Consider the following 144,179-nt stretch of genomic DNA (forward strand, 5'->3'; position numbering starts at 1 on the left):
ATCTAAACCAAGTCAGTGAGATGTTGTGAATTTAGTTGGGTATGGAAGCTGAAGATAAGTTCAGGCTGAATAGAAAGATGCCTTTGCTCAAATCTAGGCAGAAGAGGAGATGGCTAAATTGTTTAAGGACTGCCACCAGTTAAAATTAGTAAGAAAGCTTCCAAAATTTACTGAGATATTCCGATTTTATTAAATTCTTGCTGCAACTCTGAATTATCTTATTAAATATACTAACTTGTAATACTAAGCTAAAGAAAACATGGCAATGGCTTCATCACGAGTGTGCACACACACACAGATTCTCATTATTCATGGTAGTTCTGTCTCATAAAGTTGCCATGAGCACTATATTAATGCTGTACCACTGTTCCTAGGGGAAATATAAGATTAGGTTCCCGTGAGCCTCTGGTCACAACATTTTCATCAATCCATCAATTTATAACCTTGTTTTATATGTGTTTCTGTTTAAAGGTGCTGGTTTAGTCACTAAGTCATGTCCAACTTTGCAACCCCATGAACTATAGCCCACGAGGCCCCTCTGTCCATGGGATTTCCCAGGCAAAAATACTGGAGTGGGTTGCCATTTCCTTCTTCAGGGGATCTTCCCAACCTAGGGGTCGAACTTGGGTCTGGTGCATTGCGGGCAGATTCTTTACCAACTGAGCCGCCAGGGAAGTCCATATTTAATTTATGTTGTTGATTCATCAACACTGAACTCACAGTTAACAACGCTATAACCCATGTCTGAAAGAAGCTTAGTTCATACACCTATATTCCCCATAAGATACGTCATAACCGTCTATGCTTAAGGCACTACACAATATAAGACACTTTGCTTGGGGGCAATTTTAAACAGCCAAATCACCCAAAAGAAGCCCCAAAATACTCAAAAGGTGGCACTAAATAGAGTATAGAAAGGACCCTTGTTTACAATACAAGAGCTTAAGAAAGAAGACTGCACTGTTCAGGTGGGAACATGAGTGCTGGGTGAGTCAAATGTTTTCACTGTTCTACACATGACCACAAATGATTGTGAAAGAACCGCGAATATAAGTTTAGGGGTTACAAGCAAATATTAGCAAGTACGCAAATTTGCAAAAGCAGACTTCACAAATAACGAGCATCAGTGGTGAGTAGTGTACGTATTATACTAGAGTGTGGTCCCCAGGGATGCTGGCCCATTGGGAACCCTGTCCTCTGGTTTCAGGCCCTCCAAGCAGACACAGAATAGCTGCAGCTGTGGTTGGTGGCTTCTCATGGTTCTGAGCAGCACTCACATGCAAAGAACGCTTAGCCAATGCTTTCTCTGTGGACTATTTAAAACAGCCTGCACTACTCTCTGCCCAGGAGTCGTCTCCTAATACATCCTCCCAGTTAGTGGCAACTTTGGTCCAAAGTCTCACCCAGCACCCTCCTTCTTGAGCCCCCACCTGACTCCCACACGGGCAGCTGAACACTCTCATCTCTCCCTGGCCCCTTGGACCTTGTGTGATAACAGGATCCATTGTCCTCTCTGTATCCCCACCTAGGGTTCTAGACCCAGAAAGCAGAAACCACATCTAGTTCTTTTTTTTTTTTTCATTTCCCATACCTGGCACAGTTCCAATGACCAGGAGCTGCTGAATGTTTGAGTCACTGAACAGTGGAAATGACAGGGTCATTCCAGGCCTGAGGATGCTCAAAGTGGGGAGCATGACCAATCAGCAGCCCCACTGGGGAGCCTGTCAGCAATGCAGATTCCCTGGCCTCTCCCCAGACCCTTGGAATCAGAATTTCTGGAGAGGGGTCTAGCAAACTACACTGTAACAAATGTTCCAGAATATTCTTGTGCCCACTAGATTTCAGAAGCTCTGAGTTTGTTTGACTCCCCTCCACCCCATTCCTTTACAGTGGAGGGTTGGTAAAGAGACACGTTTCCCCAAAGGCACACATTTGGTTAAGGGCAGAGGTAGAGAAAGAGCCCACAGTTCTAACTCTTGATCCTGAGCGTTCCACAGTGGGGAGACCAGCTGCCCTTGCTGAAACCAACTTTTCTCAGTGTTTGTCCACAAGACAAGCATGGTTCTCATCTTGGTCCTCATTCATGGATCTCCTCTTCCTCTTCTTCCTCCCCCTCCTTTTTCTTTTTCGTTTCCCCTCCTCTTCTTCCTCTCTCACCCTCTCTTCCCCTATCCTTCAACTTGGGGAAATAGCTTAAGCTCTTGGGCACCTACTTCCTTTGCATGTCAAATGGGAACAACCACCCCGTCCCCTGGCCAATTCAGGTCAACCCAAAGAACACAAGTTACCTCCAAGTGGATGCTCTGGTGCTGACTGGAATGACACAATTTAGGGGAAAGGCCTTGAAAAATTAAAAACGTCCACTCAGAGGGCAAGACTTAGCTTTAAAGCCTTCCTCCACCTGGATTCCCACCGCCAACCCTCCCTGCCCCCACCATCCTCTCCCTCAGCTGTGAGAACAGGATTTGTTTTTTTCTGCAGTGGGCTCTGGGTTATACATACAGGCAACTAGGTGAATGTTCTGGGAGGCCGTTAGGGTTTCTCAGAATGAGTCATTTTTTCAAAAATAACAAAACCTCTCGACATCACTTGATTTCAGCATTCTCGCCAGGCTCTTGTAACCTCTTTTGCAATTGCATTCCAAACACGCCTGACTTTTTTCTCAGGCTTGATGGCAAGTCCCCCCCCTGCCCCCCCCTCCTTCCAGCAGAAGGCCTGAGAGACAAAGAAACCAAGCCCCAGGATCTGCCTATTCTGGTCCAGAATATGTGTAGATTTCAGAGGGAGGGAAATGTTTTGGAGGCTCTGGATGTTGGCAGGGGGTGGGGGTGCATAAGATCAAAGAGGCTGCCCTGGCTTCCAGCCTGCAGTTATGCACTGGACTTTGACAAACCACCCTGCTGCATCTCCTTCTTGACCCTAATGAGGACTGAATAAGGATCCCAAGGAGCTTCCCAGGTGGCACAGTGGTAAAAGAATCCACCTGCCAATGCAGGAGATGCAGGAGACTTGGGTTCCATCACTGGGTTGGGAAGATCCCCTGGAGGAGGAATTAGCAACCCACTCCAGTATTCTTGCCTGGAGAAACCCATGGACAGAAGAGCCTGGCCAGCTACACTCCCCGGGGTGGCACAGAGTCAGACATGACTGAGCGACTGAGCATGCACGCACGCACACACTACAAGGATCCCAAGAGTGATAACCAACCACTGCTTAATGTGTCATGGTTTTACAAAGCACAGTTCACCTCCATCACCTCCTGTGCTGATGAGAACACTAGAAGTTCCTGGAGAAGCTTGGAGAAAGTGAACGTCTTGCCTGAGTTCTGACAGTTGATGATGGTGATAGTCTCCACGCATTGAGTGAGCCAGGCACTTTATCGCTTGCATCCACCCATGCCCAGATAGGTTGTTACTCTTCCCATTTTCTAGATAGAGAAACTGAGGCTCAGAGAGGTTAAGTAACTTTTCCAGTGCCCCACAGCAAGTGGCAGAGCTGGAACTGAAACCCAGATGTGCCTGGCTTCAAAGCCTGTATCTTTTCCAACCTCTCAGAGGCAAATCCTGCTCTCCAAACACTTTGCACACTATTCCACTAACACTTGTGGATTTGAATTTTCACTCTGTATGCCTCCATCCTATGAGCTCCTCAAAGCAAAGACAGTGCTTCATTCATCTCTGTACCCTCAGCACACAGCTTGCTAATTGACACAGAGGTACACACCCACCATTGGATGAAATCCCTGACAGACTCAACCTCTGGTCCTCAAAGGGCAGAACTGGGTGTGTCCCCTACACTCACTGCTACCCCCATTCCAGAGCACTTGGAGCCTATGGTCTCTAGGAAGTGTCACGTCTAAACCTGCTCCTTGGACCTCCTGACCTTGGTAAAGACATCTCACCTCCCCAAGTTCCCAGGTTTCTCATCTGAACAAATATGTTACTGGACAGGAGACCTCAGAGCACCTCCAGGCTCTCGCAAGTGATGCTTCTGAAAGGGCATTGAGATTTCTCAAGAAGACAGGCCCTAGCACATTTGTTGGTTGAATAACAGTTGTTTGCAAAAAGGGCACTGCAAAACTCATTAAGAGAATCCATAACATTGATCCAGTAGTATACTTTGCATTTGCTCTTGTTTCTATAAGATCCTTGCACAAAAGGGAAAGTAAAACCTCAGAAGTCTTAACTCTGTGTAACTAAAATCCTGTGTGAATGAAATGCAGATATCGGTATCACTATTGTGTCTGCCTCGCATAAGGACTCAAGGTGGATGTCACGTTCCCACAGCCCCCACTCTCTCCAGCTGCCCCATCACCAGGTTGAGTGGGCTGACCTTCTGCCACATTTAGGTCAAGGCACACATCACTTTTGCATTGAAATTGCCCGCTTATTTCTCTCTTCTCCAGGAGGCTGTGCACCCGTATTTGTCTATTTCCTACTACACTTCGTGGCCTTTTGTATCTTCAGCATTTAGCCAGAGTGCAAGCAGGAGATACCACTTAAGAAATGTTCGATGATGGCATAACTTCCCCAGTTCCAGACTCCTGCAGAATCCTGTTCTGAGGGCACATCCACAGGATAACCCTGGGAACTAGGCAGCGTATCTCTCCTTGTGCCCATTTTAAAGATAAAGGAACTAAGACTCAGAATGCTGACAGACTCATCCAACACTGCACAGCCCAGAAGGGGTAGCTCCCACACTGGTTACAAGACCGCAGACCGTGCAATCTCGAGTGGGAGGGGGTCCTTGATAGCCATGCAAAACAGAGCTCATCCAACCTGGTTTCAACAAAGGAATCTTATTTCTTTTTTCCCCCAGTGAAATCTTACTCAGAATCACAATACAAATAGTTTGGGGGGAGAATCTACCCTTGATAATAAAAAAGTAGAAAAATTGAACACTCATCATTTCAGCCCCCGAGCTGGCCCTCAGGAGGAGGGAAGGGGTTCAGCAACAACATTGGAAAGCCACTGATCCAAACAGACGTTCTAGAACATTTGCGTTTATGTTCTAATCTTGTGTTCCTTCAACTGCGGCACCTGCTCCCCCAAAGTTGCCTTCCTCATTCAAAATCTCCCTTGAAGCCAGCTCTGTGTGAAGCCCTGTGCTCAAGGCTGCTGAGGAGGCCCCAGGTAGGTTGGACCTGGGGTCCAAGGATCTGCTTTGGTCCCCAGTCCTACTGTTTCCTGGCTGGGAATCTTGGAAAAGGCGATCTCTTCCCTGGAGTCTTGCCTACTTCACCTCCAAACTGACCCCAAGGCTTGGACTGAATCAGAATCCATTGTCCCATGACTGTCAACACACTAAGGACGGATCTTGACATCTGCACGTGTTCCAGAAGTGTCGATAGCATCTGCGGATGCAGGGCTCTCCAAGGTGAATCCCCAGGAAGGACCTGAGATCACGTTCGATAGGATGTCCACGATTTCATTTCAATGGTCACAGCTCATCCTACAAGTGAATGGGGTTTATGTTTACGGCAGCAATGTTTGTGCTTAAGACATGGATTTAAATGAATGAAACGTGGGTTGGCTTCATCTCAAATGCCAAGTTAGCAGAATTACAGGCAGAAAACAGGTGTGGCCAGCATGGAGCAAGAACACCTGAATGGCTGGGGCTCGGGAGCTTGAGCGCACAGGCTAAAGAGGAGGGCGGGGCGGAGAGCCACGCTTCGTGTGCTTGGCTTCTGTTTCCCAACCCCAGCCGGCTGTCTCTCGGAGGTGATGACAGGTGCCTCGCAGCACACGCTATTCCATCAGGTAGCGCTAAGTTGGAAGCCTCCCAGATCCCCTGCAGGTCTCGGAGGGAAGAAGGCAACGAGGGCTCAGGAAAGAAGCCTCCAGGAGCAGCTTTTCCTCTCTGCCTCTCGTATCTCCATCTCGATCTGAAAGCCTGGCTGGCAGCAACCGGCTTCTGTGGAAGCCTCCGGATTCCAACTTCGAAGCTGTTTGTTATTTTTAACAATAATAATAATCCTCTAACACATGTATTATGGACCCAGTCTTTACTTCATTGCATCACTGGCTTTGAAATCCTCGTGTCTCGTGGAACGAGAAAGCTGGACAGGGGCCATAAGCCCTTCTTGGGAGATGAGGAAACAAGTCTCCCGGTTGCTGTAGGTCACGGAGCACGTAGATGGCAGCATGCACTGGATTGGAACCTGGGGTCTTCACTCCAATTCCAGTCCTCTTTCTAAAGGCTGTTCCTTCCAGAAACTTCCAGTAACCCACAAGCAAGGAAGGGAAGGACCAGTGCCCCTGCCTTGCAGCCTGGTCAGCCAAAGGTCTCTGGCAGGCTTGGGGGCCTCCCTGCATGACGACATGACCCAGGGCATCAGAACAGCAACGTTCGGCCAGCAGCATCCTTGTAAATTCCTGGCCCGACGCTCTGAGGCTTCGCCAGCACTTCCAGGTCTCTCTCGTCTTCCTTCTGTGCTCGAGTCAAGGGAAGCAGGTTCCCCTGGGGCATCAACTGACTTGCCCTTCTCCCAGTCCCAGAGCCCTTGGACAGACTAGATTCAGAGTTTTCAAGGCCAGAGAAGAAACGTCCCCACACAAGGGTTTCAGAGTGGTATGTGCGTGCTAAGTTGCTTCAGTCCTCTCTGACTCTTTGTGACCCTGTGGACTGTAGCCCGCCAGGCTCCTCTGTCCATGAGGCTTCTCCAGGCAAGAATACTGGAGTGGGTTGCCATGCCCTCCTCCATGCGATCTTCCCAACTCAATGATCGAACCTGCATCTCTTATGTCTCCTGCCTTGGCAGACAAGTTCTTTACTACTAGTGCCACCTGGGAAGCCCAGAGTGGTAGAGGCTGCAATCCAGCGTGACCTGAGAAGCTTATTCAAAGCACGTGTACCCACCATGCTTCTCTCCAGGTATGTCACAGCTTGTGTTGAGCTGGGCAGGTGTATTTTCAACAAGCTCTCCAGCTAACTCCTACTTGCTTCACCAACAAACCCAGAGCCAAAGAAGGCACCTCATCTTACAAAGAGGGAAACTGAGTGCCAGAGAGGAGAAGTTTCTAGAAATTATCAGAGGAAACTGGGGACTCTGTGACTCAGAACCAGGCATTCTGAGCCTCAGTTGCCTCAGCAGTGAAAAGCCACCTTTAAGTCCCTTCTCACTGACACTCTGCTTCTATGAGAAATAACTCCAGCTCAGTCTCCCAAAGCCGAACAGAGTCTCAAGTGGAGGAGATAGTGCTCCCGGAGGAACAGTTCTTCAGAGTTCTTCTTTAGCACAACAAAGACCAAGCTCTTGCACTTGCATCCCAAAGCTCAACTTAAGATCCTTCATTATTAAAAGAGGCTTAGAGAGGGCAGAAGGCAATGGCACCCCACTCCAGTACTCTTGCCTGGAGAATCCCATGGACAGAGGAGCCTGGCGGGTTACATAGGGTCGCAAAAAACTGGACACAATTGGAGTTAGCACACACACACACATCCTCACAATCACCCCATGAGTTGAAGTTATTTGAATGTCTCTGCAACCCAAAGAGGCTGCCAACACACCAAGCCTTTAGGATCTGAACCCTGTTGGCTTTTGAAGCCCACCTCGTCTATGCGTTTCTCAGGTTCTCCCTGAGCACCAGCCACCTTTGCTGGATTCATCCAGCCCTCTCAGGGCTCTAAGCTTGGTGGTTCTTGCTTTAGCTCAGGAATGCCCTTCCCACTGTTTCATTTGTTAAAAGTCCGTTCATCCTTCAAACCTCAGCTCGAGCGAGGCCAGCCTTTCCTGAGGTTGCCGGTTTCTCAAGGTAGAATTAATCACTTCCTTTTCTTCTCTTCCATGGTACTCAAACTCTGAGATTTTGTTTTTCACTCGTAAGACAGGTATAATAATAATTCATACTTCACTGGCTGGCTGAGAAGGTCAAAGGAAACCATGTGTGGGAAATCTCTTAGAAAAATAAAACAGACTGTCAAAAAAAAAGAAAAATATTAGAGACTATGTCAACATGAATTTGTATTGTGATAGTGCTTCCCTCCAGGAGAGCATATTTCATTCCAGCTAATGTTGTGATTTGCTTTGTACTCTCCTCCCTTCTCTGTTATTAATTAGGGTATTTTTTGGTTGTGTAAAGAAATTCTGTCTACTGCAAGCACCCTCCCTATTTTAAAAAAATGCAAATGAGATTTATAGAGTCCACATTAGTTAAGAGGTATGTTTGGCTATGAGTAACCAAACCTCTAAACCTAGTGGTTTAAAATGATAAGGGTTTCTCTGCAAGAGGTCCAAAGGGGATTTGGGGCCTGATGTCACTAAACAGTCTGTGCAGTGCTCCTAGCCTTTTCCTCAGGCTCATAACTTATCTGCTGCAGCTGCAACCATCATGTCCTTCCTTATCCCAGTAGGAGATAGGAGAAGGAGAAGAAGGAGAAAAGGGAGACACATCCCCAGCAGACAATACACTTGCATGTACTGGCTAAGCCACGTGATCCATCCCAAACTGCAAGGCAGCGTTGAGCTTTCCACCTTCTAGAACAGAGAAAGCGCAGTAGGGATATGTGCTGAGTGAACCAGTCTATATTATCTGCCACAGCAAGCTCTCAGAAAAGGAAAAGCTGAACAGCCAGATGTCAGAAACTAAGATACAGTTATCTTCAGGGTGTTACTAACCAGATCAGTTATAGCCATTTGACATTCTTGAGTCCTGATTTATTTTCCCATAGCCTGGTTTTTCCAGTTGGAGACAAATGTCTACCCCTTGGCTAGAGGAGTGCAGGAGCCTCGATGAGCAAGCCCCCCAGTGTGGCATGCATGCAGTGAGGGAAAGGGAGATCCCAAAAGGAAAATGAGAAAGCGATGCAGATGAGAAACGAGAAAGTCCTTACATTGCCCTTATTAGGATGTGATCTCCCTGGAAACAGAATTCCTGACTTTCTCTTCTGTACACCTGCTGCTCTACCTGGCAAAATGCTGCAGTCAACCAGTCCATGATTTTATTCTTCAGCCAGGAGCCAGAATTTGTTTTCTCCTCTTTGTTTTGATTTGGGTCATTGTCATTTGTATCCTCATGGAATGAGTGGATCTTGAAGTCAGATAGATCAGGAATGGAATTCCAGCTTCACTGCCCCTCTCTCTGTAGCTTTGGTCAAGATACTTTACTCTCTGTCCCTCAGTTTTCCTATCTGCAAAATATGGAGGCTGAAACCAATCCCATGAGGTTGCTAAACAAATGAAATAATACAGGGCATGTAAAGCACTTTGCAAGTGCCTAGCACATAGCAGTCACTCCAAAATCAATGGTCTATTATTATTTGCATGTGGGAATTTTAAGCAACAGGAGCGCAATGAATAACTGTGTGCCTGCTGAGTCGTTTAAGTCATGTCTGCTCTTTGCCACCCTATAGGGTGTAGCCCACCAGGCTCCTCTGTCCGCAGGATTCTCCAAGCAAGAATACTGGAGTGGGTTGCCATGCCCTCCTCCTGGGGATCTTCCTAACCCAGGGATCGAACTCGCATCTCCTGCAGCTCCTGCACTGCAGGCAGATTCTTTACCGCTGAGCCACCGGGGAAGCCCAGTGAACAACTCCTTACATCCAATTCCCTAGTAACTCCTGTTTGGAGACCTACAGATTGTAGCTTTGATATTTGAGGAGAGAGCAAAGTTCTAATCTTTCTAGTTCATCCTAAAAATAGTTAGCTCTTCTCTGTGCATTCTGTCAGCTCAGCAAGTCCCATCTAGGGAACTGGGAGATTGTGTAAGGCAATCTTTCTAAACCGGGGTCAAATGTTCTTCTTTACCCGAGAGTAACTCACAGAAGATGCACAGGATGATAAAGGGTCTGTCCAGTAGTGGGGGATGTGGGAGAGGACATGTATGTAGGGGAGGGGGTCATCCCACCTAGGCTGGAGTCTGATGTCTAGAGCCTCAAGGATGAAAGGCAAGTGAATCCTAGAAAGAAGGAATATTTTTCTCATGTTTATGCATTCAGCTATTCAAGTCGTCTGACAGACATTTACTGAAAGCTACCAGCTCAGAAACTGGCAAACGCAGAAGATGCAGAAGTGATTGTGTCCCCACCCAGAGAGGTCTCATGGTCGAGCTATTTATTGAAATCTTTAAGCATTCGATAAAAGTAACAGTAACAATGATGACAGTAATTAAAATTCATGGAGCACTTAATTAGGTGCTAAATAAAATAGTTCTAAAACTTTACTTGCATCATTCACTCAATTCTTATCTTAACCTCGTGAGATAAGGACTTTCTCCTCATCTGCCAATGAAAACATGAAGGTCCCCAGAGATTCAATAACCTATCTGGGCTCTTCAGAAACTGTCTTATCTGGAAAGCTTTCAATTGTGGCCCTCAATGCAGGGAGCTTTTAATATATAGCAGTCACTGGTTGTCATAGAGACTGCAAAGAACATAGATCTGGTGTACTTTGTGGTTGGTAAACTAATGATGCCCTCTCTGGACTTTCTCAAGTTCTCTGGGCTCAGGCCATTCCCTCCCCCGAGAAGGTCTTCCCCACCACAGTCTCCATTTAGCTACACTCTGCTCACCTTTCAAACCTCAAGTCCACTGCCGCCTCTATCAAGAAAGTGTTCCAGAATGCCCCCACTGTACCACCTAGGTATGATCTCTCACACCCCTGTGTTTGTCCAACTCCATTGGCACTTCCCTTCTGCCAAAACTTACGGTCAACTGAGTATCTGGCTTATTTGTCTATTAAATGAGTTTTCCTCCAAGCAGAGAGCTTATTTAGTCAATTGTCTTATCTCCAGGGTCTGGTGTTCATGCATGGGTTAACGGGCACTAAATCCATATGCCCGGCTCATAGCAAGCCCACCTAGGTGTTGGCAACCATTTACTCTTTGAATGTGGAAATGGACAAAATGAGACAACACAAGGAGACACCCTTGCATCCCAGAGTTAAAGCATGAGGGAGCACATCAGCAGATACTGCAAGCGAGAATAGCCAGCAAGTTGGACAACCAAGATTTTCTAAGATTTAACAGTTCGACTGCCCTCCAATTTAATCAACTCTGCCCTCTCAAGCAAGCTGCTAGATTCCCCAGCTGCCACCAGAGCAGACGAAAAGCAGAAGTCATATTATTATTTTGTGCAACTTTGGGGGAAAACCACAGCTTCTACTCCTTTGACTTCCACGCCCTGAGCTGCATTTCCCTGCTCATCCAACTTTTTCCTTCTGCACAAGAAAATCCAAAGGTGCCTCGCTTTAAGAACCTGTGCCATGAAAATCCAGCTTTACCAAGAGTGGAAATCAGTTAGGAACAAAGATCTGCTCTACAAGAAATTATTTATTAAAAAAGAAAAAAAAAAACAGATTCTTTAAGTGGCAAATTGCCGATGTGCACTGAAAGTAAACTTTAATTTTCAGAAACTCAGTACAGACATTTGTTGTGTTTTTTTTTCCTGGACACATGCTTGATGCACTGACGCATAAATGCGGTAGGTGGTGAAGTGATGGTGGGATGTTTGAGGGAGAACTAGAATGCGGTAAGGCTGGTAAGAATCTGGAACTTGACTCCTCCCTGCAAATCTTCCTATCTGCAATGCCTTTAAAGTTGATTTTCACAAAATATGTGTCTTGAGCTGATCCACCAGAAGTAAAAGTCTCCGTCATCAAATGAGTTTCACAATCATGCCTGCTCTGTCCTGCTTTTAAAGAGCCTGACTGCCACTCGGGATGCAAGACTCTGAGGAATTCAAAAGTAAAGCCACTCATTTCATTTTCTTTAACCTAGTTTTATCAATGTATTTGGCCATGGAAATTTTTATGATAGAATTTCTTGAACTGTTCCATAGAATTCCTTTCCAGAGGAGGCTATCTTGAGAAAGACAGTAAGACGAAGTGGGTGTGAGTCATGTCTGCAGTCGGACAGCCTGGGTTTATACCCCAGGAATGCCTAGCACCCTCTCTGTAATAGAGGTGTGCTACTCCTCCTGTGCCCAGTGCTTCACTTCCTCATCTGCAAAATGAAATAAGATACTCATCAGATAGAGTATGTACGGTTATTGGAATTGATTCCACATAGTCATTGTTGTTGTTCAGTTGCTATGTCTGATTCACTGCGACCTCATGGACTGCAGCACACCAGGCTCCTCTGTCCCCCACTAGCTCCTGGAGTTTGCTCAAACTCGTGTCCATTGAGTCGGTGATGCTATCTAACCACCTCATCTTCTGCCACCCCTTTCTCCATTTGCCTTCAAACTTTCCCAGCATCAGGGTCTTTTCCAGTGAGTCGGCTCTTTGCATCAGGTGGCCAGAGTGTTGGAGCTTCAGGTTTAGCATCAGTCTTTCCAATAAATATTCAGAGTTGATTTCCTTTAGTATAGTCAGTGCTCAATAAATATCACCTATGATTACAACTGTGCTTCCTAGGTGGCTCAGTGGGTAAAGAATCTGCCTACAATGCAGAAGACACCAGAGGCACAGATTCAATCCCTGGGCTGGGGAGATCCCCTTGAGAAGGGTATGGCAACTGACTCCAGTATTCTTGCCTGGATAATCCCGTGGACAGAGAAGCCTGGTGGCCTACAGTTCCTAGGATTGCAAAGAGTTGGACATGACTGAAGTGACAGAGCACGCAAGCATAATTAAAATTATTTAGAATGTGAGACTCATATGTCATCCAACAATGTGAAGACCCAGGTATTAAACATCTCAGAATATTCTTCCAGCCCAGCCCCAAATTTCTGGGAAACAATAGAGTGTAATTAACTTGACAATACTAACAGAATAGAATTCCAGCCTAGATGGGGTGTGAGAAAGATACAACAGGCCCTTGGCGGTGTTTCACACTGACTTTAAAACAATAGAGTAGAGAATGGAAGTGATCCAAGGCTCTGGGTTACTAGTGTGGCCTGTGGTGGGCAGTGGCTGAGGATAAACTCAGTCCCACCATGTGCATGCTGTGTGACCTGAGGCAAGAAACCCAACCTCTCTGTGCCTGAGAACCAGAACAACACAGACATTTTAGAATGCTTGTGAGAATTAAATGAGCAATGAAACAAACAGTGTCTGACTTCTAGCTGGTAAAGGATGTCTTAAGTGGTGGTGTCAATTTTTTATTTAGGTTATTTTTTCGTAAAGATACATAGACTTACAGATGCAGAATTAAGGGGTACCTGAGAGATCATCCGGCACAATATCTTTATTTTTTCTGACATGGAAACAGGGCCCAGAAAGGGAAAGTCGTTTCCCCTAGGTCACATGGCAAGTGAGAGGTAAGGGGAAGAAGCAATCTTCCTTCCATGACACAGAAAAAAACCGGTACGCTTTCCCTGAGTGAGCAGGCTCCAGGGGAGGAAGTGAGTCTTTAGAGACGTGAGGACGGCATGTGTTCTAGGAGAGCAGAGGACAGCTGTTTGGGAAAACGATTCCAAAATCAAACGGTGTTCCGCTGGGCCATTTCATGACGGCTGCACAATGTGCTTGCCTGTGGGCAATGAAAAGAATAACTATGATTCAGTTTTCTTCACTCCTGGGCAGACTTTGAAGAATGTTTACAACCAACAGCTCACTTAATTTTCTCCTCCTATCCAGCTCACGTGGTAAGCATCATTATCCCTGTCTTTAACAGTATTTAGAGAAGTTAATGACAAGCAGGTAAGCAGCTCAGAAAGGATCCAGGCAGTGTTTCCTGACACCGAGCCCCTGACCTAGAGTCAGGTGTCCCACAGGCACGGGATGGTAAGCCTAATACTTGGATTTAACAGACTTTAATTTCTTAGAGCCACAGAATGATTCTCTCGTGATGTCCCTCCAATTCATGTCTTCAGTCCCACCTTCTCTGAGGAAGTTTCTCTGACCAGCCCAACCCACCAATCCTGGCTTCTCCGAACATTTCCAGGGTTTGCCGTCTACACTCTGATGGACACCTGTCCAACACAGGCTGGTTTCAGAGCAGAAAGGCTCAACATCCTATCATCCAAATGATAACAGTGTCCCTATGCTCCCACTAGGTACCAAGCTCCAAGTCTGATGACATCCAGAGTCACAGCGGATGAAGACAAGTTACAGCCTCAGTTACAGGTTTTGGGAAGAACAGTCATGACATCACTTCTGTGAGGATAATATATGCAAGCGATTTAAATCCTCATAGCAACCCTTAAAGGTAGATTTTATTATCTCTATTTTAGGGATGGGGACACTGAATCTCAGATAGAAAAAATAATTCCCACAAGCTTACACAGCAGGCGGGGTAATAACGATGCTGTTGACTGTGAGAACAATAGCAATCAGTACCTCGAAAAGACCTTGGGCAGCTGACAGAAACGAACTGGGCTCCAGTGGATACAGTGGGGGGTGGCCGTAGGGGTGGGGTTTATTGTCTCCGTGATGGTCCCTTTCTGGTTCCCTGCTTCCTCTCTGCCTCCTGTGTTCTCCTCTGAACAGCCAGAAGAGGGGATGGGAGGGGAGAGGCTCAAGAGGGAAGGCATACGGATGCGTACTCAGGGCTGACTCGCGTTGTTGTACAGCAGAAAGTAACATAACATTGTAAAGCAATTATCCTCCAACTTAAAAAAAAAAACACACACACACACAGAGCCAGAGGCATCCTTCACTCTCCATCCCTTCCCTGTTCCTCCCCAGGCTTCCCATTGCCCTCAGCGCAGAATCTGGAGCCACCTGCAGTGGCCTCTGAGGCCTTACAGGATGTGTTGTGCAGCCTCCCAGACCTCACCCCCTGCTCCCCCACCCCTCATTCCCTGCATGCCCCCAGTCACTCTCCCTGAAATACACCCAGCTGCACGTTCCCTCCTCCACACTTTCATCCCTATTGGCCTCTCTGCCTAGGACACTCTTCCCGGTCTGGTCCATCTGCAAGGACCCCCTCCCTCTCCTTCTTGGTAACACCCTCCATGACCACTCTTTGTGAAATAGCTCCCATACCTTATTCCATCATCTTCCTAACCTCCTTATCCCACTTTACATCTAAACACCACCCAACCAATTAGGGCTGCCCATCTCCTTGTTTACTGTCTCTCTCTCCCATTAGAACAGAAGCTCCCTGTGGGCAGGGGCATGGCTTGTCTCATTCATGCTGTGTCCTCATCGCTTTGACCAGGACCAGGGGCACAGCAGGTGCTCTCTGCAGACCTATTGTATAAGAGAATGAACTATAAGGCTCCCTTGGGTGTTGTGGGCAACGGGAGGGAGAAGGCAGAAAGCAGTGGGGTGAGTAATGTGGGGAGGGGAGGGGAGGCAAGGGCGGTTCTGAAGAAGGAACTGTGGGCTGCTGTCAGTCGTCAGTGGGTGCCCCTGGCAGGGCACAGCTGGGTTCACTTTCTGATCTTCCCTCTTCTCCTCCCCAAAGTGGAGAGCACCCTGAAACCACCCAGAGCTGAGCCCCACCCCAGAGTGGGGAAGGAGGACTAAAAGCCAAACCTAGAATCTTCCGAGGTGGAGCAAACCTCGCTAGCCTGCTGATCCGCTGACTCTTTAATGCCCAAGGGATAGAATAATGATGGGGGCTGGGAGTTCATCTTAAGAAAAGGAAACTCCAGCTTAATAGAGCATTGATAATAACAGAAATAAAAACCAGTAGGTGTACCCATCAGGGTCCCAGCAGAAAACGGAATTTACCCCAGATGGGGCAAATGGAGAACATTCGACAGAGGGATATTTTACAGATTGGGGCTGGGGCTGAGGCTCCTGGACCAGCAGCAGCGTGAAGCCACCGAACAAGCCGAGGTGGGGGTGGTGGTCCAGAAGGCTTCAAAGAGCATGATGGGAACCTCCATGGTGGAGAAGCACAGCTGTCACGAAAGACACAAACCTCTCTCTCCTTCTGCCCTCTGGTGTCTTGCCAGGGCCTCTGGAAGACAGGTGGGGAGGGAACTGGAGGGCATTGTTGGCAGAGTTGGCCTCTGGGGCATGGAGCGAGGCAGAGAATGGATATGGTGGCCCACAGGGAAGAACCAGCAAAGGTGACTGCTGAATAACCAGAGTTTTTCCACTGCTTGGTGCAGAGCCCAGCACAGACTAGCCATGAATACATCCTTGCCAGGCATCCTGCAGCCCCAGCTCCCACTGCCCTCCACAATCACACACACACACACAGGCACGCGCACACACATATGCACGCACACCCTCCTATTGAACTCTTACTATGTGCCAAGCCTGTCTTAAGCCTATGGTATCATTTACTCCCTATGGGGTAAGTTTGGGTGTCCCTACATTTTTTTTCAGATATGGAAATGGAGGCTTAAAAAGGTTCCTAATTTTCCCAAGGTGACTCAACTAGTGAGGCGCAGAGCCATGGCCCCACCCTGAATGAGCCTAACTCAATGGCCAGTGCCTTCATCCACCAAGTTCTCCATCCCAGAGCCTAGCACAGGGCCTGCTGGGTGATGGGAGGTTATCATGGCCCAAGGAACATCTCCTACAGCCCAGCTCTGCACAGCAGGCTTTTCCAACTCAGATTACTAGATGCAAAGTGGAACTGTTCTTGGCTGGTCTGAAGTGGTCCTCACAAACCTGGAGGAATGGTGGGGGGAGGAATGGCACACAGGACCTCCAATGTCCCAGGTCACTAAAATAACGAGGGAAGTACTTGCCTCCCTCCTCACTGCCTACACATGAATCATCAGTTACGCTCATCAATGCCAGCCCAAGCTGATCAGCTGGAAGTTCCAACTCCTGTGGCTAGCATTTGGTGGGAATTGGTGATAGGGGAGCAGAATGCTCAATTGATAGAAACCAACCTACTCAAAACTCAAAAAATGACCCCAGAAGAAGGCTGCGTTGATGGTGCAACTCTTGTTTGCCTAGCATTTGACTTCTAGCAGGAAGTATTTTTAAAGGGTATTTTTCTCCCTTGCTGACCAGTTCCTCATTGAGAAATTCTCTTTTGTGACACTTGGACATCTCAGCTCCCAGAGTGATGAAGGGACTTTTTTTTTTAATTGCCACTTCCAGGTTTGGATTCACTTCTTCATTCATCTGGAAGAACAGAAAGGATTTCCAAATGCTTACCAGACATCTCCTCTGAGCGCTGAAGACTGGCCTTGTCCCTAGACCTTGACTGTCACCTCTGGGAACCACACGGCACAGGATGGGATGTCCCCACCTCCTCTTCCTCTCCTCCATCCCCAACTCACACACTCAACACGTTTATCAGTCCCCTCCACGTCCCTCATACGTTATGAAGCAATGTGATAAAATCTCCTCTTAGGTTTAGTAAGAAATAGCGTGTAACCCGATGGTGAAACTGTATTGGGCTTCAAGGCTGAATGGACCCAAGGTGATGCTGGAAACTTCCTTACTCCCTCCCCTTCTTGGGGGCTGAGAATAGGGAAACCATCACCCATTCTGGTGGCTCATGGACAGGGTCTGTGAGATCCCTTAACATGCATACTTACCACATGACCCAGGTCCCTCCATGCCTCATCTTCTCAGTGACTATGAGCTGTAAGTTCCGTTTACTCTGCTCACCTCACCTTATCTCCCGTTACTCAGACTCCATGTCAGGCAACCCTTGCGCCATGCCCTGTTCAGACTGTGCTGTTCCATTGCTCTACTTTTGCTTGTGTTCTTTCTTCTGCCTGGGATGCCTTTCTCCCTCAGTGTCTCCCTAGCAAGCTTCTACTTTTGCTGGAAGACCCAGCTCAGGTCAACACTGAGCATCATTGCCTGAGCCTCAGGCTAAGCTATGCTCCCCTTGGAGCCCCGGGCTTCCCTCTGCCTCGACATTCAGCACCTCATGCTGGAAACATCTGCTCTCTGGTCCACCTCCCTGAGATCACAGACTCAGTTCTGGGCAGACCCTCTCTGGCTCCTCCCTGCTTCCCAGGGCCCAGCACAGGACCTGACATGTGAGATCGCTGAGAGGCACTCTCTCTGGAATTTAGCTCAAAACCCTTTGTTTGCCCTCATCTAAATGGGTGTGTGAATGGGCTCAGCCCCTGCCCAGAGAAACAGAAACTCACATGCATCAGTCGTGTCTGACTCTGCGTGACCCTTGGACTCTGTGTAGCCTGCCAGGCTCCTCTGTCCATGAGATTCTCCAGGCAAGAATACTGGAGTGGGTTGCCATGCCCTCCTCCAGGGGAATCTTTCCAACCCAGGGATCAAACCTGTGTCTTTTATGTCTCCTGCACTGGCAGGCAGGTTCTTTACCACTAGAACCACCTGGGAAGCCCAAACAGGAACCTAAAGGTAAATAAACAGTGACTGGATCTCCTGAGCCCACAGGCTCTTCCATTTGTGGTGGGCTGTGAAACGGAGAGAAGGCAGCCCAGAAGGGGGGCCTCAAGAAGCTGTTGGTGGTAGGAGTCCTCAGGCGGTCCCAAGTGGTATAGGTTCCGTGTGTCCCAAACCATCCACCCCTCCCCCAGAAATTCCAACCCTAGAGCAACTTGCCTTTAGCTGAAATCTCTCACCCTGGTTAAAAGGGAAAGCCTCGTGACAAGGACTTCTAAGCAGCCGTTCTTTCTGCAGCTTTCTTTTCAATCATAAAATGATATACTTGTGCCCACTATCTCATTTAATTTCACAACAGCTCTGCGAGACTAGTATTGTTTTCCCCATTTTATGGAGGAGGAAACTAAGGCACAGAGAAGTCAAGGTGCCTGAGATCACAGATCTCAGAAATGGGCAAGCTAGACCAGTTCTGTCTGGCCCCATGGTGCTTCCTCTTACCCAAAATGTTAAACTGCCTGCTTGAACAAGTCAGGAAAAGTCCCTGAACAGGAACCAGGAGACCTGCCACGTGACTGGCCTGGTCACAATCATTCTGACCTTTGATTTCCTCATCATTTCCCTCTAAGTCCAAGGTTACACTTGACTCAGGACACATGTATCATCACTTCCTTTACACAGCCTCTCCCAACCACTCCAAGTCATAGCCAGTGCAGAACTAATAATTCTTCCTTTGTGTTCCCACCAGCACCTTTGTTTCAGCACAAAGCCTATGTATCAGTTAGTTATCACTGTGTAACAAAGCACTTACGAGCTTTTCAAACAAGTAGTCAGAAAACACTTTTTTAAAGGGACTGATAACAAATATTTTAGGCTTCATAGATCACACAGTCTCTGATTTAGTCTGATTTTGTAGCACACATACACAAACTAAACAATAAATAAATGGGAATGACTATATTCTAATAAAGTTTCTTTACAACAACAGACAGCTGACTGGCCCACAGGTGGTAGTTTGCCGATCCCGGTTTTGAATAGTAGGCATTTGTTATTGCTCATGAATCTCTGAGTTGGCTGAACCAGTCTGTTCATCTGGGTCAGGCTCTGCTGATCTGGATGAGCTCACTCATGCAACTGTGGTCAGCTGGCCAGATGCCTAAACATTAGCTGGTCTGAGATGTATATTTGCATACTTGGTAGTTGACCTTTACCTTAGTAGTGAAGGTGACAAGAGAGAACTGGGTTGCGTGTTTCTCATCATCAAGGAAGCTAACCCAGGTTTCTTCTCCTAGAGTCAGCAAGCTTCCTGGAGACAGTGGAAGCACACAAGGCCAGCTGAGACCTAGGCTCAAAACTGGTACATCATCACCTCCATCGCATCTTATTGACCAAGCACCTCACAAGACCAGCCCAGATCCAAGGGGTAGAGAATTAACCTCAGCCTTTTGCTAGGAGGAGTTAAGAAGTCACATCTCAAAGAGTGTGAAGAGAGCACAGGCCAAAGAACTGTGGCCGTGTCTGCAGTCATTCCACGGGAGCCGGCTGCACTCAAGTGTCTGTATTTGTTACATATACATTTCCCTGTATTTTTAGACTGTAAGACCTTTAAAGACCGGCTTAATATTTGTATCTCCAGTGCCAATCACAGTGCCTGGAGCAGTCTATTTTCACCTCCTCAAAGCAAAGGTCGTCAAACCCATCCATCTCTATAACCACCATCTACACCCTGGTTCAAGGTATTGTCAGCTCTTGCTCTGAAATAGCCTCCTGACTGCTGGGATGGTGGTTGATATTCCCTTGCATTGGGAACCCGTTCACATCCATGGGTGCAGAAGAACAGCCTAGTGGAGAAGAACAAAGTACCTGGGAGGAGAGGTCAGAGGCTTCCTCTAACATAGGAACTGGGCAGAAAGTCCGGGGACAGTGGTGCCCTGGCTGTGATCCTACTCAGTGTTGGTCCTGGTGTGGCTCCTAACAAGACCCCTGGGATCTGTAAAGGCAGGAAAGCTCAAGAACTTTGGTTCAGGGAACCAACAGGGCAAGCCAGGAGCGATGTAGGTTTAGCATCAAAATCAACCCGAGTTCTGCTTCTTTACAAATAACCTCTCTATGCTTCATTTCATAATCTGTAAAATAGAAATAAAAATAGAGAATTCCTTCTTATCATAACACCCAAAACAAAAGAGCTTCTGTTACAGGATATTATAATACACCTAACACTCGTGGTGTCTCGGAGTGGTTCTAAACGTTTCACCTGCTTTGGCTCATTCAGTCCCCTGCACGGCCTCATAAGGCAGGTCCTACTATTGTCCCATCTTAGAGATGAGGAAGCAGAGGCTCAGAGGTGTTTAGTAACTTGTCCGAGGTCACACTCCTAGGAGGCCAGGTATCTGGAATTTGAGTTCTCGCTCTTCTGTTCCAGAGCCTGAGCCTGATATCACTGACACATTCAACGAACTCCAGGTGATGCTATTTCTAAAGCTCCCTGCCCTCCCCAAGGTCAGGCACGCCTGCCTCTTCCTGTCCCCTCTGCACTTCCCTGCCAGGATGGCAAAACAGAGGCCTGTGTTCTGCGCTTGCCTCTGCCAATTCCTTACCACCTGACCTTGAGCAAGCAAGGACTCCTTTCTGAAACTCAGTGTTACCCTTTCTACAACGTGGATCTAATAATTCATGACACTCTGACAAGAATCATGAGACCTACGTTACAGCACAAAATAAGTTACCCCTTGAGATTTATTTCCCTGGTTGTCCAGTGGTTAAGACTTCACCTTCCAATGCAGGAGGTGCAGGTTCAACCCCTGGTTAGGGAGTTAAGATCTCATATGCCTTGTAGCCGAAAAAACAAAACAAGACAGAGGCAATATTGTAACAAATTCAACAAGAACTTTAAAATTGGTCCACATTTTTAAAAAAAATAGTAAGTTACCCAGCAAGGCCCAGAGTGAAAGGGCTAAAGGACAGGGGGTGGCTCTTATGGAGCAGGCCACCCCCACCTGGAAGTCACCTTGTTTATGCAAAGATCAACTGAAGCTGAAACCTAAGAGGCTGCCACCTGCCCTCTGAGCAGCCCAGCCACCTCTTTCTGTTTGTTTCTATGGCTTCAGGTTGGCTTGTTTCTTTACAAAAAAGTTTGGCAAGAGATAATGTCCCCCAAATTTTAAGCGGTTTGGTTTTCTTTCTCTCTCTTCCCCCTGCCCTTTTCTCTTTCTTTGATTGCCTGTAACTTCAAACAATGGTGCCCTTTAGAGACTCCAGGCACAGGTCCCACGCTGAGCTCCGCTTTCTAAATCATTGGCTGCTGCCACTCTGACCCTAAAACCACAGCTCTCCTTTGAGGTCGAGTCACATGGCATCTGAGAGCTCCGCACCCTTCAAGCGGCAGTCTGGACTGGCCAGGATTCTGATTTTTTTTTTTTTTTAATTTGAAGCTCATCACTGTTATTCAATGCCCAGTGGTATGTGTTTCCTCTCTCCTTTCAATGTGTCTACAGGACTCTCAGTGTAAAGCTCTGTGGGTCTAACCCTCCTGTTCTTGACCCCTTATTCTGGGAGACATGACAAATTAGCCTGGCCAAGATCTGCTGCACTTAGACGTGTAGGCCTTGTGAAACATGCACTTCCAGCCCTCCTGGATCCCTGAAATCAGAGCACTTCAAGTTAAGACAGTAATTTTGAACAGGAGACGCATTAAAGCCCAGAAGTCATTTACCCTGGAGTATGAATTGGCCTTTTAGCAGATCTGAAAGCAGTTGCCAGATGGAGAAGGTGAAAAAGATGAGATGTCTGGAAGTTACAAGCAGGACTAGATACAGTGGGTCCAAAAGGGGTTGGTACAGGATTGTCCCATGCTGAAAATGAACTTGACCTCTGCCGTTAATCTGCCTTGTGCTGGACCAAGCCAAAACTTTCCTCTGAGAGGAGGTTATCATCTAACTGACTTCTATATTGTTTATGAGATTTATTCTTTACTTACATTATCACATTTCATATAGTACATCTATCAACTCTGTGTTAGGGGTTGTTCTAAGCTCTTTACAAATATAATCTAACTGAATCTTCATAGTCTCACTAGTTAAGCATTACTAGGATTCCCATCTTACAGATGAGGAAACTGAGGTACAGAAAAATTAAGCAATTTGCCAGATGTCAAACAGCTTCTAAATGGGGAGTGGAAGTTCAAATCCAGGCACGTCTGGCTCTAAAGTCCACACTATTAACTTCTATGGTGCAAAAGTGAAAGAGCACCAAACCATTAGTGTAACTTTATCTTTTTTGGACAAGTCAATGAATAAACTCTGGTGATGAGTAAGTCATTTACACATTCAACTTTAAAAGCATTATCAAGATTCTCAGAACCAGCAATTAAAGATGGGCTTATGAACCTGATGACAACATCCATCCATTCATTCACCTTTTTGACTCATTCAGCAAGTATCACCAAGCACCCTCTGGGCCTCAGACTGGACACTGAGTAGACAACAGTGTGGCCGTCACGGCCCCGCCTGCCTGGAGCACACAGTCTGGCCAGCAGTTGGGTCTCAGCAGGGAGATGCAATACTTCAGCTCACTGTGGGAGTCCTGGGGTGGAGGCAGGGGGAAGGCGGAGAGGAGCGATGTCTGAGCCAAGGCCTCACAAAGAAGTAGGAGTTGGCCAGATGACAAGGCTGGGCCAGAATGAGCCAGGAGACAGCAAAGGCACATGAAGTGTCCCGGGGTGGCAGAGAGCTGGATGGTTAGGAAGACAGAAAATTGTGTAAGGCTGTTCACCGGAGGGTAGGAAGGTGAGCTGTGGGAGCCGCAGGCAGACACAGTGGGGTTGGACACCAGCGGGCCATGTGGACCCTGATGCAACGTTCAGTTCACCCTAAGGTCAAAGGGGGATGAACCAGGGAAAGCGCTGAAGCCAGGGTGGGCCAGGTTGAGATTTGAGGCGGAGCAGACTAGAACAGAGGTAACTTCCAATAACCACAGTTAGCAAAAGACACATCCCCTCTCCCCAGTGGGCCTCTAGGTCTGTGGGTTGATTAAAGGCAACTGAACCTGATCGCCTTCGACTGATACAACAGTTTAGGCCTTAGGGGTCTGGACCCATTTCTCCTTGAAACAATACAGACTTGGCAAAGAACACACACCTATGAAAGAAAGACTCCCCAGGGATGAGAGAAACCAAATTAAAGAATCTTTCAGGTTACAGACCTTGAAAGATATTTGAGGGGCTTCCCTGGAAGTCCAGTGGTTAAGACTCTATGCTTCCACTGCAGGGGGCATGGGTTCAATCCCTGGTTGGGGAACTAAAATCCAGTACATTTGTGAGGTGCATGCATGCCAAGTCACTTCAGTTGTGTCCAACTCTTTGCGACCCTAGGGACTGTAGCCCGCTAGGCTCCTCTGTCCATGGGATTGCTACAGAGTTGCCATGCCTTCCTCCAAGGGATCTTCCCGACCCAGGGATCAAACCCCCATCTCTTATGTCTCCTGCGTTGGTAGGCAGGTTCTTTACCACTAGCGCCACCTCAGAAGCCCCATGTCATGCACTGCAGCTATTTTTTTTTTTTAAAAAGTAAGTAAAATAAAATAGATTCTGTTTAATTTTCATTTCCCCAGTCCCTATCAGTACAGGTCAAAAATGGAGATGGAGACAAAGGGGGACAGACGAATGGAGACTCTGTAACGGGAATGAAATGATGCTAGTGGCTTGCTTCCCCACCCTTCGCCAGGGGTGTGTTGAAACCTGTCCATTCACCTTCTTTTTGCCTCTCACCTGGCTTTCAGGTCACTTCCCTAGTGTTCACCATCATTCAGGAAAGCTGGTCATCCTGCAGGTATTTCTGGAGCGCATGCCTCCTGGCTGCCCACCTGGGCCTGCTGCTGAGCTGCTCTCTCATCTGCCCTGTAAGTCATGTGGTATGGAACCCTCTGATGTGGCCACAAGGCTGAGTCAATGTGCTGTCCTGGAAACCTTTAGGCACGGCTCCTTCATTCTCCAGCAAAGTCATTTTGAGTGTTTGCCAGGCACCAGGCACTTGGAACACAGGGATGAATAAAACACAGTCTGGCCCTTGAAGAGAGTCTGGCCTCATGGAGGAGGGGAGGGCTCTTACGTTGGGTTCTCCCATCTGGAGGTGTCTTAAATTCTGGTGCCCAGGCATTGCTGCTGCTGCTGCTGCTAAGTCGCTTCAGTCGTGTCCGACTCTGTGCGACCCCATAGATGGCAGCCCACCAGGCTCCCCAGTCCCTGGGATTCTCCAGGCAAGAACACTGGAGTGGGTTGCCATTTCCTTCTCCAGTGCGTGAAAGTGAAAAGTGAAAGTGAAATCGCTCGGTCGTGTCCAACTCTTAGCGACCCCATGGACTGCAGCCTATCAGGCTCCTCCATCCATGGGACTTTCCAGGCGAGAGTACTGGAGTGGGGTGCCACTGCCTTCTCCCAGGCATTAGCACAAGTGAAACGTCACCAGGTGGAGAGCATAGGGAAGGCATCCCAGGAAGAAGCAACATGAGGCCTCAGACTGGCCTTCCAGGAGGGCTGACCTCCTCCTTCAGTGCTGGAGAGAGCCCTGGTAACTTGCTCCACCTTGAGCTGAGAGAGAGAAACCGTGACAATAAGAATAGTAGTAGCTTACTATGTTCTAGACCACCTCTGTCCAATAGAACTTTCTGTGATGCTGTAAGTACTCTGTATCTGTGATGTCCAGTAGAGTAGCCACTAGCCACGTGTAGTTATTGTGCACTTGAAAGATGGCTGGTGCAGTAGATGAACTGAATTTTTAATTTTAGTTTATTTAAATCAGGTGGTACTTGGTGGCTTCCCTGGTAGCTCAGATGGTAAAGAATCTGCCTGCGTTGCAGGAGACCTGGGTTCTATTCCTAGATCAGGAAGATCCTCTGGAGAAGGGAATGGCAACCTATTCCTGTATTCTTGTCTGGGAAATCCCACGGACAAAGGAGCCTGGTGGGCTACAGTCCATGGGATCGCAAAAAGTTGAACATGAATGAGCGACTAACATTTTCACTTTTCACTTATTTAAATAGCCCCACGTGACAAGTGGCTCTAGCTTAGGCAACACAGTACAAGGTCTTGTGGTCAGTACTTTATGGGTAATATATCAATTCTAACAGTCAACAATGAGACAAGTGTGATCATCACTTCCACTTTACAGATGCAGAACTGAGGACCAGAGAGGACAGTTTGTCCGACTTGCTCAGTTATAAGTGTCAATCCAAGATTCAATCCCAGCAGACTAAACCCCGAGGGGAGATAGGGCTCCCTCACCATTCATTCACTGATTCATTTATTCATTCCAGACATGCATAGTCATTGAGTGTCTGTTGTGAATCAAGAACCGAACCATGTGATGGAGATATAAACATAAAAGGGTTAGGGGCCCTGGCCAGAGGGAGCAGATGACTATAAAAGGAGACAGACAAGCTAAAGAAAGCCCCATCACTAAGTCACAACTGCCACGTTCAAGCTCAGCTCACAGTGCCAAGGAGCCCTCAGCTGGGGCCATTAACCCAGCACAGCGATACTGGAGAAGCCTGTACAATGAGCCCAATTTCGTTCCATTCTGGGCGAACACCCCAATTCTTCCTCCTTCCTAAGGCCTGGTGGGTGCTCCAACTCTCCCCTCTAGGTGCCCTCCTCCCTGTACTGGGGAACTCCTGAGAGGGAAGGGCAGGGCAGACCCAGGGAGAGGGTCAGCTGCCCCTCTCCCATGATGCCCACAGAACATGCAGCTACTCAGAATCTCCCCTCACGGGCCCTCAACTCTCCAAACTGGCCATTGGTAATCCACTCAGACTGTGGTTTCCAGAACTTTCTGAGATTTGCGTCTTCCAGAGCCTAACCTGGTGCTTAATTCATAACAGGCCTGCACCAAGGCTGTGGAGCTTAAGGTTGACTAGGCCACAAGTTCAAGGTCCTGCTCCACCACACAGTGGCCTGGTGGCCTTAGGCAAACTTGTTTTAACCTTTCTGAGCCTCAGTGTCCTCATCTGGAAAACTGGGATATAATATTTACTTTCCAGGGTTTTTATGAGAATTGTTAGTCTTTCAGTCGTGTCCAACTCTTTGCCACCCCAAGGATTGTAGTCTGCCAGGCTCCTCTGTCCATGGGATTTCCCAGGCAAGAATGCTGGAGTGGGAAGCCATTCCTTTCTCCAGGGGATCTTTCCAACCCAGGGATCTAACCCATGTCTCCTGCATTGCAGGCAGATTCTTTACCGCTGAGCCATCAGGGGAGCCCCATAAGCTTTTACGAAGATTAGCTGTGTGCACAACTTCTAAAACTTCGCAGAATTTTAATGAACAGTGGCTATTGTTATTAAAATTGTTAGCGTATTATTAAAGCTAAGAGTAGACCATGTCCCCTTACTCCTCTCCTGGTCCTTTCCCCTAGAACACTGAGGCGAAGGAAGAAAACCAGAGGTGTGGAATGTGCGGCTGGGGTTAGGAGCGCCGAGGCCCCATCCAAGCTTGATCGTCGTGATAAAATTGCAGGGCACATCCCCACTCTGAATCTCAGGCTCCCCATCCGTAAAATGATGCTATTGGCTTTAGACTTGGTGATCTGATGTCGGAACGCCTACTGTGAGCACAGGCAATGAAAATGGACCAAGGAGACGTAATATGGGGGCATCTACCATTCGATTCTCACTGAGAGCCGTCACACGGGAATGCTGGCCTACTGTTCCCAGACATTCTGACTTTCACCAAAGCTGGACTTGCCATTTACCACCCCATGTCTGAACCTTGCAGGCATTATGCTGAGTGAAACAATTCAGACACAGAAAGACAGATGCCCAAGAATCTCACTTATAGGGTGACTCTAGAACAAAACAGAACAGAAAACCGTGCTTCTGCATACAGAGAAGAGAGCAGGGGTTGCCAGAGGCTGGGAGGAGGGAGAGAGAAACAGTTGAAAGGAGTCAAAATGAAGTTTTTGTGAAAGGATTCTCAAGTTAAAAGAAGCTGGTAATAATTTGCATCTTTTAATCTTTTCAAACACTGTAAAGTGAAACAAGCAGGTCTTCAAGCAGGGCTTCTCAGCCCTGATGGGAGGCAAAGCTGCTCCTTGGAGCCTCCAAAACACTGCCCTCCGCCCCGTTGCTCCCTCTGCCTGTTTCTGAGAAGCATCTTTCAGGTCCCCTTTTCGGTTCCTTCCCCCACACACGTCACAGACCTATGAGGCCACGGAGGGTGTCCTGTTTTGAGGGCCAGGTCTCCTGGAACCCCACAGCAATGCATCTTAGCAAGTTCTCCTTGCCTTTCCAGCAGCCTCTGCACCTCTCAGTTCCCGGTTCCCGTTTGTGATGATTGATTTCCTACGCTGACCTCACTCCCCACTGCACCGAGCGGAAAAGGTTGATGAAATCACCATTTCAGCCACGACGTAGGAGAGCAGGTGTGAAACCCAAGGCTGAGCTGAGAAGCCAGAGGGTATGAAGAGCCGTCCCCATGCCAGACACTGTTCAGAGGATGTTGTAGGTGTTTAATCAACTTCATCCTCGTAGCACTTCTGCAAGGGAGGTATGATGATCACCATCATTTTGCAGGGGAGAATGCTGGGGGTCCCAGGGGTTGAGTAACCACCCTCGGGTCACCCAGCCAGCATGGCTGAGACCCAGGTGGTCTGGCTCCTGGGCCCTGAACTTACAAGTCACACTCCCTCTGATGTGGAAAGGCAGAGTCAACCCCTCCTACCCCTCTCCAGGCTCCCTGGCTGAGTCAGCATGAAACCCAGCCCCCACAGGTTGGCCTGTCTGATCCAGCCCAGGCCAGCATCATATCTGACTGCCCTGGTAGAATCACATGCACCTCTGTGCCTTTGCAAACACGACCCCTCTGCCTGAGATGCTCTTCCCACCACTCTCTGCTTGGTGGGCTCCACAGCAGACCCTGCAAAGCATGTCTTGTGTGAAGTCATCCCGGGCAGCGGATTCTTCTCTCTTCGGGCCTGCATTTGCCTGGTGTGTATGTTTCATCACTGAAGGACTCCCACTGGACAAGTGTACATTTGTCTCCTCATGGGATCAGGAGCTCCTCGAGGGCAGGGCTAGCCTCAGTCATCCAAGCCTGAAAACACAGCAGGTCCAACACACGCTGTCCAAGGTGACCTACACCGAGCCCTTCCCCTCATCGCCTGAACTCCTTTCATGTTTGGTTTTGCCTGACCCCACAGGGACCCAGATACCGTGGTGGGGGACAGAGCTGTTGAGTCAGCCAGTGGAGTCACCCAGTATCAGTTTGCTAAGATTGTCACAGCCAAGGACCACAGACTGAATGGCTTCAGCAACAGAGTTTTATTTTCTCACCATTCTGGAAGCTGGAAGTCCAAGATCAAGGTCTTGTCAGCAGGTAGGTTTCTTTTGAAGCCTCTCCTCTTGGCTTCTAGATGACCATCTTCTTCTGGTGTCTTCACGTGGTCATCTGTCTGTGTGTATGTGTCTGGGTCCCAGAATCCCTTTCTTATGAGGACACTAGCTAGGTTGGGTTAGAGTTTATCCCAATGACCTTAATTACCTCTTTGGATCCTGTCTCCCAGTTCAGTCACATTCTGAGTTCTGGGGGGTTAAGACTTCAACATGAGGATTTGGGGAAGACACAGAACAGCCCACAGCACACCCCTGTTCCCCTCTTTCCTCCTGCTCACCTAGGTGACCTGTAGACCACTGGAATCACTAGAGATCAGGCTGGGAAAGCCTTCCACGTATATCCAGCTCAACACTGGCATTTCAAAGCTAGGCGGACTGAGGCCTATGGAGGAGAAGAGACATGCCACTCAAATCACCCCGCAAACCAAGTCAAAGCTCCGGGCTGCTGCTCCAGGAGTTCCCTGTGACCCCCACATCCATTTGAAAACATCATTTTTTTGCTACTTTAAGCACCTACCCACCTGCCCAGGCAGAACAGCAGGGAGACTGCTGTTGGGGAGCCAGGAGCTGATTCCCCACCAGGAACTCTCCTTTCTCCCCCAAAGCCCAGGACCCAGAACTGCCTCAGCCACCTATGGGGGGTCTCAAGCTGCCTCAGTCACCCGGGCTCAACCTCGGAACTCCCAGAAGGGGAACTTGAATCGAAATACCAAGCACTTGACCTTCTGCTTCCAGTCCAAAACGTCAGTAAAAAAAAAAAAAAAAAAAGAGCTTTTCGCCACCTCACGCCTCTGCTTCAGTTGGTTAAAGGCTTCCCAGGAGTTGAGAGTCACCCCACTGCCCTGGGGGCCTGGGAACCAGCCCCCGCAGCCCCCCTCTCGTAGCTTCTTCCAGGCTGCACAGCTCAGGGCAGGTCCGCTCATGTCTGCTTAGCACCAGCCTCTCCGGGTGCAACCCCCTCAGTCCGTCCATACTGGGGAACTCAAAGCCCCCCCATGGCTCTTTGTGTCTCCCCAAAAAGTTCATCTTCTGCAGTGAGACCATCAGAACCCTTTGCCTTGGCCTGCAATTAGAAGCATGGACCTTGGGGCCAAATTCCTTGGGTTCAAATCCTTTCTCTAGCACTTTCTAGCTGTGTAACCTTAGAAAAACCTCTCTATGCCTCAGTTTTCTAATCTATGGAATGGGGACCATAAAAAAGGCTTCTTTATAAAATTGTTATGTATATTAGATTAATTGATATGTGTACAGCACGTGGAATGGTGCCTAGAATATATTAAATCCTATGTAATATTTGTTACACACATACACACATTCCCCTCATCCCACCTAACGCAATAACAACAAGCTTTCCTAAGAACCCACAGTGTACAAGGCGCAGTTTGGGGCAGTAAAAGGGCTTATGGATGCAGGTGCACCTGAGGTGGCCTTAAAGGGTGAGCAGGGTGATGTGTGCCTGCATGCTAAGTCGCTTCAGTGACCCTTTGTGACCCTATAGACTGTAGCCCATCAGTCTCCTCTGTCCATGGAATTCTCCAGGCAAGAATACTGGAGTGGGTTGCCATGCCTTCCTCGAGGGGATCTTCCCTACTCTGGGACCAAACCCCTATCTCTTACGTCTCTTGCATTGGCAGGTAGGTTCTTTACCACTAGTGCCACTCGGAGAGCCCCAGGGCAAGATGGGGGTAGAATAATTCAGGTGAAGGAAAGAGCATGAGCAGAGTCAGGGTGGCTTAAGAGCACGTGGTGAGGAACTTCCCTGGTGGTCCAGGGGCTGAGACACTGAGCTCCCACTGCAGGGGACCCAGGTTTGATCCCTGGTGAGGGAACTATATCCCACGTGCCATCACTAAGAGTTCAAATGCCACAACTAAGACTTTGCACAGCCAAAATATATATATACATATAAAAGCAAGTGGGTGTTAAGCAAACAGTGAGCGTAGCTCAAGCTCTGAACGGGAGGAGAGGTTGTAGGTGCTGAGGAATAAGGGTCAGGAGCTCAAATCTTGCAGAATAAGGGGTGTGACAGTGATGGGCCTCGGGCTGTGGATCACTTATCCATCCAGGGGTGTACCATGCATGACCCCCACCGTGGGCCTTGCTCATCCTTGGTCTATCCCCACGTGCACTGTCAGTCAGTAAACGCTGAGTTTCAACTTTGTCCCGACCCAGCACTTGGTCCAGGATATAAAACTGCATCAGGGGTATGGAACCTCTGCTCTAGAAAGAAGACAAAGTCAAAGAAGCTTATTTAGCCAATTTGAGTGTGATGATGTAAACAGAGAATGAGACTCCAGATGTGGGGCAGCGCCGGCTGAGCTTGGGGGGTCAGAGACTGCTTTCTAGACTATGCGACTTGTGAACAAAATAGAGAAGGCCACCAGAGCCTTTGCAACGGGGGGAAGGTAAGGGATATTCCAGTCCGTGAGGAGGCATCAGAGTGTGAAACTGCTTTTGGCGTGGCCAGAGCAAAGGGCACACAGGGGCCAAGAGGCCAGGGACAGGGCTTCTGGGGAAGAAGTGACCAGAGCTTAGGGGGCTGCGTGGACCAGGCTGAGGAGTTGTACCATCTCTAGGAGTCACTGATGGGTGGACTTTAGAGACAGGGAGGGCACGATCAGAGCTGCATTTTAGAGAGAAGCTGGTCGCTCCTCCCAGCACCAGAGCTGGAGACAAGGATGCGAGTGGAGGTGGCTCACCTGTGAGGTGACCCCAGGAAATAGCAGGGACAGAGTCAGAAAATTGAGCTAGGGATCTGGGGACAAGACAATGAGGGGTGCGTTGTTGAGTTGGTTATCTCCGTGGGAAGCTAGAACCAGTCCTGCTGGGGACCCTCTGAGACACTGAGTCCCCGCTACTTGAGGGTGCCTCCCCCACCCATCTCACTCTTCCAGATTGTGCCTGGGCCAGGGCTGATGGGCCTTCTGTGGTTTTGAACAAGGCCTGCATATTTGGAATAGGACACCCATGGCACACATGAAACTGACCTCACAGCTGTGCTGAAATCAGGTAGCTCAAGGGAGGTGTGGGGCAGGGAGACACAAACGCATCTGCAATGATTCTATATTCTAAGATCCTTCTTCATTTTAGTCATTCAGTCCTTTCCTTTCTATTATTTCTAATCTGCTCTTAAATTAATGTACCATTTTATGTATATATTTAAACATATAGACCTAGATACACACAATTAAATATATATTATAGAAAGGTTTAAACTTGAGCTTTAAGATATAGTTAAACCTCTCAACATATTATCAGTTTGGCCAAGAAGATAGAAGCAGATTGATCTTACTATTTTAATTTGAAATTTATATACAGTAAATACTTTCATAAGTACGACTCTTTCTTAAGTTTTTCATTGCAAGATATTTGCTCTACAATATTGTGCTGGTTTCTGCCGTACATCAACATGAAGCATCCACAGGTATACACATGTCCCCCTCCGTTTTGAAAAGAAGGACTCAATAAATATTATGGCATTGCAAAAACAAAACAAAACAAAACAAAACAGGCATTTGCAACAATGTACTGGGTACAAGCTGCAGGGTGAGAATGATGTTTTGTTGCAAATAACAGAGAAAACAATAGGGGCATAACCAAGTTAGACATTTCTTCCACTCTTGCACTGAAGAGGTCTAGAAATAGTGGTGTAGGGCTGGTATACCTCTGAAGGACTCTCTTCCAGCTGCGGAAGGCCATTCTCTTCGCGTCCTGAGGCAGCTGTTAGAGCTCCTATGGTCAGATCCATGTACCAGGACTCAGAGCAGAGCCAGGAGAAAGAATGCTTTGGCTCCACTCTGGGCAACGTGGTAGCTCAGGCAGTAAAGAATCCGCCTGCAATGCAGGAGACACAGATGTGGACTCAGTCCCTCAGGCGGGAAGATCTCCTGGAAGAGGAAATGGCAACCCGCTCCAGTATTCTTGCCTGGAGATTCCCACGGACAGAGGAGCCTGGAGGGCTACAGTCTATGGGGCCGCAAACAGTCGGACACAACTGAGCAACTGAGCACCAGTCCCACTTTACAGAAACTTCCCAGCCCTTCCACTCAACACTTCTGCCTCTACCTTCTCGGCCAAACTTCAGCCCCTGATCATTCCTAAATGCAGGAGACACTAGCAGATACTGTCCCCCCCAGCCAGGGACTGAACCCATACCCTCTTCAATGAAAGCACAGAATCCTAATCCCTGGACCACCAGGGAACCCCAAGATATTGTCTTTTAGGTCACTGGCTATGCAGCTAACTAAAACATGGGGTTCTTTAACTAAGAAAGAGAGCGAATAGACCCTAAGAGGCTACTAGTAGCCCCTGCCACAAGGATGTGAGATGAGCATTGGAAGTTAATTAGGAAGCAATTGTCATAATCCAGGGAGAGATGGCAAGGACCTAAGAAAGGGGGAAGGTGGACAGGGCATGGAGAGGGAGTTTCCTGAGTCAAGAGTCTGGGTGTGGATTTGGCAGGACTTGGCGAGGCACGAGGACTGGAGAGGAGGACCAGGAGTCAGGAAGGCCACTCATGCAGACGAGGAATATGAACAGACTGAGAGGAGGCCATGAGCTCCACTGTGGCCATGCTGAGTTTGAGATGCCTGAAGGACAGCCAGAGATGTTCAGTAAGCAGATAGTTGCGTAGTCAGGAGAGAAATCTCAGCCCAAGAAAGCAATCTGGGGGCATCAGCCACTGGGCAGAGGAGAGTTCTCAGGTTGAGAATGTGGAGAAAGGGGTGGGGATCAGAGGCAGCAGCAGGCCAAGATCACGTAAGGAACAGGCAAGGCTCATGGAGCCTGACCTTCGTAAGGTCATTCAAAGGTGGGAGCCGAGTCAGAGGTATTTATGCCCTTGGTTGATTGTGTTCCTCTGTCGAAGCTGCGTACAGTAAGTCATCTCTCACAGCTATACCCTCTGGGTTTTGGAAACCACTTGGCCTTCAAGTCTAAGGCTGGTAATGGCTCTTTGAGATTATTCATCCTATCGTGCTATGGTATCTCTTGTTGGGTTCCCTTAATCCTCCCTTACTTTTGTAAACAATACCTTCATTGAACTCTCCTTAATTCCAGAGACATAGAGAGATAAATAGATGCTGGATAGGTGTGCAGATAGATAGCTAGACAGATAAAGAATAAATAAATGGATGGGAGGATGGATGGATGCGTAATAGATGGTAGCAGGAAAATTGAGAAGGGAGAGCAGGGGAGGCGGGGGAGTGGGGGGAAGTGAAAAGTGGCCGCCGCATTAGTTAGAAGGAAGGTTGTGACGCCTCCATTGGATTTGCCACAAGAAGGTCTCTGATGACCTAGCCAAGAGCAGTTCTATGTGGTGCCAGAGGCCAGATTGCCATGGGTGGAGGTAGAGAAATGAGTGGAAAATGAGGAAGTGGGGACAACTGCTTTGTCCTTCATCTCCACCTAAAAGGCCTGGCTCAAATGTCATCTCCTCCACAAACTTTCTCTGAATCTTCCTCCTTCCCCTGTGCTACCCAAGCATCCAGTCAGCCACAAACCGGTGCCTGAGCTCCCAGAATAGGATTCCATGACTGGATACACTCAATGTGAGGGAAGAGCCCTGGACTTAAAGTCTAGGAACCTGGGCTCAGACCTTGAAAAACGGTTCAGCCCACCCTTACAGGTTCCTGCAAAGAGAGCACATCCTGTCTGACTTGGCTGGGAATGGGCTCCAGGGCCCTGCCACATGCCCACAGCTGCACACCATGGAAGGTGCCTCCTAGCCCATCAGCATCCAGTAAAGGACCACATCCCACCCTGCCCTCGTCTGATATTTCCCTTGGCTGTGAAAAAAGATGTCTGGGCTCATAGGCATGTCTCTTTCCTATAGTTTCCAAGACAGGTCTAGGATAGGCGGTCTTGTTACAAGGTAATGTCCCTGTTACAAGGTAATGATCAAGCTGTTCCTGGGCGCTCAGTAAGGAACTCAGCTAGCCCTGCCCAGTCACCCTGACTGTCACTACCTAGACCTGTCACTCAGGGTTGACTCTGACCACTCAGACCAAGGCTCCATCACCAGCAGAAAGAACTAGATATATGGCCAGCCACAAAGCTGATCTTTACGGGGCCTTTCCATGCATCGGATACAGTCTAGCATGGTATCAAGTCAATTAATCTCATAACAACTCTGTGAATCTTTTCCCAGTTTATGAACTAAGAACTTAGAAAAGACCAATCCCAAGAGTAATTTGACATTTTCAGATCCAAACATCTTTTCTTGACAAAATCAAGAGAGACTGAGATGGAAGGAGAGGGCAATTAGCACTATTGCTGGGCACCTCATGTATGTCAGGAGCATCATCTTTACCCTTTCAACAACTCCATGAGGGGGAACATTTTATGGATGATTAGACTGAGGTTTAGAGAGGGTAAGAGTGGCCCAGAATGATGGGTGATGAAGTGAAGAAGCACAGAACTATGATTTAAACCCAGGCCACCTCTTTTGTTTAATCTGCTTGATAATTCGCAACTCAGAGAGGCAAGTAAGGTTATCCTCCCCACATGGATGAGAAAACAAAGGCTCAGGCAGGTTGGAATGACTTGGCCAAGGTTTCTGTGAGATGAGCAGGCTGAGGAGTGGGTAGCAGAGGAGGGAACACAGAGGAGAGCTGGGATTTGAACCCAGATCTTTGTGACTTGGAAGCCCATTGACACCAGGCAGGGAAGATGGAATTGAGAAATGCAAGACTCTTCTCTGCCCCACCCCTGACCAAGCCATGACCCCTACGGCTCTTATACCCCTTACTTCTGTGCCTTAGGCAGCCTGATCCTCACCATGCCAGGCTCAGTACCCAGCCCTGCCCGTGCGGAATGACCTTCGGAAGTGTCAAGGTTGGGGGTGTGTGATGGGGCCATTTCCAGCCTAATCCTCCGAGTTCCTTGCTCCGCAGCCAGAAAGGAAAGAGGATGGGGCATAAAGACCACTGTCACTGCCTCATCTTTCCCGCTCCCCTCTGCCCTGGCAAGGCTACCCCTCCTAGCTCTCTGGGTGTGCGGGAGGATGGAGAATGGCTTGGGTTCTTAGAAAGCTGATTCACTCACCTTTCACAGAAAAGAAGAAGACTGTCTTATTTTCTGAATCCAGTGGCTCTAGCCCTTGCACAATCCTGCCCTTTGCATTTCCTGGATGATACCCGATCTGGAAATCTGTGCCTTTGGTGACTTCAAACCTGCCCACCCTCCCTGATTAATAGCAATAACAGTCACCCCAGGTCCTGCCTGCAGAGAGACGCTTCCTACTCCCAAATAGGAGCCTGAGAGCAAGCCCCATCGCCCACTGTAATGACAGGAAGCCAGTACTTTGGTGGCTTCCTCCTCCCCAGATACCTTCCCAAACACTGAGAGTGGCCTGTTGCCCGGAAAGGGGAGGTGCCTGCCCGCCCCGGGGGAAGCTTCTGGAGAACCACTTAATCTAAATAATCTGAATAAACCCAAATGCTTTGAGACAGTCATCTCGGTGGTAAGGTATCGTGGAGAAAAACAAACAGATATCAGATTCAGACAGATGTGGATGCAAATTCTGGCACCACCCAATTGCTCTCTGCCTTTGGGGGTACCCTCATTTCTCTGAGCCTCAGTTTTCTCATCTGTAAAATGGAGTTGGTTATCACAAATGTTGAAAATAATGCCATAATATTTCTCAAACGTTGTGTGAAAACTGAAGGAAATAGCGTGTAAGAAAATACCTAGCACCCTGTTCAAGCCCCATTCCCCAATCTCTGCAACCACGTCCAGGCGTTTGATTCTATCACCTTCCATGAGCCCGACAACGCCCAGGCTCCACATCCCCAGAGGACTCCATAACGCCCATCTTGTCCATGGCCTTGGTCTTTCCCATCTTCCACTGTTGGTAATTTATCACTCTCATCCCTGGGACAAATGCTTTTCTCTACTACATCAAATTCTTGTTTGGGACCATAAGCCTTAGAAAAAGAATTTCTCATTGTCAGTTCACACCTCAGAGTCAGCAGAACGTGGGGAGGCTCTTTGGCCCTTACAAGGTCACAGGCGAGTGGCAGCAAAACCCAGCCTGGGCTCCTGCTTCAGTGCTAACCCTTGACCTCTATAGGGCCTTCCTTTCCAAGGGCTGGAGCATTTCTCAAAGCCTTTGTTCAGAAAGAATATCAGGTGACACCCTAGTTGGCACAAAATTCCTTTAGGGGATCTCTCAGATGCCAGCTGGAGCTATATAAATGGCGATGATTTATTTCTACCTCTAATTCTTCCTAAATTGGGGAAATGTTAGCAAAGAACAAACAACGCCTCCTGAGCCATGGAGTCCACAAAGCTCTTCCCCTACCAGACATGGTCCTCAAGTGTAAAAATATGGAGAATCCTTGCTGAAGAAATCAACGCATAGGGCTCCACCCCTAAAAAAGAGCAAAATGAAGTTCGAGGAAGATGATGAGCTTACTGGGATCACACAGCTAGTGGGAGGCCAAGCCAGGGTGAACGTCCTCTCGCCATTTCATCTGCCTCCAAGGGCAACCCCCCTGTGGCTCCATTGTACCCACAAGCTCCTCCTGTCCCTTCACTGGACTCTAGAAACCAGGAGAGTCAACGACCTTTGTACTGGGTTTCCCTGGTGACTCAGCAGTAAAGAATCCACCTGCCAAAGCAGAAGTTCCCCTGGAGAAGGAAATGGCAACCCACTCCAGTATTCTTGCCTGGAGAATCCCGTGGACATAGGTGTCGAGTGGGCTGCAGTCCATGGGGTCGCAAAGAGTCGGGCATGACTGAGCAACTCAACAGCACAAATATTCAACTGTACGTCGCATCTGATGGACATTCAAACCCTTGACATCAGAAGAACCAGAGGAACTGTTTACAAAAGTGGATGCCTTGTCTTCATCTTCAGGCTTGGGATTTCTCGGGGGAGTTCCAAGCATGTGTATTCCTGAGAAGGGTGGTTCTGATGTGGAACCAGAGCTGGGAACCACCACATCTAAAATTAATCAGAGGAAATAAGAACTGAGCACCTGCTAGGTGCCAAGAAGCGCTGCTGAGGTTAACTTTGCTACAACCCAGCAAAGCAGGCCTTCTCAGCTTCACCTTGCAACAAGGAGGAGGATGTTCCAAGAGGTCAATCAGCTCTCTGACCACAGCTGGTGAGAGGCAAAAGTAGGCTTTGATACTGGGCCTTTCTGATTTCAACACCCAGGTTTACCTGGATCCCTTTATGTATAGCCCTACTGTGTGAGAGCCTTAGGGATGTGGTATGAGTCAGACTCACACCTGGTCTAGGAGCTGACATCTGAATGGGGGTGGCCGGCACATCTACAGTTTACTCTAACACAAAGCTGCTGAGAAGAAGGATAAACAGAGGCTCCAAGGGCTGTGAAAGTCTAGCTGTGACACTGGGGAAGAACCAAGGAAAGCTGCCTGGAAAAGGTGGCATTTGAACTGATTGTTCCCTTGGTTATTTCCATCCATCATGAAACATGCCAAGCACTGTGTTTGGCTCAGGAGATAGGAAGATAAATAGGACCCAGCACAAGCACTCACACCCTGAGAGTCTAGCACCTGGCCTTCTGAGCACCTCGCATTTTCTCTGCAGGCACTCTCTCTCCTCTCCCTCCCCTTCCTTACCTGTTGCTCCTCCTTTTGCTTCCTCTTGTGCTTCAGCTCCCCCTGGCCCTGCTGTTCAGAGCACCCTTCACAGTAAACCAGGCCTTCTTAGTCTTCCAGGAAATGGGGTGCTCCAGGCCAAGAGCTAGGAAGAGGAGAGGCCTGCAGGCCCCACCCAAGCCAGGGGAGTAGGTGGTGAGCTCCAGAGCCACAGAGTAAATCATGGCATCCAGGCACCAGAGAAAGGGAGATAAGATGACCCACTTCCCTGGGAAGTCAGGGAGAGAGATGAGATAGGAAGGGAAAGAGCTTTGAGCTCCTCTGGAGAAAGAAACCATCCATGAAGCCAAGGTATCATTACCACAGTCATTACTTGCCTCAATTAAAGGGGCACCCATCTACCTACATGAGGAACCATTAACTTGTCCTGCAACCCACACATGGTTGGAGTTTTCATATAATTTCATTTTTATTACTAACAGATAAACCCGTGAAGCATTCCAAGAGTCATTCTGATGTGCTCATACTCCTATCCAGGCTGGCTGGGGTCTCCTTCCCTTCTCATAGCTAGGAATGGGCGGCTGAGCCCCCCAGGACCCCCAGCTCCCCAGCCCTGGGGCCTCCCCATAGAGGTTTGCAATCATCCCTTGGCCCCCAACTCCGCTGTCCAAATTGCCCATCCTTGGCACTCCATACCTTTCCCATCTCATGGTCCGCCCACTCCTGTCCTGTCTATCTTTCAGCTAAGGGCGAGGGGAATTTAGTCAAGTCCTACTGGGTGCCAGCCGTTGGAGAAACAAAGACTAGAGGACAGGAAACAGCCCTGTCCTCCAAGCAGACGAGTGCACCAAGCCGTTTGACTCATCCGCCCATAGCTCCACACATTGTACCCTGCACCAGGCCCCATGCCAGGCATCGAGGGGGACACACTTGTCCTCACCCACAGGGGACACACCGGGGAGGGAAGACTGACCCCTAAACAACCACAGAAATCTGTCGCCCTGTGTACTGTAATAAGGCAATGCCCTCAAGTGCCAGGGAGACAAGACGGAAGAAAGAATTAAATCAGCCTTTGAGTGGGGCTGGCAGGAGCTTGCTGTCCATGTCTGAGGATGTCTCCCCAGAGAAAACAAACACAGGCTGGGCATCGGTGTGTTTAAGGAAGGAAAGAAGGGTGCTGCGGGCAGGGGCAACAGCGGGAGCAAGAAATCAGTGTGTCCGGGGCTGGGGAGGAGTTTGTGTGGCTGGGGAGGTGAGGCGGGTCAGAGGAGGGATGGAAAGAAGACTGAAGGCAGGACTGGGAAGGGCCTCTTAGGCCCTGACAATAACCACAGGCAGAGTTTATGGACCACGGGTGAGCCAGGCTGGGTGAGGTGCTCTTAGCTGTCACCTGGGAAAGCCTCCCAATAGACCCCAGCTCTTATTGGGAAAATGAGGGTTTGGTGAGGGAATGAGGGTGAGGGGTCTTACGCAGAGGGAAGAGGAACAGCTCGCTCCTTGGGGTGAAGTGATGGGGCATCCGGCAGGAGCAGGAGGAGGGCAGGGGCCACTGGGGGAGGAAGGAAGGGCAGGTGATGAGTGGGGGCCTGCAGGAGGGGGGCTTCCAGGAGAGTCTTGACCTCCTCCACAAATACCAGGAACCATAAAAGGACAGAGCTGGAAGCTACCCTACAGAAAATCTTCTGGGGTGGAGGACCCTCCTCAATCATTCAGCGGCTGCCCCGTCTCTTCTCTCAACCAACCACATTCTAGTTCAAGTCAGTAGCATCTCTTGCTTAGATGCTTTAGAAGATGTCCAAGATTCTCATCATGGCCCAGAAAGTCCTGTGTGGCCTCTTCCTGGCTGTTCCCACCCCCTACTCCTCACCTTCCCACTGCTGTTTCATTCCTTCACTTCCCCCCATCCCCAACCCAGGACTTCCTCCACTCTGGCCACACAGGGCTTCAGTGTCTTGCAAGAGCTGGCCTCTTTCCTTCCCTGGAAATGTCAGGTTGCCATTCCTCCCATTTCCCAGGCGACTCCCTCATCCTCCTGGGTTCTGCCTTCGCAGACCTCCTTCCTCGCCCCTACCCTCTCTCCCCTGGCTGTCCAGCACGCCTGTGACCCTGCTTCCTCCCCCGGATAACGCTTTCCTCACCTGTTACATTTGCTCATCCCCTGGCTCCCACACAACTTTGTGAACCAGACGCATTCCCCGCTTGGCTCCCCAAGGATGGAGCAGTACCTGGCCCAGAGCAGGGCTCTGTGAAGTGTTTTTCAGATGAATGAGCAAGTCAACCAGAGGAAAGAGGAGCAGATAAGTGCCCATGAGCCCCATGTGTTGCTGCCCAGCTGCTGCCTTTCCCCTGGCCTGGACCAATCTCCTCTCTTCTGACCCACCAGCCCCCTGGGTCCCACATGCTCCTCTAAGGCATCCCTGGGGGCATCTGTAACACTAGGGGACCCTCCTTTTCATGGCCCCTGGAACATGTCATCGAGCATGATGAGGCTTCAGTAAGTCCACTGCAGCTCAGGGGCTGCCCTCCACTCTGTGCCCGTCACTCTCGCCTCGCCTGCTAAGAAGTCAGCTCGCCGAGGCTGGACACTGAGCTACACAAGACAGGCACCAGATGAGAGAGGTGAGGGGTCCTCTTGCTGGGAAGCAAGCTCAGCCACCAAAAGGGTTGACTCACTGTAAAGGGTGGTGAACTGACACAGCTTCATACAAATGCAGCCCAGCCTCCTTTCTTTCCCTGCATCGGTTGAGCACTCTCTTGCACAAGGGTCTGAGTTCAGTGGGACAGGAGAGGGGAACTGTGTGCTTCAGCCCCGATCCCTGGGCACTGAGGGTTTATGGTCTGGTTACAACATACAGCCTAATCATAAGTCATCGCCATATAAGACTATCAGCTAAAGTGCCAGAGAACCCCACCTCCAGAATTCCATGTCTTTATCATTGAACAATCCCAAAGTCTGGCCCCACACCCATGAGGCACCTGGCTGTTTGGTTCCCTTGCTCACTGGGCGGTGTTCTCTTGCACAGTACCATCCCCACTGACTCTCCTGTCCTCATATTACTATTTTATCTTCTCCAGTGGGTGTGGGGGTGTGCCTACGTGCGTGCAAGCTCCAGTAAGCTTGTCCCAGATACAATGCACATGGCTAAAACCATTCCTCGTTGTCTAGAGAATATGCCCAGGAATTGTTTTTTTATGAGTGTTTGAACTCAACAGCCTGCCTCTAGCATACGCATCCAATTGGGCAACACGGCCAAATGGCCAGAGAGAGGGTAAATGGTAGACCCCAAGTCCAAAGGTTTCCATGAATACTCAGAGTCCCTAGGCACACTTTCAAAGGTGCTTTAGATATATGTAGAGAGAGACCCCTGACAGCAGAGGAAAATAGGTGAGCTGTGTCAGGTGACCCTCTTGGCACAAGTCAGGGCCTGAGATACAGGAATTGCCAAAGTTTCTCAAATTCCAACACTCCCACCTTGAGTTGCCTGGATGGTGAAATATTCTGAAGAGTTTGAATTGCCTCCTCCGATGAGCTGAGCTAAAACCCAGCACCCCAACCTGCCTCCAGGGGCGATCACTAAGGACCATGGGCCAGACTTGCTGTGGCCCCACGAACACTACAGACCAGAGCACAGCTCCCCTCCTTCACTGCCACCAGCATCGGAATGAGTTACTTCACCTCTTCGCTGGCAAAGAAAATGCCAGGTGGAAGCAAAATGTTGAAACAAAAATGGACACATCCCCACCCCGAGGCATGATGAAACACTTGGAAGAGGCCTTCATGGGCTTGGCACATGCATGAGAGAGCAGGGGAGGTGGGTGCTGGGGTGGGGACACTCAACTGCAAGATCTCCACTTGAACTTGAGCATGCAAATGGTGGCAGAGAGACCGAGGATGGGATGAAAAGGAGGCTTCGGGTCGGGGGGGGGGGAATAGGGCAGCGGCAATATTACCGATCTGAAATAGTCACCGATTCCAGCAGTTTAAAAAAAAAAAGAATCCTTCCCAATGGATAGAATGGTGTGTATAAGTATATATGTGTATATGTGTATAACTGTGTATATGTGTATAACTGTGTATATGTGTATCTGTGAATGGCATGCATGTGTGTGTGTGTACCTGTGGGTACATTTGTCTGCATGTGTGTGCGTGTTGTAGGTGAGCATGAGTGCAGGGTGAGTACATATACACTGCATGCTGTAAGTGTGTATGTTTGTGCGTATGCAGGTGTGTGCACATGGGCACACTTTCGATTGTATACATGTGTGCGCATATTTGTGCGTTTTTATCTGTGCAACATTCTGGAATGAAAACAACTGTCTCAAAAAAAGATGAAATACTATCCTGATCAAACATATATGAGCTGTGTAACTGCGAATCATGTCAGCACTCTGAACCTCAGTTTTCTCACATGTTCTAGCTCCTAGAGCAATGGCCAGTATCTCATAACCGCTCAATAAATATTTATTAAATGACTAATTGCTCCTTGGGGACAATGCCGCCTCCTTCTTAGGGTTAAAGAGTTGAGCAAATGAGGAAATATATGCAAAACTGCTCTCTTACTAGCTCAGTTATTTGGCATGTAATAGAAGCCCAATAATTCTTAGCCTTTCCCCTCCTCAATTCAGTTATTTTCCCCTTGGTGGAAGGAGGCTGATGGATGAAATGATGCAATAGGTCATATGCCTCCTACAGCCCCTTCCTCAGTCTGAGTAAGTATCACTGATCAAATTCTTGAGCCAATTTCCAGGGCATTCTGAGTTCCCATTAAGTTAGATATTAGCCAGGCCTCTTCCTTCTGCTCTTAGTCAAAGATCGACAGTAATTCATTTGCAAGAATTAAACACAAGATTGAATTTTAACGACTTAGAAATTTGAGGTCAACCTTGCTTGCTGTGACCTGTGGGTGCCGGACGCCTGGTGAGTGAGCAGATACCCTGACCTTTCATCTGGAGGTATGCTTTAGGGGTCACAAATCTGCAAGATAGGAATTAATATCCTTTGCATACCGCTGAAGGGATGAAAGCTCAGAGAGGTCAAGTGAGTGGCTCAAGGTCACACACCTCACTCTAGGGGGCCAGCGCTGCCTCCAAGCCCAACCAGTGCTATTCAGAAGCTTTCGAGAAGCTAAAATTTCCTCACTAAGGAGGGCAGACAGAACTGAGGTCTCAAGTTCTGAGCCCACAAACATCTCAAAATCTCTGACTAGTCAGCCCTGGTTGAGTATTGGCAGATAGCGCCAGGGCCATGTGGCAATCAGAAAACTAGTCAGGTGGGACTGGAACGGTGCCTCTGAGGTATTTCACAAACACGGGGAACAAACACATTTGGTGTCGCAATCCTGGCCACCCGGAGCTGCCGCGTTGGCTGTTTTTTGAGAACGGACGGTGGATAAGGAGCTTGAGAGCTGACAGGGTGGGAGGCCTAGGGTGGCCATCTTGGAGACATGTCAGCCCTCAGGACGCAGGACTCCTTCAGCCCCCAAGCCCTTCACAGTCACAGCCAGGAAGCCTCACTCCTCCCAAGTACCGGGAGCTACTCTGGATCCCTTAGTAAGGGACCCAAGGCCTTCCACGGCCCAGAGGTAACCTTACTTACAACTTCTCGCATCACTGCCTCTGACAGACTCTGTGACCTGGACTAACGAGCCTTCTGACTGGATCCCAAGCGTACTTTTTCCTCCACTGCCTCCATTCCCAGGAAATACACTATCCCCTGCCCTCAAAGAACTATTCATTCTATAATCCTAAAAGCAAAAGTTAACTAAGACCAAATCTCCCTTAGCCTGTCACAATACCCTCTGGGATAATTAGTATAACTGGGATGAAAATTCCCATAAATTCAGAACACAAATATGGTCACACTCCACTGATTTTTTTTTTTTTTTTCAAATTAATCTCTTAAGCACACAACTACATTAAAAGCAGAAAGTCCAGCATCTCCCTCTGGAGATTTTCTTCCTTCCCAACAAACCATCCCAAAGCCCTGAGGACAAACCAAGAAAAAAAAAAAAACTGAGTCTTACGGGACTTCCCTGGTGATCCAGTGATTAAGAATCCATCTTCCGGAAGGAAGAATCAATACTGAGATAGTGACTATACTGCCAAATGCAGTGTACAGATTCAGTGTGACCCCTATCAAGTTACCAATGGCATTTTTCACAGAACTAGAACAAAAAAAATCACACTTCATACGGAAACACAAAAGACCCCGAATAGCCAAAGCAGTCTTGAGAAAGAAGAATGGAGCCAGGGGAATCAACCTTCCTGACTTCAGATTATACTACAAAGCCACAGTCATCAGGACAGTATGGCACTGGCACAAAAACAGAAATATAGACCAATGGAACAAGACAGAAAGCCCAGAAATAAACCTATGGGTACCTTATTTTTGACAAAGGAGGCTAGTATATACAATGGGGCAAAGATAGCCTCTTCAATAAACGGTGCTGGGAAAACTGGACAGCTACATGTAAAAGAATGAAATTAGAACACTTCCTAATACCATACACAAAACTAAACTCAAAATGAATTAAAGACCTAAATGTAAGACCAGAAAACATAAAACTCTTAGAGGAAAACATAGGCAGAACACTCGATGAGATAAATCAAAGCAAGATCCTCTATAACCCACCTTCTAGAGTAAATGGAAATAAAAGCAAAAGCAAATAAGTGGGACCTAATTAAACTTAAAAGTTTTTGCACAGTTCAGTTCAGTTCAGTTGCTTAGTCGTGTCCGACTCTGCGACCCCATGAATCGCAGCACACCAGGCCTCCCTGTCCAGCACCAACTCCAGGAGTTCACTCAGACTCACGTCCATCGAGTCAGTGATGCCATCCAGCCATCTCATCCTCTGTCATCCCCTTCTCCTCCTGCCCCCAACCCCTCCCAGCATCAGAGACTTTTCCAATGAGTCAACTCTTCACATGAGGTGGCTAAAGTACTGGAGTTTCAGCTTTAGCATCATTCCTTCCAAAGAAATCCCAGGGCTGATCTCCTTCAGAACGGACTGGTTGGATTTCCTTGCAGTCCAAGAGACTCTCAAGAGTCTTCTTCAACACCACGGTTCAGAAGCATCAAGGAAACTAAAAGCAAGGTGAAAAGTCAACCCTCAGAATGGGAGAAATTAATAGCAAATGAAACAACTGACAAAGGATTAATTTCCAAAATACACAAGAGGCTCAATCCACTCCAGTGTTCTTGCCTGGAGAATCCCAGGGATGGGGGAGCCTGGTGGGCTGCCATCTATGGGGTCGCATAGAGTCGGACATGACTGAAGTGACTTAGCAGCAGCAGCAGCAGCATACAACTCAATGCCAGAAAACCAAACAACCCAATAAAAAAGTGGGGAAAAGACCTAAACAGATATTTCTCCAAAGAAGACATACAGATGATTAACAAACACATGAAAGGATGCTCATTATTAGAGAAATGCAAATCAAAACTACAATGAGATATCACCTCACACCAGTCAGAATCAGTTCAGTTCAGTTCAGTCGCCCACTCGTGTCTGACTCTTTGTGACCCCATGAATCGCAGCACACCAGGCCTCCCTGTCCATCACCAACTCCCGGAGTTCACTCAGACTCATGTCCATCGAGTCCGTGATGCCATCCAGCCATCTCATCCTCGGTCATCCCCTTCTCCTCCTGCCCCCAGTCCTTCCCAGCATCAGAGTCTTTTCCAATGAGTCAACTCTTCACATGCGGTGGCCAAAATGCTGGAGCTTCAGCTTTAGCATCATTCCTTCCAAAGAAATACCAGGGTTGATCTCCTTCACAATGGACTGGTTGGATCTCCTTGCAATCCAAGGGACTCTCAAGTCTTCTCCAACACCACAATTCAAAAGCATCAATTCTTTGGTGCTCAGCTTTCTTCACAGTCCAACTCTCACATCCATACATGACCACTGGAATAACCATAGCCTTGACTAGGTGGACCTTAGTCGGCAAATAATGTCTCTGCTTTTGAATATGCTATCTAGGTCATAACTTTTCTTCCAAGGAGTAAGCATCTTTTAATTTCATGGCTGCAGTCACCATCTGCAGTGATTTTGGAGCCCAAAAAAATAAAGTCTGACACTGTTTCCACTGTTTCCCCATCTATTTGCCATGAAGTGATGGGACCGGATGCCATGATCTTCGTGTTCTGAATGTTGAGCATTAAGCCAACTTTTTCGCTCTCCTCTTTCACGTTCATCAAGAGGCTTTTTAGTTCCTCTTCACTTTCTGCCATAAGGGTGGTGTCATCTGCATATCTGAGGTGATTGATACTTCTCCCCGCAATCTTGATTCCAGCTTGTGTTTCTTCCAGCCCAGCGTTTCTCATGATGTACCCTGCATATAATTTAAATAAGCAGAGTGACAATATACAGGCTTGACGTACTCCTTTTCCTATTTGGAACCAGTCTGTTGTTTCATGTCCAGTTGTAACTGTTGCTTCCTGACCTGCATACAGATTTCTCAAGAGGCAGGTTAGGTGGTCTGGTATTCCCATCTCTTTCAGAATTTTTCACAGTTTATTGTGATCCACACAGTCAAAGGCTTTGGCATAGTCAATAAAGCAGAAATAGATGTTTTTCTGGAACTCTCTTCCTTTTTCCATGATCCAGCGGATGTTGGCAATTTGATCTCTGGTTCCTCTGGCTTTTGTAAAACCAGCTTGAACATCAGGGAGTTCACGGTTCACGTATTGCTGAAGCCTGAATGGCCATTATCAAAAAGTCTACAAACAATAAATGCTGGAGGGGCTGTGGAGAAAAGGGAACGCTCTTGCACTCTTGTTGGGAATGTAAATTGATAGAGCCACTGTGGAAGACGGTATGGATATTCCTTTAAAATCTAGGAATAAAACTACCATATGACCCTGCCATCCCACTCCTAGGCATATACCCTGAGGAAACCAAAATTGAAAAAGACACCTATAATCCCATTGTTCATTGAGACGTGTAATTATACTTCAGGCAGGGAAGTAAAATATGTTTGGTTACAGGTTGATGTGTATTCTAATATAGAAAACAACATTGAAAAACAAAATGTACCTCTCCTGAGGAGCATGAGGATGACAGTTTTTTATACATTGAATTATACGAGAGAAACAATTTTTAGAGGTTTCTCTTAGTTTCATGATTTGTTCTACAGAGTGGATGAAGTCTATGAAAAAATCCTCTTCATATGTTTCCATTTGAAAGCATCTCATTTTGAAAAGTGATCACAGCATGATAATGACTGTGCTGCTCCTCAGTGTCCGGCTGCATAGCATACAAGTCACAATTTGCTGGGTTTGGGTTTTTGTCTTTTCTTTAGGAGGAGGAAGAGACTCTCCTTTACTATTCTATATCCTAAAATCTACTTCTAATCAGCTTTATACTGTTGCCTGTACAGCTCAGTGAGTGTACTTTCATCTCTAAGAGTTTAGGTATCTGCCGGTGATTATTTTTGCTGTAGAGAAGAAAGTAACAACTCCACAGCAAGGATCTTTTTCTTTGCTTTTGAAACCACCACTGAATCACTATTGTTTTGCAGACTTTGCACAACCGTACAGGAGAGTGGCCTTTCTACAGCACATTTTCAGTAATCCTATATTTAGACAAAGTGGACGAGAAATCATGTATTAATGTTTGTATGGAGTTTGGGGTCCAGTGTAATATTTTTATCACTTAAAAAAACCTATTTGTAAAAACATTTATTGACTGCATGGATATTGATTCGCATTAAATTTGTGGGATTTTGTGTAAGTTAAAAAAAAAGAAAAAGAATAGAAACCTCTTGTCCTAAAATGAAATGTGCTTGTTACAGGAGTTTAGACTTGTTGATGTTTGCTAGACCAAATGTGCACATTTACTTAAAAATATCTGTACCTGATGGATGTGTCGTGGATACAGTAGCCAGATTGTGCCCCTGTCAACAGCAAGCAGTTAGTTGATGGAAAGACTAGCTGTGTTGCTACTAAGTGGCTTTTACTTTGGTAAAGTTGGCTCTGTTGTAAATGGTAAAAAAGTAAGTTAATGGATTTTAAAAGACTCGTGGCTAGCCTAGCATGAACGAGACCTTTAACGCTATATATCTGTACATTTTATTGCATTAGTTTCAAATCTAGGAGAGAAGTGGAACTGTAAACTAAAGTCCAATAAATTCAGCTATTAATGAATCCTTACAAGTAAAAAATAAAAACAAGAATTCACCTACCAAGTCAGGGGATGCAGGTTCGATCCCTGGTCAGGGAACTAACATCCCGCATGCCTCGGGGCAACTAAGTCCACACGGCACAACTACTGAGCCTGTGCATCACAACAAAGACCCAGCACAGCCAAAATTTAGGGGAAAAATTTTCATTAAAAAAGAAAACAACTGAGCCCTAGACTTCACCAGACACAAAGGAGCTGAAGTCTGTTCAGTTCACAACTGCCATAGAACCGCTCTTCCAGGAATTCTTACCACCACGTAGCATCACTGTTGAAACTCATGCCTACATAATTTCTTGGATACATACAAATGTCGAAACCAAGTCCCCAACCCACAGATAGGGGTCCCATGAGAGCCCTCGAAGTATGATTTTCCTAATTCACTTCCTCATACTCAGCTATTTCCCAGGGTATAAGAAGAGAGCAGGAATGCTAAACCAAGACCGATGCTAATTTTCAAGCTTCACAAATCCCTCTCTCCTGACCTACAAGCACTGCAGGGAACACCTTCCCATTGTACACGTGGGAACACTGAGATATAGTCATAATGACTAGCCTGTAATGCTCAAAACAGCGACTGAATCCCAGGTGTCACTGGAACCTATCCCCCCTGTCAGAGGTGAGGCTGGGACAGAGAACGAGAGAGAGGTATGTCTCCTCTGCTGGGAGAACTCTGGAGTGGACTTCTTATGGGGAAGCAGAAAGTGAGCACATGCAGGGAGGGGAGGAGATAAAGCCTATTTCTGTTTGAAAGGCCCAGTCTCCCTGCCTGCAAAAACAGCAGTACAATGAATAGCAAACTAACAAATGAGACAAGACGCTTGTTGCTTACAGAAGCATGATCAAAGAGAGAGGCTGGGATTACTTGCTCCAGTTACCTGAGCATGAGGGTGGTAAGAAAGGAAATGGACAAAGGAGCTCATTTTCCCACCGTTAATAGCTAGACCTACTATGGTCAATGTATACACTAGGCTTCTGCAAGTATTATCTCCTTTAAATGTTCCTAGAAACAGTCTAATAATTATAGAGAGTATCCATTGATCGTGAAGCGTGAAGCAGGCATTGTTCCAGATGCATCCATTTGTTTAAACTCATTGGATCCATACAACTCTATACAAGTTTTATTATGATCTCCGCTTTAAAGAGAAACCCGAGACATAGAGCAAGTAAGTGTCTACCCCAAGGTAATGTGGGTGGTGGGCTTCCCTGGTGGTTCAGGGGTAAAGAATCTGTCTGCCAATTCGGGAGACATGGGTTTGATCCCTGAGGTGGGAAGATTCCCTGGAGAAGGAACCCACTCCAGTATTCTTGCCTGGGAAATCCCATGGAGAGAAGAGCCTGGTGGGCTACAGTCCGTGGGGTCCCAAAGGGGTCGGACACAACTTACCGACTAAACAACAGTATGGGTGGTAAATGGAAGAAAAGCCTTTTGAACTCACAAGTCTGGCTCCAGAGCTCATACTCTTCACCATTATCCACTCAGCCCTATACAGAAGGCATTATTACCCATATCAAATAAATAAGGAGATTGAGGTCCATCAAGATTATATGACTTGTCCAGTAATCTTGGTGGCAAAACCAGCACTTGAACCCAATGACACCCTCTGAACTGCTTGGCAATAGCAGCCCGCATCCTGCCACCAACCTGTGGTGTGCAACACACATGTCACTTCTCTCCCTGCCTCCCAGAAAAGAGGAAGAAAAACTTTGCTATTTTTCAAGAGCCTGGTCAACTCAGACCTCCTAGAACAGGATAGGAAGTTTGAACATCCCCGAGTATCACCTTTTGGGGCAGGCAAATCACACTGTAACCCTGAGCAGCTGCTCATTTGCTTGAGGGTAATTCAGGGTTCCTGTCCCTACTCCTGGTCCAGCCCTGCGGTGTGCTCTCCAGTATGGCCATGAGTAGTTTCTCCCTTGTCTGTGTTGGGACCTAACAAACGCCATGATAGGCTTCAGGGACTAAGGTAGGACTCACGGGAAAGGCTGAGTCATTGCCCAGTGAGGTCATCCCCATGGATGCCAGGACTTGTCTAATCAGCATACTCCCCATAACCTGGTTTGGGTTTCTCAGGACGTAAAAGACATCCCCCTGCAGCCAGTAGCCAATTAGTAAATACCAGGGAACCCCTGCAGCCAATAAAGATTAGCCAATTAGTAAATACTAGGAAACTCCTGCAGCCAATCAGCCCTTGCCAACTGTCTGTTCTAAAACCTATAAATACTGCTGTAAATCTGGGCTCAGGGCTCCTTACTCCACTCCACTGCGTTGGATGTGGCAGGAGCCCTAGCTCGAGCTAGAAATAAAACCCCTTCATGCTTTTGCATTGCTGTGGACGTCTTATTCTCTCAGTTTTGGGGACTCGGACTCTGGGCATAACAGTCTGTACATACAGCAAGAGGTGGAGGCTATTTTCTTCCCCGAGAATCTGGTCTGATGCTGTGATTTACTTTGCTCAACTGAATGTGGTAGAGAAGACATCCTGGGACTTCTGAGCCTGGTCGTCAGAGTTTGGAGAGTTGTGTCTCCTGCTTCTTAGAAGTCAGCTGCTAGGCTAGAGAGAAGTTCAAGCTGGACCGTGAATGATAAGAAACCACACAGAGGAGAGAAAGCCAGAGGATGAGAGGCCGCCTTGGATGTTCCAGCCCAGGGCAAACCCCCAGCTGAGTTGAGTTACTTGACTAACCTTGGCTATACCACGTAGAGCCAAAAAAAAAAAAAAAAAAAAACCTGCCCAACTATCAGGAGAAACAATAAATCGCTGTTGTTTTGAGCCTCTATACTTGGGAGTGATTTATTATACAGCAATTGAAAGAACCCCATTTCCTCCACCTTATCTTTTTTCACCACAAAAGATTACTCCATAGCTCACAGGTGTCAATGTTCATTGGCTTATGGCATTTAAGTGAGTTCATTCCCTCATGACTAATGGGCAACTTCCAACCTAAGGCAAAGGGCAGTGATGTGGCTTCCTTGATTCTGTGTAAGCATCTGCCTGCCAAGAATAGACTGGGGTCTAGGGACCCACAGGTAAATAAGACACGGTCCACCCTTCCTAAAATCATGTTTGGGGAAGTGCCAAATCCCCCTCATCACAGCAGAGTGATGAGGTTAATTCGTTCGTTTATCAAAATCTACTGAGTGCCTCCCTGGTGGCTCAGACAGTAAAGATTCTGCCGGCAATGCAGGAGCCCCGGGTTTGATCCCTGGGTGGGGAAGATCCCCTGGAGGAGGAAATGGCAACCCACTCTAGTATTCTTGCCTGGAGAATTCCAAGGCCAGAGGAGCTTGGCCGGCTACAGTCCATGGGGTTGAAATGAGTCAGACACGACTGAGCAACTAACGCACTGAGTACCTAAGCACGTCAGGGGCTCCTCCTCATTTGTACCAGTGATCAGCGAGCAAAGTGCAGAGTCAAGCCCTCATCCACCTTATATTTTAAGGAGATTTCATTCCGATAATCACAGAGGTACAAGTGAAGCTCTGTGGAAGCACAAAGGAACTAAATGCTGAGATGGGAAGGGAGCAGGCTTTATCCCCATATTCCAGGTGAGGATTCTGAGGAGAGCTCAGACTTCCTCCATTGCTTATTAGCTGCGGGATCTTGAGCAAGTTACTTAGCATTTCTGCTTTTCACTTGTCTCATCTATAAAATGAGTTTAGTAATTATACCTACATCATGGATTATTACAAAGATTAAATGAGCAAAGCTATTATCTTCCTATTAAAAATAAATTTTTTAAAAGATTAAGTGAGTTAATATTTGTAAAGCACAAACAATTCATGACACATTTAAATACTCTATTAATCATATGAAATGAATTTTAGAAAAAGAAAAAACAAAAGAAAATACACAATTACCCCAAGTGAACAAAACTGGGGCAAACTGATCCCTGATCCAGTGCTCTTGCTACGGCCCTCTATTCTGCTGCTCAACTAAATTTGTGCTTTCATTTTCAGTGAGAGATTTAAATCATCTGTGTACTCTCTTCCAGACATATTTATCACAGGGAGACCCTTTGTGCATCCCCAAGTCAACAAAATTCAGCAGAAAGGACTCCGGAGATTCAGATCTCAGGCTCCCCACAAATCATGTGCAGGGTGGAGATGGCTGAGATGACTCAGGTTTAGGCTAATTTACAAATGTATGTGTCAGAAATCATGCTCCTGCCCCAGGCGTTTTGGGAAGGACTTGGAGGGTTAAAATGCACCATCCTGCAGATAGGGACTGCCTAAAACTGTGAATTCCCCACAGAGACTTCCACCCTCCATCATCTAGCCATCCTAGGGTATACCTCCACAACCCTCATCTGATGAAACTCAGTTGAGCCCAGGCATAGAAAGCCCAGGATCTCTGAAGCTGGCCTTGTCCTTCTATCAGGGTGGAAAGCAAGGGCCCTGGGAAGGCTGTAGTCTCATTTGCAGCCTGGCTTGCACCCACGTACCGACAATGACACAACTCTGTCCTCCGACAAGCACTTTCCAATCTCCACTGAGATCTGTTGTGTGAGGAGTCAGTTTCCATCACAGCCGTGCACAGGCGGCTGTGGGTGGGGGTGTGGAGGGAGCTCTCTTCCACCCCAAGATCTGCGAAGACCTAGCTCATCTCCTCACCAGCCAGAAGCCCAGCCAAGGGTAACAGTGCTGCTGCAAGGGGCCGTGAGGAAATCAGTGGGAAATGACCCAACGATCAGGACTGAGAAAGCCGCGGCTGCCAAAGGAGCATGCTCATCAGCCCTGCTGATGGAATTGTCCCAAAAGGAAAGACTTAACTTGTTTTAGGAGCTAGTCAGAGCCTGGCTTGGGCATGCTGCCTGCGTATTACGAGAACAATCTCTGGGAAATGTGGAACGGCGTTACTGCAAAACAGAGCGTAGCCCTGGAGCCTCCTGATAGTCAGTGGTCCCCGGTGTTCAGTTAACCCTAATTCCTCAAGACCCCGCTGATCATTCCCAGTGCAGGACAGGCTGACCCATGGTTCTCAGTCACCCAGAAAATATCAGGAGCTGGAGCCAGAGATGCAAGGACATAGCCTCTGCCCTCGAGGAAAATTACAGTATAATTGTGCCGCAATGTGTACGGATTCTGGATTCCAGGAACCCAAAGGGAGGGGTGACTTGTTCTGTCTGGGCGATCCCAGGAGGATTCAGAAGACGCAGACACTGAACCGGGCCTCATAGGATGACTTCTGTTCAAGTAGGGTTTGTGGAGTGTTTCCTGGGTACAGTGGGAATGCCAGCACTGGCCAGGGAGGGTGAGGTGGATGTAGGGGGATTCCAGCAGAGTTTTGTTCCCACCCTCCCCATGGACCCCAATCTGCCTTCCTTTCAAACACCAGCTCAAAAGTGTCTCTCCTGCAGAAATATTTTTCTGACTTCAACCAACGCCTAATTGAACATCTCTTTTCAAGCCATAAATTTAGGGGCAGCCTCTTCATGAACCAACCAAAAGACATTTACAGAGGTCCAAAGAGTAGCCTAAAGTAGCTAAGAACCGTAAGAGATTCTTCAGCTTATGCTCCAAGAACCAATGATCTTGCCAAACCGAATAGTTGTATTTAGAAGTCCATACAATATGAGGGATAAAATTAGGGATGAAGAGAGCATTTATTCTCCTTGAGAACCCCAGTTGAAAATGTTCTTGGACTGTTTCAAGTATGAGCTGGTGTTTGGACCCAGAGAAGCTGAAAGCCCCCAAGAATAGAAGAAGTTTGTGCTTTCTCTATCTGGGTTGCCATCCCTCACTTTCTCTGTCTTTTCACTTAACTTCTTAGCAGGGACACCCATAGTTTTAGTGCAGAATGTACTTGCTATGGACTGAATGCTTGTGTCTCCTCACCAAACTCAGATGTTGAGATAAGCCATTAGGAGAAAACTCTTGGGAGTCCCTTGGAGAGCAAGGAAATCAAACCAGTCAATCCAAAAAGAAATCAACCTTAAATATTCATTGGAAGGACTCATACTGAAGCTCCAACATTTTGGCCATTTGATATGAAGAGCCAACTCATCAGAGAAGACCCTGGTGCTGGGAAAGATTGAAGGCAGGAGGAGAAGCGGGTAGCAGAGGTGAGATGGTTGGATGACATCACCGACTCAATGGACATGAATTTGAGTAAAGTCTGGGAGATGGTGAAGGACAGGGGATTCTGGCATGCTGAAGTCCATGGGTTTGGAAAGAGTCGGGCTTGACTGAGCAACTGAACAGCAACATTAGGAGGTGCTTAGGTCATAAGGGTGGAGCCCTCATGAATGGCATTAGTCCTTTTATAAAAGAGGCTCCAGGGAGATCCCTTGTCTCTTCCACCTTTGAGCACACAGAGAAAAGGCACCATACTTGAAATAGGAAGTAAGCCCTCAAATCACATCAAATATACCAGCACAATGATCTTGAACTTCCCAGCCTCCAGACTGTAAGAAATACTTGCTATTTATTTAATAGCTATTTAATCTGTGGAGCTTTGTTATAGCAGCCCAAATGGACTAACAGAGTACTCAGACAAGACTTTCGGCATGGGAAAGGTAGACACTTTAACAAGGATGAATCTCTCCTTGCCAATCTAGAAGATTCTAGAAGGTTGCCCCAGCTGAGCCTAGGAAGGAACCTAAGGGATTGGCTTCCAGAGGCTAGATATACCCTCCATCTACAGAAGGCAGAAAGGCAGGAGAGCAGGGAATAAGAAAGATGGAAGAAGCAAGGAAGGAAGGAAAGACCATAAGATGGCTATGTTTTGAGCACCTACAGTGTGCCTGGCACCAAATGAGATGCTTTACTCTTACTAGGAAACACTATCATATTTAATTTCTGCTGCCACACAATCTATGAGAGAGGTTTCATTGATGCTACAGATAAGAAACTGAGGCTCAGAGGATCTAAGTAACTCACTGAAGGTCAAAGCCCTGATAAACAAGGATTCGATCCAAAATCTGAAGACTGAAGCCAGTGACTTTTCTGATAGCCTGGATAAAAATGACTGCCATTTATCAAGAGCTCTCTTCTTGCCAAATCCTAGGAAGGCCCTTTATAAACAGTGTCACTTGGACTCACTGAAGAGATCCTCCCATGCCAGGTACTCCTCCTACACAAGAAGCAACAGTCAAGGTGACCACACTGTTTCGCACACAAACCAGAACAGCTCTGAGCAACAAGTACAGAGGCGTGGTCTCGTGTGTTGCAGCCCATCTCCCAACCATCCATCTGTCCCCTTGAGCAAATGAGCTTGAAGAGGCATAAATCCAACCCTCCTGTGTGATCCTTGCGTCTTCTTCATCCTCCCCAACAAGGGGCCACCAGTTATGCCAGGGCTTCGGGGATACTGACCACACACCAAGGAATGTAAAAGAAATGAGCACAATGGATTTTATTATTCAGCTTTTTAATAAAGCACTGACCCCTTTCATTTGTCCTATGTCTCGAGAACACCATTTTTTTTTTTAATTTCTTAAGGTTTAAAAGTATCCCTTCTTTGGATGACATGGTTATAATAAATTGTGTTTGTTTTTAATGCCTTCAATAGACACAAAAGTTGACAACATTATGACATTGGTTTGTTTATCATTTTTAAGTGTACCATTCAGTGGTATTAAACAGATTCTCATTGCTCTGTTACCATCACTACCACCCATTTCCAGAAATTTTTCATCATCCCAAACTGAAACACCATACATATTGAATGACAAGTCCCCTTTCCCCCCCTCCCACCCGCGTCCCTCAGCCCCTAGCAACCTCAGTTCTACTTTCCATAGTTATGAATTTGATTGCTTCAGGTGCCCGCTATAAATGGAATCATATAATATCTGTCCTTTTGTATCTGATTTATTGCACTTGGCGTAATTCCCTCAAGGTTCATTCATGTGGAAGCACTTCTTTCTTCTGTAAGGCTGAGTAATGTTCCATTGTATGTATATATCGCATTTTGTTTATCACTCATTCATCGCTGGTACTCGGTTTAATTTGCAAGTCAGCCTAATCCAAAGGTCTGGGAACAACTGTTGCAGTCTGTGCACATACTTAAGTGACTGGGTACTTGTTCCCCAACCTACCCAGGACTTCTTTTTTGTAGTTTATACTTAAGCCTGGATAACAAGAGGGGAACCAACTAAATTGAAGTGGGACAGTGGAGAATGATTTTCAGGACTTGGCAGCCTTTCCAACATTTGAAAGCCCTTTCCAACATTTGATCCCCATTGCTGTGGGTCTAGAAGCTCATTGCTCAGCTTACCCAGGGAAGATCAGACCTGAGAAAAAGAGTTTCAACCACCTGCATCCACAGTCAAGTCACTCCCTTATTAGTTCTCTGATTCACAGAGATGTACCCTTAACTCAGAAAGTGAGGCTGGGATTTCCCTGGTGGTCCAGTGGCTAAGACTCTGTGCTGTCAATACAGGGGACCAGGGTTCCAACCCAGGTCAGGGAACTAGATCCCTCATGCAGCAACTGAAAGATCCTTCATGCCACAGCCAAGACTGAATATCCTGCATGCCGTTACTAAGACTCAGCACAGCCAAATAAATAAATAAAAATTTTTTTTATAAAAAGGAGCTCAGGCCCCAAACTTCAGAATCACCTTCAACTCCTGTTTTTCTCACACCTCATATCCAAACCATCATCAAGTACTGTGGTCAGTAACTTTAAAATAGACCTCAAATTAACTCCTTTTCACTGCTCCGCCATCTCCCTAGTCTAAGCCACCATGTCTTGTGCCTAGACTATGGCAATAGGGTCAGAAATGTCTCCTAATGTGCGATCTTTCTACTTACAATCCCCTCTTCCCACAACAGCTGGACTGTCCTTCTAAAATGTAAATAGAGTCATGTGATTCTCCTAAAATACTGCAGAAACCCACCCAGGTTAGCAGAATAAAGGTCTTTAAAAAAAAAAATTCCTTAATGAATGACTAAGCTAGTAAAACAGAAAAGGAATCCCTTAAATATCAAAAACAACGAGAAAGCTTGAGTCTGCAGGGATGGGCAAACAGTGGAACGCACATGTGCCCAGGGTGTGAGGGTCCCCAGAGGCAAAGAAATGGGGGATCAATGGATCAATGGATCAATGTGCACTGTGGGAGGAAAGGGCATGGACAGGAAGCAGGACAAGATGTGGGGCCCTAGCAAGGTGAGAGGTCAGACTGGAGATTCCCGTAAAAAGTCAGGACCCCCAAGAATGACAACCTCAATGGGTGAATGAGAAATAAAAATTCATCTACAGCTTGAATTTTGCTATGGTGCTGAATGATGCAGAGACAAAGAAAAAACCATTTCCTTAAGAATTCCTAACCACAAGCCCAAATTCATAGAATTTGGGGCCGTTATTCATATCTCTTATGTGGCCCAACACAACTTAAATAGATTCAGGTACCTACCAGAAGCACACCACAAGTATTCCCTGGAGGTGTATACTTTAGAACTAAGCCTCAAAGAATTGCCACAGATATTGTTCCAAGAAGCATAAGCTCATAATTAAGGATCGAAAACACACAAATAAACAAATCCTCACAAGAGAGAAGCTGCAGAATCAACAAGTGATAGCTCAACCTCATAATTGCAGATGTTGGAATTAATAGATACAACATGTAAAACAATCATGCGGATAATGAAATAAAAGAGAGAGCTGAAATGGTGATAAAGGAATAAGAAACCAATCAGACATGTTTGGAACAGAGCCAAATAGAAGTTTTAGAAGTGAGAAAGTGTGATCAATAAAATTAGATGTTTTAATTATAACACAACTAGAAACCCAATGGATTACTGAGACAATGTTTCAAAATTGGTGGAAAAGGGAAAATTAGTAAAAACAAAAAATGGGAAATCTTAAAAAAAAATTATCCACTCTGCACTATAGAGAGAAAAAAACAACACGGAGGATAGAATGAGAGGGACTAACAATGGTCTATTAGGGGTCAAAAGAGGATATGAGAGGAATATGGAAGCAGTTGGATAAGAACATGTCAATTCCCTGCTCTGTGTCTCCAATCACTTCCCTTACTCTAAGGGGAAATTTCAAAGTCCCTATCAAAGTCAGACATGGTCTGGCTCCTAACTACTTCACACTGGCTATCTTTTCTTGACTTTGCCAAGCATACTCCCCAACCAGGCTTCTTCTGAGACCATTCTTCCTCCAGAGCCCTGCATGCCTTACTTCCTTGCTTCATTCCAGATGAAAGGCCACTCTTGACCCCTCAGTTTAATGTTGTCCCCCATCCCCCAACTTCCCTGCCTTATTTTGCTTCTTAGCATAAGCTTCCCAGGTGGCTCAGTGGTAAAGGATCTGCCTGCCAATGAAGGAGACACGGGAGACGTGTGTTCAATCCCTGGGTCGGGAAGATTGCCTAGAGTAGGAAATGGCAACCCACTCCAGTATTCTTGTCTGGAAAACCCCATGGACAGAGGAGCCTTGCAGGCTACAGTTCATGGGGTCTCAAAGAATCAGAACAACAGAGCGACTGAACACGCATGCATACACACAAATATGATTACCTAATATTATATTATACTTTTATTTACTTTGTATTGTTCTTCTCCTCAGTGAATAGACATATGCCTTGCCCTGAGTAGATACTCAGTGGACAGTTTTTGATAGAAATAATAGGCAAATGACACACAAACATACCCACTGTGTGGTCAGTGCTGCAGGGAGAGGTGGATGAGGTGGAGACTCTCAGTTGCCTGCTATTATCGCTTAGTGACACAATCCTGATTTTGTCCAGGAAACAATGGAGCAAGCTGAAAAGCTGTATTTCCCAGGTACCCTTCAGAGAGATGTGACCATTTGGCTATATTCTGGCTGGAATGCTATAGACTTCTTTGTTGGGTAGTATTTCCAAGAAGACTCCTGAAAAGAGTGAGTAGACTTATCTAGGGGACCTAGTATATCTTTGTCCCTTCTCTTTCTTGCTACCTGGAATATGAACATAGGGCTGGGAGTGCCATGACTGTCTTACAACCTTAAGTCAGCCTGGAGGATGTGGGGATTCCCTGGTGATCCAGTGGTTAGGACTCCATGCTTCCACTGCAGGGTGCCTGGGTTTGATCCCTGGTTGGGGAACTTTGTTGGTGTTGTTTGGTCGCTAATTCATATCTGACTCTCTGCAACCCCATGGACTGCAGCACGCTGACTCCTCTGTCCTCCACCATCTCCCAGAGTTTTCTCTAATTCATGTCCATTGAGTCAGTGATGCTATCCAACCATCTCATCCTCTGCTGTCTCCTTCTCCTTTTGCCTTCCATCTTTCCCAGCATCAAGGGAAAGATCTTGCAAGCTGTTCAGTGTGGTCAAAAACAAATAAAGAAGCAAAAAAAAAATCTGAGGATCGAACATCAATGATGTCACAATTATCATTTCCAGGACTTGCTTCTTAACCCAGATAATATATTATTAGAGAGAAAAATAAACCCCTATCCTCTTTCAAACACTGCCTACTAAAGGTACCTCTCAAGGATACCTTGAGTCAGATTCAGTCCCTGACTTCAGGAACTTACAACCAGTAATGAGATTCAAACATACCACTGACCCCCAGGGCAACAGCATCGCCCAGGAGGAACTCGGCAGGGTCAAGAGCAGTGCCCAGCAAAGGGCTTGGTGGGCAGAAGGAGAGCACTGGTATCTCCCCAAGGAAGGATTGGGTCATCAGCTTGGCCTTTCACACTCAAATTGTTGGGTTAGGCAAGGACTGGCAGTGTAAGGGGTCAAACCGCAGCGATTTCTTCTCCTTCTGGAGTCACCCAGTGGGGGAAATGTCATGCGTGCTCATGAAGCGTCATCAGTCGATCAGAATCCTCAGCTCAGCATCCCTCTCTGTGTTTAGCATTGTGTTAGGCGCCATGGTGGGAGGCACAGGAGGAGATGTTGGTCCTGACCTCTGGAAGTTTACATTTTACCAATACCCTCAAACTTATATCTTGAAAGAACCTTGGTGGGAACCTTGCTTTCTTGGCTTCAAGTTTCCATGTGGAGGGAACCAATCCAGGGTAACACTTTCTATCTCATTTACTCCATGAAGCTTCCTCCTCCTGAGAGGTGGAGCCACTTAGTTGATCTGAGTTTGAGAGCAGAAACAGATAAGCCTGTCTGTGTTCTCTCTCTTTAAGATCCACCTTAGCATCTGCCTGTAGGATCATGTCCATGTGGGAGAAGCCTAAGGATGTCCAGAGTTTCCATTGAAGGGGCGGATAATTCTGTCTGACTCCAGGGAGTAGCATTACAAAGCCCTTTCACTGTAATCACACACTTGGTCCACATCCTTCAACCCAATTTTAGTTAGCTAAAAAGCTGATACTTTTATCTCCACCTCTCTTTTGGTTCTGAATTCAAGAGAAGGAATGAGTTATTTCGGCCCATCAGCATAATTAATGTTGACAGCTGTTGTGAACAACTTCCAAATCTCAGTGTCTTAACATCATAAATGTTTTCATTCTCATCTCACAAAGTCCAATGATGATGTTTCTGGTCACGGGGCTGTGCTATAGAAGGGTGACTCAAGAATCCAGTTTGCTTTCATATTGTGCCTCTACCATTATGTGGCTTCCAAGTCAACCTGGAATCATCCAGTCACGAGAAAGGGTAAAAGCCTAGGATATCGTATAATGTAAACAGCCAAGCCTGGAAATGTCAGAGATGACTTCCACCTACACTCCATTGGGCATAGTAATTTCACAACATCTCATAGATGCAAAGGAGGCTGGAGAATGTGTCTTATTCATGTGGTCAGGGAGGAGAGGAGAACTGGATGTTGGTGAACTTCAGAAGTCTCCCCCATGCCCAGCATGGTCTAATTCTGTCTTCATAAAGATGACGATTTTGAGAATCAAAACCTGTAACTAAGTTTCCCCGTGCAGACAGCCATTGGCAACAGAGATGGGAAGAAAATTGGGCATCACCAAAACTAGATAGCGTGTGTAGAGTGGAAAGGGATAAAAACAAGAGCCTTGAACACAGGTGAGGCATCTGCCCAGCCTGGCCTCAGGGAGAGTGAGTTCCCTACCACTGGAAGAAGGCAAACAGAGGCTGATCATTGACGGAGTTATTGAGAATCAAATTTTCCATCAGACAACTGGATTACATCAGCAGTTCCCACACTTTTTGTTCCCAAGGGCCCCTTTCATAATTTTCCCCTTTGGACTTCATGTTTTGAAAGATTTTGTCAAACAAACAAATTGCACTTATTGAGTAATAACAAATACATTTCCCCACTTCTTCTTAATCAAGAGGGTGTGTATGTGTGTGAGAGAGAGATCTGCAACTGGACACCTTCACTTGGGTACCATGACTACCATGATCTTGATCTGCTAATAATTTTCCAGAAATACCCAAGATGTCATCAACAGCCAATCTAAGCATTTGACACCCAGCATGGATGATTTAACGCCAGTGAAAGCAAAGAAACTAAAAGTTTAGTTACCCCTTGTTGTTTAGTCACTGAGTTGTGTCAGACACTTTTTGCAGCATCATGGACTGTAGCCTGCCAAGTTCCTTTGTCCATGGGATTTTCCAGACAAAAATACTGGAGTGGTTTGCCATTTCTTTCTCCAGGGCATCCCCTGACCCAGAGATCAAACCCACATCTCTTGCACTGGCAGGCAGATTCTTTACCAAGGAAGGCCCCTTGCCATGAATACAAAGACGATTTATGAATTTATTTAATTAACATTAATAAGAGTTTATAGTACCCCAGACAAGTGCTTGATCCTGGGATTACATAAATCCACAAAGGAAAGTAACATATAGATCCTGCCTTCTAGGAGGTCATTATCAAGTGGGGGAGCCAGCCAAATAAATGTTGACAAGAGGGAGAAATATTATGGGACCATGGAGGATGGCAACCTACATAGATGGTAGGTTAAAGAAGACTTTCTGGAGCAGGTGCTATTTTTGAAGGGTTTTGAGGGATGAATAGGAGTTAATTGCAAGGAAGAAGGAAGGAGTTTTCAGGCATAAAAAGCAAAACATCCAGTTCATGAAACAATATGGATGAATGGGTATAAATAGTTTGAACCACAGTGAACACATGCTTTGAATACTTAACGATTTTAAAGTGCTCTCATAATGGAATCGTATGCAACCCCTATGGCTTCCCTGGGGGCTCAGTTGGTAAAGAACCCCCTACCAATGCAGGAGACACAAGAGACATGGGTTCAATCGCTGGGTCAGGAAGATCCCCTGGAGAAGGAAATGGCAACCCTTCCCAGTATTCTTGCCTGGAAAATTCCATGGACAGAGGAGCCTGGCAGGCTACAGTCCATGTGGTCTCAAAGAGTTGGACATGACTGAGCTCTCTCTCTCTCTCTCTCTCTCTCTCTCACACACACACACACACACACACACACACACACACACACGCGCGCGCACACGCAACCCCTACAAGGAAGAGGCAGTTCTCTTGGAGGCAAATGTCTGTTGGATAAAGTTTGGGCTTTGGAACCAGATGTTAGATCTGGTTCAGATTCTGGCTCCAGCACATACTAGCTGTGTCATATTCCCTAACTTCTCTCCACTTAATTTCCTCCCCATAAAATGAAAATAATGATAGTACATTCTTCATTGGGTTTTAATGAGTATTAGAATGAAGTAATGTATACAAAGTCCTTATCCCAGTGCCTGCCACAACCTAAGCATTAAATAAATGATATTTATACCTCTACCAAGAGATATTTAACACACGTTAAGAGGAAAGAGACAAATTCTCTTTATCTTTATGATATTTTCTTATTTCAGTAAGAACTCTGCTTTGTTCACTAATATGTACCCTTCGATACATATGTGGATTCCAGTAAAGAGCTATTGAATGAATTAATTCCTGTAACAACAACAACAAAAACCAGTGTTTGTGTCATTTGCTGATGAAACCTGCCTCTTGAGAAATCTGTATGCAGGTCAGGAAGCAACAGTTAGAACTGGACACGAAACAACAGACTGGTTCCAAATAGGAAAAGGAGTACATCAAGGCTGTATATTGTTACCCTGCTTATTTAACTTATATGCAGAGTACATCATGAGAAACGCTGGACTGGAAGAAACACAAGCTGGAATCAAGATTGCCAGGAGAAATATCAATCACCTCAGATAATGCAGATGACACCACCCTTATGGCAGAAAGTGAAGAGGAGCTAAAAAGCCTCTTGATGAAAGTGAAAGTGGAGAGTGAAAAAGTTGGCTTAAAGCTCAACATTCAGAACACGAAGATCATGGCATCTGGTCCCATCACTTCATGGGAAATAGATGGGGAAACAGTGGAAACAGTGTCAGACTGTATTTTGGGGGGCTCCAAAATCACTGCAGATGGTGACTGCAGCCATGAAATTAAAAGACGCTTACCCCTTGGAAGAAAAGTTACGACCAACCTAGATAGCATATTCAAAAGCAGAGATATTACTTTGCCAACTAAGGTCCGTCTAGTCAAGGCTATGGCTTTTCCTGTGGTCATGTATGGATGTGAGAGTTGGACTGTGAAGAAGGCTGAGCCCCGAAGAATTGATGCTTTTGAACTGCGATGTTGGAGAAGACTCCTGAGAGTCCCTTGGACTGCAAGGAGATCCAACCAGTCCATTCTGAAGGAGATCAGCCCTGGGATTTCTTTGGAAGGACTGATGCTAAAGCTGAAACTCCAATACTTTGGCCACCTCATGCAAAGAGTTGACTCATTGGAAAAGACTCTGATGCTGGGAGAGATTGGGGGCAGGAGGAGAAGGGGACGACTGAGGATGAGATGGCTGGATGGCATCACGGACTCGATGGACGTGAGTCTGAGTGAACTCTGGGAGTTGGTGATGGACAGGGAGGCCTGGCTTGCTGCGATTCATGGGGTCACAAAGAGTCAGACACGACTGACCAACTGAACTTAACTGAACTGAAACCGAAGGAAAAAAACTGATAGAATATATTTGCATGCTTGGTCACTCAGTCATGTCCAACTCTGCAAACCCATGAGCTGCAGCCCATCAGTCTCCTCTGTCCATGGGGATTTTCCAGGCAAGAATATTGGAGTGGGTTGTCTCTGGAATGACAGGATTATGAAAGCTTCAACCTTTTAAAATCAAGGAACCTGGTAGAAAGCAATAAACAGCAATAATGTAGTAAAACAAGAAAAAGTAAACAGTTTAATTACATTTAATTATTTAGTTATGGCACCATCATAGTCAATTCAAAGAAATTTTTAAAAATTTGTCTCCAGTCTTCAAGTCACTGGTTCCATAACTTGATCTTTTCTTAATTTAAAGTTATGTGATAGGCTGATTTCAGTAATTGTTTCAGTAATTGCCCTTAAATCTGTACTCTTTGGTAATTCTCTCCCAACACCACCTCTGGGCTTGGCCCTGTGGCTTGATTTTGGTCAATGGGAAAGTAGCAAATGTGACCAAAATAAGGCTTGCAAAGCACTTGCCCACTGGAGGTCGAGGAGCCCTGACACCATGTGAAGGAGTCCAGGCTAGCCGGCTGAATGTAGAGAGACAGGCTGTCCAGTCCCACCACCAGCCAACAGCCACCCAACTGCCAGACACGTGTGAAGCCATCTGAGACCAGAGCGACCACAGACACGTGTGCCAGTGCATGTGGTCCAAGCTCGTCCAAGCCCGACCTAGACCAGAGAACCACCTGGCAGGATCACGAGCTAAACAGACAGCTGTTATTTCAGGCCATGAAGTTTTAGGGTGGTTTATGGTTTGCCATTCAACAACAGATAACTGATACAAGTTATTTTAGTCACTTAACTTCTAAACAAAGCACTCAACTGTATGTGATTTTCCAGATGAAAAATAAAAGTCAAGATCCTACAGCAAAATTACCACCAACTATTCAAAAAGAGCTTTTTATTTAAAATGAAAGTATATCAAATTGAGGGCTGCCTTTCATAAAGGATAACAGACACAAGAATATTATATTTTACGTATTATATAATAGTATATTAGGGGCTTCCCAGGTGGTGCTAATGGTAAAGAACCCACCTGCCAATATAGGAGACGTAAGACACGCGAGTTCAATCTTGGGTTGGGAAGATCCCCTGGAGGAGGGCACAGCAATCCACTTCAGTGTTCTTGCCTGGAGAATCCCATGGACAGAGGAGCCTGGCGGGCTATAGTCCATAGGGTTGCACAGAGTCAGACACGACTGAAGCGACGTAGCACCACACAGCACAATACTGTATTATAGTCTTGTGTATATAACATTTTAATATAATAAAGGCTCTCACTTTCTCACCACAAACACAGCTGAAGCCCACCCTGTTATCTGTCTGACTTCCTTTTGAGATGATACCATAAGTAGTAGTAAATGATGTATTACATTTCTTAACATTTACATATCTTTCCGATGAACTCATTTCTTAAAAATCACCCTGAATCTTTCCCTTTGAACATTTTTGAGGCATGAAGAGGCAGCAACAACCCCTGTAACAAGAACACACCTCTGTCAGGTGGATGTCACCTTCACACATATCACCTCATTTGTTCCTCACAGCGTTCCTGAACAGTGATTATTCCAACTTAACTGAGGCAATGAGGCCCAGAGAAGTCAAACAACCTGCCCAAGATCGCTCAGCTCATAGGGGCAGAGCTGAGGCTCAAGGCCAGGTCTTCTGCCCCCATATCTCTCATTTTTATCACATCACAGCACATGCTTTGGGATACTTTTAAACTTGGTGGAGTTAGGTGGTTTACACTGAACATACAATTATCAAATAATAATAGCTAGCAGTCACATAGCATTTGCTGAACGCCAGATACTATTCTGAGCACTTTGCACACATGAATTCATTTCATTCTCACAGCAAGCCTCTGAGGTAGGTTCTCTTATTATCCCCATTTTACTAATGAAGGAACTGAGGCATATGGAGATTAAGCAATGTGACCAAGATCACACAGCAAACGAGAGACAGAGCTAGGGTCACACTGTGGAAAATTGCCCTGAAACTGTCACTCCTAAACCAATGAGCTGCACCAAGACCTACCATCCTAGTTGGCCTAGGACTGAGAGGCTTTCAAAGACGCTGAACTGTCAGCACTAAAGCCAGGTGAGTTCCAAGCAAACCAGGATGAATGGACAGAGGTTACAAACTAGCAGGCCACAGGCCACTCCCAGGCCATTTTATTTGGACTGCACAATGCTCAGAAATAAAATTGAGCCAACATTTAAAAATCAGAAGGCTAAAATAGATAACCAGTGGAAATTTGCTGTATGACGCGGGGAGCACAAACTGGTCCTCTGTGACAACCTGGGAGGGTGGGATGGGGTGGGAGGTGGGAGGGAGGTGCAATAGGGAGAGGACCTGTGTATACCTATGGCTGATTCTTTTTGATGGATGGCAGAAACCAACGCAACACTGTAAAGCAATTATCCTCCAATTAGACATAAATACATTTTTTTAAAAATCAGAAGGCCTATCATATTAGGAGCTGTACTTGGGGGAGATCTGCTTATGCATTCATGCATGGTGACAATAGCTGCTGAGTCCTGTCCCCCTGGCAGCAGCCCACCTGTATCCTGTGTAGGCCCCACCACACACCCCAGGTGTCCCATGCCCTGACCCAGCCTGTCGGACTCATTTCTATGCCTGACCAGATGCTGTGTGCATTTACTGGCATGTGGGACCTAGCTTCATCATCCTGATGCACAAGAGCATGGCTCCTGCACCTTTGATTCATCTGGGGGCACTTTGGAGGTGCCCAGGACACACCTCAGCCCAATAGAATCGAACTTGAATGCTCATGTGAATCATCAGGAGATGAGGCAGGTTCTGATTCAGAGGGTCAGGGTGGGGCCCGAGGTTCTGCGTTGCTAACGAGCTCCAAGGTGATGTTGACACTCAATTCCAAGGACCACACAGTGAGTGGCAAGGGGCCAGAAGACAGCGCCTCATCAGCATGTGAGCCAACTGAGCTGGCTCGTCCGGACAGCTCCTGTCTCCTTGGAGCCTTGTGGGCAACGAGGCCCAGAGATGGGCAGTGAGCAGCTCCGGGTCACACAGAGCAGCCGGAGCACCCGGCTCTCTGCTGTTTCCCACAGCGTTGCCTTCCCACGACAGGTGACTTCACCCACTCATTCAAACTGCACCTCCCAGATCACTCTGTGAGGCGAGGCTTGGGTGAAATCCACTCAGGAGAAGTCAGCTCTTGTAGAACCTGCTTCTGGAGAGGGGTAGGTGGCGGCCCTCTGTGGAAAGGAGTCCCGGGGCAGGGAGAGCGGTTAACATGCAAGCAACAGAGAGAGCAGAGGCTGCTGAAGGGAGGAGGAGGGGCTGAGGGATGGGGGCTGGGGACACAGGACAGCCTCCTCCCCTGCCTCCCGGTGAGGACACCCCATGCCGCCTGAGTCAGAGAGCCTGTGAGCTCAGCCCCCCAGCTGCCGGGCTGGGAGGGTGAGTCAGAGGGCGTGTAGTGAAGTGAACGTCTCCCTGGCCAAATATGGGGTTGTGCTCTGCTCCGTCTTGCCATTTACATTACCAGACGCTGAGGGCTGCGTCCTTTCCACATGACAGCGGGGTCCCTGATGAAGAGGGGAAACTATTCCACACTCGCTGACCCCTCCCCTCCTGCCTGGCCAGTGGGTGGCACTTTGCTTTGCACTCTCCGAGCACCTGGTCAACTCCCCCACTGCACATCTGCTCTCCCCCAACTAATATATGAAGCATGAAATAGGGAAATAATAGCAACACATTTTGTCCTAACAGGCTCCTGGTCTGCCATCACCCACCCAAAGGACTGTAGGCTCAGGTGGGGGTGAGATAGAGACCACATCCTGCTTTGCTCTAACTCCCACTCCTGCTCCCATGCTCCAGGGCCACACACAAAGCCTGGAACACGGTAGATAGGAATAGCTATTTGCTTAGTTAATCATGATGTGTGTGACATGTGTACATGTATGAGTGATTCTCTGCCCCTAGACTTTGAATTTCTTGAGTAAATAACTTACATAGCATGCCCTGTGTGCTGGACACTGCTCTGAAAATCTCACATTAGCTCATTTAATATAAGGATCAACTCAATGAATCTTCACAACAAAGCTCTGAGGAAAGCGCTATGATTATCCTCAAGTTACAGATGAGGAGCTTAAGGACTGGAGAGGTTCCGTAACTCACCCAAGGTCATACAGCTAGAAAGGTGTAGAATCAGGACTTTAACCTCAACAATGTTGCCTCAAATTCTGTGCTATTAATGGTATTTGATTCATTTTTGTATCTCTGATGCCCAGCCTGGCATGTAGTATGTAATAATAACTGTGTATTGCCTAGATGAATGGAAAAATCAATTTGTTAATTACTGTGTTTATGTGTATTTGTATCTCCCACTAGACACTGAATTTCTTGAAGAAAATATTGGTCTTGCCAAGGCCTCCCTGTGCATTTAATAAATGACTGAAAAAAGAATACATTAAAGAACGGACATTTCCCAATGCCCACGTGTCCTGATGTGTGGTCTAGGGTGCCTGGTAACTGACTGAGGTTTTCAGAGTTTATTCAGGTGTCCAGGTGGAGACAGGCAGGGCCAGGAGTCAAAACCAGCTTCATGGCTGTGAGCCCTGTACACGTAGCTGTGTGCACAGGGTCCTGTGCTCAGAAATGTCCTCCCTACGTGCTTCAGTGTTCAACTGATGCCATCTTAAAATTCTTAATAATTTTGAGCATGGGGTCTCCTGTTTCTGTTTTCCACTGGGCTCCATAAATAATGTAGACTGTCCTGCCAGGAGTGAATAAAGCCCATGAAGATGCCTACAGGAGAAGAGAGTAAAGGAAAGGAACTCCAGGAGTGCTGTGTCCACAGTCTCCAGAAGAGCATCCTTAGTCATGGCGACCATTCAGACAGTGGATCTCAGCTTCAGTGATTCCAGCCCAGGTATGGCTGCTGAAGGGACATCTGTAGTTCAGTCATCCCTGTCCAAGAGCCCTGAGACACGTCAGGGCCCCAGGGACCAACAGCTTCAAACTGTCACCCAGGCCAGCTTCTACTGCCCTATTTCAACCCCAACACTGACCACTCCTTCATGTCATGGGGCTCAGACTCAGGCTGAGCACTAGGCTAAGCTCTTCTCTTTCATTTGAGGCTCACTACGATCACCCTGGGTGACAGGTTTAATTGACCACATTTGATGTATCCCAAGTTAATAAGAAGCAAGGTCAAGTGCAAATAAATGGTTCGAAGACCCTTCTTCTTAACCAGTGGCCCGTTTTAGGCAGGACCTCTTTGTCTCTGCCTGGAAAGTCCTCTCCCCTCTTCCCAAATCCTGTCCTCTCCCCCTTATCTCTCCTCCAGCTATACAGTTGGGAAGTGGGAGGATCAGGGTTTTAACCCAGGCATTTGACCTCAGATTACAGCTCTCAAACATATTTGAGGGACTTTGTTGGTGATCCAGTGCTTAAGACTCTGTGCTTCCAAGGCAAGGAATACAGGTTAATTCCCTGGTTGGGGAACTAAAATCCAACATGCTATGTGGGGTGGCAAAATATATATATATTTGACAATGTAATTGTCTTTTTTGTTTGGGCCTGGCTCAAATATCTCAACTCTGAGATATTTCTGTTTCAACAGAAACATGGACCTAGAAGGAACTCCTGCCTCAGCTTCTGCATCTGTAAAAAGGGAGCAATAAATAGACCTGCATAAGAGATTTGCCTGGATTAAATGTAATGACAGGTGTCAAAGTGCTTTTTAACAAGCCAGGTCTAAGCAGTTACTGCTCTTAATTACCAGTAGTGAAACTAAGACATGTTAAACCCAGTGCTAAGGAAACAAAGGCCATTACCTCCTACCCACTTCACCTCAGTCAACCCAGGGCTGGCCACACCCTGGCCAGTCACTAGTCAGTAAAGAATTGAAAGGGATCCATGCCTGCGAATCACCAGGATCTCTTCTGCCTTGTCTTTCGATACTGATTCTGCCTCTTCTAGCTGCGTGACCTTGGACAAATCACTTAACCTCTCTCAATGCAGAGTTTCTTGTCTACTGAGTGGAGTGGATGCAGATGGTGTGGAGATTGACTGGGCTAAGGAATGCCCAAAGAGCTGATAAAACATCATTTGGAGTGTGTCTGGGAAGGTGTTTCTCAGATCAGCACTTAAATCAGGAGACTAAGAAGATCACCCCCAACAGTGCAGGAGGGTATCATCCAATCTGTGGAGAGTCTTAATAGAACAAAATAGCAAAGGAAGGGTGATTTTGCTTGAGCTGAGATTCTATTTTCTTTTGCCCTCAGACCTTAGCATGCCTGGTTCACAAGACTTCAGACTCAGACCATGATTTATTCTGTTGGCTTCTGTGGTTCTCAGGTCCTCCTACACCTGAGTTTAGACTGGTACCAACAGCTATCTTGGGCCTCCCACTTGCAGATTGGAGATGGTGGGCCTTCACAGCTTCCATATGTATAAACTGACCCCTTTTAATTAATCTCTCTTTCTCTGTATCAATATATGTCCTAATGATTTTTTTCCTGCAGAACTCTGACTAATACACTCTTAGAGCATCTTTCCTGGGTGTTCTCTTTCCACTGAAGACATGATACACACCCAAACGAGTGATTACCCTACTAAGTCTAAATAAGCCAACTTTCTAAATCTCTTGGCTTGCCCAAATCTTGACCAATCTGCAACATTCCCAACACCACTTCCAATGTGTTCCCCTCTCTCAGCCACCCTTTCCTCGGCTTCCCTGGGATATAACTGATTCCATTCATGCTCCTGCCAATCCTTCACAACCCGGTTGAAACTTTCTCCTCTGGTTTATTTAATCTTTGCAGAAGACGTGGCCAATTCAGAGCATAACAAGGGATTAGGCTACGGGATACAGCGAAGAGTCTATTTAGAGTTGAAGTTTGGGACTTCCCTGGTGGTCCAGTGGTTAGGACTCCAAACTCGCAATGCAAGGGGCCAGCGTTCGATCTCTGATTGGGGAACTAGATCCTTGTGTGCTGCAACTGAGACTCAGTGCAGTCGAAATAAATAAATAAAAACTGGTGGTCCAGTGGTTAAGAAGCTGCCTACAAATGCAAGGGACACAAGTTCCTTCCCTGGTCGAGGAAGATCCCACATGTCTTGGGCCAACAAAGCCATGTGCCACAACTGTTGAAGTATGTGCTCTGGAGCCCGTGCTCCTCAACAAGTAGCCCTTGCTCACTGCAACTGGAGAAAGTCCGCATGCACCAGTGAAGACAGCACAGCCAAAAATAAACAGGAAAAAAAGGAAGACTGATTTTAAAAAGACTTAAAACTTGTAAAAATAATAAACATTAGAATTGAAGTTTCCCTGTTCTTCACCCCTTACTCTCTCCCCCAAGGAAATTTTTCAAAAGAAAACTGTGCCCATCAGAAGCATCCATACTAGCTTCACATGTGCTAACTCTGTGGTCTTCAGCAAGGTAATAATGTCTCCAAGGCACGGCTCAGTGGGAACAAAATGCCTGTCTGATAGGGCTGTCTCGGAGGTTGAATGGATTAAACGAGATAATCCATGTAGTCTAGTACAGTTCCTGGCTCAAAGCAAATACCCAGTAACGGTTACTATTCTGTTGTTGTCATTATACAAAATCAGTTCTAAATTGTGAACTGTACATCATAGTCTTACTTGGTCCATGACAGTATTAACCTAATTTTTCATCACCACAGCAACAAAAACTATGATCATATGGACACAGGTCAACAGATGATGACATTTGAACAGGCCTAGGTGTTGTCCCTCCTATTGTGCCATCATGCTTTTTTAAAATTGCTACCATCACTCGGCCTCTCGCAGCAAAAATTATTTTTAATTAAAAACTTTCCAAGAAACTGACACAACATTGTAAAAGCATTTATGTGCTGTGCTGTGCTAAGTCGCTTCAGTCGTGTCCAACTCTTTATGACCTAATGGACTGTATCCCACCAGGCTCCTCTGGAATGGAATTCTCCAGGCAAGAATACTGTAGTGGGTTGCCATTTCCTTCTCCAGGGGATCTTCTCAACCCACTGACAGAGCCCAAGTCTCCTGCGGCTTTTGCATTGCAGGCGGATTCTTTACTGCTAAGCCACCAGGGAGGCCCGTGAAGCAATTATACTTCAATTTAAAAAAAAAAAAAAAACTGTGCAAAAAAAAAAAAGATAAATAAAATATTCTAGGGTGGTGAGAACTATGTATAGGGACTTCCCTGGCAGTCCAGTGGTTAAGATTCCGTGCTACCTCTGAAGGGGGCATGCGTTCCATCCCTGGTCTAGGAGCTAAGATCCCACTTGCATCAAAGGTGCAACTCAAATGTGTTCAAAAGGGAGGTGGAAACAAACGTGCTTGCAAACACCCACTTTAATTAAATGTGCTCAGCCACTCAGTTGTGTCCAACTCTTTGCGACCCCATGGACTGTAGCCTGCCAGGTTCCTCTGTCCATGTGATTTTCCAGACAAGAATACGAGAATGGGTTGCCATTTCTTCCTCCAGGGAAGCTTCCCAACCCAGAGATCGAACCTGTGTCTCCTATACTGGCAGGTGGATTCTTTACTGCTGAGCCATCGGGGAAGCCCTTAATTAAGTAGAAAACAATTATAAAAAAAAATTATGTGGAACTTTGATGCTTTAGGTGTGATAAACTGTGGTTTCTTCCCTGATGCCTGTAACTATTTGAAAGCCTATATAATTATTCTTCACAAAACTTTCTAAAAGGTTACACAACCCATCAAGCAGGAGGACAAATAATGGTAATGTGGAATGACAGCAAGTTTTATTACCACAGATAAAGCATCAGGGGACATCTAGGACCAGTATAGAAGCAGGATACAGTGCTGTCTTGAAGATCCTGAAAGTGATTTGAAATTTATAACCTAAAAAACAGTTGCACTGCTTCAATCAAAATGGGACTTCAAAGTACAGAAAGATTGGGTGAATTACAAAGTGTAAAGATTCCGGAAAACAGATTTTTGAAGGCTGAAGCTCAATAGGATTCTACTTCTCAGACTGATAGTGCAGCCAGGAACATTTAGCAGTGCAAAGGGGACTTTCTATTAGGGGGGAAAAAAAACCCTGAAAATTTCCAAAATATACGAGAGAAATAATACAAGTACTGGGGTTAGTATTGATTTGTGGTGAACCCATTGGAGAAAAGTATCACTTGCTCAGTAAAAAATGAGTTGAAGAAAAGAGAACAGGATTTTTTAAATTAAGAATTTAAAACAGGAGCCAACAAAGTATGACCCAAAGGTCAAATCTGACCCTCCACCAGCCAGACTTATAAATAAAGTTTTATTGTCACACATCCACACTCATTCATTTACATAGTGTCGGGGCTGCTTTCTGCTACAATGACAGAGACGAATACTTGTGACAGAAACTTTATGCCCCACCGAGCGTAAAATATTAACCCTGTCGCACTTTTACAGAAAAACTTTGCCAACCTCTGGTTTAAAACATCAAGCTATGTTTTCTGGAAATTGGGAGTATTGGGGAGTATATTTGAAATCAGAGTGAAAGGAAAAAAAATCTTCATTTGTTCATTCCATAAATATTTAATAAGTACCTACTCTGTGTCTAGCTGCACAAAAAAAATTTTTTATTAATCTATTTTCTTTTTGGCTGGGCTGGGTCTTTGCTGCTGCCTGTGGGCTTTCTCTAGTTACTGTGATCGGGGTTACTCCTTGTTGCAGTGTGAGGGCTTCTCATTGTTGTGGCTTCCCTTGTTGCCGGGCACGGGCTTCAGGAGTTGTAGCACGTGGACTCAGTAACTGTGGCTCATGAGCTCAGTTGCTCAGTGGCATGGGGGATCCAGGGATCAAACTTGTGTGCCCTGCATTGAAAGGCAGATTCCTAGCCACTAGACCACCAGGGAAGCCCTACATTTTTTTTTTTAAAGAACAGATAAAAGTCCCTGCCCTCAGAAAACTTACCTGAGCTGAGGAGTTTCCTAGTTGATTCTACTTGCAAAAAGTGCACATGTTTTGTAAATGAAATCTTTCAAAGAATAATGAAAAGTGAAATGTTTCAGGGCATAAGGATGAGATCAGTGTTTCCTCGGCTTAGTCAGTAGGATGGGATGAGCCTCCTGACAGTGCAATGAAGGAAGAATCATCAGCTGGGCCAAGAAGACCTCAAGGCCCACTGTAAACAAAGACAGGCTATTAGGATGCATTAGGGTTGAAAGGAAAACATGAACTAATCTGCACACGGTTGCAAAAACAGATTTACAGCATGCAATTGATCTGAACAAAACTCCTGGCCAGGCCTATCACAGCATTGCTAACAAGAGCAGGAAATTGAATGGCTTTGCAGCAAGACTGGTGAAAAGAGAGCCAGGCATTTCATACACACAAGGTTATACTGAGGTTTGAGACTCTGTGTGTGTGTGCTGAGTTGCTCAGTTGTGTCCAATTCTTTGCAAGCCTTTGGACTGTAGCCCACCAGGCTTCTCTGTTCATGGGATTTTTCAGGCAAGAATACTGGAGTGTGTTGCTGTTTCCTTCTCCAGGGGATCTTCCTGACTCAGGGATCAAATCCTCATCTCCTGTGTCTCCCGCATTGCAGGTAGGTTCTTTACCTGCTGAGCCAACTCTGGGGGAAGCCTTGGTAGTAATAAGTTCTGATGTGAGTGAGAAGTAAAAGAACTCTGAAATTTTCTCAATACCATCAACTCATGCATCTGAGAAAAAGCTGATGATTTTTTGAAAGCATTTGCATGCAGAATGAAGGTGCAGCAAATGAGAAGCTGTGTTGTTCCGTGAAAATATCTTTGGGCTCTCCAAAAATGTAATTTGTGTTCATTTCGGTTTTACATCCTTTCAGAGATGATAGAATTTAGGAAACTATATAAAGTGATTCTTGAAAAATCAAGTGTCTGATAAATTGAGCAGTGTACTGAGATTAACTTCCAACTCTAAATTTATCTTTTGTCTCTAACATATCACATATTAAGTATTTCAGGAATTCTTTCAAAGGGCTGCAAAATAAAATGATATATAATCACTTCTTTTTTCTTTCTTCATTGTTTATCATCCAAGTAAAATGATTTCAAAACTATTTAAGATGGTGTAGAAGAGTCATGCCAAAAGATAATCATAGAAAGTTTCATAGTTCAAAAATCTTTCATTCAAATGAATACCAAAAAGTCCTGAAAGAAAAAAGATTTGGGAATTTAAGTCCTTTTTTTTTTTTTCCAGAAAACAATGTACTAGTGTTTTTTACTTCCTAAGAACCTGAGTCTCAGTTACTACATTTAAATATACATTTTAAGAATAAGAGGGCTTCACTGGCGGCCCAGTGGTTAAGACTCCAACTGCCAATGCAGGGGACACTGGTTCAATCCTTGATCTGGGAAGATCCCACATGATGCAGGGAAACTAGGCTTGCATGCCCCACCTCACTGAGCCTGTAGTCTGGAGCCTGCGAGGCACCGCTACTGAGCCCAGGTGCAGCAGCTACCGAAGCCCACACACACTAGGTCCCATGCTGTGCAACAGGAGTCACGGCAGTGAGAAGCCCACACGCTGCAACTGAAGAGCAGCCCACGCTCTCCGAAACTAGAGAAAGGCCATACACAGACAGAACAAAGACCTGGCACAGACAAAAATAAACAAGCATTAAATTTAAAAAAAAAAAATCAGAGCACAGGACTTCCCTGGTGGTCCAGTGCTTAAGAATCTGCCTTCCAATGCAGGGGATGTAGGTTTGATCCCTGGTAAGGGGACTAAGATCCCACATGCCGTGGGCTCAACTAAAGAAACCACATACCACAATGAAAACTCAGTGCAGCCATAAATACATAATTTTAAAAAGGAACATTGAACACAAAAATCTCTTTTGAGATTTTGTATACACATGAATATGTACATACATGGTATAAAGAATTAAACGAAACAGCAGGCAAAATTCTTCAAGAATATAAATGTACATATGATGGGCATACAGTCCCACAGCTTTGTTTTCCTAAGAATCATACAAAATTCAATTTCCCTTACAATTGCCTCAACATAACCAACACAGATTATTCCACGCGGTCTTCACAAGAATGCTCCAGATGTCCTGAACCACTGTATTTTGTTTCACATCCAACTGCTAGAGAAAGCAAGGATGCTTATTCTTCTTCCACAGCATCTTAAATTATACTATGAAGAGTACTAGCTTTTGATGGTTATTAAGAGTGGACTCCGTGATCAAAATGATGGCCCTCGAAGGAAGGAACCAGTGGTGTTTGGAGAAACTGACCGTGAAAGAGGAAAGGCAGATGGTGTTTGATGGATCCAATCTCACCTATCAGAATTACTCACCCTGCCTGGTAGATTGTCATGGCTGACATCCAAACCTGAAATCTAAGTTTGAAGGCACACTACCCTGATAACAATTGGACACTATTCCTGAGAAAGGATGGTGACACAATAAAAATCATCAGGCTGTTTTTATTAACATATTCCTGCATGTTCAAAGATTTTTGGAAACCTCATTTGAAAGCTGTTGCTCTAAGATCTCCTACAAAGCACCTCATTTGTTTCGATGAAATTCCCTTCATACAGAAAAGTGAAAATATAAGTCCCTCAGTCATGTCCGACTCTTTGTGACCTCATGGACTATACAATCCATGGAATTCTCCAGGCCAGAATACTGGAGTAGGTAGCCTTTCCCTTCTCCAGAAGATCTTCCCAACTCAGGGATCAAACCCAGGTCTCCCGCATTGCAGGTAGATTCTTTACCAGCTGAGCCACAAGGGAAGCCCAAGAATACTGGAATGGGTAGCCTAATCCTTCTGAGCAGATGTTCCCAACCCAGAAATCAAACTGGGGTCTTCTGCACTGCAGGCAGATTCTTTACCAACTGAGCTGTGAAGGAAGCCCCCTCTTACAGAAATATGCTGAAAACAAGGGGAAGGAATCTGGGTCCCCCACAAACACCCTCTCAGGTTCCACCTTGTCTGGGATTATTACAACACTCCCTTTTATAGATGATAAAACTGCTGTTCGGAAAAGTGAAGTCACCACACTCCTGGTTTCCTTAGGGAATGGCCTCAGTAGGGACCTTTGTCACTCAATGTGCAGGGATTTGTACAAGGGATTGTTTATTTACACAAAGGCAATCGTCCTCTGGGTGGGCCGATGTGTGACTGATATGTTTACAGTCCTTGGAGTTCTTGGGAACCCAGGCGGTCACCAGTTCAGAAGGGGCCACTTCCAGCTCCTCTCAAACCCCTGCCTCTCTCCTCCTCCACCTCAGACTCTTTCCTTCTCCTCTGCAGCCATAATGGGCTCCTCTTAGTCTGTGTTCCCTATTCCCAGCGGCTCTTTCTGGTTCTATTCTACAGCCTAGAACCTTCCTCTAACCTCTCCTCAGCCTGGGCGATCACCTGTCCTCCTTCAGACCTCCACGTTGTCCCATTCTTCCAGAAAGTCCTCCCTGCACCCTCTCCACCAGCTGCACGGGGAACCCCATCTCTGGGTTCTTGTAGCATCCTGCCCTGAATAAACGATTGCTTTGATTGTACAAACAAAAGGTGGTCCAGCATGGTGGTTCAAAGCCTGGGCTCTGGAGCCAGTCGGCCTGGGTTTAAATCTTGGCTCTGCCTCTTAGGTATGAGTTCTATGACCCTGAGCAAGCTGCTTAATCTCTTTGTGTCCCCATCGCTCCCTCTGCAAAATAAGGATAACATAATCAGCCTGCTGGGGAAAACCCAAGAGTTAACGCATGCAAAGCACGTAAAACAATGTCTGACACACAGCAAGTGTTCATTGCTGCATCATTATAGTAATCTACTGTTTTCTGTTCCATCCTTTCACTAGACTGAATTTTGTTTGATTTGTTTTTAGTTATGCTTTGTAGCGTGCGAACACTTAGATGTGGCATGTGGGGTCTAGTTCCCTGGCTGGGGATTGAACTTGGGCTCCCTGCATTGGGAGCATGGAGTCTTAGTCACTGGACTGCCAGAGAAGTCCCTAGACTGAATTCTTGACCGTCAAGATGGTGTCATAATTCTTAGCACCGCCTCTGGCACAGAGTAGGTACTCAGTAAATACTTGCAGCAAATGAACAAACGGACAATAGCAGCCGCAGCATCTGTTGAACCCTCTGCCCACAGCTGGCCTTCTCTAGTGCCCGCCTTGGTTTCCGTGGACTCGGGGCCCCTGGGGCTGTGCTGATTTGCTCAGAGGAGACCTGCTTATGCTCTTCACAGGGCTGAGCTATCCTCCCAGCACAGCTGCTCATCCCACTGGAGTTGTGCAACTCCATGCGCCGCAGCTTTGCAATGACTATTCCTTGTCTAATGAGGGTGTTGACCTGTTTTCATGGAATTGAAACTTCTCCCACTGGAAGTTCCCAGAGGCCCACACTTAGCCAACAGCCTCACTGGCTGCTTTCTGAGAAGCTAACCCTCTTCTCACCATTGCCTGAGCTGTGCCTCAAGGCCTGGAGCTGGTACCTCTGTCTTCCACCTCCTATGAGCCAGTTCTGCCTTCATCTCAACACTCAAAGGCCACCCTCTGCAGAGCTTTTGTAGACTACTCCCCAATGGAAACCACTCCTCACCACTCTGAACTCAGTCCTCTGTCTGCCCGGTGTTTCTTCACCTCCTGGAGTCTCAGTTTCATTATCTGTGAAAGAGATAACAATGCCTGCTTCAAAGGGAGGTTATAAAGATCAAGTGACTCAAGCAAATGTTTCATATCGAAAGTGTTTCCTTATTTACTACTTTGGAAGTTTCCCGAAGCCAGGAACCCTCTGTTTCATTACTAATATGTCCCTTATTCTTAGCACCTGACTCATCTTAGGCATTCAATAAATGTTTGGTCAGTGGATTGATTAATTCAAAAACCAGCCCCCAAAAAAAAATTAATTATGACAAAGTAGCAAGATCCCTCAGTTGTATTACAACAGAAAAGAATTGTCTCGTGTGATTTTCATTTTTCTTTTTCTTCCTCTTTTTCCTTCTTTCTCTCTTCTTTTCTTTATTTCTTTATATTATTGTTTTCAAATTAAAAATAGCCAAACCAAACCAACTATCCTTTTCCTGGGAGGTGAATTCACAGGTGTATGATGTGCTCAAAATATCATGAACTAGCCAGAGAACTGGACTTGGGAGCAAAGACACACGTATGTACTCGCACCCAGGGAATACTTTTCAGAAAGGGGCAGGTGCTCGCAATGCACCCCCACACACAGTGTGAGCCTTGGTTACAACCACTCGACTCATCCAGCCTCTTACTCCATCCTGGGTTCCTCCCTCCCCGACATTACATGACCACCTGTACCCCAGTGTCGCCAAACTGAGTAATTAACACCTGCTCTTTTTGACAAACAAAATTTCCTCTCCCTGCAGGACCCTCCAGACACCAAAGGGAAAAGCCTAGAGAATTTCATGTTAGCAGACGGGAAGCTTCATTTCTTATAAGCCCCAGGCGCCTGGAAACAGGAGGACATGCCTACATTTGAGACTGTCCTGCTCTCTTACTGATATCCAGAGAGGCCCATCACTTTCACTGGGTTCAGGTCCCCGCCCTTCTTTCCCTTGCCTGTGCCCTGAGCCCTGGAGGGAAAGCCCAGATTGCTCATAAGGTGGTGCCTCCAGAAATTGCCCCATCATCCTTATCAGACCTATTTCACTGCCCGACCCAGACCTGTCCTTGTACAATCACCCAAGAGGCTCAGCCAGATGGTTGCAACGTGTGCAGGGGAAGAAAAATGACTTACCCGAGAGCTGATGGTGAGCTGAGATTGAGCCACCCATGGAAAGACAAAGCAGGTCAGTTTGGCAGCCCCAGTCCACAGGAGCAATCCCTGGCCAGTTCCACACAGGGACCTCAGCCTCTATTTCCCTTCCCCTCCACCTCTGACTCTCACCCCGCAACACTAGCTACAGCCGGCTGGTTGCTCAGACCACAGGGATTGGCAGGTGAGTATACACAGCACCATTCAAGATGCCCGTGACCATAAGAGATGCCTCTAAGAATGAACAGCATTGTCTGCGTCCGCCGTTTTCCCCGCAAGGTCAACCTCTGTGCCTTCAGGAGCTCAGGGACGGCCACAGGAACAGTGCAGCAGTGGTCCCCAGCGCCGTCTCTGGGGTGATCCAGGCTTCTGACATAGTTCTGCCAAGTTTGAAGTGAAGGTGGTGAAAACCAAATCATGAGTGCCTCCATCCCAATGTGACTGATAGATGCATCCTGCTTTCAGAGTTGATAGAAAGGGAAAAGAATGTGCATTTAACTGCTAAAGCATGAAATAATAATAGCAGTGAACAAGTACTGAACAGCTGGGATAGCCCAGGAACAGTGCTAAGGATGCACCTTACATGTGTTATCTTATACCATCTTCCCTCTGAGGTGGGTAAAAATATGAGCTAAATTTTTATAATGCTTGCTATGTTCTGGACACATAATCCTCCCAGAAGTCCCATAATGTAAGTATTGGGTTGACTAAACACTTGGTTCAAATTTTTCCATAAGATGTTAGAGAAAAATCTGAAAAAAACTTTTAGCCAACCCAATATTTATCTCTATTTTGAAGATGAAGATGATGAGAATAGTTGCTTGCACAAGATTACACTGCTTCTAAGTGATAAAACTGGGATTTGACTTCCAAAGTCCAGTTCTAGTTCATTTAATCACTCCACTATATGCGGATCTATTCATGTACCTATTGTACAGATAACAAAACAGAGGTTTAAAAGAGATAAATCTTTGCCCAAGGGAGAAGAGCAAAGGGCCAAGATTCAAATCCACAGCCTCTGACTTTAAAGCCCATGCTATTCATTATTTTGTTACTCTGTGTCAGAGAGACAAAAGGGCAAAAGTCAAACCCATGCATTTAGATTTCATCTTGTCTTTCAAAGGTGCAGGTAGAACGATGTCTTGTAGTGATCTGAAGAAGTTCTCATCCACCTGTTTGTTCATTCACTGAGTAGCAAGTAACACTACTTTCAAAATGTCATTACATGCATAATAGGCAAGGCCCTATGCTAGGCACTCCAAGGAGCTCACAATGCAGCAATAATAACAGATGTTCTACAAGTGATGATAAGTGTGACCGCAAGAGGGGAGGTGCTATTGACAACTGGAACTGTCTGGAACCTCTTCTGCCACTGAGAAGGATGGTGCTGAAGCAGAGGTTCACAAAGTGAAGGAAAGCACTTTAAACTCTTCAATGGCGACTTTTTTTCCTCTCAACCCTGTTCTCTCACTGGGTCCGAAGTTAGATTAAGTGTTCTTCTGACGTCTCAGTTGTCTCTTCTAGTCCATTCTTTTTTCTTCTTCCTGAAACTACTGCACGCGCCATACCTAGCTCTAAGTACTTCCCGGGTCTATCTCACTGCAAAACCTGCCGGCTGATAGCCAACATGAATAAACATTCTGTACCCTTATAAATTAAATTGTTGCTTCCCTGGTAGCTTAGACAGTAAAGAATCTGCCTGCAATACAGGAGATCCAGGTTCAACCTCTGGATTGGGAAGATTCCCTGAAGAGGGGAATGGCTACCCACTTCAGTATTCTTGTCTGGGCAATCCCATGGATAGAGGAGCTTGAAGGGCTGCAGTCCAGGCGGTCACAAAAAATCAGACACGACTGAGCGACTAACACACACAATGATTTACTGCATCTATTTTTACTGTACTACCATGAGGCACAGGAATTTCAGAATTCAGATATTTCTCAGTGCATACTCAGTGCCAGGCATTGGCCGGACTAGTCACTCCCAACTTTCACATACTGTGGCATTTGATCCTCACCATAACCCTACAAGTCTTCCCCGGTAGTTCAGTGGTCAAGAATACACTTGCAATGCAGGAGACTTGGAGGAGACACAGGTTCAATCCTTGCATCAGGAAGATGCCCTGTAGACATGGAAGCAACCTAGATGTCCTTCAGCAGACATACGGATAAGAAAGCTGTGGTACATATACACAATGGTGTATTACCCATTAAAAAGAATACGTTTGAATCAGTTCTAATGAGGTGGATGAAACTGGAGCCTATTATACAGAACGAAGTGCCGGGGTCCAGCCCCGGTGGATCCAGGGTAAATCGAAGTGGGGACAGAGTGGGTGATTAAAGAGATTAATTAGAAATTTAAAGAGAGATTATAAGAGAATAATGTAATGAAAAAATAGAGGAGAAAAGAGGCTGATATTCCTTGGTTTACACAGAAAGCTAATAAAGTCTCAAGACAAGAAACTTGCACAGTCAACGTTAGGCCACAGGCACCTGCTTGAATAGCAGAGGGTGCCCCACTTTGGGCTCCCTCTCGCGTGGGTCTTAGAAGCCTGGGCAAATAAGTAGACACAGAGAGCCTCTTCATTGCAAGGGATCAGCCTGAAAAAGAGAGGGAGGGAGAGGGAGAAAGAGAGAGAGTCGACACGGGGGAGGACAAGCTTGTGCAAAAACCCCATAACTTTATTTTCAAAAGGTGCTTATATACTCTAAGTTTTACATAATGGAAGATACAGAGTCATGCAGGGGCAGCAGTTCTGATCCTTATCAATACCAGGCTTTCTTTTTGCATATCTTTCAGTATACAAAAGGTCTCAAGTGATTTACATTATCTTCTGGCTAAGAGGCCTGTTAACACTTTATGGCTCTCTTCCTTAATGAATGTTAATCTCATTTTCCCTGAAGTGCTTTTCTTTAATCTGCATCACCCTCAGAGCACTAAATAAAGTTATATCCCTGTAGAACAAAGGTGCGGTGGGTTATAACAAAGAAGGTACTTAACTCAAAGATCTATGTTGCTACTTGTTTTTTCTATATACCAACTATATCAACAAATAAAATATATGAAAATTTGGCAGCAAGTATTGGCTCAACAAATGAAACCCTTAATCAGTCCTATTCTAATGATTTTGACCCCTCAGAAGCCCCTACATTCCTAGGATGTTTTAAGCTTCCTGTGCCTCTTGTGGTTGGGAGGCCGCAAACAATCACATGAGCAGCTGTAAGAGTCTGGCAGGCAGGCTAGAAAGCCATCAGAGGGGTTTTTGGATTGAAACACTCTTATTATGCCCAGGAGATTTATTGTCTAAAAGTTCTAAATTAACTTTTTCCAGAAAAAGGTGGTGGGGGGACAGCCTCCTGTTAATGTCAGAAGAGTAGGTGGAAAGCATAACACAGTAAAGCAGGCAGACTTTGGTTTTGGGGGTAGATGCTCAAGAAAATCCAGGGGGGACCCCTGAGGCCTTATCCCGCCTTTGCGTTTTGTCAGGCCCCCTTCCTCATGACCTTTCCCACAGGCGGGATTCCCCATGCTGGCTCCCGGCAGTGAAGTAAGCCAGAAAGAAAAACACCAATACAGTATACTACCGCATATGTATGGAATTTAGAAAGATGGTAACGATAAAGACAACAAAAGAGACACAGATGTATAGAACAGTCTTTTGGACTCTGTGGGAGAGGATGAGGGTGGGATGATTTGGGAGAATGGCATTGAAACATGTATAACATCATATGTGAAACAAATCACCAGTCCAGGTTCAATCCATGATACAGGATGCTCAGGGCTGGTGCACTGGGATGACCCAGAGGGATGGTACGGGGAGGGAGGTGGCAGGGGGGTTCAGGATAGGGAACACGTGTACACCCATGGTGGATTCATGTTAATATACGGCAAAACCAATACAATATTGTAAAGTAATTAGCCTCCAATTAAAATAAATAAATTTATATTTAAAAAAATAAAATAAAAAACAGTAAATAAAATTGACCAAAAAAAAAGAAAGGAAGATGACCTGGAGAATGAAATGGCAACCCGCTCCAGTATTCTTGCCTGGAAAATCCCATGGATGAAGGAGCCCGGTAGGCTACAGTCCATGGGGTCGCAAAGAGTTGGACATGACCGAGTGACTTCACTTCACTTCACTTCACTTCCCATGGACAGAGGAGCCTGGCAGGCTACAATCCATGCAGTTGCAAAGAGTAGGACACGACTTTGTGACTAAACAACAACAAATAACCCTGCAAGATACAGACACAGAGGATCCCAGAGGTGAATTCTAGAGAAGACATGGCCCCCAGGGGCAATGAATGACAGAGAGAAGCTTTTGACCAGTCTCCAGACTCCCAGTCCTGTGCGTTCAGTAAGCACATTTTGAAGACCTATCCATGAATATTTATACCTTGGATATAAGATAAATATCAGCCGCAGCATCTCCCTTTGACCTCACAGCACTGATGCTGGGAAATTCTTCCAGGTATCTACTCTAAATTCCTTCTGCCACAACTCAGTCCCATTCCCTACCTCGCCCCATCTTCAGATAAGTACAAAACAAACACTTGCCTATGCGATCAAAGCCAAGCTCCTCCTCCTGTTGTGGCTTCTGTCTTCTGTTGCCACACACGTCTGAGATAAGCTTCATGGAACAGGCTTTGTATCTCCCCAGGAACTGCCCCCACCCTTTCAGTCACTCCTCAGCACCTGCCCAGTCGGGGAAGACCAAGCACTTTAGGGGCATCTTCTCTGTGGGGAAGGGAGGAAAGACAGAAGGCTGAAAGCTGGTGGATTCTCCCAGTTCATCACTCCTTAGGTGACACTTTGTATGAAGACTGTTGCCTGTCCTGAGAGGCTCCCCAGATTAGGAACAGTACTGGATCATCTGAGTACATGCCCTTGACCTCCACATTCCTAGAGGCTCCCACTAGAAAGATGCCACGGAGGACTCTTCTTCACTGGCTTAACAAAGAAGACAGAGACAGCCTCTCTGTGGAACTCAGAGATAATAGGGCCCCCAGAACAGACCTAATAAATGGTTAATGCAGAAATAGTTGAAATGAATGAATGTGAAAATGAGTGAATGAGTAAATTAATTAGCTATAATTAACTGGATCACTGGGCTTCCCTGATGGCTCAGTGGGTAAAGAATCTGCCTGTCATGCAAGAGATACAGGAGATGCTGGTTCAGTCCTTGGGTCTGGAAGATTCCCCAGAGGAGGAAACGGCAGTCCACTCCAGTACTCTTGCCTGAAAAGTCCAATGGACAGGGTCCATGAATGAGAGTTGTACAGGACTGAGTGACTAAAGAGACCAAAAAAAGAAAAGGAAAGAAAAAGAAACTGGATCAGTGAAAGGAGGAAGAAAGTACAAGGATGAACCTAGGTGAATAAAAGAATAAATGTCTAAGTGCTTGAATGAATAGATGAGAGGAAAGTAACAAAACTGATTAAATGAGTACATGATTGAGCCTGTGGAAAAAATGAATGCATAAATGTGTGAGTCAGTTGAATGGATATATGAATGATAGATGGATGGATTGATGGACGAATGGATTGATGCATCAGTGAGTAAATGTTGAATAAATTCATAGCTTCTTAGAGGAAAATTAAGGAGTTAAATTACGATCTCAATGAGACCAATAATCATGGCTGTTTTCGTCCTCTATCCTGAACCTCTTACACTGTTCTACACATAGTAAGAATTTTTACAAGTGTTTGTGAAATGAATAAGCAGATGAATAGTTAGATAGCCTCCTGCTTGCAATACCTGATACTAAAATCTGCACTTAATGGAAGCCTTTAAATATCAAAGTTCTTCATGCGAAAAGAACTTTGACTCTTGAGTTGGCTGAATCTGGCCTTACGTCCACCTCTGCCACTTTGCTAAGTGTCAAAGACACTTAGAAAGACACATGTATCCCGTTGTTCATTGCAGCACTATTTATGACAGCTAGAACATGGATGCAACCTAGATGTCCATCAACAGATGAATGGATAAAGAAGTCATTGTACATATACTCAATGCAATATTACTCAGCCATAAAAAGGAACACAGTTGAGTCAGTTCTAATAATGTAGATGAACCTAGAACCTATTATACAGAGTGAAGTAAGTCAGAAATATAAATATCATATTCTAACTCATATATACAGAATCTAGAAAAATGGTGCTGAATAATTTATTTGGAGAAACAATGGAGAAACAGATATAGGGAATAGACTTATGGATATGGGGAGAGGGGAGAGAGGGTGAGATGTATGGAAAGAGTAACATGGAAACTTACATTACCATATGTAAAATAGAAGCCATTGGGAATTTGCTGAATGGCTCAGGAAACTCAAACAGGGGCTCTGTATCATCCCAAGTGGTGGGATGGGGAGGGAGATGGGAGGGAGGTTCAAAAAGGAGGGGATATATGTATACCTATGGCTGAGGTTTGACAGAAAACAACAAAATTCTGTAAAGCAATTATCCTTCAATAAAAAATATATTAATTTTTAAAAAGACACTTGGAATTTCAGTCTTGTCTTCTGTAACATGAAGACAATCAGACCTACTGCATAGTGCTCTGTGCTGTGCTAAGTCACTTCAGTCGTGTCGTGTCCAGTTCCTTGCAACCCTATGGACTGCAGCACACCCGGCTCCTCTGCCCATGGGATTCTCCAAACAAGAATACCAGAGTGGGTTACCATGCCCTCCTCCAAGGGAACTTTCTGGCTCAAGGACTGAACCCACATCTCTTGCATCTCTTACATCAGCAAGCGGGTTCTTCACCACAAGTACCACCTGGGAAGCCCTCATAGCACACTGGAGAAGCACCCAGAAAGCATCCAGCTTAGTAAATAAAAACTTCCTTCCTTTCTCTCCCAAGAACATCTTCTTTCCCTATCCGTTCAAAGCCCACCAACCTCAGTGTCCTTTGAGGCCCTGCCCTCTGTGAGCTCACAGTCTTCCGGGGGCCGAATCCAAGTAGAAGGAGCTCTGCCAGCAAGCAGAAGGGTGAAAGAGGCTAAACTATGTGAAACTGGGACAAGCCAGCTGCTTGTGACCTGGAAAGCCAGCAACTTCACATGTTTCGACTACAGTAGCTGGAAACAAAAGGGAATATGAAGGAAGGAGCCAAGGATTCATCCCAGAGAACAAAGCAACCCTATGGGATTCAGATGCATTCTCTATGAGGTAAGGAACTTGGTGGGCCACCGCATCCACCCAGAGTCACTAAGAAGAGGGCAATGAAACTGGGTTGGGGGTCTAACAGAACAGTCTTTGGATCCCCCCACTGTACTTGGGCAAATGATCTTGAACCCATTCTATCAATAAACTCAATGTGTGTGTAAATCAATAAACTTATATGTGTTTATTGGTTAATAAATCAATAAATTTATGTGTGTAAATGCATCAGGAGTATGAGCCCTGCCTGGCCAGAGTAAGAATATTCATGGAATTTCTCACATTAGCCCACCTGGCATCTGGTCAACCAGCTCAGAAAAGTATCATTTCTCTTCCCTTCCCTAAGGGGTGACCCCAGTACTTCCCCACCTCCCAGCCAGCAGCCCCACCCATGCTGTGCTTGTTGACACCACATTCAGGCCTGCATGATGTTGTCACCCCTCGTTACACCATCACACCTCACCAGTGACATAACCCTCCTCCATGTCCCTCCCCACCATCCCCAGCTGGCGTAACCCAGGCTCTGCTCACACATCCTCACTGAAATTCAAAACCAGATGCTGTGTGTGTGTGTGTGTGCGTGCTGGTTCGTTGGAGGACAAAGTCAAGTCTGGCCCCTTTTTCTCTTTACTTTCTCTCTCTCCTCCTGGCTTCTGAGCATGGAGGAGTTGGGAGGGGGCAATCACGGCAGAGAATGCCAGGTCCAACCCACCCAGTATATCCCGTTCAGTTCCTGAGGCTGGAGGGCAGGAGCCACAAGTGCAGCAACGTGGTGGTGTGAGGAAACAGGCCTGCTTGTTGAAACCCATTTCTCAGTGATGAGAACCAAAGAGGACTGATCAAGGAGAGAGGAGTGGGGGGCGCCAGCCTGAGCTCTGAGGAATGTCTCCACTCCCTCACCCATTCAAGGCATTTTTGAGTACTGACTATGTGCTGCGGTCCTAGCTAGAGACACTGAGTCAGGCCACATCACAGGTTCCAGCCTCACGGAGCTGTCCATTCCTGTGGACGGCACAGATAATGGCCGAATAAACTTGCAACAAGACAAAGCAAGAGAGGGTCAGGCTGTGAAAAATGCTTTGAGGTAAACAGATAGGCTGGTGTGCTAGGAACTGAGCTGGGGAGAAGGTACTGAGCTAGTGGGGTGATTAGTGGAAGCTTCTCTGAGGAGGTGACAATGAGCAGAGACTGGAAAGATGAGAAGCGGCCAGCCATGTGAGGAACTTGGGTGGAACGTCCCAGAAGAGCAAGCTGGACATGCAGAGGCCATGTGACAGGAGAAAGGTTGACTTGCTCAAAGCCAAGAACGGACAGTGTGGCTGGAGCATGCAGTATGGGAAGGAGGGCAGGCCTGAGAAGCTTCTAGACACCAGGCCACAAAGGTAGGACATCCCAGGCCAGAGTAGAGTTTAGGACTTCATTCCAAGGGAGATTTTCAACACCCTGGAGGACTCTTCCCTTCCTGATCTCGCATGCCTGCGGGACAAGGTGACAAACAGGACTCCCACTCATAGGCATTTGAGCAGATTAATGCCCTCTGCTCTGTTGATGGAGGAGACAACCCTGAGATGGGAAGGGATGTGTCTGAGATGACCCCGAGGGGCTATGACAGAGCAGAAACTGGAACGTGGGCCACTGGAAATGAAAGTGGAGCTCACATGCTTAGCAGTTACCATGTGCGATGTCCATTTAGTTGCAAGGGCCCACCAGACTCTGAACCCAGGGTCCTCTGATACCAAAGCCCACACCCTTTCCACTGGGCTGTTTGAGCCTAAGTGTCCATCAACAGAGGAACAGATAAAGAAGACGTGGTACACATATACAATGGAATAGTGCTCAGTCGTAAAAAGGGATGAAATTTGTTCATCCATAGAAATGTAGGTGGACCTGGAGACTGTCATACAGAATGAAGTAAGTCAGAAAGAGAAAAACAAATATCCTGTATTAACCTGTAGATGTGAAATCTAGAAAGATGGTGTGGATGATCTTATCTGCAAAGCAGAAATAGAGACAAATATATGGACAACAAGAGGGCAAAGGGAGGGTGAGAGGAATTGGGAGATTGGGATTGGCATATATACACTATTGATACTGGATATAAAATAGATAAGGGCTTCTCCGCTGGCGCTAGTGGTGAAGAACCCACCTGCCAATATAGGAGGCACGTGTAAGAGACTCGGGTTCTATTCCTGGGTTGGTAAGATCCCCTGGAGAAGGGCATGGTAACCCACTCCAGTATTCTTGCCTGGGAAATTCCATGGACAGAGGAGCCTGGCAGGCTACAGTCCATAAGGTCGCAAAGAGTCAAACACAACTGAAGTGACTTAGCACTCTGGCACATAAAATCAATAACTAGTGAGAACCTACTGTACAGCGCAGGGAACTCTCCTCAGTGCGCTGTGGTGATCTAAACAGGAAAGAATTCAAAAAACAAGGGAATGAACTGTGGTGTTGGAGAAGACTCTTGAGAGTCCCTTGGACTGCAAGGAGATCCAAACAGTCCATTCTGAAGGAGATCAGCCCTGGGATTTCTTTGGAGGGAATGATGCTAAAGCTGAAACTCCAGTACTTTGGCCACCTCATGCGAAGAGTTGACTCATTGGAAAAGACTCTAATGCTGGGAGGGATTGGGGGCAGGAGGAGAAGGGGACGACAGAGGATGAGATGGCTGGATGGCATCACTGACTCGACAGACGTGAGTCTGAGTGAACTCCGGGAGTTGGTGATGGACAGGGAGGAATGGCTTGCTGCGATTCATGGGGTCGCAAAGAGTCGGACACGACTGGGTGACTGAACTGAACTGAACTGAACTGATATTATGTATACGTATGGCTGATTAACTTTGCTGTACAGCCAAAACTAACACAACACTAAAAGCAGCTACACTCCAATAAAAATTAATTTTTAAAATGCTTAATAAATAAATAAATGTTTTAAAATGTATGTCAGTATTCCCAGGTACTTCCTAAAAACTGCTGGAACTTTCTTTGGGAAACACCTCAGAGCCCAGGCAAATGAATGAAACAAATGAGGTGACAACTGACAAGTGAGTCAATTGCCCTCAAGGATCAGTCCATTGAGAAACACATGAACACGGTTTTTAAAGAAGATCAGAGAAGCCACTTACAAATAGTTATCACTATACATACACATCCCATCATCAAATGTTCCTCTCTGAACGTCCACTGAAACTGACTGGGGACGGAAGGGTTTTTCTTCATAAATGACCCACTAGGTCCTGCTCCCCCTGGCACCGTGCAGCTCAGGCTTCCCCTGCACAGACTAACTGGGAGAGTTTATTAAAACACAAGCTGGTGCATCTTACACCCAAAGCTTCTGAGTCAACAGGTCCAGGGTGGGGCCAGAGAGCTTGCTTTTCTAACAAGTTCCCAGGTGATGCTGCTGGTTTGGGGACCACACTTTAAGAACCACTGCTAAAGGGGATGCTATAATCTCTGCCCAGATCACTCTGTTTTTAAAAAAAAACAATTTTATTTATTTATTTATTCTTGGCTGTGCTGGGTCTTTGTTGAGCCTTCTCTAGTTGCAGTGAGCGGGAGGCTATCCTTTGCATTGCCCAGGCTTCTTCTTGCGGTGGCTTCTCCTGTTGTGAAGCATGGACTCTGGGTGTGCAGACTTCAGCAACTGCAGTTCCTGGGCTTTAGAGCACAGGCTTAATTTTTGTGGGATGTGGCAACATGTTGAACCTTGGTCCCCTGAATTGGCAGGCAGATTCTTATCCACCATACTACTGCAAAGTCCCAGATAACACTTTAGGACTGAGGTCTTTGCTTGCCCAGGAATTTGGCCCTCCACAGAAACTGTTCTTAATTCAAGGGTACTGCCTCATCCGGAGTTATCACCCCATCCTGTGAGCAGCCCGCTACAAGTCAATGGAGAAGCTCCAGGGCCCCTATTTGGAACAGCTCTGCAGGGCCAGCTCAGCTTCAGGGCTCCACAAGGGGTTGGCTGAGACCTCCATGGCAACCAAATCAGAATTCAAAGTCTTCCTCCGCCTTCCTGTGTGCTTCAGCCCTGCGGGTGTTGTTCCCCAAACCACTCCCCGTGAAACACCCTGAATTCAAGTTTCTGTTCCAGAATCAATCTCTAGGGAGTTGGTCCCAGAAGTGGGTGCTCGAAGGAAGCAAATTGCAGTGGATCTTGAAGCTGATTCACCCCTTCTCCAGCTGGCTGACAGCAGGTGCTCCAGCACTGGGGGTGGGTTGAGGGTAAATAGAGTAAGCACAGCCCTTGGGATGATAGAACAGTGGAAACATGAAGCCTTTCACCGGCAACAAGCTGGAATCAGTGACCTGCAGATGGGAATGAACAGGTGGGTGCAACATCTCAGGCTTTGGAGAGGTTTGTGCAGGCGTGCATGCTCAGTCACTTCAGTCGTGTCCAACTCTGTGCAACCCCAAGGATGGTAGCCTTCCAGGCTTCTCTGTCCATGGGATTCTCCAGGCAAGAATACTAGAGTGGGTTATCTTGCCTTCCTCCAGAGGATCTTCCCAACCCAGGGATAGAACCCACATCTCTTACATCTCCTGCTTTGACAGTTAGGTTCTTTCCCACTAGTGCCACCTGGGAAGCCCTTGGAGAGGTTTAGATGAGGTACTAATCAGAATGACAATGAAACTGGGTGGCTCTCCAAAGTGTCAAGGCCAGAGGGCCACTTTGGGAATGTCTAAGGAGCCCTCATCTCCTGCAGTCAGAAGATAGAAAAGGCTGAAAATCAGGCCCATGTCTTCACTATAAGGGCAACAGAGCACCAGAAAATTCTGAACCCTGGCAACTCTGTTATGCCAAGTTCAAAACTTTAATTAGAAAGAAGTGGGGCCCTGACACCTGGAATAGGGATGTAAGCATGGATGTGCTCAAGAACATTGAGGCCCCAGATCCTCCAGAACTCTCTAAGCCTGCAGAAGCAGGCCAGGACTCCTACCAAATATAAGCACTCCTGCCTGGCTTTAAAATGATGCAGGAAATTATCTCCCCTTCTCTGTGCTGCAAAAAATCATATGCCCCCAACCTCCACTCAGTTAGACCCCCACCTCACCTTCTGACTGCCAAATCCATGTCTAAGGTGAAGTTATAACCTTATTCAGTCAGAAAACACTGGGTTTGCCAGGCTTCCAAGATAGGAATGGGAATGACAGGATCCTGACATAATGGATACCAGATGGCACTTAGCCATCAGAAGCAAGATAAATGCAAACATCGTAAGGAGCTGCACAGTCAGAGGCTGCTAGGGCCTGACCCACCCACCACCAGCCTCAGAGATGGTTAACAGAACACAGCATCCCTGAAGACAAGTTAGATGATCAATTGCTCAATCCACACAATTGGAAAAAAAAAAAATCAAGAATCGGGATCTCTTGCCAAGTTCCCAGACCTGAGCCCATTTTCAGACATGAAATCCACTGACTGAAGGGAAAATCAACACCCCAGGAAGAAGGACTCAGCACTACCCTGTCAAAGTGACCTACAGGGTTTCACTCTGGAAGGGAAAAATATCCAGGAATTTTGAGTCCTGTTGCATTTAAGGTCTGAGTTGATACAAAACATTCCCTTGCTCGTGTTAGAATGAGAATGTCCAGGGGGGCCCAGTAAGAGGTGGAGTCCAGGCTCAGACCTGCCCCTCAGCTGTCATTTCCTCAGTCAGTCCCTCAATATACAACCAGAATAGCTGTATAATTGTATATCAAGCTCTGCCTTGATAGTTGGCAGAGCTTTCATATATTTTCTTGGCCTGTGAAGTCGGAACTATCAAAGTGTGGAAGGACAGGTAGAAACTTCTGAAACAGCCTCCACCCATTTCTCCCCCACAGTAGATAAGATAGTAAATCAAAATCAGTATTTCATCAGAGAGAGATAAGTGCCACCCTTACTGATCTAAAGGTTATAGAGATAGTGGCTTCCCTGGTGGCTCAGACAGCTAAGAATCTCCCTGCAATGCAGAAGACCTGGGTTTGATTCCTGGGTTGGGAAGATCCCCTGGAGAAGAGAATGGCAACCCACTCCAGTATTCTTGCCTGGAGAATTCTATGGACAGAGGAGCTTAATGGACTACAGTCCATAGGGTTGCAAAGAGTCAGACACAACTGAGTGTCTAACACACACTCACAAACACAGTTCCCAACATAGCTCCATTTAATTTGCTAGTCTGGCCACTAAAAATGCCCTAGAAGGATCTAAAGGTTGATATGGATGTTGACCAAGCAGCCGTTCTGATTGTAACTGCTGTGTTGTAGGTAGTATCTCTGCTGAACAGGGAAATAACCTAGGATGGAGTGTGGCCACGGGGCTGAGCTGATGAAGGTATCTTTTCAAATCTCTCCCAGGAAGAACTGGAAACAGCTCATACTCGTGTGGAATGGACAGCACTCTGCGTGCACCATTTCCCCTAGGACTACACTGACTCATCCGCACTTGGTTGTAGCCTGGACTTTGGATCATCTGGACGTTCCACAGAATGGCACGTTGGTTGACCACATTAATGACTTCACATTAATCAGTAAGTGATGAGTGGCAAATGCCTTGGAGGTTTTGATAAGACACAGACCCTCCAGAGGATAGAAGATAAAGCCCACAGAGGAGGCGGAGTCCTGCCACATTAGTTTTATTTTTTATTTTTATTATTTTTTTTTTTTGCCACATTAGTTTTAATGGGTTGTGAGAAAGGCCGGAATGTTCCTTCCAAAAAGAGCAAATTATTGTACCCGACTCCCTACACTACTGAAAAAAAAAAAGCACGACACCTGGAGAGCCTCTTGAGGTTCTGGAGTGAGCAGATTCAACTAATCATTCATTAGGATTTAGCATTTCCTAGTGAACAATTTTTCTATTTTGTAAGCCATTGGGTAAATGAGTTTTATTTTTCAGAATTGTTTTTTGACAGATAATGAAGCATGCACTGAATTTTTTTTTCTTTATTGCTAGAGAGATAACACTTTAGTGACTTCATTATTTTTTCCTGACTCTGACAAACACCAGAATGAGAGAGGTGGCAGGAACCATATGCTCGTATTCATGTCTGGCCGCAAAACGAAAGTATTGTACAGTCTGTAAACAGATCTGTTGTAATATGACATTCTGTAGGAGAATGCCATCCGTTTCAAATGTAAAATTCAGAAAGTGCATTCTGCTTTACAAACTCCTTTTACTCTTAACATGTTCAGGAAAATGGATATGGAATTGGTGCAGCTCTGTGACTACTTTTTGTGTCAGATAACATCTTGATGAAAAGACAACAAACTCATTTCCCTGTCTCCAAGAGAAGTATTTTCTTTTACATTGCTTTTCCTTTGGAAAATTTTTCAGTCGTACATTTCATTTCCCTTAGAGTTGTATTTTTCACAAGGAAAATGTTATGGCTATGGCTACAATTGGTTAACGTATCTGTACTACATTTCTCATTATTTTCAGCGGATCTTATTTAGTTATATTTTTAATGAGAATAATGCTCCAAACCAATTTCCATGTGACATAGAAGACTGCCAACTTTGAGCAGAGCCTGGAACAGAGAAGTACCATGAAGCAGATTATGGTTAGGGTACAAAGAGTTACAGTACTTGAGCGTTAAGCCCTGGCAGACCCTATAACATATAATCATAGGCGTGCTAAGCTGCTTCAGTCATGTCCAACTCTTTGCACCCCATGGACTGTAACCTGCCAGGCTCCTCTGTCCATGGGATTTTCCAGGCAAGAATATTGGAGTGGGTTGCCATTTCCTTCTCCAGGGGATCTTCCTGACCCAGGGATTGAATTCACATCTCTTATGTCTCCTGACATTGGCAGGCGAGTTCTTTACCATTAGTCCTACCTGGGCAGAGAGTATGGTATTAAGGCAAATCTAAGGGGGAAAAGATGCTGCGTGGAGTCTATGGCAAACCTTAGTGGGAGAATCACAGCGTATATCCCTGAAGTAGATCTGCCCTTGATGAAGGAGATGGGAACCCCTGAGGTGCCACGGAACCCATTTGGGGAACCACTGAGTAAGATGTTCTCACAGTTCCCTCCAGCTCGGATGTTCTACGGATCCTTCTTCCTGTGCACGTGTTCAAGTCTAGGCAACATGGTCTTATTTATTTGGGGGCCAGTTCTTCCTGTGACTTGCCCATGTGCCTTGCCAACAGCAGCCCAGGAAAAAGCTCCCCACTGCTCTCATCTTGAAGTTCTGGCTCCAAATGGGCTGAGCGTGCCAATGAGGGGCATTGACAACATATTTCTAGTCCGACTAAGAACTGTGGATCTTTTCCATGACTCTGCCCCCTGATTTGGCTGCAGGAGCCTAACTCGCATTGGTTTGGAAAGCCCAGTCTTGTTCCTTCTTGCATGAGGCTGTGGTTTGTGTGTGACTAGTAGACTGCAGCATAATCGCCTTACCCTGCACCTTGCTTCCTCTAGAGGTGTAGGGAGACCTTGTGTGAAGACACCTTTATTAACAACAGCAGCCTGTGCCCCTTCATTTGCCAGCAGAACCCAGCTCCAGGAAAGGGACCGGTCTGGATTCATCTGGCTTCCCTTCCCTCTCTGGACCTCAGCTTCCTCATTTATAAAATTAAGGGGCTGGATTAGGTGACATCTAAAGAGACTCTGCCTGCTTTGATGTTCTGTGTCCCACAACCTGAAAAGGCAGAGTAAGAACTGTCCTCTCTTCTCCTCCCTCATCCTGTGGCTCCTGTTACAACCACCTGCCCTGCATCCAATTTTGGAAACACGTCAATGTGTTTGTGCTTCAAGAGTGGAAATAAATGAATCAACATATCCTAAAATAATGAGAGGTCCGGCTAATGGAACAACCTCCCAGCTGGGGCAGGTGTGGGCATTAAAATAATACCACCTCCTGGATGTAAGGATTAAGTGGACATAAACCCTGCAGCACCACACCAGGACACAGTGAGAGCATTCAGTGAATGGCAGGTGCCACCACAGCGTCGCGTGAAGACCTGAGGCTCTCTGCCAGAGGGATGAGGCTCCCCGGCCTAAGCCTCCGGCCCCCGAGTCCTCCCTCCCACACGCCTGCAGTGACGGAGGACTCGCGACCTTACAGAGCAGCCGGGGCATCTGGGTCAGGTGTCGAGCCACATGCTTTAGAAGCAACATCTACAAATCGGCACTAATGCTGCCCCGGAGGAGCTTCGATTCCAGAGATGAGTCACAAATCCAGTTATTACACAGGGGTGTGATGTCCTACGCAGAGCGAAGATACCAGGCCTGTAGTTTCAGATATGAGCTGCTTTTTCCCAAGTGGGGAGGTCCGGGTGGCTCCTGAGGACAGTGGCCATGTTTATCTTGCTCTGCAAGCGAGTCCCAGACCCCAATACAGCTCTTGGCATATAAAAAGTGCCTTATATTTATTTATTAGGTCATTGAGTGCAGCAAAATGAAGATGACTTGGGGAAAATCCAGATATGGGGGGATGGGTGAAGGGGGACATTCTAGGTAATAGAATTCTAAGAAGAGTCACTTCCAGGGTGATCCAGGGTGGTGTTTCATTTAGTCACACCCAAACTCACACTGGGCTTCCCAGGTGGCTCAATGGGAAAGAATCGCCTGCCAATGCAGGAGATGCAGGAGGCTCAGGTTCAATCTTGAGGGAAGTTACCCTGGAATAGGAAATGGCAACCCACCCAAGTAGTCTTATTTGGAAAATTCCGTGGACAGAGGAGCCTGGTGTGCTACAGTCCATGGGGTCACAAAGAGTCAATCATGCCTGAGCATCTGAGTATATACAAACTCACCCCCGGGAAGCCAGAATCAACCACCTTACCACTCCCTTATGTTCAAAGTCCTGTACTGACCCAGAAAATCTGAAGAAGGAAAGTAGGACTCTGGATGTGGGGATCTGGTTTCCAATCCTTAGATCTCTCAGTACATTCCTGGTGACCTGGGGCAAGTCACTTCCCCTGTTTCTCAAAGGAAGAATGTCAGACAAGATAATCTCTAAAATCAATTCCCAGCCCATAAACTCCTTTCTTATATAAGCCCCTTTTTATTCTCTCTCCCCTCCAGCTACCTGCGGCAGCTTGTTCTCTGCTACCATTGTCATTTTTCTTGATTTTTGGTCCATCAACATGGGCCACAAAGAGCTGGCGAGGTGTTCTGGTTACTACGGCTGTGAAATAAATTACCCCGACACTCAGTGGTGTAAAAGAACTGACATTTTGTTTTGTGGACCGAGATAAAATTTTGTGTTTCCATGGACTGAGAATCTGACAGGGACTTGACCAGGCAGCTCTTGCTTGGGATCCCTCATGAGATTGGAGTCAATGACGGCTAGGGCTGCATTCATCAGAAGGCTCGGTGGGGTTGGACCTCCCAGGTAGCTCAGTCACATCCAGTCTCAGTCTAAGAGAGCTGATAATTGAGGCTGGTTGTTGTCCAGATGCTCAGATATGCCTCTCCACCCCCGTGGTCTCAGGCTTTTTACATGCCCAAACTGCCTTCCTCCAGAGCAAGTGACCCAAGAGAACCAGGCAGAAGCTCCATGGGCTTTTAGGACCTGGCTTTGAAAATCATGTGGCAAAACCTCTACTGCTTACAAGTGAGTCACTAAGACCAACTCAGATTTAAGCTATGGTGCAGAGAGAAACATCAACCTCACCTTTCAATGGGATGTGTATCAATGAGTTGGCAGACTGGTCTTAAAATCGCCACACAAGGCATCAGCCTGGCCCTCGGTAGAACACTGATGTATCATGCATGGCCTTGGCCTTCCCTGTCCACCCCATGTCCACAGCCTCAGGGCCCTCACACTCTCCTGGAATATAACCCCTGCTTTACCAGGTCTTAGCTCTTTCTTCTCCTCTCTAATCAAACCTTGCCCTTTATTATGGACTGAATGTCTGTTTCCCTCAAAATTCATATGGTGAAATCCTAATCCCCAGTGTGATGGTATTTGGAGGGGAGATCTCTGCGAAGTAAGTAGGTTTATATGAAGTCATCAGGCCTCCTTGATGGGATTAATGTGCTTATAAGAAGGGTTGAAGAGATCAGAGCTCTGTCTTCCTATCTTTCCATGTGAGGACATCGTGAGTGTGCTACCATCTAAACCCAGGAAGAAAGCCCTCACCAGATACCATATCTGCCAGCTCCTTGCTCCTGGAATTCCAGCCTCCAGATCTGTGAGAAATAAGTGTGTTGTTTAAGTCATCCAGTCTATGGTATTCTGTTATGATTGCCTGAGAAGACTAATACACCTGCCCTATGTCCCATTCCCTCAAGATCCCAGTCTATGCAAGACCCCAAAGGACCCTAACAGAATAATTGGACCCCTGAGCCCCGTTAAACTTGCTCATCTCTAGAAGGACCCCCACTAAATGACCCAAAGAAGGTAATTTCAGACACTGTGGCATGTAAGAAAATGAGATAAGGGCATGCATTTTGAATCCAGATAGATTTATGATGCCTACGTCAGTTCAGTTCAGTTCAGTCGCTCAGTCATGTCCGACTCTTTGCGACCCCATGGATTGCAGCACGCCAGGCCTCCTTGTCCATCACCAATTCCCGGAGTTCACTCAAACTCACGTCCATCGAGTCAGTGATGCCATCCAGCCATCTCATCCTCTGTCGTCTCCTTTTCCTCCTGTCCCCAATCCCTCCCAGCATCAGAGTCTTTTCCAGTGAGTCAACTCTTCACATGAGGTGGCCAAAGATGGGCTCAATAAAGGACAGAAATGGTATGGATGTCTACTTAAGGACCTATATTTAGAATATATTATGAAACAAAAAATCCATGAGATCAGCAGGGCTATATTTGGGCAAGTGTATCTGAACCAGTTTCTAAGTGCTTTCTAAACCTGAACCTGGTGGTCAGGCAGAACATCTGTCTAGGCGTGAGCTGAGCCCCCAGTGAGACAGTGACATCTCCACTGGCTGATCTCCAAATTAGCAGTCATTGCATCTCTGCCTGTTACCTGATATTAGACTAGTAACCCAGTTGGTTAAACCAAGCCAAAAGAAACAAGTGAGGACTGAAATAATAAACTAGGAGAGCATTTAAAGAAATGGAGTGGGGTGGACAATAAATGAAAGGATGGAATGTAATGTGTAGATAGAATGAACTGGAATGGAAGGTGCTCCCCTCTCAGGCCTGCATTTCTTTTCTTTTTCTTGAACGTTCTATAACCATTGGCAGCTCCCTCATTTCATTCAGGTCCCTGCTCAAATGTGACTTTCTCTGACCACCCATCACTCCCACACGTTCTTCCCTAGTTTATTTTTTAATTTCCATCTGTAAATAAAATCACTGAGGACAGTGACTGAATCCATGAAATTAAGAGACGCTTGTCCCTTGGAAGAAAAGCTATGACAAACCTAGACAGAGTATTAAAAAGCAAAGACATCACTTTGCCAACAAAGTTTCATCTAGTCAAAGCAATGATTTTTCCAGTAGTCATGTACAGATGCGAGAGTTGGACCATAAAGAAGGCTGAGCGCTGAAGGATTGATGCTTTCAAAATGTGGTGCTGGAGAAGACTCTTGAGAGTCCCTTGGACTGCAAGGAGATCAAATCAGACAATCTGAAAGGAAACCAGTTCTGAATGTTCATTGGAAGGACTGATGCTGAAGCTGAAGCTCCAATACTTTGGCCACCTGATTCGAAGGGCCGACTCATTAGAAAAAACCCCGATGCTGGGAAAGACTGAGGGCAGGGAGGAAAAGGAGGTGACAGAGAATGAGATGGTTGGATGGCATCATCAACTCAAGGGATATGAGTCTGAGCAAGCTCCAGGAGATAGTGAAGGACAGGGAAGCCTGGCTTGCTGCAGTCCATGGAGTTGCAAAGAGTCAGACACGACTGAGCGACTGAACAACAAAGTGAAGTGAAAGTGAAGTCGCTCAGTCGTGTCCGACTCTTTGCGACCCCATGGACTGTAGCCTACCAGGTTCCTCCATCCATGGGATTCTCCAGGCAAGAGTACTGGAGTGGGTTGCCATTTCCTTCTCCAGAAGATCTTCCCGACCCAGGGATTGAACCCGGGTCTCCTGCATTGTAGGCAGATGCTTTACTGTCTAAGCCACCAGGGAAACATCCTCTATTTATTGGTTTATTTCTCTTTCTAATTCCATGGCAGCAGGAACTTTGTCCCTTCCTGCCTCCTGCTGTTGTCTGCCCTTCCTAGTCAAGCATCAGATATACAGTGGGCCTTCCATAAATATATTTTGTATAATTGAATCATTCAGCCAATCAATCTCATCGGAATGCATTCAAATAGAATGGATCACAATGAAATAAAGTGGAATGGAGTGGAACATAAAAGGGAAAAAATGGAACGGACAGAGATGGGGTGGGGTGGGGTAGGGAGGGGCAGGTAATTCAAGATGAAAGGAAACAGGAAAAAAATCAATTCAGAGCAGCAGATGGACTGGAACAGTGACTTTTCAACCCTCAATGCACATTGGAACCACCCAGGGAGCTTTTAAACCATACAATGCCTGGACCTACTCATGGCCATTCAGATTCGATTGGTCTGGCATGGGGCCCAAGCGCCATTATTTTTAAAAGCTTTTCATGTGATGCAAATTTACATCCCAGAGTGAGAACTATTCTGTTAGGATATTCTAGTTACAGAAACTAGGTTGACCTCAAACCCAGCCGTGAGGCTTTTGCAGAGGAGTTACAAACCAGAACCTCGAACCCTACAAACAGCATATCTGTAAGGGAACATGAGCACCAGCAGCAACTACAGAAAACCTCTTGAATGTTCAGCCATTGCCCAGTATTGCACATTGTTCTGACAAACGTATGAGTGGAAACTCTCATCTGAACCTCAGTGGCCAATTCTGCCGGGGGGCCGGTAGGACTACTGAAGTAGCTTTATGCTCTTCTCTGCACAGTATGAATTGGGCACTCTCTGAAGCTGTTCCATCTTTACAGCGAGATAAACAGGGTCCATCCTGGAACTCAAGGCAGACCTCCCCCTTGTCTTTCTCCCACTGTCCAGCTAATCGCCATCTCCTTCTGCTTTGAACAAAAGCAAGCAAAATTATAAGAAGAAGATAGGGCTAAATCATGTCCAACTCTTGCGATCCCATAAACTGTAGCCTGCCAGGCTCCTCTGTCCATGGGATTCTCCAGGCAAGAATACCAGTGTGGGTTGCCATCTCCCTCTCCAGGGGAACTTCCCCACCTAGGAATTCAACCCAGGTTCCCTGCATTGTTGGCAGATGCTTTACTGACTGAGCTACATGGGGAGCCTGCAAAATTATAAAGGAATCCCAAAATCTGACTTCCATAGTCTTCCTGACTTTAGATTTTTTCAATTCAATGTATTTAATGTAAGTTAACATTTAAAAAAATAGTTTACCCATTTCTCTCACCACTCACCTTTTGCAACCACCGATCTGTGTCTTTGAGCTTGGTTTGTTTTAGGTTTTATTTGCTTTTTAAATATATAAGAGAGATCATTTAGTATTTGTCATTCATTGTCTGACATATTTCTCTTATAATGCTCTCGAGGTCCATCCATGATGTTGCAAACAACAAAATTTCATTCTTTTTATGGCTGAATAATATTCCTGTGTGTGTGTGACATAGTCTCTATCCACTTATCCATCTGTGGACACAGTTTGTTTTCACATCTTGGCTATTGTAAATAATGCTGCAGTGAACATGGGAGTGCATATATCTTTTAAAATTAGTATTTTTATTTCCTTCAGATAAATACCTTGAAGTAGAATTGCTGGATCATATTGTAGTTCTATATTTAATTTTTTGAGGAACCTCCATACTGTTTTCCATAATGTTTACACCAGCTTACATTCCCACCCATGGTATACTAGGGTTCCCTTTTCTCTATCTCCTCCCCAACGCTTATTTCTTCTTGGTAGTAGCCATTCTAATAGATGCAAAGAGATATCTCACTGTGGTTTTGTTTTGCATTTTCCTGATAATTAGTGATGTTGAGCATCTTCGTATATCTGTGGCCATTGTATGTCTTTGGGAAAATGTCTATTCAGGGCCTTGACCATTTTTTAATTGGATTGTTTGGGGTTTTCCTATGGAGTTGTATGAGTTCTTCATGTATTTTGCTTACTAGCCCCTTATCAGATATATGATTTGCAATTACTTTCTCCCATTCCATAGGCTGCCTTTTCATTTTGTTGCTGATTTCCTTTCCTGTACAGAAACTTTTAAGCTGATATAGTCCCACCTGTTTATTTCTACTTTTGTTGCTTTCGCATTTAGAGTCAGACTCAAACAATTATCACCAAGACCTGTTTCAAAGGTGCTCACCTCATGCTTTCTTCTAGGAATTTTATGGCTTTGGGTCTTACAGTCAAGTCTTTGATCCATTTTGAGTTAATTTTTGTAAGGTTAAAATAGGTGTAAGAGAGTGCTCTAGTTCCATTCTTTGGCATGTGGCCACCCATTTTTTTCCAAAACCACTTATTGAAAAGATTGTCTTTTCCCCATTGCATATCTTTGGTTCCTATGTCATAAATGTATTGGCCATGTATGCATGGGTTTATTCCTGTGCCCTCTGTTCTGTTCCATGGATCTATGTATCTGTTTTAACGTTAATTACCATACTGCTTTAGTCACTATAGCCTTGTAATATAGTTTGAAATCAGGGAACACAATGCCTCCAGCTTTGTTCTTCTTTCTCAAGATTGCTCTGACTTCAGGGTCTTTTGTGGTTCCATACCAAGTTTAGGATTGTTTGTTCCTGACTTCAGATTTTCTTCTCTCCAGTGCCCCTTCAGGCCCCAGCTTTTATCCAAAACCACTCCAGCTCCTTTAAAAAAAAAAAGAAAAAAGTAATCATGATTATGAAGGACAGCTATAATTTCTTGCACTCTGGCAGTAAAAATGAAAAAAAAAAATCTATGATAATGTGCTATGATAATCATTTATATAATAATAGCTAGCACTTATTTAGAACTCCTTACATACCAGGCATCCTTCTTTCAATTTTACCTGTATTAGCTTATTTATCAATTCTATGAGAAAGATGCTATTATCCTATCATCCCCATTCCTTAAAGATGAGGAAACTGGGGAACAGAAGAGTTAAGTCACCTACTTAAGGACACACAGCTAATGAGTAGCAGAGCAAGGGCTGAAATTCCAGGTTTTACAGTCTGAGTTCTTAGCATCTATATGAGCTGCCTCATGCAATCTTCATGTGTTCTTAATGACAGCCTTTCCAGGCAGATAGCATTTCCTGATTTTACAAATGAGAAAGCTGAGTCTCAGCTCTATCTGGACATGGGCACCAAATCACGATATTGGAACCCAGTATTATCTAATCTCAGAATCGGAGGTCCCCATCACCACACAACTCTGCCCCTCAGTTCACACTCCTCTGATCTTTGGGGAAACAAGAAGGGCCTCCCCATCTCCAGAGTGATCTGAGCCTGCTCCTTATGGTCAAGAACTTCTCACATCAGTCACCCAGTCAAGGGGAGACCTCTGGGGTTTCTAGATCCAAAGCCTGGGTGTCGCCATCAACCAGTTACCCTAGCACCTCCTCAGATTTTCTAGTCTTCAACTCCTTGGTAAGCGCGAGGACTGTGTTCCATGAGGGAGAGCCCTGGGCTCCAGGGTGGACTCGGGTGGGCGAGGGGGACCCTTGGAGTTCAGAGGAAGCCACAGACCTGGGTTCCTGCAGCTCCCACTCCCAGGCCCCCAGAGGCCGCATCCCTATACTTTAGAAACGTGTAATTCGCAGCCTTACCCTCCTCCCACGGACATGGGGTTCAGCTGCTGCTGATTCATTTTGAGAAGCTCTGCTTTCCACAGCTTCATGAGGAAGGATTGTCCCCACCACCAGGGCCATGTGTGTTTGCTATGATTCATCAGATGGTCTGCAATTGCCTCAAAAATAGCCCTTACGCAATCCAGGAGCCGCTGGGAGCCTCGGCGCAGGGGCTTCCCCTCTTAGTCACCCTCTGGGCCTCAGTCCACTTCCATGCAGCCACGGGAACACGGAGGGGCAGGCACATGCCCAAAAGAGGAACTTGGGAGACTAGCAGGCAGGGTGAAGCCCGCCCCCCCCATTGCTGGCAACTGCGATGAGGCAAGACTGCAGCTGCGGGCCCTGTAGAAGTGAAATGTGCCCAGTAAACAAAATCTCCCAGGGCCAAGGGTGGCCGCTGGCCTGTGCCCTCTGGTCCCCGGGTCTCTGGATAGGAAGAAGGCCTAGACAGGGCCCATCTTCTCTTCCTGCAGATCAGGATGTTTGATGGGGAGGCAGGCTGCCGCCGAGGCTGGAGCTGGTCTCAGCCTAAGGAGGATGCCCAGAGGGACAGAAGGGAGGGAGGTGTCCCCATCGGAAGCTCTTCCTGCTGGCCCTGAAGCCATTTTGGTCCAGTGGTTTTCGATTCCAGCTGCCTACAAAGTCACCTGGGGTGGAGGTGGGGCTGTAAGGGCAGGGGGGAGAAGTAATAAACTCAGGCTTGGTCTCCAGAGATGCTAGGTGGGGCCTGGGCACTGGTACATTTTTTCTTTTTCCCATTGGTGCTTTTTAAAGCCAGACATTTTAGAGTTGAAAACTACTTGCCTAGTCCAAGCCCTCACTTTGCATATAAGGAGTCACTGGACTTGAACTTTCCATTTGCCTACAAAGCCCTGCATGGCTTGGCCTCCGATGTCCCCATCACCTCTCTGAGTTCTCTCACTTTACCTCCAGTCTCTTCCTCCCCCAATCTCCTCCCCTTCTTCTTCCTCCCTCTCCTCTCTCTTTCTCCTACCTCAGGGCCTTTGCACTGCCTGTTACCCCTGCCTTTAGCCCAGGTCCCTCAAGATTCCAAGTCAGAATCCATGCCTCAATGCCACTCCATTTTCTCATTTTGCTTTATCATCCTTCATCACATTTGTTTATCACCTTATCCTCCATTCCCAGAAGGGGCAGGTCTTCCTGCTGTACCCCCAACACACCAGCATAGTGACCGGAACACAGCAGTGGCTCGATAAATCTATTTGCTGAATGAATGGACAACCCAGTTTGGGGTTCACACCTACACCAACGCCCTGACCCACACCCACCAGACCAGCACGTCATTTGCCAAACCCCAGGATCACATGTTTTTCTGTAAGGACTAGTTTATGAATGCACACAAAGCAAGCTCAGAACCAACACTATTTCTCGTACAAACAGAATCTCCAAGACACACCCACAGAGGACCAAGAGCTGCTGCATAACCAGCATACCAGGGTGACCACAGCCAGAAAATAGCCTCATGGGAGGCCCTTCTGATGATGCTCCCACCAATCAAATGCACTCAGACTCCCATGGGACGCTGGCCTTCACAATTTACTGGAGCCAAGCTCTTGAACTGCACCCCCCATCTTGTCTTCAACCAATCATAATTCGTATATATACAACTGTTTATCAGTCACAAAATGACTTCACAAAATGCTCAATCCTCATAACAAACCTGGGAGCTGAGTGCTACAGGCCTTCATTTTCCGGATGAAGGTCCTGGATTCCAGAGAAGTCAAGTCACTTGCCCAAGATCACACAGCAAAGGCAGAATGAAGATCAGTGGAAAAGGGAAACTGTTAGTCATTTCATCCATGTCTGACTCTTTGTGGCCCCATGGATTATAGCCCAGGCTCCTCTGTCCATGGGAGTTTCTAGGCAAGAATGCTAGAGTGGGTTGCCATTTCTTCCTCCAAGGGATCTTCCTGACCCAAGGATCCAAAAGCTGTCTCCTGCATTTCATGCAGATTCTTTACCATCTGAGCCACAACAGAGATCAGACTTAAAGCTAACTCTCAGCAAAAGCCATTCTTCTATCAGGACCTCCAGCCAGCTCCCACTCCACACCAAGTGTGATTTATCACCTGCTTTTGTACCAAGCTTTGTCCTGGATCATGTAAGGCTGCTGGTAGGAAACTCCCCCTCCTGGAAGACGAAAGGCCTGCCATCTTCAAGGACATACAAAAGACTGGGCCTCAGCTTCTGAAAGTAGTCCAGGAGAGAGATTGACAACGCTGTGATACCACCTACTTCAGCTTGTGTTCTTCCAAATGCAGGGCCTCAGGCAAAGACAAGGGTAAGTGTAGCTTGTTTAGGAGGCAACCCCAAAATACCAGAATGAGAGGGGAGGGAGATGAATCAGAAAAAGAAGGAGAGTCAATCCAAGGATGTGATTTCAAAGTCGCCCTTGTACACATGGGAACAAGAGTCTTCCAAGACTGCTGACCTCTGTGCTGCTCCTCTACCGGGCTAAGTGGGCTCCCTGAGCTGGGCCCAAGACAGAAATCAGAGAGTCATGTGTCCAGCATCTGAGGCAGGAGGCTGTGAGCAAGAGTCAGAACTCACATGGAACCATCCACCCACCATGCTGCTGCTGCTGCTTGGTCATTAAGCAGTATCCAACCCCCCAGGCGAGTGTGTGCTAGGTTACTCGGTCATGTCTGACTGTGTGACCCCATGGGCTGTAGCCCACCAGTCTCCTCTGTCCATGGGATTCTCCAGGCAAGAATCCTGGAGTGGGTTGCCATTTACTCCTCCAGGGGATCTTCCTGAGCCAGGGATCAAACCTGTGTATCCTGTGTCTCCTGCATTGCAGGCAGATTCTTTACCTACTGAGCCATCGGGGAGGCCCCCGACCCACCATAGGTGCGGCTAAAATGGAGAGTTGGCTGGGATGTGCTCAGGGCAAAAAAGCCATTCCAGCAATGTCATTGGAATAAGTCCACAGTCTCCCCTGGTGAAAACTTGGAAAATACTCCACGAGTGTTCATTTGAAAGAAAAAGCAGGTCATGCCTCCCCTCTGGTTCTGACCATTGGATTCATGATTAAGCATATCAACAGTTTCTCAGCAACTTCCTGGACTAACAGCCAAAGTAAGGCCCTCAACCAGCCCAAAGCATCCCGGGGAGCTCCTGGTCCCCTTTCTTTGTTCTCTAGAACCGGTCGCTCTAAAGCTCCACCAGGCACCAGGTCCTCCAAGGCTGAACCCCAGCTTCTCTCTCTATCAGGGTCCTTCTTCCCACAAGAGGTCCTCACCAAACCCTCAAGCCCTATGAATGTGATGCCTCACGAGGCCTGCTCCAATCACTCAGCTTCCTACAATGCAGGTCAGGACACTTAGTCAAAATGATCAACCCAAAGCCCTCTGCAAATTTTGTGCTTAGACCTGGGACTAGCCACACCATTTGCAGGAACCCTTGTTCAAAATTTATTAAGAATTTCAAGGACAGTGACAGCAAGACCAATTAAACCAACAGCAAGGTCCCTGTAAAAGCAGGAACCTGTGTGATCACACGAGTCCCACATGCATGAAGCCAACCCTGTGTAGACCCCATGTCTCCCAAAGAGGCAGCAAGGTGGGCTGCTTCCAAAACAACAGCTTTCCAGCGAAAGAAGCCTGGACTGGAATCCCAGATCTGTTTTCCACCTGCTGTGCAACCTACAGGAAATGCTTCACCCCCCTGACCTCAGTTTCCCCATCTGTCGAATGGAGATGAGATATAAAATGGGCGGCACATGAAAGGTGCCGAGCACATGGGAGTTCTTTGCCTTCCTCCCCATCTCCTTCCTCCACCTCAGTTTCTTCCCTTTGGGCTAGAAGAACCAGAACATGTAAACATCACCTCCACCACCTCCTTGGCCGTGGTTTTAGCCTCAAAGTAACAGCTGGAAAAACTTGGGGACACTGTCCCAGCACTAACACCCAGAACCTGTGTCCAGTGAGGAAGGGATCATGGACATCCTCATCCTCATTTCTCTCCACTCCCATCATAGGCCAGGCTGGAGCCACAGAGTCTGGCTGTACCCCTTTCCTCTCTGAAGATGGGTCTGATGTTCCCAGGGTGGCAGTTCTCTCTTCTGACCCTCCTTTTCTCCAGAGGGGAACAGAACAAAGGAAGCTTGCAAGGAGCCTCCACTGACTCATCGTGGCACCGTGGGCAGGTCGCAAATGATGATCTCAGCCTCTGCTTTCCCATCTCTAAAATGGGGCTAATGACGCCTGCCACTTGCCTCGGCGACAGGATGCTGGGAGAGCACTCATTATGGCTACACTGCTGCTGTCATTGTGCCTCAGCTAATAACACGCTGCCCTGGTGAGGCCCTGGAGGGCCCTGGGAGCTTTGGGAAAACACTCTGATCCGTCTTCAAAGCAGCCCTGAAAAGTGGGTGGGAGGCAGGGCTCAGCTGATGGAGCGGGAGGAAACTGAGGCATCCCCAGAGGCAAGCGCAACTGTGACAGAGAGAGGGGATGGAACAAAGGCCTGGGGGGCCTGGATGGGGAAGGTGATGGAAAATATGCAGGCTTGGGTGATACACACGTCTGGGTTCAAGTCTCCTCAGCAACTCTGCTGAGAATAAGTTAGCCAGAGAATAAATCAGGCAAGGAAAGCAATGCCATTTCCGTCTTGAAGTCAGAGTAACAACGTCTCCTTCCCGAAACAGCATGAGATGAAATGCATCACCTGAGTGCAGATGCCAGCACCTAATAAGTGCTTAGGAAAGACGCACCTGGGACTATTCTGCTTCCTCCCTAAGAAATCAGCCTGTGATGGGTGAGCTACCCGACCATGTCCACATTGGACACTTTCAGGGACAGTGGTTTCTTGACTTTCTCTCAGTTGAAAGAAGTGTTAGTTGCTCAATCATGTATGACTCTTTGCGACCCCGTGGACAATACAGCCCTCCAGGCTCCTCTGTCCATGGAATTCTCCAGGCAAGAATGCTGGAGTGGGTGGCCATTTCCTCCTCCAGGGTCTCTTCCTGACCCCAGAGACTGAAGCCAGGTCTCCTGCATTGCAGGCAGATTCTCTACCACTGAGCCACCAGGGATGCCCAGTCTCCTCTTGGTTACATTGTCGTTAAGCCTCTTGTCATACCTCTCTGGACTCGGATACTGTATGGCGAAGAGTGACCAGTTCCCATCGTCCAGCTGGGACACTGGTCCCGCCTTGGCTGCCCAGGAGAGACGTCAGGGGGAAGGGGGGCGGGGAGGGAAAGCTGCATTTCCACAAGCAAAGCCTGGCGGGAGGGGTTGATGTGTGTTACTTGCCTACTTGGGCCCCTGCACTGCACATGTACGCCGGCCTCTCCTTGACTCCGCCCCGCAGCCAAAGTAAGATTTCCCTGTTGTTCCCTTGAGAAAATGGTGGCCTAGGAGTATAAGAGGCTTGCCCGTGGTCACACGATGACCGAGGGGCACAGCCAGGGTCCACACCATGGCCTTGGTGTCCTGCAAGCCCATTGTGGAGTGTGGCCACTGAGGCCAGAAACCCGGCTGGCTTTGGCGGCAGCCTGACACCCCGTCTTGCCCAATCTCCCAGCATGAAGCTGAGGAAGTGGGTTCTCTGAGGAATCGGGGAGGAGGTTTGAAGCAGCTGGAGTCATTCCGGGGCCCACATCCCGCCTGGGGGTGGGGAGGCGGGGGGTGAGCCGGCAGTCCTGGGGCACTGACCGCGGGCGCCGGCTGGGCCTGATTCGGCCTCCAGCATCCCTGGGAGTCTGCAGTGGGGCGGAGATGTCTTCCCCAGTCAGAGCAGGTCAGTCATCTGGCCAGTGAAGCACCCTCTGTGTGCCAGGCACTGAGGGTACAGACCAGAACAGCACACGGCCAGGTCCTCCAGGGCGGCGGGTGACTGTGGCCACACAGCTGGGGCCACCGAAGCTCAGGGCAGCAGCTTGCCCGAGGCTGTACTGCGCTCGGTGGCAGAGCCGGGACGAGAACCTGGCCCACCGTGGGCCACCGAGGGAAGAGGGGCCCCAACAGTTAGGAGAGGGGAACAGACCCTGGCTGTGTCATCTAGTGTTCAAATTGGGCCACTTCTGGGAATTAAAAGAGGTGTCTATTAATAACGACACTAGGGACTTTCCCGGCGGTCCAGTGGTTAAGACTCCATGCTGCTAAGGCAGGGGGAATGGGGTTCGATCCCTGCTTGGAACTAAGTGCCCACAAGCCACACAAAGCCGCCAAAATATAAACAACTAAATAATGGCACTAGGGCAGTGGGCATAAACCAGGTTGCCTTGCCCCAGACGAAAAGGACATGGGGCCGTGAACCACAAGCCTGTGACGGATGCGCCAGCCGCAGTGAGAGGCTTCCAGGTCGCTGCGTTGTCATGTCAGCCCTGTCAGGGGGTTGTTGGTATTATACCTCCATCTGAGGAGGCCCAGGGGTACTAAAACCTGCTCAGAATCCCCCGGCCAACAGGCAGCTGCCACAGGGGGTGAGCGGATGGAGTCCAGGTCCTGAGGGAAGAAAGGGGAAAGCAGGCAAGTGGTCGGCTGGCGCAGTCACCTCTGTAGGGTTTGTGGGGATCTCTGTCCACCGTGTTCGGGCAGTGCTCGCGGTAAGCGGGGGGTATGACAGATGTATACCTTCCCCCTCAGAGGAGCCCGAGGCAGCCCAGGATGGCAGAGGGCTCCGGGGATGGGGGTGGGGGCAGAAGAGCCCGAGGCAGCCCAGGATGGCAGAGGGCTCCGGGGATGGGGGTGGGGGCAGAGGAGCCCGAGGTAGCCCAGGTTGGCAGAGGGCTCCGGGGATGGGGGTGGGAGAGAAGAGGGGTCTTGCCAGCCAGCAGGCCCCCATTGCTGGAGTTGCAGGGGAGCCAGAAGGAGCCGCCACGTGCAGCCTGGCCTCGCTGGGTGGTGGCCTCTCCAGGAGGGAAGCCCTCAGCTTCCTTCCTTTTTTTTTCTAAGTAAGTTCGAAAGCAAAGCAGTCCAGGGCCTGAGAGGCTGGAGAGGGGATGCTGAGGGAAGCAGCAAGCTCAGTCAGGGCAGAGAGAGGCAGGGCCCCAGGCCGGCTGGGCCAGGGCAGGGCCCAGGAGAGGTCTGCTGACCAACCTGGCCCAGGGCTGGCCAGGCCTGGGCAGAGCTGGCCACGGGGGGCCCCGCCGGCCCCTCCACCTTCCGGGCCCTGAGAGTCCTGGACATTGGCTGGGGCTGCTCCACAGTCCCATCTCGATTCTGGGGCCCTGCTCCCCCTGCTTCACCTCCCAGCCCTCTGCTTTCTAACAGGAAGCACCTTCCTCTTTCTATGCTTCCCCCCTTGGCCGGTACCCAGCAATGCCCAGCCCGGAGTCAGGGTGACTTTCAGGAAACTGTCATTGTGAAAACCCACACCACTGCCAACCAGCCGCCTCCAACCACCTGGGGTGAGGTGCCCGTGGCCAGAGCAGGCAGGGTGCTGAGCTGTCAGGAGGGCTCCGACTTCCTGCGGAGCAAGAGCCGGCAGCCCCCTGCCCAGATTTCTACACACACACACTCACGCACAGACACACACATGCACACACAGAGACACACACACGTAGACACACATGTGCATTCACACAGAGACATGAACAGTCACGCACACAGACACACGCACACACAGACAGATACACACACACATTCGCACATGCTCAGTTGAGGGAGCCCCAGGGCAGGGAGCTAAGACTCCCCACTCAAGTACAATAACAGTTGATTCACCTGTTAAGTACTTAAGACATGCCAAGCATTTTATATATGTTGTCATTAACTGAATTGCAACTCTATAAAACAGGCCTCACTTGGTAGAAGATATTCTCACTTTATAGACGGTAAAATTGAGTCTCAGAAACGTGAACTTAAGTGCCCAAGCCATCCAGCTCACATGAAAGCTAGCATGCTTTCACAGCCAAGAGGTCTCCTTGGACCAGCGAGAGCTTGCCCCCTGTATCCAGACCCCAAGCATTCCTACATGCACCCAGGGGTGTCTTCTCTGCAGGCACAAGGATAACATGCAGTTTTCAGATGCAGCATGACCCCTCAGGCTGACACATTCCATGTGATGCCTCTGGTCACAAAAACTGCCCTCCCTTGACCAGCCAGATTTCAGACCCCTCACAGGAAACAACCCCTCACTCATCTTCTGGTTTAGCCCCTCAGCTGAATCAAGAGGGCACTGTTCGAGAGGGTATTTCATAACTGGGGATTCAATCTGGACTGGGGGGAATCCAGGAAGACTTCCTGGAAGAAGTCACATTGGCTCCAAGAGCTGAGGGAGGCTCAGATGTGGCCAGGCAAAGAGGTGGGAGAACATTTCAAAATAAGACGCAACTCTTGGGAAGGGCTTGAGGAGTAGAGAGAAGACCAGTATATCCGGAGCAGGCTTAGAGAAGAGGAGGGGTAGCTGGGGGTGAAATTCAAAGGGTGTGCAGAAACCAACAGCATAAGGAGTATAGCCAGAAACCTCCAGAGACGTGGAAGACAGGAGGCAAGGGAGCAGCTCTCTCAGGTTTGTCATTTTAAAGACCACCAGACAGTGTTCTCAACTGTGGGCACTTTGCCCCCAGGGCCCACGTGCAGACATGGTCGGCTGTCAACGCTGAGGGTAAGGGTGCTACAGGCATTTATCACCCATCCTGGGTGGAGGCCAGGATGCCACCAAACTCCCCGCTGTGTTCAGGACAGGCCCCTCCCACAACAGAGAATTGTCAGACCCAAAATGTTGGTTAGTGCTCAGCTTGAGACCATCCTGTAGATTCAGTTCAGTTCAGTAGCTCAGTCATGTCCGACTCTTTGTGATCCCCATGGACTGCAGCACGCCAGGCTTCCCTGTCCATCACTAACTCCCAGAGCTCACTCAGACTCATGTCCATCGCATTGGTGATACCATCCTACCATCTCATCCTCCGTTGTCCCCTTCTCCCGCCTTTAATCTTTCCCAGCATCAGGGTATTTTCATATGAGTCAGTTCTTCACATCAGGTGGCCAAAGGATTGGAGTTTCAGCTTCAGCATCAGTCCTTCCAATGAACACCCAGGACTGGTCTCCTTTAGGATGGACTGGTTTGATCTCCTTGCAGTCCAAGGGACTCTCAAGAGTCTTCTCCAACACCATAGTTCAAAAGCATCCATTCTTCGGTGCTCAGCTTTCTTTCTAGTCCAATTCTCATATCCATACATGACCACTGGAAAAACCATAGCTTTGACTAGACAGACCTTTGTTGGCAAAGTAATGTCTCTGCTTCTTCATGTGATATCTAGGTTGGGCATAGCTTTTCTTCAAATGAGCAAGCGTCTTTTAATTTCATGGCTGCAATCACTATCTGCAGTGATTTTGGAGCCCCCCCAAAATAAGGTGTTTCCCCTAGATTGGAGGGAAGCGAAATGAAAGTGGGGTGGGTGGTAAACCTGGTGGGAGAGGCAGGCGAGGGGAAGTAGAGCACCAGCTGTGAAAACGGGGAGCTCCGTGCCAACAGGACTGGGGATGGATGAGACGTAGCGAGAGACAGAATCAGCCCAAGTTCCTTCCATCCATGCTGCTCCCACAATGCTTCTCATTTCCATTCTCCCTTTCACACTCACTGCCCTCTTACAGGGCTTCCCAGGTGACACAAAGGTAAAGAACCCGCCTGCCAATGCAGGAGACACAGGAGACAAGGGTTCGATCCCTGGGTTGGGAAGATCCCCAGGAGAAGCAAATGGCAGCCCATTCCAGTGGTCTTGCCTGGAAAATCTCATGGACAGAAGAACCTGGGGGACTACAGCCTGTGGAGTCACAGAGTCAGACACAACTGAGCACAGCACCGCTGCCCTCGTACATGGATGACTGCATTAGCTTCCAACTTATCTCTCCGCCTGCAGGGAAGCCCTTCTCCACTCCATGACAATGCCAGAGTGATCTCTCTAAAGCTCAGCTCTGGTCAGATTGCACCCTTGCTCTACAACCTTCCACGGTTCCCAAAGACCAGAAAAACGAACAGACAATGCCCACTTGGCACCCAAGTCCTCCCCATCCTCCCTCGTTCATCCCCAATTCTACACCCCTGGCAGCACACACTTTTGGTGGCTTATCCAAAATTCATCTCCCCATCCATCTTCTGAGTTAACAGAACACCAAAGCTGTTTGATAATCTATTCTATTCTACACACATGCTTCCCTTGACCAGTCTTCTGGCCAGTGAGCAGGAGATAAAATTCTGGCCTTGGAGACATAGAGAGAAAAAGAGGAATGGAAACTTCTGGGAAAAGTTTCTTTGCCAATCAGTAGACATTTGTGTGGAGAATGAGTTCCCAGCCCCTCCTAGACACTGTCGTGTCTGTACTAGGTTCCTGTGATTGGGGAGTGGGCGGCGGGGGGGGGAGGGGGGGTGGCCAAGGCAAGCCCTATGAGATGAAGGTGCAAAACAGAGGAGGAAAAAACAGGGGTCTCTGCAGAGGTCGTGGAGGCGCCATATTGGTGAATTTAGATGCTCCCTACTTTGGGGCTTCTTCTGTATGAAGGGACTTGAGATTGTCTGTTGCTCAGAGCCAAACATCCTGATAGAAAATCACTGGCTCCAAACCCAACTCTCCCTTGAGTTCTGGGATCATGCTGTGCTTTCCCACTTCTGAGCCGTCGCTCGTGCTGTTCCCTCTGCCCATTCCTGGGAATCTTCTCCTTCCCTTAAGGACCAACCCAAATGTCACCTCTGATAGGAATCCTCCCAGGGACTCACTGAGCAGAAGCAGCATCTCAGGCGACTGTGCTAGAGCTGCAACTTCACCCTAGTGCTCATCACTCTGACTTATTTGCCTTAAGTCTGGTTCCCATTGCTAGACTGTCAGCTCCTAGAGGAGAGAATCCACGCTTTTTTTTTTTTTTAAACGAATGGTAATGCTTTATTTTTTCTAATTCTTAGTATGGCTACCATATGGTTTTTGTTTTTTTAATATATTTTTTTAATTGAAGAATAATTGCTTTACAGAATTTTGTTGGTTTCTGCCAAACATCAACATGCATTATTTATACCACGACATGTTCTTTCATCCTGAGGAGTATCTACCTACCGCTTGATCAGTTTCTGACAGTCCTCATTCCCAACTGTACTTGTTTCCTATTTTTACTATAACAAATCCCCACAGACTTACCAGTTTAAAACAACACGAATTTATTATATTATAATCCTGGGAGTCAGAAGTCCAGACTGGGTTTCAATGGGTTATATTGGCAGGATTGTGCTCCTTCCTGGAAATTCTAGGAGAAAATCTATTTGCTTACCTTCTCCAGCTTTTGAGGCTGGAATCTTGGCTCGGGGTCCCTGCCTTCATCTTCACAGCCAGCAAGCACATCAGCCCAGCCTCTGTATCCATCATCACCTCTCCTCTGCCTCTGACCCTCCTGCCTCCCTTTCCCAAGGACCTTTGCGATTACATCAGGCCCTCTGGATAATCTCCGATCTCAAGAGCCTTAACTTAATTACATCTTGTGCAAAGTCCCTTTTGCCAGGTGAGGCAACATATTCACAAATTCCAGGAATCAGAATGTGGACATTTGGGAGAGGAAGCAGTACTCTGCGAACTCCACTCACTAGAGGCCTTAATGAAGCCACTAGAAATTCATTAGAAGAACAGTAGTTAAGCTGTATCATCGAAATGAAGATAGAGATCTCAGGGCCAACACAAGCTCCTAAATATCATACAAATTTCCAATTTGATATTTCTCAGTCTTTAAGCAAGTAGAGCCTTGTAAGGTGGGGGTCATAAAAGACTTGAACCAGAATTGGAACAGATAAGGGAAAAGGGAGCTGAGGGAGGAAGAATGCTAGGTCCCTGGTGTTTAAAGATTTGAGACCCATCCTCTCCAGGACAGGAGTGGTCCTAAACCCACCGCTGGGTTCCAGGGGCCCCAGGAGAGCCAAGAGCTAAGACACAGAGGTTGGAAACTCAGTAGGGGCTGTGACATTCAACATTTATCTGTTCTCCAGGTCATGATCTCAAAGCCCTGCTTTCTGTTACCAAACAAATAAGGCCATCATGAGGCATTCGTTGGCTAGTGACAAGTTGTTCTGTTATTTATACTTAGGTAGAATAAGGCTCCTGGTAAACAAGAACCAGAGCCCACAGAAGAAATCTCACGTGGCATAAATTCAGCACCATGACAGGCTGATGGAAGGGCCATTTTGCTGCCCCCAACATGGCAAGTCTGGTGGTGAAGCCCCTCCTCAGCTGCCTGGTCAGGACAAATGGCTGGTCCCCTCTTGACACCTGTGGGCCTTTGCACTTCTCTGAAGCTACTTCCCAGGGCTCTGTGTCCAGCAGACATGGAAGCTACCTACCAGAGTGGACCCTAGCAAGGGACAGCTAGTTGCACCTTAAGAAGACCTTTCTGTCTGTTGAAAAGAGGAAGAGGAGAACCATGAGCAGAAGTTTAAAAAACTTAACAGTGGCTGCAATCAAAATAATCAAAGGCAAAACACGTTGCCTCCAATTCCCCTTTGAAGCTATTTCACAAACTGAATTCCTTTCCTTTGACCAACTTTCCCAATCCTCACATATTTACCTTGTGGGGGAAACTGGTATCCCCTCCCCTCATGGCACTGTCCATACAACACTTCCCCCTGAAGCAACTCAACACCACCCGCAGCTCAGCTCCAGCCTTCCACAGATCACAGGCTCCAGCAAGCGACCCAAAATTCTCACAATCACCCTCTGAGGAGGCCATTAGGCTCCCATTGTATAGATGAGAAACCTGAGGCTCGGAAAAATTAAGGGACTTGCCCAGAGTTCACAACCTGCTAATGAAGAACTGGGTTGGTATTGATTTTCAATTCTCCAAGCCCAGGGCTCTGCCCCACCACATAAGCAGTCCCCAGACCTTTGGCCTCAGGCACTTTTTACAGTCTTAACAATTATGCAGGCCCCCAAGTGAGCTTTCATTTTTGTGGATTCTATCTACTGATATTTGCTTCAATAGAAACTAAAATTTTTTTTTTCATTTATTTTTGACCACACCACGGCATGTGGGATTTTAGTTCCCTGACCAGGGATCGAACCTGCAACCCCTGCATTGGAAGTGCAGTCTTAACCAATGAAACTTCAAGGAAATCCCCAAATTTTTTAAATTTTAATGTTCATTAATTCAACTGAAATAATAAGAAACCCGTTTCACTTTAACATAAATATGAAATAAATAAGATATTATGCATCTTTTCATGAAAAATAGCCCTATTTTTCAAAATAAAACAAAAATTACTGAGAAGGGTGGCACTGTTTTATATCTGGCACATCTCCTTCATGCCGAGCTTAAGAGCAAGCAGCTGGGTTTCTGTCTCTTCGTCTGCATTCAGGACTGTGTAATCCATGGTTTGGATTAAGGCATAATGAAGAAAATCCTAGTATCTCACAGACCTGCTACAAGGGTCCCTGAACCAGACTTGGAGAATCACTGTGCCACACCACATCATATACCCGCTTTCTGGCGCTCCAAAACCAGTTGTCTAGACGCGTCCTTGCACAAAGTAGATGTCTCATGTGTTTGTTGAGTGAGGAAAGGAGCAAGTCCAGGGCACATTTTGGGGAGGAAAAGGTCCAGTCTCAGATCACAAGGCAGGTTTAGGCTTCATCTATGAGCTTCCCCTGCCTACATGGGGTAGAACGAGAGAGGGAGAGAGTTGGCAAAATGTTCTACTTTGAGGCTGCTATGAAAGGTCATTCAGGTTGTGGGCTCTACAAGAACATCCAAGAGGGTGAGTGGAGGCAGGAATCCAGCCCAGCCTCTGTTCACCAAGCCTTGTGCCCTGGCACAGGGAGAAGGAATGGGTGCATGTTCCTAATTCGTACAATGCTGCTGGGTGAGCCAAGGCCTCACCCCAAAGGTAAGTCTCCCAAACACAGCTGGGTGTAGCCAGGGACAAGCAAATCCCAGATTCTCGGACAGGGTGCCAGGACCTGCTAGGTTGAGCCAGAGACTGGACACAAATCCTCATTTCTGTGCCTCTTAAACAGCAAAAACCTGCCTGTGGACCAACCACAAACGCAGACAGCAAGGGGCCCTGGCAGGCAGCCACGTGGATTGGCACCTACTGTATATGCCGCCCTAGACTCCGGGAAAGGACATGAAAGAAACAGGCTATACGGTCTGCTGGTCTTTACTGTGCAACAGTGCTTCTTAGTCGTGGGATATTTTGTGCCTTGGAGGACATTAGCCAATGTCTGGAAACATGTTTGGCTGTTACGATGGAGGGGTGGAGGGGGCAGAGAGGGCTGCTGGTATTTAGTGAGTGGATCCTGGGGACACTGCTAAACATCCTCTAATGCACAAGACAGCCCCACACAGCCAAGAATAGCCAGCCCCAAATATGAATAGTGCTGCGTTTGAGAAACCCTAGTGCAATGAAAAAACTACAGGCTCAGGCTTCCCTAGTGGTTCAAAGAATCTGCCTGCCAGTACAGAGGACACAGGTTCAATCCCTGCTCTGGGAAGATCCCATAAGCTTCATGGCAACTAACTGAAGCTGTGCCGCAACTACTGAAACCCATGCTGCTAGGGTCCCGGCTCCACAACAAGAAAAGAAACCACAGTAAGAAGCCCAGGCACCGCAACTAGTGAGTAGCTCCCGCTTGCCACAACTAGAGAATGCCTGTGTGCAGCAACAAAGACCAAGCAAAACTTAAATAAATACATCTTTTTGAAGGGGGAAAAAAAAAAACCTGTAGGTGGTAAGCTCAAATGTACTAGGTTAAAATCCTAGCTCGGCCAGTTGGTAATTCTATAATTCTGGGCAGGTAAGCAGCTTTTTCCTCTTCTGTAAAAGGAAGGGAATAACACCTACCCTGCAAGATGGTTATGAGGATCAAATGAAGGAGGGGGTTACCTAAAGTTGCCAAATGAGGGCAGTGATCTTGACCTCTGACTCAACCATGCTATGTCACAGCAACAGTGACAATAACTCTTCCCAGGTGGTGCTAGTGGTAAAGAACCTGCCTGCCAATACAGGAGACTCAGGTTCGATCCCTGGGTCAGGAAGATCCCCTGGAGGAGGGCATGGCAACCCACTCCAGTATTCTTGCCTGGAGAATCCCACGGACAGAGAAGCCTGGTGGGTTATAGCCCATGGACTCACAAAGTGTTGGACACGACTGAAGGGACTTAGCACGCACACAGCCAGGGTCTGCCACCACTGGCTGGCACTCTGCTGGCTTCCAGGTAAATGACAGGGGTCTCTGCTTCCTCCCAGGAAGCTCATAGCCCAGCAGTCAAGTCAAAGTTCCAGGATTGTAGCTATTTCAGTCTACACGCATGTGAACAGAGACTGGAATGTTCAAAAATAAGAGGGCTGATGGGTGGAAAGGATTTTTTTTTTCCCTCTTTCTTCCAAAAAAAGAAATCTTTAGTGTTATTTTTATGTTGTTTTCCCATCAAAAGGAGACGGGGGAGGGCAAGTGAATTCAACCGGCTTTCAAAAAGTAAAACATGTAAAGGATTGAATCTGAACCCAAGTGTCCTTTATTGTAGGTCTGAAGAGTGGTCTGGGCTTATCTAATTTCCGAACATCAGATCAGTTTCTAGTGCTGTGTTGATACATGTTGATATTTGACAAAGGCAGATACTGGGACACTTGTAAAGTGAAGATCAGTCCCCTTTATTTGCCTGCTCTGAGCATCTGCACATTCATAGTGAGCAAACTGGGACCCGCCCACAGAAGTTGAGTGCCCTCTAAGTGCAGGTGTGTGTGGTGGGTGGGGGCAATCAGAGAAGACTTCCTGGAGAAGGTAAGACTGGGGCCACATTTGTGAAAGCTGCCCTCAGCGGGGAAGAGAGAAGACTAGCTGAGAGCCAGAATGGCGTGTGTGAAAGAGCGAGGACAAGAGCCCCCAGAAGAGGGGAGGCCTTGGAAAGATACTCAGAGCCCCTCACCCGCCACAAGCACCCCCCGGGGGCAGCTTGGCCTCCGGAGCACGCCTGGTGGAAAAGCCACTGGGCCAGGTAGAAATGAGTCACAAAGCTTTCATCACCGCAGCGCCCTTCAGTGTCTCCCTGGCCTGCTGCTGCGGAGCTGGGAGCCCGCCCTCTCACACTCACAGGCGGCCTTGCCCACCCCTGCCAGGAGGCCCGCTGGGCTGATTCTCCACACACACCCACCCGCTAGGATGCCCTGGGAATTCCTCCAGCCCCCAGGCCCCACACATACTCCAAACTGGGGTATCCCGGACAATGAGCTTTTCCCTCTGAGCCTCAGCTTTCCTGTGTTGAGAATGAGGGCAGTGACATCCACCTTCGAGGGTTCCTCGATGAGACCGTGGGGAAAGTACGAGACAGCCTGCCTCACACCCACTCCTGTTTTACATTGTTATTTATTTATCTGCTTTTGGCCATGCTGGGGCTCTGTTGCTGAGGAGGGGCCGTTTGCTGCAGTGTGCGGGCTGCTCACTGCAGGGACTTCTCTTGCTGCGGATCTCGGGCTCTTGGGCATGTGGGCCTCAGAAGCCGTGGCTCCCGGGCTCTAGGGCACAGTCTCAGTAGCTGTGGCGCGAGGGCTCCATTGCTCCACAGCATGTGGGATCTTCCCAGACCAGGGATCCAACCTGTGTCTCCTGCACTGGCAGGTGGGTTCTTTGCCACTGAGCCACCAGGGAAGCCCCACCCACTCCTTCTTAAGGAAGGGTGCGCCTGGCCCCCCCACCCCTACACCCCACCCCTTCCGCTGCCCCCTCCCCGGGCCTCTGCCCTGAAGGAACCAAACCCCATCAGCCAACCCAACAAGCTCTTTTGAGAGATTCAACCTGAAACACAAACAGGGAGGCCCCGAGACTTAGAGCTTGTACCAGAGCAAGATTTTGATCAAGATAGGCATGGAGGAGTAGACTGAACCTCTCTCCCTTCCTGGCTGAAAACCCACCACTCTCCATATGCTTTCACACAGTTGAATTCCCTCTGGCTGGGCACCAACTAAGCGTTGTGTCCTGTGCTGGGCATTTACGTGTCCCACAAGGAAAACTTAGAGAAGGTAAGTAGCTAGCCAAGATCTCTGAGGCTAGCAGAGTTGGACTACATGATGCCTGAGAAAAAAGGTGATATTCCTTCTGTGGGACCACCTTCCCAACTACCTACCCTGCAACACACTCCCACATCATTTCAGTCTCCCACTTAGGGCAGCGCTAGAGATTGACCAATCCACACCCACTCCCACCTCCTTCTCCCACAACTTCCTCTAGTAGATAGGTGGGAAAAGCAAATAATTCACTTCCCCATCTCCTTTGCTGTTAAAGGGGTCACCATATGGCACAATTGCAGCCGACTGGTAAAATCTAAGCAGAAGTTTGCTGGAAAGCGGGGAGGCAACTGGGAAAGTTTATGACTTTCCCAATAAAAAGTAAACAGCCCCAGCTGGTGTGATCTCTTGCTCCTTCCTCCTGCCTGGCTGATGGGCACGATGCCCATCTTACAACCAGAAGGTCGAAAGTCAACACACCAAGATGGTAGGTCGAGAAGATCAAGAAAGCCTGGACCTGGGTGACATTGTTGAGTGTCTGCACCAGCTCTTGCCTGCCCATTCAGAAGTCTTGTTTCGTGAGGAAAATAATCCCCTTCTTATTGAAGCCACGAGTTTTGAGTTTTCTGCTACATGTTGCCCAATGCACTCTTACTACACTATTCAAGCCATAATCCTACACTCCAGACAAAACACATACATACCCCTAAGCACCACCTTAGCAGCATCCCTTAATACTACGGACCCATATAATCACTCTCTTTCCTTCTTACACTACACCAAACAGCCCACCCACTCCAGCCCCTGCAGCCTGTACTCTGCACACTGTTAAACCACATGCCTTTCCCTACAGGGGGCTGACCAGCTTATTCCATCATCTGCTCCCTGATCCACCTCCCCACCTTTCACCCTGCATTCATCACCTCTTCCTTCACCATCCCCTCTCCCCCTCAAGCTTTGCAAACTGCCTCCCCCATCATGCAGTTGCTCTGGGAAGAAAACTGATTTCTCCCAAAGACCAATGGAGGTTCTAGTCCTGCTTGTACTTCCTGAGTTTAGACAGGTTTCTTTATCTATCTAGAATCACGCACCCCTTCCACAGTGCAGAGAAATTCTCCTCTGTGGGGAGAAAAAAAAAAAAAAAAAAAAACCTTTTGCCTTCTCTTTAAGAACTTTATTTCAAAACACCAGACCATGTTGATCATTTGACAAACATGGTGTTGGGCAATGCCTCCAGGGGCCCACAGAGAGTCTCAGGAACATCCCTCCATCAGAATGAGCAACTCGAGTTGCAAAGGGCTTCAAAGCAGCTAAGTGGCTTAGTCACTTTGATGGGGAATGGAGGAATGGGAGAAAGAAGAGGAAGAGTCCAGACACTCAGAGAAAGCACCCTGCTTTCTAAGGCCACCGCCCTGAAGACAGCAGAATGTACTGCTGCCCTTGGGGTGCACTGGCAGGAGGTGGGTGCCAGCCCCACCTGACACCAGGCATCTCATCAGTAAATATCCCATCCCTTGGGATTTCGATCTATACTTCTACCCACCTATATCACAGTTTTGTCACCCTACCCACAGCTCTGCCTGCTAAGATAGAAGGGGCCTGCAGGCACAAACCCAGACCAGAAAGCCCCAAAGAGTGGGCTGGAGACCAGGACAGCACCAGGGCAGATTCCCAGTGCCACGGCTCCTGAGTTGCATGATCTTGGGCAAGTCACTAACTTCTCTGTCTCAGCTGTGTTGTTTGTAAAATCTGGATAATAATAGTACCTACCTCCTAAGACTATTTTGAAAATTCAAAGAGATTATACAAAACACTGAGAAGAGCCCCCAGGGCTTGTGAGCATTTAGGTACAGCAACAGGGGCAGACACTGAGTGGCAGAAAGATCTCACCTCCCTGGGAGACACCTGCTTCACCCTCCTGAAAGCTGAGATAAGCAAATAGCTGGAGAGCTGGAGACCCTGGGTTAAAGGTCTTGCCCAGTTATAATCTCAATCCATGAATTAAAGACAGAAGTATATAAGTGAAAGCTGACAGCAGAATTCCTCTGAAGAGAAAGGAGAGACCTGATTTTGTTTCAGGTGTTTGGGGAAGGGGAAATTACAAATACCTCACTGGATATTTGCAAAGTAGGATGAGACTAGGAAGGGATTTGGGGGGATGACCAGTGGCAGGGAGGTGTTTTGCCTTAGAAATGGTAAGTCTTGGGAGCAAGCAGGGAATGGGGATGGGGGACTGGGGAGAAGAAAGGGGTCCTCCCTGTGAGCCCCCAAAGATATTCAGGAGCATCTCCTAGCTTCAAGAGCTTGGAGACTTGGGGTGTACAGAGCAAAGAGATGGTCTAAAACTCGTACTGGGGAAGATGAGAGGCAGGATGGAAGTAACTCTGACTGGAAGCAACAGAAGTTGGGGGAGCACTTTGTATTTCCACAGGCAGAGGGAACGGAGGATTTGTAAACCAGAAGACCAAAAAGGCAAGAAATGCACAGTTGACCCTAAGGAAAGAAAACAGCATTTGTATATTGAAGAAATGCAGGCACAGTCCAAAGAGGCTGGGGAGATGGATTCAGACACGTCTGGTCGGGGCCACAAGGACCTCTTGAAGATGGTTGTCCGACACTGCTTAACCACAACCTGTGGCTGGAAGTACTTCTTACACAGTCACCCAGCATCCATGTGCAGACAGTGACCTGTGCACACGCATGCAAACACACACAGACATATAGAAAGAGAAACATGGAAGTGACGGGTTGGGATTTGGGGTGCTTGTAGTGATTTTATCTGGATCTTACGGGGCATGATGGCCCTGGTGACATGCGCATTTTGTTCACAGTACCAAGAATGCACTCAGAGTCACCCGACCTCCCCGCTTCCTCAGCCTCCACCATGGGGGCTGTGTCTCTGTGTTTGGTTTTGTAACTGTGTGTCTTGCATCGGTCATCTAGGGGTCTGGGGGAAACTCTGCCTATGAGACTGTCTTTTGTGCCTGTGTATCTGGATGTCCCTATGTCTGTCTGTTGCTGTGTACCCCTGCAGGCCACAGAGAAAGAAACATACCAACCTGTGTGCAGGTTTCCAGAGTCCTTTCTTCATGTTTCCTGGATCCTCTGTGTCTTGGGTCTATGAGAAGCCTGGACAGAATCCTGGCTTCACTCTGGAATCAGAAAACCTCGGAGCTGGAAAAGCCCTTGGAAATAATTGGGTTCAAGCACCTCCTTTAGACATGGGGGAAACAGGATGCATAGTACAGGAAGACAGATGCTGTGAGGAAGGAGAAAGAGTCAGAGAGTCAAAGGTTCTAGAACTGTGCCATCCAACACAGCAGCGCTGGTCATCAGTGCCTCCTGAACATTAGAAATGTGACAAGCCCAAACTGAGATGTGTTGTAAGTGTAAAGTACCTGGCAGATTTCAAAGACATGAAAAAAATAATATGAAAAAAGAACATAAAATTGTTCAATAATGCTTGTACTGATTGCATATTTAAGTGATTATGGATATAGCGGGCTAAAAATACAGTACTAAAATTAATTTTACCTGTTTATTTTTACATTTTTTAATGTAACTGGCAGAATTAAATTATGTATGCAGGTCCCATTTCTGACTTGCTTTGTATTTTCATAGGACACATGACTTGGAATCTTGTATGAGACATTTAACTTCTCTAAGCCTCAACTTTCCCAACTGTAAAATGGGTATAATGATGCCTATCTCTTGGGATTGTTGTGAGGATTATTTGAGAGAATGTATGAAAATACTTCTAAATCATAAGAGCTATTCAGATGAAGGTGTGGAAGGTACTCAGATTTTAGCCAAGAGAACAAAGGTAGAAATGATGAAGGATTTAATAATTTGCCCTTCCCCAAACAACAATATTGTGACCACTAATCACTATGGTTTTGGTGCTGGAGAGTGACCCACTCCGCCCCAACCCTGTAGATTTATTACCCAAACCGATCCTTTCAAAAGCCCAGGCAGCCTCGTTCTTGCTCAGCAACTGGCTTATGAGCCCGACCACATCATCCTCACCAACCACAAGTCTCAGCCACCCCTCCAGCCTCCTCTGGTCCAGCAGCTGTATCCTTTCAAGGTAGCAAGAAGCTTTCTTCCCCAGAGCATCCATCCTTAAAAGGACCACTCCACATTTGAGTGAGATTTCCCAACTGTGCTTTTTCTCTGCTCTTTTGCCAGAGACCCAGGGCCCTGAGAACTCCAAAAACAGAGAGATGGCCCCAAATTTGGCCTTGCAGGGAAGGATCAGCCCCTTCCTGAGACCATCACCCAAGGCCATCCCTGTTGCAATGGTGGTCTCGTAACAATCGCTTACAAACCTGGTTAGGCAAGTTGCTTTTGCGTGATGGGGCTATCTTGAGTAAATAGCATCCTATGTCCCCTGCCGGTCACTTGCTCAAGACATTGCTGGACATTGCATTAGAGTCACTGACACACAGAGTTTTGAAAATGAAAACAGGCCCTCTGGCTTCTGATCAGATAGCATTTAACTCATTCATGATTGCGCCAGGATTTCCCAAGGCTCCGGGGCCACAGAATGGATATTGCCACAACGCGAACAGAGGTTGATGGGGACAGTTGGAGCCTCGGGCCACCTACAAGAGGAGGCTTCCAAAGACGAGCAGGCCACCAGGGGTCTGCATCACCTTGACCCCAATAACCCCCACATGGGCCTCTTCTGGGGCTGCTTAGCAAGTTGGCTAAACCTGGGGGCCAGGTTCAACCCCCAGGGGTTTGGGGGAATAAGTTTTTGCCCCTTATTTTGGGGACTTGTCCTGATGATATATAGAGTTCCTGAGTTGAAAGAGATGGACAAGATGTACCTTATCCATCTATTGCTATGCAACAAATCAGGCCAAAACATCATGGCTTAACTTCAAGACTGTGACTTCTCATAGTTCTGCTGGTCAGCTAGACAGTTCCTCTGCTGGTTTTGTCTGGGTCCATTGGAAGATCAGTTAGCATAGAAAGTCCAAGGTGGCCTCACTCATGGGTCTGGTAGATGGTCCTGGCTGTTGCTGGGAGCACCCCAGTCCTTCTCCATGTGGCCTCTCATCTTTCAGTTGATGAACTTCTGGCTGCCATATGTGGGGTCTCGGGAGAGCATCCCAAGGGTCAAAGGTGAAAGCCACAGAGCATCTGGATGCCTCGGTTCCAGAACTCACACAACCTCACTTCTACCACGTGCTGCCGGCCCAAGCAACTCCGCAGAATCAGCTCAGGTTCTAGGAATCAAGAAATAGATTCTTCCTCTTTCCAGTGGTTGCTGAAAAACGTGTTTTTCAAATCTACCACAAGGTGAGAAAATATAAATGGCTCCATGGAAAAACTTCCTTACTATTGGAAAATAATCTGGCCAAGGTGGACTTTCTTGAATCAAAACTCCAGCCCCCTAGACTGAAGAGAACTTCCCTCTGACCTGTGAGTGTGTGTACAAAGGTGAGTCGCCGGGCTCCCACGAAGTCACACTGAGAGCAGACTTCTTCAGCCCTGGCTGAATATGAAAGTCCCTTGAGAGGCAAATCCCAAACTCCTGGACCTCCACCCCCACCCAAGACCTACTGAATAGGAACTGTGATTGGGGGTGGGGCAGCAGAGGATTAGGCCCAGTGAGCTGCATTCTCAAAAAGTCTCCCAGTAATTCTAATCCACAGTCATGGTTAAGAACCACTGAATTAGCTAGCAAGTTTAAGGGCAAAAAGATCAAGGCAGGAACTTGAGAAATATGGGCAATGAGCCCATTGTTTATAGAGAAGCTTCCCTTTAATCCAACCTGACAGGTCACCGGGCTTTCCCAGTGGCTCAGCAGTAAAGAATCCACCTGCACTGCAGGAGACACAGGTTCAATCCCTGGGTCAGGAATATCCCCTGGAGGAGGAAATGGCAACCCACTCCAGTATTCTTGCCAGGAAAATCCCACTGACAGAGGAGCCTGGAGGGCTACAATCCATGGGGTCACAAAGAGTTGCACATGACTGAAGTGACTGAGAAGGCAGGCAGGCAACAGGTCACTGGTGGGGCTACTGGATTCTAACACTGGAGTCTAGAGTAAACAAGACTAGGTCCCTGCCCCCAAATTAGAGCCCCTATGCTCTGCCCCAAGCCCCATTCTGTAGCCCTTTCATGCATTAATTCATTCAACCTCTACGACGCCATGAGGTGGGTACCCTCATGGGCCCCAGTTTACAAACAGAGAAACTGAGCATTGGAGTAATCATGTGGTTTGAACCCGGTCATACAGCCGGTAAAGAGGTAGAGTCGGAATTCACCAGGCCACCTGGTTTCAGAGTCCATGCCCTTAGCCTTTAGACCACCTGCCTCACTCACAGCTAGCCATCGAAGCTAGGAGGCCATGAGCACTCCAGGCAAAGAAAGGAAGGGGCCAGGAGGTAGGGGTCTCTGCTTTCTCTGGTTCTCCAGCCCTTTACTTTTCAATATTTATTTATTTCAGTTTTTTGGCTGCGTCAGGTCTCAGTTTCGGCACGCAGGATCTTCTCTGTGTCCCTCGGGATCTTTTGTTTCAGCACCCAGGGCTTCTCTCTAGTCGTGGGGCTTGGGCTTAGTTGCCCTGTGGCATGTGGGATCTTAGTTCCCCTGCACTGGAAGGCAGATTCTTAACCATGGGACCATCATGGAAGTCCCTGCTGGCCCTTTTTTAACCAGTGGCTCTCAGCTCAGCTCAGGTTGTACATTAGAACCACCTGGGGAACTCATACAATAGGGACGTCTTGCCCCCAGAGATCGTATTCACTTGCTGTCCGTGGGACCCAGTCATGGAAGTTTTTTAAAAACTCCCAGAGGAAACTTGGACTCAGCCAGAGCTGAGAACAAAGGGTCCTCAGCTGGGCAAGAATCCCCAGTCTCAGCCGTAAGGATGGTGGTCCCTGTGTTGGGGACACCTGTGACCACCATATCTCACCAACTTCTGAGAAATCAGACAAGCTCAAGCCAAGAGGGGCTCTCCTGATGGACTAGACACTGGCTGGTCTACCCTGGCTAGTCCCTGCCTGGACTGAGCCCTGACAACCCATGGGTGGCTTGGAAATGATCCTGACACTCCACCCAGATATTCTGATTGGCTTGGTCTGGGACAGGGTGGGTCATCTTTATACCCATCTCCTAAATTGAGTCTAACGTGTAGCTGGTTTGGAACTACTCATCCAGCCCTAGATATTCAGTTAACAGACGAAGAAAACCTGGCTCAGAGAGAAGGGACTTGCCCAAAGTCACACAGCACGCTTGCTCCAGAGGTCAGCCTAGAGTCCGAACGCCTAGCCAGCACTATTTCTATGCTGTAATGCATAGAGTTTGCGAAAGCATTTCACATAAGTTACTTAGTCAGTCTATACACTGCCACACTGTGTTGCTTCCTGTCCCCATCCTCTCATTTCACAGAAGGTGAAACCAGGGCCCAGAAGAGGAAAGTGACCTGCCCAAAGCTGCACAGTGACAGAAACCAGCTAGGAACTCAGGTGTCCTGACTGCAGGTTGGGGAAATGGCCACTCCTCTAGGTGCCCAAGGCTGGTCATCTGACAGCCAAGCTCCACTAGCCCATAGGATTCTCCTGAGCCTCCACACCATGAGCTGAGTTTGGACACACACCCACCTCTAGGATAGGCTGTGCAGGAATCTCCTGATGGAAGTTGCCAGACACGCTGGCAGTTTCATTCAGTGATGATCCCTTACCCACTGTTCAAGGACACAACAAGCTTTCCTGTTTCCAACACACATTTGCGTCTATTGTCTCCTAGGTGCATCCAGGACAATCCCTTTCTACCAAACTGCAGACTGCAGCCCAGGGATCTTTCAAGACTTTGCCCCGGAACCAAAGCCAGACCCGGATCCAGAACCAGTTCTGCGGGCTCCAAGTTCCATGCTCCATCCACCTGCAGCCAGTCTCCAGAGTCTGGGTGTGGGACCTCCTGTGCTGTGCTTTGTGGAAGTGTTTTCTGCCTGCCTGGACAGAGGGCCAGAGGTCAGGATGGAGGTGGGGTTGGGGAGGAATGGCACAGGACAGGGGCCCTGGTTTGATCATTTCTGCTTTCAGGTTGCTGCTGCTAAGACGCTTCAGTTGTGTCCAGCTCTGTGCGACCCCATAGACGGCAGCCCACCAGGCTCCTCCACCCCTGGGATTCTCCAGGCAAGAACACTGGAGTGGGTTGCCATTTCCTTCTCCAATGCATGAAAGTGAAAACTGAAAGTGAAGTCACTCAGTCATGTCCGACTCTTAGTGACCCCATGGGCTGCAGCCTTCCAGGCTCCCCTGTCCATGGGATTTTCCAGGCAAGAGTACTGGAGTGGGGTGCCATTGCCCTCTCCGGGTTTCAGGTTACCTGTTGTCAAAAGACAGATGTTCCCCAAAGTGGTAGATGCAGAAAACAGACCTCACTTCTCACTTTAGACGAAACCCAAAACAGACAGGTGATTTCTACCTTTCTTCTCATTTGATCATTTGAGGATGAGGAATATTAAAACCTGCTTTCTCCCCATCCACATCTCCTGACAATGACCGGACACATAGGGGGCCAGGCCTTCAGGAGGGCCCAGGATGGGTGGTCATTTATTTCGTTTATATGCACTGATGTGACCCTACCCTAAATGTTCTGAAATTAACTCATTTCATTATTCAAAATAGCTCAAGAAAAGGACAATGCTATGATCACCACTTTAGAGATTAGCAAATAAGATACTGAGGGGTTCTCTGAGTTGCCCAAGAGCACACAGCTAGGAAGAAAAGGAGCCAGGGTTTGACCCCAAGCAGCCTGGGTGGCGCTAGTAGAAAAGAACCCTCCTGCGATTGCAGGATTCCTGAGTCAGGAAGATGCCCTGGAGGAGGGCACGGCAACCCACTCCAGTATTCTTGCCTAGAGAATTCCCATGGACAGAGGAACCTGACGGGTTACAGCCCATGGAGCTGCAAAGAGTAGGACACGACTGAAGCGACTTAGCATGCAAGCACAGCCTAGCTGCATTTCTTTCTTAACAGACTATGGTTTACTGTGCAACACCGTTCTGGGTTTCTGGGTTAAGACAGTCCCTCCAGGAAGGTTCTAAGAACAGGGCAGAACAAGACCTCACACTCATCTGATGGATGAAGACAGAGTGTGGACTCCACATTTCCGGAGTAGGGGTCAGAGAACATACACCTGGGTGTGTGGATGCCCATTGCAGACCCTGGCCAAACCCTCCACCCTCCACCCTCCTTCTCACGTGCGCTGCTGTGATTAGAATCTGCAGCTCTGGTGGTTGCTGTAATAATTCCCATTGAACAGGAAGGAACATTGAGCTGGGAGAGGATGTAAGTGACTTACTCAAAGCCACAAGGGTTTCCCTGGTGGCTCAGTAATAAAGAATCCTCCTGCCGGTGCAGGAGCTTCAGGAGACGTGGGTCTGATCCCTGGGTCAGGAAGATCCCCTGGAGAAGGAAATGGCAACCTACTCCAGTATTCTTGCCAGGGAAAGCATATAGACAGAGGAGCCTGGTGGGCTACAGTCCATGGGGTCACAAAGAATTGGACATGACTTAGCAACTAAACAACAACAAAGCCACAAGGCTAATAAATGGCAGACCTCAGAATCTCACCCCCAGGTTCTGCCCCTCACTTCATTTGGCTCTTTCCAAGACCTCTCAGAAGGATTCAGCAGAAACTGTGATCGCCATTATGAAAAGGCTAAGGTGCAAAATTCTATGATCGGTATGTAATTCCAGGCCTCTTAGCTTCTGAAAGTGTCCTCTTCTGCCTCCCACTTCCACCATTGGTCTGTGTGTATTGTTGCCATTTTAGTAACCTGTGTCTGGGATATAGAAACAGACACATGTTAACCTGCTTGGTGTAGAGCTCAGCAAATGACCCCATGGACCCTTGATCTTAAACAGAACAGGTCCAGTCTTGCCTGGCAGCTTGGTTATGGACTGAGAGCCCCTCCTGGCTCTGTTCGAATGTCCAGAGGGCCAGTTCCACCCTCGTAAGTGGATGGTAGGACCAGTTACCAAGGGAGGAGGCAGGATTCATTGGAACAGAGGGCTGTGTCCCAAAGGGGCCAGAGGCCAGCAATGCCAAGCATGATGTTTGGAGTAATCACAGCAGCTAACATGAATTGAATATTGTGTGCCAGCTGTCCCTGTAAGTGTTAAGTCTGGCATCACCTGGACTGTGCACTCTACAGACTCAGATGTTGGCTGCCCTCAGAAGCAGTGGGACCCGAGCATCACCTGTCACTGCAGCCGGGAGGGCACATGGCTGTGGCTGGAGGGTCTGCCGGGGTCCACCCCTAGCCCCGAGATCCTGGGCCCTGCCCCCCAAGCACTCTTTCCCAATTTCCATTTTGCAATCAGCATGATCGCAAACATCCCAGTAACCGTCCACAGCCTGAGGAGAACACATCCTCCTGACCCTTTTCTATATCCCCCAGGGATATGCAGGAGGAGAGGCCTCAGCTATCGGTCAGGAGGCCAGGAGATGCCACTGGGTCCTGGCCAGATGCCTGAGCACCAGCCACACTGTCAAAGCATTTTGACCAGCCCCAAACTCAGTGAAGAGAGGGAATCAATAGAGAAGAAACTGAGCAGCAATCTTAGCGATGTCTCGTTTGAGGTGTCTCCGAGGTGTCTTAAGTGAAACAGTAACCAAACAACAAATAATTAGATTAAGAAATGGGCAGAGGACTTGTACAGACATCTACCCAAAGAAATCATCCAAATGTCCCACAGGGATGTGAAAAGATGCTCGACGTTACCAACCAGGGAAATGCAAATGAAACCACAATGAAATACCATCTCACACCTGTCAGAATGGTTGTTATGAAAAAGACAAGAGATGACGGATGCTGGTGAGCAGAAAAGGGGGCCCTCGTGCACTGCTGGTAGAAATGTACATTGGTGCAGCCAGTATAAAAAACAGTGTGGTGCTTCCTCAAGAAATTAAAAACAGAATTGCCATATGATTTAGCAATTTTTCTGCTGAGTATACGTCCAGATGAAATCATTAACTTGAGAAGAGTTATCTGTACCCCATTTTCATAAAATTAAATTTTTTCAGCATTATTTACAGCAAGCAATAGAAACAGTCTAAGTGTCCCTCAGTGGGCTTCCCGGGTGGCTCGAATGGTAAGGAATCTGCCTGCAATGGGGGAGACCTGGGTTCAGTCTGTGGGTTGGGAAGATCCCCTAGAAGACGGAGGGCATGGCAACGCAACCCACTATTCCTGCCTGGAGAATCCCATGGACAGAGAAGCCTGGCAGGCTATATAGTCCTTGGGGTCGCAGAGTCAGACATGACTGAAGCAACTGAGCACAAATAGATAGAAGTTGCTATTAAATCAATATAGCAGCTTATAATCAATGAGAATGGGAAATAGAGCCTATGCTTTTATCCCCTTCAGAGCCAGAAATAGTCAAGCCAAGCTCGATAGTGAAACCAGACTCATCCTTCTATGGGATCAAGTACCCTGCAAGGACTTGTCCTCAGCAGCGTTTCTTTTTTCTTTTCGCTACTTCCAGGGGGCGGCATTTCCCTCCAGACCTGGGAGGTGTCCCTTTTGGTCATTATCAAGCCATCTGTCAGCACCACTCTACCTGGCTCCGGAGCTTCTCCTTCCCAGAGGGCCCGTCTCTCTGTGAGCGGCCACACCAGGATCGTCCTGGAGAGGCAGACTGTCACAGGGAAAGCAGCTATGAGGATCAGCCACTCCAGGAACTGGCGCGGACACCCCGGTTTTCCCAGACAGAGCATCGATGAGCACGCCAAGGGCTGGGTCCCACCAAGCCTGCCTTCCCCGCAGGGACTCCCAAGGCCGCAGCGTATCTCCCATCTCCCAGTGAAGCAATCTACATAATGAGCCGCATTAATATCGAGGCTACCTGAGGCCACTTGTCTCAACCTGGAGCCCAGGTGCCTGTCGCAACGAGCACATAAATGATTATTCAGCTCCCTTCCAACCAGCTGAGCAAAGATTAATGGGGTCTCACTCTGGGATGGCTGCCTAGCTCCCTACTCCCCTGGGGTGGACTCTGTCCCCAGAACAGGTTTTTCAGGAAAACTGACCCCTATGCACCACAAGGGCACTCTTCTGACATGGCAGCTGAAATGCCAAAACAGCCCCAGGGAGTCTGGACCTTGCTCTGGCTCTGGATATTCTTTGAAAGGCTGTTTTGTTAAGCAACATCCTTTGAGCCTTTTTGTATGGGCAAGACACCCTCCAGGCTACTGCAATGCTCTAAGGAAGACCCTCTGACCTCCACTCCAACTTCCTACCATTTCATAAAAGAAAACACATCTAACTGAAAAGATGAAAGTGGTGGGTGGGGAGTAGGGCTAGCCTCTACAATGACTGAGCACAGAGGGAAATAGCACCCCTAAAGGTATCACTCCCCTCATTTGAAAGGCTTCCCTAGAGGCTCAGTGGTAAAGAATCCACCTGCCAGTGCAGGAGACTCAGGTTCAATCCCTGGTCTGGGAAGATCCCACATGCCGCAGAGCAAACCGCTGAAGCTCTCCTGTGCCCTAGAGCCTGTGTTCTGCAACAAGGGAAGCCACTGCAGTGAGAAGCCCGCTCACTGCAACTAGAGAACAGACCCTGTTCGCGGCAACTAGAGAAAGCCCATGTAGCAACAAAGACCCAGCACAGTCAAAAACAAACAAATAAAATTATTTAAAAAAAAAAAAAACCAGGACAGGAATTCTCTAATAATTCTCCACGTGGCCCAAGGAGATTCACTCTCCCTCTCTGAACCTTTAATCCTGGGCAAATCCAGGACTGGCTAAGTCCCAGCTTCATTATTCCACCAGGGTCAGTGCCTCCATTGCCCAGATGTTACCCAGGCTTAGTGGGTAACAAGAATGATGTGGATAAAGGTGCCACAGCTGGCTGGCTCTGCACTGAGGAGGGAAGATGGAAGGGCATACAACTGTCACCAGCAATGAGGGCACTTCAAGGGAAGACAGGGATTGGAAGGGAGGCAGTGGGGGAAGCAGGGTACATTTTATAGACAACAGAAAAGGCTCAGAGGTGGAGAAACAGGCAAGGTAAACTGAGGTTATGGTGAGAACATGGAAGGGACTCTCAGACCGGTGGCTCTGCCAAACTCCCAGAGCCTTCCTTTCCAGAATTTTCCATCCCCTAAGAGATGAAGCTGCATTGCTCAACTAACATGCTCAGTTTCTCATGGGTGTTCCACGTCTCCCAGAGATGGTATCAGCGTGGGTCGTGGATTATCATATGAATTGACTTTGAGTCTGGAAGGGTTAGCTGGGTACCTACTCATTGTTACCCAGACCTTTTCTCTTTTGAAGCCCATCCCAGTGCTACCTCCATCACGGCTGCACCCTGCATAGGGAATAACTCTGTGTGCAAGTCCAGGCTCAACCTTTTAGGAGCTATGTGCCCTTATGCAAGCTATAAACCTCAGTTTCCCAACCTGTAAAATAAGAAGTAATCCTAGCACCTATCACAAAGGTTCCCTGGGAGACTTAAATAAGTCTAACATGCGTATAGTCTCTAGAACAGCACTTGCACTTAACATACAATAAATACTGCCTCGATGGTAGGGATGGCCAGTGACCGTGTGTAGTTCTCCTTTTTTCCCTCCTCTGGGAATTTCCTGTATCAGCACAATGCCTTTGCCAGGAGGTGCCCAGGAGAGAAGTGCTGAATAATTGACGCGACTTGGACTGGAAAACCTGAGACAGCATTGCACAGAGGCTCCTGCATGGACTTCAAGTCCCACAGCCTGTGTTTGAATTCCAGCCCTGCTAGTTACAAAGAGTGACTTCAGCAAGTTACTTAACCTCAGGAGAGAAGGCTTCCTGGAGGAGGTGATGTCTGCCTCTCACAACATATGGAGGAGTCAGCAAAGGGGAGGAGATGTGAGAAGAATGGACAGTCAAGACAGGATCAGAGGAACAAAGAGAGCCCCTGAAATATATAAAAGGGATATGCTGACAGGTGAGGCTAGAAAATAGAGCTCAGGTGACTTGATGGCCAAGCTGGTAAGAATAGGGGATTTCATCTGGAAAGCAATGAGGACCTGGTGAAGGGTTATAAACAAACCACATGATCAGATTTACAATTTTGGAAGCTCTACTCATCTGCCCTCATAAACGTCCCAAATTTCCTTGAGCTCCTATCTCCAAGAGGGAGTCTGCAGAAGGTTAAGGGCACCTCACAGCCACGCAAGGCCCATTTCCTTTATATCACCACAGTTTGAGCCCATTCCTTTAACTCCATGCTATGATTTAACAAAGCTACTTTATCTCTCTGAACCCACAATTTCTTCCCCTACAATGTAACAGCAGTTCTGTGGTTGGACTCTTGTAAGAGTGAACCTGGGATTCCACCTATAAATGTCTAGTCTAGCACCTGGCCCAGTAGGCAAGCACAGTAAAGGAGCTTCCCTTCCCTCTTCTTTTTCGGAGATGCATTCTTCCTGTTCCGGGATGAAAACAAACAATTTCTAAACATGCTCTTTGATTGATTGATTAGATATTTGGTATTTTCCACAACAAAGGTCCGTCTAGTCAAAGCTATGGTTTTTCCAGTAGTCATGTATGGATGTGAGAGTTGGACTATAAAGAAAGCTGAGCACCGAAGGACTGACGCTTTTGAACTGTGGTGTTGGAGAAGACTCTTGAGGGTCCCTTGGACAGCAAGGAGAGCTAACCAGTCCATCCTAAAGGAAATCAGCCCTGAATATTCATTGGAAGAACTGCTGCTGAAGCTGAAACTCCAATACTTTGGCCACCTGATGTGAAGAACTGACTCATTGGAAAAGACTCTGATGCTGGGAAAGACTGAAGGCGGGAGGAGAAGGGGACTACAGAGGATGAGATGGTTGGATGGCATCACTGTCTCAATGGACATGAGTCTGAGTAAATTCCAGGAGTTGGTGATGGACAGGGAGGCCTGGTGTGCTGCAGTCCATGGGGTCACAAAGGGTTGGACACAACTGAGCAACTGAACTGAACTCAACTCAACTCAACTGATTTTCCACAATCATAGTCTTGACTATCCATGAGCAACTCTGGGGCTCCCCAGGTGGCACTAGTGATAAAGAACCTGCTTGCCAATGCAGGAGACATAAGAGACATCGGTTCAAACCCTGGGACAGGAAAATCCCTCGGAGGAGGGCATGGCAACCCACTCCAGCATTCTTGCCTGGAGAATCCTGTGGACAGAGGAGCCTGGCAGGCTTTGCATAGGGTTGCAAAGAGTTGGACACGACTGAAGCAACTTAGCATGCACACATGCATGAGCAGCTCTGAAGGCCTCTAACATGGTAGTGACTCTGAATTTAGCTGAAGTCTCAAATTAGAATTACAGAAGCATAAAGATGGCAAGAAGGGCAAGTCATTTAGCAAATGAATCTGACCGTATTAGTCAGGTAAAGACTAGGCTGCTCCCACAAAGAGGTCCAAAAATGCAATGGCTTAAACAATATGGAGAATTCTCTTTCATGAAACAGGCCTGAGGTGAGCTGTCCAGGTCATCCAGGAGGCTCTGCTCCACACAGTCATTCAGGGACTCAGACTCCCATGTCCTATTGCTCCACCATCCCCTAGACTAGAATATTGTTGCTGTCTGCCTGGTCCAGATTGAATCACCATCACAGCTAGGTTCCAGTTGTCAGAGTAAAGCAGGGCTTTGCCCAGTGACCCAAGCCTCAGACCCACAAGTGGCCACATCACTTCTCCTGGCAAGCACTCAGGCTCTGGTGTGTGTATGCTCAGTACGAAGGCGGGGCCAACTCTCTGCAACCCCATGGACTGTAAACCGCCAGGCTTCTCTGTCCATGGAGTTTTCCAGGCCAGAATACTGGAGTAGATCACCATTTCCTTCTCCAGAGGATCTTCCCGACCCAGGGATAGAACCTGTCTCTCCAGTCTTGGCAGGTGGATTCTTTACCATGTGCCACCCGGGAAGCCCAAACTCAGGCCCTTGGCCACATCTAACTGCTGAGAAGGTTGGGAAAGGCAATTTAGCTGACCAGCTACAGGCCCAGCTACGATCCTCACAACAGGACAAGTGGAAGAATGGATTCTGGAAGCCAACCCATCAATCTGCCTCCCTGGCTGACCATCAGGCATCTGCAGGATATGAGGCTTTGTTGTAAGTCACCATAGGTGCTTCACAGATGCGTACTGCTCACTCAACATGGCGGTTTACAATCTGGGGGAGCTGATAAGCCATTAGACAGGATGCTGTCTCTCCAGCTCAGCTACAGACCTTCCATCCCTTGTTTTTATAACCCAGGCCAAATTCACAATTATTTTATATTCTTGGCCCTTGCAAGCATTTGAGTCTGGGCCCTTGTTCTTTAACATCAGTTGTAATACTTGTTACTGAGGCTGAGATAATACTATTGAGATGTTATAACAGAGATTCATACCACCCATCATGCCACTTATAGAGCTATGTTATTTATGTGCCATATCCTTTCATCCCAGTCGGCTTGCTGCTCACCAAAACCAGCGAACGCCTCTTCACCCTGGGCACACAGCTAGACTACATTTCCCAGCCTCCTCTGCAGCCAGGTGTGGCCATGGGCCTGAGTCCTCTCCAGTGTAACATGCATAGAGACATTACTCAGGCCTGGCCCGTAAGACCTGCATGTACTCTTTAACTTCTGGTTGAAGGGATGGCTAGAATGACCTCCAGGGTGACCTTAGGAGCTACATCAGTTTTCCCAGATGATTACATGAGAACAGCTAGCACCAACTTGAAACCTAGGCTGTAATATGAACCAAAAACCCTTTGTTAAACCATATACATTTGGGGCCTATTTGTTACCACAGTTAACCCATCCTAACCAGTACACTCCATTTTATAAGTGTAGCAATGGGCACACAGAAAGGTCAAGACATCTGTTCAATGTCACAAAGATAATGTGGAATGCAGGGGTTCAAACCCAGACCCACCTGTGTTCCAGATAACTCCTATGCCTTATCTTCTGGCCAGGTTTGTTGAGGTATTAGCTACATGCAACAAAAATGACCTTTCTTAAGAGTACAGTTTCATGACTTTTGATAAATGCAGTCATATACCCATTAATGCAATCAAGATACAGAACATTTCTGTCATTCCCAAAAGGTCTCCTGTGCTTTTTGGCTGTCAGTCTCCTTCTATTCATTCCCTCTTTCCCCAGCCCTTGGCAACCATTCATCTGATTTCTGTCTCTGCACTTTTGGAATCACAGAATATGTGGCCTTTCAAGTCTGGCTTCTTTCACTAAGCATAATGATTTTCATATTTGCCCACATTGTCTCATATATCAGGAGCTTATTCCTTCACTGAGTAGTATCCAGGTTCATGGAAGTACCACTGTTTGTTTACCAGCTGATGAAGATCTGGGTTTTTTCCAGGTCAGGGCTGTTACAAGCACAGTTTCTATGAATATTCACATACAGGTGTATGTGTGGACTTATATTTTCATTTCTGTGCAGACTGATGGATCAGAGAGAAAGTGTACGTTTACCTTCATAAGAAACTGCCAAAGTATTTTCCAAAGTGATTTCCCAGATTTTTATGAACATGTCACCGAAAGTGAAAAATGAAGCCCTTATTTCAACCACAACATGATCCAAAGCAAAAGCTTTAATAACCAGGAAGACAGTGCTGAAATGTGTCCAAAGACATCAAAACGATGAAGAGCCATATGCCACTTACCTTCCAGGAGCCCAAGACACTGTGGTTCCAGAGGCAGCCCAACTAATGGAGGATGAGCATCCCCAGGAGAAATAAGCTTGACCCCTGAGAAGGCAATGGCACCCCACTCCAGTACTCTTGCCTGGAAAATCCCATGGGCGGAGGAGCCTGGTAGGCTGCAGTCCATGGGGTTGCTAGCAGTCGGACACGACTGAGCGACTTCACTTTCACTTTTCACTTTCATGCATTGGGGAGGGAAATGGCAACCCACTCCAGTGTTCTTGCCTGGAGAATCCCAGGGACGGGGGAGCCTGGTGGGCTGCCGGCTATGGGGTCGCACAGAGTCGGACACGACTGAAGTGACCTAGCAGCAGCAGCAGCTGGGCTGTCAAGTTGGTCTGGCCATGAAGTTGACCATAGAGATCAAGGCCACACTGGTGTTCACCAAGGATGATATCAAGGTCGATAAGTGTGAGGTCAAACACACTGTGGAGAAGCTCTACTACCTTGACCAGCCACAGCCAAGACTCTGACCAGCTCTCATAGTGAGGAAACAGTGTGCATTCAATCCCTGCCTATAGCACTTTGGATGCTTAAAACAAACAGAAAAAGTTGTGATCATCTAGTCTGAGTTTGGTTGGCTAATACTAAATATAATGTGCTTTTTCTTTTTACTGTCTTAAAAATAAAAAGCATTTACTCTGTTTTGCATTCTCACCAGCAATGTGCAAGAATTCCAGTTGCTCCAAATTTTTACCAGCAGTTGGCATTGTCAGTCTTTTGAACTTTAGTCATCCCGGTGTCTGTATATTAATATTTCACTTTGGTTTTAATTGACATTTCACTGATGGCTAACAGTGCAGAGCATCTTTTCATGGACCTCCTAGCCATTTGTACATATTCTTTGGTAAAGTGTTTATAAAACAATAGTCTTTGGGGCATTTCTTAATTAGATTGTTTTCATCACAAATACTTTCTCCCAGATTGTGGCTTATCATCTCATTTCCTTAATAGTGTCTTTCAAAGGGCATACGTTTTCATTTTGATGAAGTAGAATTTATCATTTTTTTCTATTATGGTTTGTGTTTTTCTGTGCTGTCAGTTTTTTTATATGATTTAAAATTGTGTTTAGGCCTCATCCAGAAAACTTTCTCTGCAAGATGAAATTGGATGTTTTTAGAAGGCTAAATTTACACATCAGATTTACTTGGGGGAAGGGAGTAGGGAGGGAGTAAGTGACTTTTCATTTCGTGTGTTGTGACTTTTTAAAATTGGTGCTTATGACACTAATCACCAAGTGAGAAAGAAAAAATAATAGGGTAATTTGAAAAGGCAGGTCAGAAGTTTTGTGAGCATTAGATTCTCTTAGCAGAAGCCTGATTAAGGAGGTAAAAGAGGATGGAGCCTTGCTAAATGAGCAGAACATAAAAACAAGGCCCACGGGCCTGGCACAAACTATCTGAAACCTGCAGGCAGGTCTCCAACCCACAACCTGCACTTGACCGAAAGAAAATGATTTCTACTGCTCAACAAGGCTCCCTCCTGGAAGGGCCATTTATTCCCTTCCATGCTAGGCGGACTTTAATAAGCAAAGCACACAACTTCTTGCAAACAGCCCAGGCAGGGGGGTTAACTCATTATTTCCCCTGCTATTACAACCAGTCAGATGATTCTGGAACAATCTGAGTCCCAGTGCAGCAGGAGGGGCCAACAGTAGATCACAGATTTCCCATGGCTCTTGCCGTGTCCTGCTGGCTGCAGAGCCCATTGGAGCCAGCCCAAGGAATTTTGGGGTTGACATTATGTGGCTGCCAAGCCTACAACTGCTGACCCGGGCTAATTTGAGACGGCATCCGTGCTTGCTGCTGTGTTATAGGTTCATTCCGTAGCCATTCCCATCAGGGCTTGTCACAAAAAATGGCACAGAAGGTCACATGGTCTGGACTCATTGAAAGTAAAAGGCTGTCTGTCTAAATCTGGATTTTTAAAGAAAGAGACACACTAGGTAATAAAAAAGAGAGTCCCTGAACTTTGATGTTGGAAGGCTAGAGTTAGACTTGCCAGATTTACTAGCTGTGTGACCAAGAGCAATGTATTCCACCTCCCTGGTCCTCAGTTTGTTGTTTAGTCATTAGGCTGTGTCCAGCTCTTTGCAAAATCTATGGCTATACCCCACAAGGCTCCTTTGTTCATGGGATTTCCCAAACAAGAATACTGGAGTAGGTTGTCCTTTCCTTCTCCAGGGTATGTTCCTGATCCAGGGATCAGATCCGTGTCTCCTGCATTGCAGGCAGATTGTTTTACTGCTAACCACCTGGAAAGCCTCAGTCTCCTCACCTATAAAACAGGAATTGATGAAATCACAGAGTACATGTAATGATGCCAAAGTGCCCAGCTCAGCTAGCCCCTGGCCCACAGTGACCTCTTAGTAAATATGAGTCCCCTCGCTGCCCCTCTCTCTTCTTTCCCCTACAGATAGTTGGAGAGCAAGTCAGTGAAATAAACAGCTAGTTAATACTCAGCCCCCTCAAATATTAAGTTGGAGCAGCCATTATGGAAAATAGTATTGATGTTCCTTTGAAAGCTAAAGATAGAGCTACTATATTATCCAGCAATCCCACTCCTGGGCATATATCTGGAAAAGACAAAAACTCTAATTCCAAAAACTACATGCATCCCAGTGTTCATAGCAGTACTATTTACAATAGCCAAGATATGCCTGTGTGCCGACTCTCTGTGACCCCATGGACCATGGCCCGCCAGGCTCCTCTGTCCAAGGGATTCTCCAGGCAAGAATACTGGAGGGGGTGGCCATTCCCTTCTCCAGTGCTAAAGTATGAAATGAGTGAAGTGAGTGAAGTGAAGCCGCTCAGTCATGCCCGACTCTTGGCAACCCCATGGAGTGTAGTCCGCCAGGCTCCTCTGTCCACGGAAGCAACCTGAATGTCCACCAACTGACAAATTAATTAAGATGTGGTGTGTATACACATTGGACTACTACTCTGCCATAAAAAGAATGAAAATATTGCCATTTGCAGCAACGTGAATGAACCTAGAGCTTATCATACTTAGTAAAGTAAGTCAGACAGAGAAAGGCAAATAAATATTGTATGTGGAATCTTAAAAAGTGATAAAAAATGAACTTATTTACAAAACAGAAATAGACTCACAGACATAGAAAGCAAATTTATGGTTACCAAAGGGGAAAAGAAGGAGGGGGAGGGATAAATTAGGAGTTTAGGAATTAACTGATACAAACTACTATTTTTAAAATATAGGTAAACAACAAGAATTTACTATATAACCCAGGGGAAAATATTCAATATCTTGCAATAATAGGAATAAAATAAATCTGAAAAAAATAAAAGTAATAAAATAATCTGAAAATATGTACATATGTGTAAATAACTGAACCATTTTGCTGTGTACTTGACACTAACACAATACTGTCAATCAATTAGACTTCAATTTAAAAAAATTTTTTAATCTCATCCCCTTCATAGTTGTGAACATGGACATATTGTATGACCGCTATGTGTTTCAGCTTTCATATTTTTCAAGAGTGTTCTGAAGGGAGAAACCTGGGCTGGAAATATTGATCTGGGCAACATCAGCAGCGAAAGCAGAAACAGCTGCTTAAGTGAAGTGAGTTCCAAGAAGAGAAGAAGAGTGAAGTTAGAACAGGGAATATAAGAGCCCTCAAGGGTCAGCTGCAGGGTAGAGTGAAAGTTGAAGGAAACAAGAAGAATGGGTCCAGCAAGCGCCCAGTGAAATGTGGAAGCAACACAGAGCACTAGGAAGAAAAGATCTAACATATCCCCAGGGTACTTGGCACTCAGGAGCTTATTTATTTCAGGGAAGAGATGGAGGTAAAGGTGGTGGAACCATGAGGTAGGTAGATTCAAGTTGTGTCCAAGGTGAAAATGATGGAGGGGAAAGGAACTATAATTAAAAAGCTAGACTGGCCCAGTGGTTAAGACTTCACCTTTCAATGCAGGGGGTACTAGTTCGATCCCATGCAGGGGGTACTAGTTCGATCCCATGCAGGGGGTACTAGTTCGATCCTAAGATCCCATATGCCTCCTGGCCAAAAAAACAAAACATAAAGCAGAAGCAATATTGTAACAAACTCATTAAAGACTTTTTAAAAGAGGGAAAAAACTAAAGCCGGTAGGGTTAAGTCATAATGTCAAGACAAGGAAGATTTGGTTCATTAAAACGTCACAGGAAGGAAAGGGAGAAGATAAGGAGAGAAAGATATCAGGAGCCAGGAGTTTTGCAGGGTCAATGTGGGAAGCCAACATCCAGGTCACCGCAGTGTTTGGTGAAACCCTTTGCAGGGGCCCATTGGATTAACTTACACAACATTGACTCCTGAGTGATAGAGAGCAAAGTCAGGGTGGTAAACAGCCCTGGTAACGCTGTGACATGGCACTGACCCAGGGAGGAAGTGTGTACCTGGGCTTCCACCTGAAGCGCCAATCTCTAGAAGGTACTAGGAGCAGGGGGAAGATGGAGAGTCACTGTATTTGTCTATGGGCTGCTCACAAGGATGATCCAGTTATGAGTTCAGTTCAGTTCAGTCGCTCAGTTGTGTCTGACTCTTCATGACCCCGTGGACTGCAGCACACCAGGCTTCCCTCTCCATCACCAATGCCCGGAGCTTGCTCAAATTCATGTCCATCAAGTCAGTGATGCCATCCAACCATCTCATCTTCTGTCGTCCCCTTCTCCTCCTGCTTCACTCTTTCCCAGCATCAGGGTTTTTTCCAATGAGTCAGTTCTTTGCATCAGGTGGCCAAAGGATTGGAGCTTCCGTTTTAGCATCAGTGAATATTCAGGACTGATTTCCTTTACAATTGACTGGTTTGATCTCCTTGCAGTCCAAGGGACTCTCAGGAGTCTTCTCCAACACCGCAGTTCAAAGCATCAGTCCTTTGTCACTCAGCTTTCTTTATAGTCTGACTCCCAAACCATACATGACTACTGGAGAAACCATAGCTTTGACTAGACAGACTGTTGTCAGCAAAGTAATGTCTCTGCTTTTGAATATGCTGTCTAGTTTGGTCATAGCTTTTCTTCCAAGGAACAAGTGTCTTTTAATTTCATCGCTGCAGTCACCATCTGCAGTGATTTTGGAGCTCAAGAAAATAGTCTCTCACTGTTTTCATTGTTTCCCCGTCTATTTGCCATGAAGTGATGGGACCAGATGCTATGATCTTCATTTTTTGAATGTTGAGTTTTAAGCCAGCTTTTTCACTCTCCTCTTTCATTTTCATCAAGAGGCTCTTTAGTTCCTCTTTGTTTTCTGCCATAAGAGTGGTGTCCTTTACATATCTGAGGTTATTGATACTTCTCCCGGCAATCTTGATTCCAGTTTGTCCTTCATCCAGCCCAGCATTTCGCATGATGTACTCTGCATATAAGTTAAATAAGCAGGGTGACAATAAATAGCCTTGACACACTCCTTTTCCAGTTTGGAACCAGTCCATTGTTCCATGCCCGGTTCTAACTGTTGCTTCATGACCTGCATATACATTTCCCAGAAGGCAGGGAAGGTGATCTGATATTCTCATCTCTTTAAGAATTTTCCACAGTTTGTTGTGACCTACACAAAGGCTTTAGTGTAGTCAACGAAGCAGAAGATTTTATGGAATTCTCTTGCTTTTTCTACGATCTAACTTGGATCATAAGGGTGGACACTATCTCCATTCCCCACTGGAATCTGGGAAAGTCATGGGCCATCAAGGACAGCAGAACAGGAGGAGGAGCAGAGAATTTTGAGATCTGGGGAGAAAGCGCAATCGTTTGGGGATCTCATGTCTCTCTTGTCCTTTGCAAAGTACTTTCACTGGTATTATTTTA

This window comes from Ovis canadensis, chromosome 9 (assembly GCF_042477335.2).
Source record: "Ovis canadensis isolate MfBH-ARS-UI-01 breed Bighorn chromosome 9, ARS-UI_OviCan_v2, whole genome shotgun sequence".
Taxonomy (NCBI): Eukaryota; Metazoa; Chordata; class Mammalia; order Artiodactyla; family Bovidae; genus Ovis; species Ovis canadensis.